Source organism: Pogona vitticeps, chromosome 2 (genome assembly GCF_051106095.1).
Source record: "Pogona vitticeps strain Pit_001003342236 chromosome 2, PviZW2.1, whole genome shotgun sequence".
NCBI classification, from domain to species: Eukaryota; Metazoa; Chordata; class Lepidosauria; order Squamata; family Agamidae; genus Pogona; species Pogona vitticeps.
In genome coordinates this window covers 159,398,024-159,506,420 of record NC_135784.1, presented here as the reverse complement: position 1 = coordinate 159,506,420, position 108,397 = coordinate 159,398,024, and the positions used below count along the sequence as shown (strand labels likewise).

Here is a 108,397-nt window from a genome sequence, read left to right as displayed (position 1 = left end):
AAGATGCTGTCTAGGTTTGTCATCGCTTTCCTCCCAAGAAGCAGGCGTCTTTTAATTTCGTGGCTGCTGTAACCATCTGCAATGATCATGGAGCCCAAGAAAGTAAAATCTGTCACTGCCTCCATATCTTCCCCTTGTCATCGCTTTCCTCCCAAGAAGCAGTATTGTTGGAAAAGAGTGTTTGTGATGACCAGCTTGTTCTCAACAAAACTCTATTAGCCTTTGCCTTGCTTTGTTTTGAATTCCAAGACCAAACGTACCTGTTGTTCCTTTTATCTCTGAAATATAATAGCACTTTCCAAATACTTTAAAGTCTGTCATATAGAAGAGTGGGAAGATCTGTTCTCGCTCATCCTACACTGCAGGACCCACAACAATGAGCTCAAGTTACAGAAGCCAGATTTAGGCTGAATATCAGGAAAAACCTCTTAACTGTTGGAGCAGTATTTATTTATTTATTTATTTATTTATTTATTTATTTATTTATTTATTTATTGGACTTATATACCGCCCCATAGCGCTACAAGCACTCTCCGGGTGGTTTACAATTTTAATTATACAGGCTACACATTGCCCCCCCAGCAAGCTGGGTACTCATTTTACCGACCTCGGAAGGATGGAAGGCTGAGTCAACCTTGAGCCGGCTACCTGGGATTTGAACCCCAGGTCGTGAGCACAGTTTTAGCTGCAGTACAGCGTTTTAACCACTGCGCCACGAGGCTCAGTACTGCAATGGAACCAATTGCCTTGAGAGGTGGTGAGTGCTCAAACACTGGAGGCATTCAAGAGAAACCTAGACAACCACCTGGCAGATATCTTTTGATTTGTTTTCCTGCATTGAGCAAGGGTTTTAACTCAATGGCCTTATAGGACCCTTCCAGAGTCATTATTTTATGAATCTATGATTCTAATGTCTTTGCCTAAGGATGGAAGAAGAGAGCAGTGCATTCCAAAGCCTGGGAATAGGCACTAAGAAGGCCCTCTCCTGTTCCTACCAAAGGAGCCTGGGAAGGTGGTGGAGCTGAGAAAAGGGCCTTTCCAAATGATCTTAGAAGTTGAGGTTTTTATGGGTTGATACCACCCTTCAAATAACCTGGACCCAAGCTGAATAGGGCTTTATAGGGAATAACCAGCACTTTGAATTGACCATGGAAAGAGCCTGGCAGTCAGTGAAGCTGTTGTAGTTAAGGAAGTTATACATATGACTTCTAAATAAACATGCTGGATTGTGGCAGAGGTTTTCATTAACTAGAGCCCACGTTATCATATTAAGTGTTATAATATGCAGGGAGGGGTTACCCTGAAAAGCAGACTACCTGTATGTTAATTTCATGTTAAATAATCCAACCTGCTTAGCATGTCAAGATTTTTTTAAAAATGTGAGAAGGGGAAGCAGTTTGGATATAGCCTGCATTTTGCCAAAAATACAGGCTATATCCAAACTGCTTTGTTAGATTTGAAAGGACGATTTTTATGGGGAATGAGCTGCTTACTTCCCACACATCTTGTTTCAAGCAAAATCACAGGGCATCTAGTATTCAGTGGTGGGGTGAGGTGCAGACCGGAGTGGGTTCCACAAGGGATAATTTGACTCTTGACTCTGACAAAGTAGTCTACACCTAATTTAAAACATGCTTATACTACCCGTCATTGAATCAGGTACCATGGCAGTGTATGATAAAAATCTGAATGTATTGCCAAAAGCAACATAACTTCTAATCCACATTCCAGTACTTGTTCTTGCCAAGAAACAATTTTCTGTAAGAATGCACCATATGCTGTCTTCTGAGCTAGCCAAATGAACCATAGTCATCAGTTGCTCACTCCTGACTAAATGGAATGCAGTAAGCCACAAACTGACAATAAATGGTTTTCTGAGGGAAAATAGTCTGAAATACCACCTTTAAAGACATTAAGCTCAACCCAGTCACTAGTTTAATTCAAGAGTTGGCAGATTCTAAGCTTAAATTCTTTTCATCCTACTTTTGAAGATAACAGCCAGTTTTGGTAAATGTGTATTACTCTCAAACTGAACAAAATTCACACCAATCTATTGTAATTCCCAGAATGGGAAGGACCATGTGACCACTGACTGCTGTGTAGCTCTTAAAAGGGAATCTCTTTCTTTTCTTTCTGGCGAAGGTGAGTACAGATAAGGATAGAGACGGATAAAATTGTCCTTAAGATATTAATTCTAACCTTCATTCTCTATCAAATTTATTTTGGTGGTGAAGGTTTTAATAAAAGTATGATGTAGAAAGGGTTCAAGTTCTAAGGCCCTGTCCAGATGGGCATATAGATCAGTATATGGATTGTTGTTGGTAAGGGTTGGTTAGAATTCAACAACAGTGTCCATACTTGTTTCTACTGAGATCAGTCCATCCTGCCTCTTTAAAAGCTGTTGTGCATCTTTCTGGCGCAGTGGTAAGGCATATATTCTTTTTTGTATGATTCAGCAGAATCCTAATTAGCTCATCATGTAGCCTGTGCAGATGTTTAGCTCGCATCCAAATAGATCTGTGAGTGGTGTTGTCTGAGGTGATAACCCTGTGATATAATAGGTGGGTTGTGGCATTAAAAGGGAGGACAGAGAAACCCCCTCCACACCATGCTAGATTGATACATTGCTCTTTCAATGCCATTTACAGTACTTTAGTTAACAACAACAAAAGAAAAGAAAAAAGGAAAGCCACTGTAGCCAGCTGAATAATGGTTGCAAGAAAAAGCAGAGAAGGGGCTAGTCGACTCCATGGGCTGCACCCCCACAAGGCAGCACAGCCCCAGGAGAACCTTGGCTGAGAAGAAAGGTGGGGAAAAAGGGGTCTGCTAAAGTCCCCTGTCTGGACAAGCCCCCAAATATCCTTTCAGTTCAAGATATCTCACCGTTTTTCATGTCTGTTCTATAAGGGTGTCATTTTGTGGCACACTTATCTTTCTGTTCTAATTTTTATGTTCTCCCTCTCCAAATTGACATTCTCAGTCTTGATAAAGCTGTAAAACAGTGATGGTGAACCTTTTTGAGCCCAAGTGCCCAAACTGCAACACAAAATCAACTTATTTCAAAGTGCCAACATTGCAATTAAATCCAAATATTGAGGTTTTAGTTTAGAAAAAACAACTCCTGCTCTGCAAAGGTTAAATACTTGTGTTTTTTCCCCCATGGACAGTAATAACAAAGAAATACTTACCAGTCCTCCAATCCCCCCTATTGGGCTAAACTGGTAATGGTCGCCATTGCACCCCTCTGCTGGACCACAGCACCAGCAGATTGGAGTGCCAAAATCTGGAATCAGAGGACGGGTAAGTATTTCTCGATGGCGACTTATGGCTCATGTGCCTACAGAGAGGGCTCTGTGTTCCAGCTGTGGCATGCGTGCCATAGGTTCGCCATCGCTGCCCTAGAAGAATAAGCTCAAATCTCCTTTTGTGTTGTAGTCTTCCTCTTCAGTTTTCACTTCTGTAAAATAAAGATGACTTTCAGATACAGGATGTCCTTCCAGGAAGCTGTTTTTCCCTACTGATTTCAAAACATTGCCATTTAGAATTAAAAATTAATGACCTTTTGAGGATCTTTTCCACAGAGCTTCGGTGGACTCTACTGTGCTGGATACTTAGTACAGTGATTCAACCCAGTCCTCTATCTGTAACATCTTCTCTGAGAGGTGCATTTGTGTTTTGAAAGCCTTGGTTGGTGTTATTTTCAATAGAAACACTGAGTGGAACTACTTTTATGCGCCACTGGAGACACAGAAAATGGATGCATACTAGAGATGGGGCTATTTGTATTGTTATACGAATAGCCCCATCTCTAATGCACATGTGTAGCATGCATACAGTGCACTTCTCTGTATAATTCCTATATCCTGGGAGCATCAAGAACAGTCAAGAAAGCTGTCCACATGTATGATGTAGGTGTTACTTTTGCCTCAGCAGGCTGATTAATCTGCCATTGTTGCAAAACAATCATAACCGTGCAAAAGAAAAAATGTATATTTTCACGATACTAAATTAAAAATAAATAAATAACATCAGGTATTTCACAAGCACATCTGCCAGAGCACTTGTCAGAACAAAGACAGATTTTCACCAAATACAACATGCTACTGGAAATAAGATACTAAAATTGCCTCACAAAGACATATCTCATTCCAGAAACTGAACGCAAACATGAAGCCAGCACAAGGCAGGTGGGACTGTTTCCTCATTTCATTCCTAGAATACCTAATTTTAAGCACTGAAAAAACAATAAAACATAAGACAATCTTTACTTGCTGACTCATCAACTGATAGATGGAAAACGGAATGGGAAGAAAAAGAAAGGTAAATAAGTTCAATTCCTCATTACTGAAATTACAAATGGAGCTTCTGGGTGAAGCATTTGCTGGACAAGTGCATTCTTAGAAAGGGGTCTTCTATGTGCAATGGCCATTCACAGAAAGCCATTACTCTGCTTCTTATGTCTTTTCGCTTTTCTTTTCTTTTTTGTGCACATTTATGTCCATGATGTCTGTACAGAGGTTTCCAAACAAAAAAGTCTAACAAAAGAAAAAGCGAAGTAGTTGTACATTCTCTTTCGGCTAGCAATGTAAGTATTCCCCTGCATTCATTTGGTCTCACCATCAATTGGGGAATGGAGACCAGTTTAAAATTTGCTGTGTTTTAATACCTAAAGTAGGTATCAGCCTATTCCAGGTTCCAACCTTAAACTACTACAGTATATTGCAGGTCTCTTAACCACTACAGCTCACAGTCGTTTCCCAACCGGCTTTGCCTTGTCTTGACTACAAACCTCCAGTTTCTTCCAAGTCGTGATGAGCAGTGGGCTAGGAATGCTCCTGATATGCCCACCAAACTCTCTCCCTCTTGATTGCCTCAATTGTGTTCCTTTACAAACCTTGCCTTCTTAGTGCTCTAGATACCATACAGTATTTCTTCTTGAGCGGGTTTGCAGAAAGGCCAGAGTGACAACCCAAGAGAAAATGAGGTTGCGGGGCAGCCGAGAAACCCTGTAATCTCACCCCAGTACCCTTTAATGAAGTTGCATTATACAGTACTTTGTCTCTCTTGTCCTCTCTCTAATTAACCCCCAGCTTCCTTCATGAAGAAGAGCCCCAGTGTCTGGGTTTGGCCCATCCCCTTCTTTAACATTCCCTTCAACTAAGGAATCAAATAATGGGGCCCCACTGTGTTTCACCACAACGCTAACTTGTGACTAGGTCACACATCCCATGGCTCGTCCGTCCGTTACTAGAAAGCGGGAGGAGGTGAGGAAAGAAAGTGGTGCCTTAAATCCAAGGAAAGGGTGGGATTATGGAAATGAGCTCCCTTTCTTATTGCCGGGTGGCTCTTTACTGCTCTCCTTTGCCATCAGAAGCTCAGGCGGCTACACAGAACCCAGGGTGAAGATGCCACGGGGTTGGTACCTGCTGGTTATGATTTGGGCCCTTCTGGCTGTAGCTACAGCTCAGCGCAGTAAGTACAGTCCAGGATTTTCCTTCCTTCCTTACAGAAAGAACGATACATCTTGATTCTGTCACTGGCATCCGTAGAAATAAACCCCGTCACCCATGAGTCCCACATTATGAACTTGCAGCTCAGTCAGATTAAACTGTGACCTTTACTATGCTGTAGAGTAAGGGGCACAGCAAAATTAAGATTGCCCTAGCTATAGCACTAGTATCCACAGTCATCTTTGTCAGTGCAAAGATGGTGTGAATATTCTCTGTTTTGGGTTTGGTTGAAAGTCTCCACAATTCCAACAGTAGCAGTTACTCCTTCAAAGGACAACACAGATTATATGTTTTCTTTCTGACTAGATAGGCTATTTTCCTTTTTATATGTTTACACTTTAGATTTCCGGTGCCTTTTTTTAAAAATAAGCTGTCATAGCCAATGGGCTTATTCATAGGTGAGGCTTAGATAAATTTTCTTTTAAATTAGGTAAAACAATATTAAAAACTGTATTGGCAATGTATATCTAATTTTTCTTCCATATGCCTTCCCCCATTAATAGCATTCAAATGTGAGAATGGTTCAAACTTGTAAAAATTGCCTTGGTGATAATGCATTTTGGCCTCTCCTCTTTAATGTCTTGCTTCCATGCAAAGTACTCAGAAGAAAACACAAGCTAATTCTCAAATACTTTTGCACATTTTTAATTAAGATGTTCAGATCTAGGTGCCTTCGAGAAAAGCCATGGGCTTATTGTTATTAAAGGAAGATTTCTGCTTGATCTATTTCTCATTTATGGAAATATTGTAGGTTCAAAGTCCACAACACATTTATTCCAGAGCCGACTGCTCAGTTGAAGATCTGCATCCCTCACTAGCTGAAATCCAAGATGTATTTGTTTAATAACTAATTTATCCTCAAGTTTCAAGACAGGGTCCCAGAACTGTGCCCCACATTAGATATGGTACTGTTCACAGAATGAACAATTGTGTGAAGGGTTTTAACTTTTATTATAGAGTGCGCAGCAGGTGCAGGGGTGTGATCTGGACTAGGAGTTTTGGCAGGCAACTTTAACTTAGAAAACAGGCTTAATTCTGAGGATAATCATGGTGGAAAAGAATGTCGGCATGAAAAGAAAAGCCGATTGTATAAGGTTATAGTTCTAAATTTTGGCAGAGTTCTAGAATAATCAGAAAGTACTGTATGTGAGAGTAAAATCTCAAGTCCCCACCCCACCCCAAATTCCAACAGGTTAAAAAAATAATACTCCAGTCAACCACCGAGATGGCTATTTCAGCTTCAGTGTAAATGGGTTTCAGCAAAGTCAAGGACATATTCTCTGTCACTGACTTCCTCCTCCTTCACCCATGCACACCTGTAAAGCTAAACCTCATGGAGAACTGAGCAGACAAAAACACTTTAATCCTCTTGTGGTGATTATTGCTGTCTGGAATGTGGACTATGTGTATGTATGTGCCTGTTGTAAAAGGATGATGGTTGTGATTTTGCACCATCCTTAGATCACCACTGTAACTATGTAAACAAAGCACACAGACAACATCTTACACTACAGACTGCATTCATCTGTGTGCATGATATACATGTCAAACACAGGATTTCAGCTGTGTACATGAGAAACTGCCAATGCAACACTCTTTCATGTTCCTCTCCTCTGTTTTTTCTTCTCCACAAAACTATGGCAAAGTGGAAAGAAGCTGCAGATGCAGCCTTGTGAATTATTTCTCCCTCTCTTGATCCGTTCTTACTCCATTCCTCTTACTCCATTCTGATCTGCCCCAGACCTTTTCTTTAATATAACACGACCACTTTCTACAATTAATGCTATGAACGGAGATCAAATGTAGCAGCTAGTTAACTAATTTATATGTCTATTGGGAATGTCCTGCGGTCCACTGGACATACTGGGTAGGAAATTCTGGGTAGGAAATGCTAAAATAAATAAAAATAAATAATAATAATAATAATAATAATAAATAGGTGGGAAAAGGTAGTGTTTCCAGGCTCTGGATTACCTTATTGTAAGGTGTGGTCACCAGACAGAATATAAGGAGAAGATGGACAAACAACACAGGGCTAAGTAGAACTGAATCCCTTTTCATGCGGATATGATAGATAAAGCATTCAGTGTGAAGAATGATTTGACACCTTTTCTCCTTCATCCATCTGCTTAGTGCTGCTGACATCTCAATAGCAGATTTCTAGCCACTAAATGTCACTTCTGGAAACTACCTTTCCTCCTGTCAGGCTTCCAGAGGTGGTTTTCAAGAGGTGGATGCTATTGCAGACTTTGCTTTAACTGTAGTTCAAAGGCACTATAAGATTCTACTGGACAAAATTTTAGTTTGCAGTGGGGAATAGGTTTACCAGTTTCATCCTACCTCTTTCCCTTGGGAAGTGTCCAGACACTTATCTTTCCTTGATCTCGGCACTACAACCAATGACTTCACCCGTAACCAATTTAAGCTCTAGTGCCCAATCAAATGTGACTCTGAGGAGGAGGAAGTAAGGCCCCAGGTTTAATCTCCAGCATTTCCACATAGGGCTGGGAAAACTGCTGAAAACCTGGGAAGCTTGTAGCAAGCACATGGCGGTGAAATAGATGGCCCAATGCTCTGACTTTATCAGACAGTAGCTTCTTATGTGGGGATGATTTTTTTTGTGATGGGTTCTTCTCTCCATTATCTTCACACTTCCCTTCACTCTATATCTGGAAAATTAAAATCACAAAAAAGTTGAGAACGTGAAAGGAACGTTTCCTCCTGACCATATACTCCATTCCCACTTTTCCTCATTCCCCCCCTGTAGTCCTTCAGGCAGTGAATTCCCTCTTTGGCCCATTCCCCTTTGTAGTCTCCCCGCCCCCCCCCCCGCCCCCATTTGTATGGCAAGGAGCCCAGGAACTTTCTCCTCTACCAGGGTTGCAGCCAGCATGTGATGGCTCAGCCCAGCACAGGGCCGTGGGGCTCCCGTCACATGGGGCTTGGCAGCCTCTGCCCAAGCTCTTTCATGTGACTCTCAGCTGAAGGCAGGGCTGTTTCAGCTGAACTGGGGGGTGAACAAGGCACTGACCATGCAGTGTATACTTGTCATCTCCTGCCCCCCTCACCCCCACTTTCCACCAAAGGCTGGAAGATAGCAGCAGGGACAAGAAGCGCGCAGGCCATACAGATGGGTTGTAGTTTGCTCCTGAAACTGGTAGCAAGTAGAGATGATGGCGGTCGGTGTGCTGAAATTTGTTAGGGATCAGCCAGCCAGAGTGCCTGGGTGCATGTAGGAAAGGCTCCTATTTTATCACATTGCTGCAGTTTTGATAAATGCAAGAGTTGCTACCTTTCTGACTTCTACGAAACTGTTAAAGCTACTGAATTTCTGTATGTATGTATATTCCCATGGATACAGAAATCTGGCAACCGGTATTTGGTTAGCAGAAAGTAAAAACTGTCCTCACAACTTCTAACATTTTAGTTCCCAAACCATTTGTGTGTTTGTGTGTAGGAATTTGAGGGTGGGAGAGACTGAGAGATATTCATAACAGGTTTGTCTTTTTTTATCAATGTTTTTTTTAAAAATCCTACCACAACATTCATTAAGAATCTTTTTACTAGTTTTGTGTGCTTCTTTTCTGCTTTAAATTATGAATTGAATTTTTTGTTTTGTTTTGTAGAAGTGGATCAGATGTTAGTAAAAGGTATGAACATTTCACAAAAAAACAAAAGCTGTGATGCTGGAATTTTGAGAATTAGTGTACTAATATGAAGTGTAATAACAGCTCAACACATGGACTGGAAAAGAAAGGAAAAGCGTATCATTTTTTACCAGTCTGTGTTTATTTCATTCAAAGTACTTGCCATACACTGTCCATAATATAGGATTGATATTAAATTTCATATAATTGAAGTCAATAGGTGAAGATAAATATGTCATGAGAAAATGACAGTTGATGAGAAAAAAACAGTTTGGGAATGAGTGGAAAATGTAACTGAAGTGTGTGAAGAGGTTGGTAGTGGAACTTTTCCAGCTGTTGGTTTTGCTTGCAAAAGAAGCAAACGGCCATTACTCAATGCATGTGAAGTTTGCAAACTCCCCTACACCTCTACATCCCAGCATTGCTACATTCTTGTTGGAAAGGCACATTTTTCTAGTACTTCCATATTTTCTTACCAAGGAAGTGTGATTCTTGGTTGTTTCTTTGGTTTCACTGATATCTGGTGTTTCCTTCAAGAACCTCAAGGTGAGGTGCACGATCCTTCCCCTTCTCTCCATTTACATTTTTCCCAAAAACCCCAACAGTTAAATTAGGTAGTAAGTCAATCAGTTGCCAAAGGTCAGCCAGCAAGCTTTGTGGACAAGTGGTGGTTTGATGATGCTATGCCACAGGCCAAGACCTTTTGAAGGTCATTAATTCATAAGTCAGAAGTGACTTGTGGACACATAGCAACAGCAGCAATAGCAACACCAGCAAGAACAACCTACACAAGTCTTTTTACAAGGATATACCGTATATTGGTTAGTTTGATTTCCCTGTCTAGGAGTTCCCAGGAGAAACACTTTCCCTCGTAAGGCAAGTTTTCCTTTGTCTTTGCTTAGGGAGCAAAGAGGCAAAGGCCTGCCTGAGCTGCTCTAGTCTAGTCTGGTCTGCCAAAGGTGAGGGAGACATTAGGGAGTCTGATGTGCCTCCTTTCCCTGCAAGCTGCTTTGGTGAGTTCCCTTAAAGGATCCTAATAAGTTTTAGTTAACTGATCTTAATTATCATTTTATTTGAAGGGCACTGACTATTTCTCTCTTGTTAGTGCTGTAATAAAAATGCTAGATTGGAAGCAGCATTTAGTTAATTGTCTCATCCAAGAATCGTCTCACTCACAGACTCGACTGCTTGCCAAATACTGTATACTAATCTGTTAAGGAATTTAAGGAGAGCTCTTTACTCACATGCAGAAATTATACGCCTCTCTTCCCACATTTCCAGACTAAGGGGTGCAACTACACAGTGAGGAAAATATAATTTAAATCACTGTGAAGTCAAACCAGAACATTTAATTCTCTTTGATATGTGTGGCTACACAGGCGGGGTGGGGGGCACCTTCTGATTGCAGTTCTATTGATGCATCTGTAGGTGGTGGTGTGGTTCAAAGGAACTTAAGAAGGTTTTCCTTCCACAGTCAGTTATTTCCTCATCTTATCTTGCCAGCTGGAAGAGCTCATTAATAAATAAGCAGGAGCTCTGTCCCAGAAGAAGCTGTTAAAACAAGAAGTGTATTGGGAGAGAAGCTTTTCAGAGAGAGGTGAGTGCTGGCACTGTGTGCATGCATGCCTGTGCTATCTCTGTCATCCCTTGTGAGGCAAGGGGGAAGGTGCTTTGTCAAAGCACTGCTTTGTGTGTGTATGTGTGCACTTTGATGGTCTTTCCGCATCCGTTCAAACGATCACATGCTTTGAACTCAAATGAAAGGATTCAACTTTTTCAAAGTAGAAGGATTTCTGGTGAAGAAGAAGAACAATGGATTGGGGCTGTGGGACTCTGGGTTGATTCACATTTCCTATTACATCATGGGATCAACAGGGGGAAAATGTGAATCAGCCAGCCCCAAACCAGTACTATTTCACACTTTTTTCCCCTTCCATAATCAGACTCTAAGAATTATTTCAAATATGACCCAGGAAAACCTCAGACCAGGATGGGTGAATTCTTTGAATCTGGGGGCCAATTGTCCCACCTAGGACCCACCACAGGTCACACACATCATGGATGAGCCATCAATTCAGATTTCGTAGAAACCATTTGGGGATGGAAACAAAGAACAGAGGGCCCTTATGCCTTGTTTTAAGGTGGGGTCAGCAATTTTGGCAGACCTAGGTACCCTCTGGGGACTGCATAGTCCTCCATATGTCACAAAGCCTCACCCAAAAAAAGAAGAAGAAGAAGAAGAAGAAGAAGAAGAAGAAGAAGAAGAAGAAGAAGAAGAAGACCAGAAGCAGCTAGCTGTCCTTGTCTTGCTTTCAAAATGGGCATTTGGGGATGTTATTCAATAGTGCAGGTGACCTGCGTGACCTATTTAAAAGGTGAATCATGGCTCCTGGAGGCCTTCAAGTACGACAAGTAACTCTTTTTTTGCGATAAAAACAGGGCCAGGAGAGAGCTAAGGACATGCTTTGCGCCACTCCCTTTTCAATCAACAATCACACTATGACCCTTGAAGCTTAAGGAATGCACTTCTCCTTTTCTTATGAGGGAAAATTGGTTTCAGAAGGCCTCTGGGGGCTTCAGTGGCGATCCCAACATCAGGCGGCTGCTGCACGTTTCCCATCCCTGCTTTAAATTTGGACCTTTTTTGTTGAGCTTGGGTTCCTCAGAAACAGCAGGAATACAGTAAAGGGCGTACAGGCTTGAGTCTCTCAAAGGCCAGCACAAGACAGAAGAGCCTAAATGTGGTGAGTTTTGGTGGTGAATACAATGAAAATAGAATTCTATTCCAGTGAAAGTGTTCCAGATATGTTCATAGTCCTCACATTCTTCAGGGATGCTCCTTCCATGTCTCCCTACACAAAACTGGAAACACACCCAGTTAAATTGTTAATGCCTGTGTCTCCATTGTGTGAGCACCAAGCATGTGTAATATGTTGACGTTCATTTCAGCTAGTGAAGGGCCTACTTCTGGTAGGCTATAACAGATCACCATATATAACCATGTAACTATAACAGATCATCCTACAGTATGTGTGAAAGTGGATTTCACAGAAATCTATTAATTTTTTTAAAAGGTGCCACAAAGTTTTTGCTGTTTCCTCCTCCCCTGCTTTCTCTTTCGCTAACAGACAAATAAAAAGTGAACTGCTCCTCCAGAACCCAGATTCTGAAATTACAGGTTAGTAAGAGCCACAATATGCCACAGTAAGCTTTTTACTGTGGAATAGTCGCAAACTGGAGCAAAACCATTCTGATCACATGTCCTGTTGTATCTGTTCAGGTGGCACCCCCGCCCCAAGAAACACTGCTGGCTAGCCAGTTGCCAAAGTAGCTGGCTGATGTTGCCCTCTTGCTGATGTTGCCCTCTTGTCCAGGGCCGTCAGCTTCAGCAACTCTGTTTTGGCTACATGGGGAGCAGGTGAGGGCTCTGCTGCCCTTCTCTCTGTACAGGGCTTGCTTACCTGCTGTCAGCCAGGGAGCATGTTGGTAGCTTCTGTTGCCGCTGTAGGAACCAGACACCTACCGGATGTCCTAGTCCTGTGGAGAAGAAAGGACACGCTTTGCCCAGTCAAGGTCCAGCTATACTTTAAAACAGTGTGCAATAGGCATTATTTTACTGCATTTTAAACTATAGTATGGCTTGTGTCATGTGAAATGGCAAAAGTCCCTTCACATTCAACCCGATTTCTGCCAGTCCTGACTTAGGGATTTTCAAAACTATAACCCAACAAAGTAAATTTCCCAAGCTCTAAAATATCTTTTCCTAGTAAAGCATTCTTCCTCTTTTGTTCCTTAAAGAGAGGCTTGGGGTGTGTTTTTAAAATATTATTAGCACCAGTTTCTGTTTCAATTATTCACGTTTCAGAACTGAGGTCTCTAAAAACTTCTGTGAGTGACATAGGCAGATGTATCTGCCTGTTTGCTAGTTTGTTGTTATTCTTTTTCAAACTATAGAGAGTAATATTAACATTAAATATAAAAAAGAGATTTAAAAATTATTATTATCCAGGTTAAAGAATTCTTCATGTCTTGAATACATTTTTCTAGTATTAGTCTATGAAATTACCAAAATTTTTGATACAGTCTCTGTAATCCATGCTTCAGACCTGAGAAAGTCATGAAATATATAAAAGGAGCAATGTCTCACTGAAGTCACCTCTACACAAAGACCCTGTTTTACTTCCTTAGTTAATTTCTCTAGAGCTGCAGTTTCCCATAATCTTTGTGTATCCATGTATATGCTGAAATCTTCTTTTAGCATTTTCCAGTCTTGTGCGATTTCCATTCTAGCCGCTAGTGTTAATAAGATTAAGTGTTTGCATAACATAACAGACTTTCATTTATACCAATTAAAAAGGAGAATAATATGAGGTTAGTGTCATATCCAGGGGTTTTCTTAAACCTGTCATATGTTGTATCAAATTAAATACATATTTTTAAGCTCCGGGCATTCTGGCCACATAAGATGAAGGGATCCCCTAAACATGCAGCTTCTCCACTACAGTAGAGTCATATTTTGACATCTTCACTGGGCTTCGATCAAACCAATGTGCTATTTTGAGAGTTATTTCAATTAATTTAATTCTTTTAAATGGAGGAGATTGCCGTATATTTGTTCCACTGCACCTCAGAGTAAATTTTTCCAAGGTACAATTCCCAATGTCCTGGTTGTAATCCTATATTTTGCACCTGTCATTAAAGAATATCTTTTGGAGATTTCTTGTGTTTGTGTGATTGTTGCACATTTCCTCAAATTGTGTTATTAGTTGAAGAGGTTTGTAGGTATTAGTTGTTTTCCAAATAAAATCTGTGGCTTGTTTTATTTAGAGCCAGTTAGCTTTCCTTCCTTCTAATATATTTTTGAAATCTTCAAGTGTTATCAATTGCCCATGATTGGTGAGGTCTTTTAGCCTTTGTTGCTCCGTCCTCTCCATTGTTCAGTTTTATCTGAATGGAAAAGAGGATGTATGGGTGAGAGTGGAGAGGCTAGATCTTCTCATTGCTGCCCTAGGATAAATGTTTCTTTCAAAAATGGGTGTGATGTTCTTATTCATTTTTTAACATTAATATTCTGGAATGGCAGTGACCTCTGCTTAAGTGTTTATAAATCCCATCCCATTCATTTCCACATATTGTTCAGATTGGCCTTAATTTTCTGAGATGAGATTGTATCTTGACCTCAGCATCTATGAATGCATACACAAAATGTAACCACATGAATAGAGCTTTCCTTCTCTGCCCTCCGCTTCATGGGCTACCTGTTCAGATAGACTACATTGCTGCACAAGCTTTGAGTTATAGCTGCTGTGCCACAGTCACAGCCACGGACAGAGACAATTTGAACAGTGTATTTGAGCACTCTAAAAGTAATAATAAATACATGACCTCCTTCAGAGACTGATGTGCAGTAGACTATTACAGAGTAAAACCAAAGAGTGTGCAGTAGGCAAAGAACCTTCAGTAATATAGAGTAACAGTGTGTGTAATCAGGAAGTGGTCTTCAGGGCGATGGTGATGTTACCACACCAGCATGTCCCGCTTTCTCTATGACAGGGTTTCCCAACCTTGGGTCACCCAGGTGTTCTTGGACTACAACTCCCAGAAACCCCAGCCAGCACAGCTGGTGCTGATACATCCTTGGGTATCCCAGAACACCTGGGATACCCAAAAGTGAGAAAACATTGCTCTATGAAACAGTGAAGCAGAACTGAAAGAACAGTATTCTGTAACATGGTCTAATATTGTAACAAATGTTATGACATCACATTTTCAAAATTATTAAAAATACAGTAATTTGCAGATTCAAAATGAGAGAACTAACTTCCTTCCTTCCCTCAGGGACCAGTGGCAGAAAGAACCGATGGGGACAAAGCTGGAGCCAGAAACATTCGGCCTACAAGACGTGGAATTCACGACTGTATCCCAGGTGGAAAGAGGGAGACTCCGGACAGCAAAACTGCTGGCAAGGTGTGGATTTCAAATTCAGAGCTAAAAATCCAGAAGAAGGGAGAGTGAGAAGGGCTTGCCACAGGCACATGGGTTAGGTAAAGGCAAAGATTCCCCTCAACATTTAGTCCAGTCATGTCCGACTCCAGGGGGCGGTGCTCATCCCCGTTTCCAAGCCGTAGAGCCAGCGTTTGTCCGTAGACGTTTTCTGTGGTCACATGGCTAGCGCGACTAGACACGGAGTGCCGTTACCTTCCCAATGAGGTGGTACCTATTTGTCTACTCGCATTTTTACATGCTTTTAAACTGCTAGGTTGACAGGAGTTGGGACATGCGATGGGAGCTCACTCTGTTGGGTGGATTTAATCTTACGACTGCTGGTCTTCTGACCTTGCAACGCAGAGGCTTCTGTGGTTTAACTTGCAGCGCCACCACGTCCCCACTGGCACATGGTTTACTTAGTCACAATCTTCAGCATTCGAATTAAATGTACTGTATTTCCATTTCAGCTCTAGAATTTTTTAAAAGTGTGCTGCTTATATTATATACTCTGTGGGCAGTTTACAATTTAATTACCATATGCAGGCTACACATGCTCTCGAAATGTAGCCATGTATATGCTATACATTAGCACATGCAAATCTTAAGCAACTGGGTGCTCTCTTTCATCCTTGGGTGCCCAAGGCACAAGTGGCCTCTCCAGAGGTGGTGAAGGAACCTAGAGTTCTGAGGTAATTTTCCCTCTTTAACTTTTCCTTCCCAGGTGGCGATGTAAAATTTGATATCAGCAATGATGCCCCAACTATAACTGGCGCCAAAGCCACGTTCAGCATTGCCCTCCGCTTCCCGGGCAACCAGACGGTGCTGCCAGATGGCCGCATAGTGTGGAGCCAGAACTGCACCATAAATGGTGAGCTTGAGTACATGCGGTGCCCCTACATGTGATGGAAGGAGACCCTGTACATGTGGTGCACCGTCAGAGCTCCTATTCCTTCCAGGCCCTGTTTCCAACCCTGCCAGTTTCTCATTCCTTGCAGGTACTCATGTGATGGAAGGAGACCCTGTCTTTCCGGATCAGGATCCTCAGAGGTCAGACTGCTTCTTTCCTGATGGACAGCCTTTCTCCCCAAGTGACCGTGGCAAACGTGGCAAGTTTGTCTATGTCTGGCAGACATGGGGTAAGCCTTGGCTCTTTGGCCAGTTAAGGTCAGTTTTCCATATCATCCTGGGCCCCAGGGCTGTTTCCTGGACCTTTTCTTGATTAGTAGTTCATTCCCTGTGACACTCTTCAACTCTTTAATTATTTTTCCTATTCACTTTGATTGAAGAAGCAGTAGAATTTATTTATTTATTTATTTATTTATTTATTTATTCATTCATTCATTCATTCATTCATTCATTCATTCATTCATTCATTCGATTACTACCCCGCCCCCCTAGACAGCGTCTACTCGGGGCGGCTTACAAATATCATAAGATATCATTAAATAACATCACAATCTTTGAGAATGAGAAAGGTGAGAGGAATGCTAATTTTTTCTGTGTTTAAATACAGTACATACATTCAGAGAGAGAGAGAGAGAGAATTTAGTGTGTGTGTGTGTGTGTGTGTGTGTGCGTATGTGTATTCTCTATATCAGCATAGAAGCTGATATAGAGAAAATAACAATTCTTGCATTGCAAACACATCAGCTCTGGCACAGAAACATAGGAACTTGTTTGATAGGAAGGCAAAAATAATTTACCAAATGCAGTAATATTTAACAGAGCAACCACAGGTCTCCCAGACTTTGGACACGCTTGTCTTGGCCCAGCCTGGTAGCAAATCCTAGGAAGTGAATCAATGACCTTTGGCTTTCAGAGCATGTGTTCTCTGGCTGAGTTACAGCCCTGCTACTGAACATAATTTCCCTGGAAGAGGGGAAAATTGTATATGTCAGTTCTTGAACTATAGTTGTAGAGCAGCCATTCTCAACTTTTTTTTGGCCACGGCCATAAGCACAAGACATACAGACTGAATCAGGATTGTATATGTCACATAACGGACCTTATAAGGTGTTGTGTGAAGAATTGTTTCCCATCTGTGGGCCCCTTCAAATGTGCCAGGGGCCCCCTCAGGGGAGCCCGTTGAGAATGACTGCTGTAGAATACAGAGCTACGGCTTAGCCTTTCTGATTATAAATTCTGAATGCTCTTTGCATAATGCATAATGCAAAGATCAAGGATATAAGGCTTCAAGACTTCATGGCTGACTTCATGGATGAGGGAGGCCAATTCTTTTCCTCTGGGTAGGCTCCTGTGTTTTTAGGACCTATGTGGAAAAGAAAAAAGTCAGCTGACAAACATTCCCCCATAAAGGACAATAAAAACATCTTTTCCTGCTGAATTGCTGCTTATTATGCAGTATTTGGGAGGGATTTTACCCCAGCCATAGGGGAATCTAAGTCTTTATCGCATTCCCGTGATGCATCAATCCAGTTTTCACTAGTGCTATTATACTAGCATTTCACTGCCCACTTCATATCTGGAACAAAATCCAAAGAAGAAAGATTCATTGACTTGCATCATCACTGTTGTCTCATTTACTTACTGGATCTACTTCAGTTAGAACTAACAAATGAATTTAGCTCTTGTTCTTTGAATTCTAAGCTGCCTTTGTGTCAAATAAAAGGACATCAAGGGTGTCGGCTTGTGTTATCCTGAATTCAGAATACTGTACTGTGGGGACTCAGCATTGTCAAGCCTAAAACATTGCCAGGAGGGGGAGGGCCATTTCCCCCCAGCCTTTTACTTCCTGGGGAAGGGGGGATCCTGGGTTCCCATCAAAAGGAATACCTTCCCCTCTCATCATTGTTCCTCCCTTCAGGGCGTTACTGGCAGGTGGTGGATGGCCCCTCATCCCGGCTGACCATTGAAACCAGTGATGTGGCTCTCGGTTCCTACACGATGGAAGTAGAAGTTTACCACTACCGGGGACGTGAGAAATTCATCCCTATAGGCGGCACCTCATCACAGTTCAGCATCACAGGTAATTTTAATTAATTAATTAATTAATTTATATCCCACCCATCTAGACCGAAGTATGTGTCACTGGGCTGAATTCTTTGCTATGGAGATTATTTGAATTAGCAGGGGCAGGGGTGGAGGAAGATCTGCAATGGATACCCTAGACCAGAGGTCCCCAACCCCCAGTCCATGGCCCGGTGCCGGTCCATGGGTTTCCTGGAACTGGGCCGTGGAGACAGATCTCTGCCCCCCCCCCGCACGCACACATGGTGGGTGTGTTGCGCTCGGAGAGGGGTGTGTTATGCATGTGCGTGAGTGTGGCACGCCCCTCTGTGAATGCAACACACCCACCTGCGAGTGCAACACGCCCCTCCGTGAGTGCAACACGCCCACCAGCAAGTGTGACACGCTCACCCGTGAGAGTGGGGGTGCCCCCCATGCATGGAGCCTGCACCCCCCCCCAACCGGTCCACGGTCCCAAAAATGTTGGGGACTGCTGCCCTAGACATATGCTAGGATTTTCTTTGTTCCCCCCCCCAAAAAAAACTGCACGGGGAAAAGGGGTGCAGCTCTCACTGCTGTCCTGCAATTTCAAGTTACTGAGACTTGACTGATCAGGAGAGACCTGTAAGAGATAAGGAAAATGAGTAACTAGAAAAGTCACTTTTTAAAAGTAATTTGTTCCATTACTGTGCTTGGAGAAGGAATTCCCTGTCATTACTTGCTAGAAGTGGCTTGTTCCATTGCTTATTGCACAAATCCCAGTTAATGTGCCTCAAAATGCCCTTTAAAAGTAACTTTAAGAAGTAATGAGAAAATAATACCTATTACAACAAGTTGATTTTAGAATATTAAACCCGGAAGAGCTTCCAAGGGTCATGGAAATCCATAGTTAAAGCTTTCCTGACAGATGGTCGGCCAACATCTGTTTAAAAAAAAATCTCCCATGAATGAGAACCCACCACTTTCTGAGACAGTAGATTCCACCTGTTTGGTGTCCTACTTGTAAAGTTAGTTTTGAAATGTAGTTTCCGTTAACAGAAATATAAATACATGTCAACTAATTATCAGGAGCGGCACTGCTTGTAACTTATTGCTTCTAAGTTCAGGAAGGCACATTGTTGTGGAGCCGTCAAGGATGCTTCCGAGAAGGTGGGGAGGGCACTGCTGTTCTGTTGCAGCTGTCCCCCTCAACCCAGTCGATCTCTCTGCCCCTTGCTGACATTCTGCTCTCTTTTACAGACCAGATCCCATTCAATGTGGACATTGCACAGGTGCTAGATGTGGATGGGACAGATGGCCAGTTTGTGCGAAACCGGGCCATCTCCTTTGGTGTGAGGCTCCACGACCCCAGTCAATACCTGAGTGATGCCGACATCTCCTACTCTTGGGATTTCGGTGACCAGAGTGGGACCTTGATTTCTCGGGCAGCTATGGTGACCCACACCTACCTTACCACTGGGACCTTCAGCCCTCGCGTTGTGCTGCAGGCAGCCATCCCTTTGGCCTCCTGTAGCAGCACATCAGAACAGCCCCTCATTGTCCCCACAACCGCACCAAGCAGCACCACAGTTCAGGGGGCGACAATCCCCACAACGGGGCCGAGGGGCAGCACATCTCAAGATACCAGTGCCTTGCCTACTGTCAGCAGCATAACCTGGACAAGCAGTGAAGGTGCCCAAACCTCTGGTAAGTACCTGGCCCCTCTCCGAATTACCTGTCTTAGTTCACATCACTGTAGGGGTTAAGTTACTTTATTATGAAGCAAAACATAAGCTTCTCTGTTTAGCATAATGTATGTGCTTCACGCTGATCTAGCCTTAGCTTTTTTTTAAAATTGAATTCATGATTTTCAGTTTAGTTATAGAATATAAAATAAGACTTTTGAGTTGCGTTCTGGGGAATCTCGGGAACTCCCGTGAAGATTTTCTGATTGTGAGGATCAGTAATAGCAGAGACATTTTCTTTAAAAAAAGTTTGTCCATCATTGTTAATCACCACAGCCACAAAGGCATGTCAGTTTGTGGTAACATTTTTTTTGCTTCTCCTGCCCTCCATAGCAGATGAAATCAAACAGATGACATCCAGATTCATCTCTCTCCGCATGCAAGCCCCACAGCAGGGAATCAATAGGTTCAGGTTTAGCTTTAGGATTAGTTGCCTTTCACTCTGGTTAATTGCAGGACTATAATGCAATTATAAAATACATGCTATCCATCAACAGAATTTGTTGTGGTTAAGGATGATCCATATGTTGCATCCAGTTAATGAATTCCCTGAAGTGCATCTGTTTTCTATAAACATATACACAAAATCAACCTAAGGCCCTTAACTACATGCAGACTGAACTGCTTCCAGTTAAAAGAGATTCAGGGATGTTACATGGACCAACATGGTAAAGGCAGACATTGCCCAGCAGGATGCTCTAAAATGGAGGACATAGTACACTTTCTCACAGAATGTCCTCTGTATGCCAGTCTGAGAGACCAATACCTTAAACCTAAACAACTGGGATCAAAACTACTTCCCCTTTAGGTACTGTCCTGTTCCTACTAGCTGCCACAGACTACTATATATCCTATAGGACCGCTAATTTTGTTAAATGAGCCATGGAAAGACAGAAGTTATTGTCTGCTTCACAAGCTCTTTAAGTTAATCTTACCTCTGGATTCAATTATTGAGAGTGCTTATTACATAATTTTATTACTATTATTTATTATTTTATGCTTGTTTATATGTACTTTACATGAGATGCTAAATACTATTTTTAAGATTGGTTTGATGCTATGCTCTTACGTAAAACCTGACTGACTACAAAGCAATAAAGTATTTTTTTTAATATTTTATTTTTTAACAAAGGGTAACTGGAAGGAAAAAGGAATTGAGGTCAAAGGAAAGAGGAGAAACAATGACATACTAATATCCATTCTATACATATTGCCATCTCAAAATTCCAAATTGCTCTTTTTACTATTTTCTGCCTTCCAGATTTAAGTTCTCATTTTAATGCATGTTCTTCAAGCGATGTCTGATGACTCAAGCCATTTCTAGAATAAGTCCCATCTTTCAGTTGTAGAGGACAGTCCTTCATCACTTCTGATAAAATGTCCATTTCTGCTGTTTCCCGTATCTTCTCTATAAGATCTTCTTGTTTCGGTACCGTCGGACTTTTAAAGTAATGAAGTATTCATATTCATACAAAGCAAACCCTTTACCAGAACTTGGTAAAATACCAGGTCCAACAGGGTGCTCAGCGTGCCCGGAGGAAAGCATGGCTCCACAACATACGGCATATCTTCTAACTCAAACCTCAAACTTTGGAGCGGGAGGGAGGGTGAGTGGGCGGAACAGGTCTCAAATAATTGTTTTGTCCCTCATGCTTCATGGATCTATTATCATCCCGATGGTCTTTATACGAGCCGAGCCACCTGTTATTTTAAAAACAGGCCTTGATCCCCATAAAAAAGCCGGCCTGGAATGTTTTCTGCCATGGCCTCCCATTTCTCTTTTGTTGTTCTTCTTCTGCACTGCCTTTTCAGTTCCAGCTTCTGCGGTTCCTGCACTCCCAACAGAGCAGCCCCCGGAATCGGGCACTTCAGACCCTGTCTCTGTGGCCACGGCAGCTGCCCCTGCCCAGACAGTCAGCGTGGCTGTACCTGAAGAGGGAGAATTAATGGTGACCTCAGATCCTGTAACTGTTGCCTCTGCCACCTTGGCTGAAGAGGCGGCGGGCACCGTGGACCCCGTCTCTGTGACCAGCGCTGAGCCTGCCTCTCTCCCCGGCACAGTGGCATTGCCCTCCACACCCACCGCCACCTCGGCACCATTGCCAGGCACTCTGGTGCCTGTGTCTACAGCTACACTGACTCCCGAGAGTGACCCAGGCACTCTGGCTCCTACCATGTTGTCATCAGAAGCAACCACAGCTGTGCTTCCTGAGATCGCAACGACACTCTCTGGGGTGGCCAGCACCCCTCCTTCTCCAGCGGCAGGTAAGTCAAGGAGGAAATTCTTCTCAGATTCAGTGGGGCAACTCATGCTTGTTCCTTGTGGGTCTTTTTTTTTTCTTTTTTCTTTTCTTTTCCCAATTTGGTGGGTGGGAGTGTAAAGCCGGGCATGGACTGACAACTTTGCCGAAGGCAGGAGGACCCCCAGCTGAACCTTAGGCAGGGGAGGCAGGAATGAAAGGGCATCTGATGGGCAGGGAGGGTAAGGGACAGAAGACCTTCTAGTGGATTGAAGTGGACTGAGAGGTCACTAGGGGTAAAAGAACTCTAGAAGTCTCCACCCTTTCATAGAAGTAGTGAATGAAATGGAGTGTCTGTGGGTCGTCCACAGTGGATGCAGTGCTTTGCTCAGGTGTAACCTCAACCTGTGTCATTTTCAGCCTTCCATCCATCCCTTACTCAGCAGAGAGCAGCTGTTCCCTCTCATGCAAGGCCCAACTAGAATATACCCAGAACACATTAGAAATGTAAATTCTTTAAATACTGAAAGGTCTTTTCTTGCCATAGCCCATAGCTTGCAAATTAGCATACACTGTTCTATGATTGGCTTTCAAGTAGTAAACATGGGTTTCATTTGCAAGTCAAATAGTTCAGCCACAAAACTTGGAAAACAAAATCACAGGAACACTTTCAGTTGCTAATAACATGCTGTATGTATCATATTGGCGAAGAAGTATCTTTGTCCTTGACTTAGCTTTAAAAGGTTACTTTTCTTAATGATAGCTCCCAGAACTGAAAGCTCTGTGATTTAGGTCTCTGGCTGCAGAGCCAGAGGTTGGGAGTTTGATTCCCCACTGTGCCTCCCTGACATGGGCTGGACTCGATGATCCATAGGGTCCTTTACAGCTCTGCAGTTCTTAGATGATGATGATTTGGAATTTTATTCCCAAATGTAACTTTTCAAGCTCTGGCCCATGAGACTGCATACCCAATGGCATGCACCCCTCTGAAGCAGTTCAAAGCCCCCTCAGTCTCTTCCCTTTCTAGCAGCTGCTATTTTAAAGAAGGTATGAGAAAAGAAAGCTGGTTGGATAGCTCAGTGGGTTGGGAGTTTGATTCCTACTGTGCTTTTTGTGAGTAGAGCCAGCCTGGGTAGCCTTTGGCAAACTGTAGAGTCTCAGGACACCCCCAGAAGAAATGAATGGTTAACCACTTATGTGTATTCTATACCTAGAAAACCCTGAAAAGGGTCACCATAGATCAGAACTGACTTGATGGCTCATGAGTATTATTTGTATGGGAAAAGATAGATGAGGAGACAAAACTGGACTTTGTTCCCTAGACCTCTAATTGTTTTCCAGCTGATGTTGTTGAAGACACAGTCACCGCCGACCAGTCTGTATCAGTGATACCTGAAACCGGGACATTTACAACTGAAATGGTCCAGATCGTGGTCAAACGCCAGGCACCCAATGGCTGCCTTCTCTACCGCTACGGAACCTTTGCCACCAGTCTGGACATTGTCCGTGAGTCCAGGGGATCGGTGGGTGGATGAAAGAGAGTGTCTCAGCCCCAAGGATACTGAACAGGCTTCATTGCTTTTGCTGATGGACATGGTTTAGGCAACGAGGATGTGGTTATTTGCATTCCAACCCTGTGCTGGAGCCTCTAGTATCTGAATTAAAAGCCCACCTCTCAACCTGTCCCAGAAAGGCCAGGACCGGCAGTCTCACATCTTTCCTCAATGCAGTCACTGAAAGAAGACAGAGAGAGAGATAAATGAGTGACAACCACCTTGTGGCTGGATGTGAGTCTGGAGGTGGGTTGCAAGGATGAAGATCTCCCTTCCACATGTTGAGACATTCCCTAACAAGCTAAAAATTGAGTTTTAAGCACCTCCTTTTCTCCCTCCCCCCCAAAAAAAATCTGGTGGAAAGTACCTCTCCTTGTATGAGTTCAAAGGTTTTTACATGTAAACATCAAAATATATGCTGTCCAGCATCTTCCATCTCTCTCTCTCTCTCTGCTCTTCCACTGAGGATTCTCTAGATGAGGGGATAAATGGGTAGCAAGAGAAACACATCTAGGGAGGAAAGGGGGCCCATCTTTATTCTCTTCTTCTACTGCAGAGGGCATTGAGAGTGTGGAAATCATACAAGTGGTGCCCCTGGTATCAGCTGTTGCAGAAAACGTGGTCGATCTCACTGTGACCTGCCAAGGAAGGTAGGTTTTGCACCTCAGAGTAATTTCTCTTCTGTTTCGTCACCACCCTGGAGAATTCCACTTCCTCTCATTTAAATGCAGTAGATGATGGCTGTGGGGAGTGTGTAGGAGTAGAGAGATGGGCCAGTGGGAAGGAATGGAAGGAAGCTAGGAACAAGACAAGGAGATACGTAGGGGCAGCTGGTCAAACTGTCTCTGGCCACGTGGATGAGAGGAGGATGTCATAGCAATTATGTAGAAACCTGAAGGTGGTAGTGAAGAAGGGCAGAAAATGCTCTGGTCGCCTGGGAAGTGGAGAGGAAGTGGGAGCAGGACTGTCCCACCGCTCAACCTTTGGACTAACGGACTTCTCCTGCTTGTAGCCTCCCTGAAGAAGTTTGCACAACCATATCGGACCCCGAGTGTACCATGGCCCAGGAGACGGCGTGCACCCCAGTCCAGCCCAGCCCTGATTGCCAACTAGTCTTACGCCAGGCCTTCAATGAGTCTGGACTTTACTGTGTCAACATCTCTCTGGCTAATGCCAATAGTCTGGCTGTAGCCAGCACCCAAGTCAGCATCCAAGGTAAGGCCCCAGCTTTGGGGAATCAGCTCTTCTTTTGTGGCTGGTCCCAAGGCTTGTTTAGTAAGCAAGCAGCTTTCCTTCAGTCTATCCTCCATGGTCTCATGCGGCTTTTCTCCACTGCAGTGGTCCCCACCTTAGGTCCCCACATGTTTTTGGAAAAAAACTCCCAGAAACCTTCACTACAAGCAGTTCTGGCCAGGATTGCTGGGAGTTATAGTCAAATAACTTATGGGGATTCAAGGCTTGGAAACATTCTCTATTCTCACAATCTTGGCATTCCTTGTTTTTTGAACAGCACTTGAACTTTAAGAAGTTATTTTTTTTGTCAGAAAATCCAGCCAGTGCAGTTACCAAAAAGTCATTTTTCCCTAGCTGTGTCATTTGATGACACGTATGGGGAAGCAGGTGCACACAGTTGTTTTGAGGCACCTCTCTTTCCCTCTCTTGAACTCCTCTTCAATCCCTTTGAAGATCTGACAGCCAATATTAATTTCTCCCACTTCTCCAGCAGGAAGAACATCCTCCTCAGCTCAAATAACAGTGTTAGTTGGAGTGGTGCTGGTTGCTGCTGCTTTGGGTGCTGTGGCCTATACCTACCGGTGAGTTTTTGCCTAGCCATGCTGTTCCCAGTCAGTTTAATGCATGAGGCACATCAGTCCAAAAGTCAGAGGTGGGTACTAGAAGATCAGGCAACCTGAAGCCTTTCAGCCAAGAGCAGGCCATTTTGCAAAGTCTTGCCCTTGGAATCACACTTTGCTCTAGTTGGAAAAAGATGCAAGAAATCCTGAGCTTTCAACTGCTCACCAAAAACGATCTTATTCTTGTTGCATTCTGATTCAATCTAATCAGAGTTCAGAAAAGTTTGGATGGTAAGATTGTGAATCTGAATGAGTGGGGGGGGGGGTTCTGGAAGTTGTAGTCTAAACATTTCATGTGTCCCAAGTTCTGGATCTGATGCCAGGAAGTGGCTGATTTCTTGGGCACTTGAAGCTGACCGAACACTGTCTGTGGCTTTTCAAGATCACAAAGAGAGATCTTCCCTGAGAACATCAATCCTTCAAATAAGGGGAAGAACCTTCCCTGGAACAGAGAATTATCTTGCCTCCCCACCAGCCCTGCAGGGCCACACTATTGTCCATGTTCTTGACATCAGCCATATTCAGTAGCAACTGCAGTCGCTTTCGATGGTGCAAAGGGTGGTAGGGTCCGTACGGTACTAATGCAAATCTGAAGTGCATATCCATTTCGCTTCTTGAAGTGACTGAAGTGAAATGATTTGAGGAAGCTGCTATTGTTTTGATGATGCAAGGATTGGCTGATGCCCAATAATGCCAGTCCTGGGGAGGGGGGCTGTTGCCCAGCCCTACTTCAACTGGAAAAAAAATGTGGCAGGTCGAACCTGGGATCTTATACACACCTAATGCACACTCTCTTTGGGTATGTGGACTCTCTTTAATCTGATACTCCTTTTCATGTCTTGTGCCAACTCACGTTTGGAACAACTACAGCGCAGAGATCAGGCGACCTGACTTAAGGTCAGCTACAGTAACATTTCCATGCTGTCTCAATATACCGTTCTGCTCAAACAGGGAGGGATTAAGTCAGTGGAAGCACAGCACTTGGGAAATTGAATGGGCACCTGGGCAGTCAGTCACCTTCCGAAACCTCCAGGAAATCCTTTTCTCCACCACCTCATTTCCTGCACTTACAGGTCACCTCTGCCTAATCACAGATCTCTTGTTGTAACCCCGTTTCCTATCTGCTCCATCTTTTCACTTCTCTATGCTAGATCTGAACCTCAAAACACCTCCCCTCACTCTAGATGTCCGCCTTGCTGGTGTGGACTCCTCTGTAGCAGAAAGTTTTCAGATCCTACCATACTTAAGCCCTTTTCTTTGTTTTAATGCACCTCAAGCAAGGAAAAAAATTGGCTTGTAACCAAGGAGAGAGCGCTCTGCCCCCCCCAATCGGTGGGTGAGATCCTTTGCTCTGTCCACAAGCCACTTCACACTTGGAATCCACCTCCTTCACCTTCGATTCATCCAAGACGATTTTGCTAACGGCCTCTTTATGTGTTACAGGCATGTCAAGTACACTCCCTTGCGAGCGGTGATGTCTGCCGGCACCTCTCCCAGAAGTTGGCTGCCTGACCGTACTGCTGTGCGCCTCTTCCTACGCCAGGCTTTTGGGCAGGGGGCCAGTGGGGAAAGCAGCCCGCTGCTGAGTGGCCATGTGGTCTAAAGATGGAAATGAGCGCCAAGGGACTCACCAAGCCTGGCCAGCCACCGACCAGATGTCTCAAAGAGTCTATGGTGGAAAAAGAGGCAACTCCTCTCCTCCCCAAATGACCTCCCACCCCCAACACTGTTATTCTTGTTCCCCAATGCCGAGATAAATAAATTTCCTCACTCCTTCATGCTGTTTCAGTGCTCACCTGGATGGGGGAGACACCTGTACAGGCTCTCTTTGCAGAGGTGTTAAGTCAGCAGCTCCACATTCTGGTTCGCTCTCTCTCTCTCACACACACACACACACTATATTGGCCCCTGTCCCCAGGTGCGAGTTACCCCCAAGCAGAACTGGGAAAGTTTATTTTTTGTACCAACTCTCAGAATAGCAGCTACGCTGGCTAGTATATTCTGAGAGTTACTGACCAAAAGGCAGTTTGCTAGCCCTGCTTCCGAACGCTATTGTTATGGCAGTCAAAGAACGTCTCGACATGTTTAGTTGGAATAAAAGAGTAGGATCTGGATTGCATCACGCTAGAAAACACTAAAGGTGGTGAGAATGCCCTCTTTTAATGGCTCGTACATCTAAAAAAAGTTTTGAGAATAGGGTGGTGTGGACTAAACACGGTATGAAGAGATGCAACAATCTGTCCTTTCCTGCAGCACCACAGATTCCTTTGAAACGGCATGGCAGGATAACACAAAGATGGGAAACAATGCAACAAAGAATCCTGCGTCCCGAAGTGTGTACTAGGGGAAAGATTCTGCAGGCACCTTTTGTAATGCCAAAAGGAAGGGTTTGCTATTAGGGTCCCACATATCTGAGCAACCAGCCCTACAACAGAAGTTGTCTGTGCCTTTTAATAGGTTCAGAGAGGCTATTCCCTTGCAATAAAACACAGGGATCTCCCTCACTTTTATTATATTTCTAGGGTTATCGTGTGGCTGAGGTAAAATCAGGCTTGCTGAGATGTGGTCCTCTGTGTAGCTGGGAGCAAAGCAGACTACAGTAGTTGCACTGCAAAGCTAGTTTCTAAGTTAGCAATAACTGTTCTCTTAGGAGGCGACAACATAGGCAAATGGTACAGGAATAGCTGCTGGATTGGGACAGACAGATTAATCTTATTTTCCATTGACTACATGACATACGTCAGTGCAAATCAGTCCTCACTGTCACCCTCCTAATCTGCACATTTTCCCTCCACTGCTGGGGCTTCTACCTTTTGCAAATGAGTGCGTTGACATGGGTTGAGGTGATGTGACTGCTTGTTCTGATGTAGTAAAGCAATGGGGGCATGAGTAGGCATGCTGGTGGTTGTAAGGTGAGTAAGCAGAAGCAAAGAGGCACTCAGGGATATCAGTTCCATTCAACTGAGCACCCCTTGTCTCCAAACCATTTCTTCTGTTATTTTTTAAAAGAAGGCTTCATGCCAGCGCTGGAACAAACTTGGGCTACAGCACTTAAGAGACCAATTTAAAAAGAGAGGGAGAGGAGGAAAGTGTCAATCAGCACTTGTTTGCAGCTTATTAAGGCAGCTTGTGCTATAGCCATGACTTTGCCACTGCTGAATCTTGCAGGTCTTGATGGCAATAGCATAAGCTGCCCTGACAAGCTGCCAACACATCTGCGTTCACTCCGATTTCCATGGGCACAAATTGCAGATCAACATGTATTGTGCAGTTATCACATCTTAAATTGTTTACTCCACTATGTGAATCTAATCTGAAGATTTACTGGGATCAAGAGTATTACTTGACCACTTGGGGAAGTTTCCAGTAGTGCAGATTTGCAATTAAACAGCACTGAATTCTTTAGTAAATGTGTTCATTCTCTCTCAGAACCAACTTTGACCCAATGGAGCTCCCCACCAACCTTTACAGATATAGTATCATAACTGAAATAGTGGATCCAAGCATTTGGGACCAAGTCTTACTTAAGAATATATACTTGTCCCTTGCATGGATCTGAGCAGCAGAGTTTTGACTGTATACTTCTCCTGCCATAAATAAAGGCATTCTCAATAAATACTGCACTGCTATTTGTCTCCAGGACATGGCCTGAGAAAGGTGGGCCTCGGACTTAACAAGGCCCTTGCTGTAGGCGGTGCCTTGTAAGTTTAAGGCCCACCTTGGACTTACCAAGGCCAAGCCAGCCCCCTCTCCGGTCATAGCAGTTCGACATGGCAGCTGGTAGAGTGCTGGGGCACACTGGGAGGCGGACGCAGGTTGGGGGAGGTGTGTGAATCAACTGTTTATGCTTTGCAGTTATGTTTTGGAGGGCATAAGAACTATAAATGGATTTTGAACTACAGTACACGGAGTCTGGTGCCTCTAACCCCCAGTGTTGTTGAAGAAAGAAGTGTAAAAACAACCATCCTTCATTACCTTAACCGCCAAAGTAACAGCAGATTATGAATCCAATGAAGTTTTTCATCAGGAACAGCTGCAGCAGCAAAGCTCCTAGAAGTCAACACAATTTGGACCCCTTGCACAACTGGAGTGAACGGCCGATGGGTTCGCATGCTTTAATGCACAGCTTGTTCCACAGTTCATTAGGCATGGCTATGTTTCGTTTAGTCGTTGTGTCCGACTCTTTGTGACCCCATAGACCAGAGCACGCCAGGCCCTCCTGTCTTCCACTGCCTCCCGGAGTTGTGTCAAATTCATGTTGGTAGCTTCAGTGACTCTGTCCAACCATCTCGTCCTCTGTCGTCCCCTTCTCCTCTTGCCCTCACTCTTTCCCAACATCACGGTCTTTTCCAAGGAGTCTTCTCTTCTCATGAGATGGCCGAAGTACTGCAGCCTCACCTTCAGGGTCTGTCCTTCCAGTGAGCACTCAGGGTTGATTTCCTAAGCTGGAAGGCATGGCTACAGTGCCCATTAAACACCTGAGGGTGACGTGCCAGCATAGGCAGGGTCTCAGTCGGTGCCAGATCATGGGTCTCTTTCTAGGTCCATGCTATGACACTCTTTGTGTCCCACAGAGGTGAGCGAAAGGCTGCTTAGCGCGTGTGTAAAATACCCGTGCGGGCATATAACCTACATTCACAGGCTTTCCCACAAGAAAACATCATATCTTGTCTCGTTTTCCAGGAGAGTTGGTCAATGTTGAGAAAGCTCTTAAGTCCAGTAACTCAGTGGCCGCCCCGCCCCTGCCCCGAAAACACCAACAAAAGGAAGAGGGAATCCAAGCCCAACTCTTTATTACTACACGGAGGCACTTCTGATAATCTAAAGTGGAGGAGCTTGGAATTACATTGCAATAAATAAAAGGGGAGGAAGGGGGAAGAAGTGGGAAAGCGGTGCTGGTGCCACCCCAGTCTTTCAGTAGTTACGGCAAGTGCAAGGGGTAAGAACTACACGGGCAGAACGTGACGCGGAGGACCCAGCAGTTGACAGGGCCCTCCTGGGGTGGGGAAAGCAAGGAAGGGAGGGAGGGAGGGAGGGTTTGGCATCCACCCATCCAGCCGTTCCTAGCTCAGGGAGTCAGGCAGCCAGAGGGGGTGGCTTCAGACGGCAGGACCCTGCAAGAGCAGAGGGCCCAAGTTCTCCTGCCCCAGACCAGAGAACCAGCAAGGCTGATCTGTGTGGTAGAAGCCGAGGCTCTGGTGCAATAGCCTCTCTGCATGTTAAATGCAAAGCAGCAAGAAGACTGCCTCTTTCCAATCTGTTGTGATTGTGGTGGTTGTGGTTGCGGTGGTGGTGCCAGGAGGGGGGGGCAGGAACACCCCCCCCCAGTAGGATCAGACACCCAGGCATTCCAACAGAGGCTCTGGAGATACATGATGAACACATCTCTTCCCAGGCAGGCACAGAAATCCCTTCTAAGCCTCCTGAGGTGCCTTCTTCAGGCCAAAAAAGCTGGAGGATCGGGGAGGTGGTGCGATGAGCATGGGGGCTTGGTTCTTGTGAATTATCTTGATCTGAAAATATACAGAAGAGAGTGTTCCAACATGTGTAAGCAGGACTCCGGTCTTTTCTCTAGCACAGTACACATTTCTAAGGCATAGCAACCACTACTCAGTTTCTTTGTCTCTTTCTTTCTTTTTTTATCAAACTAAAAGGAATTTCCAGGTAAACTGAAAGAGGCAGTGAAAAACATCCTAAAAATACACTGGCCAGAATTCTATGGCTTAGTTATGCTGGTATAAGTGCAACACCATAAACTGCAGTAATGAGTGGCCATTCGTTATTGAGTTGCCCCTTGGATCCCTCGTTGCATGACTGGCCTGTGACCAAGGATGTACTGTAAGTGGTGACTTGTTAACTAGCAGTAGTTTACCATTGCAAGTTGCACCTGTGGACTTACGCTGGCACAACTAACCAGCAGGATTGAAGCCACTGGTCCCAAACCGTCTCCGCATCCCAGGAACAGTTCCATCATGGCATTAGAAGCTGCCAGAGGCAGTCGCCTGGATCCACATCCACAAACTGAAGAGAAGCAACAGTGGCAAGGTAGCTTCAGGCTGGAGACTCGGGGCTCCTTCTAAAGGGGGTCTCCACACCACTGCACCAGCCTGGAAGAGATACTAGAGCCGGTGCAACTGGCTGCTTACCGTGCATGGAGCCTGCATCCATGGCTCTCCATCGATCTGCATGGGGAGATGCTTGAGCGTTCTGCAAAAGGGGGAGAAAGAGAACAGAGAGAAGCTGCATAAGGCCATGGAGCAGACACAGATTTGGAGGGGAGATTCATTCCTTCGGCAGTACAATTAATTCTGCAGATTGAGGGGGTCTTGATGTTAGCAAATCATTATTTTTGGACTGCTCGCCTGTCTTGGCAAGTCTACAACACTGCTATCAACTACACAACATACTAGCACTTGCAAAGGAAAGCTGTTCATGTAAGGACAGAATAACTCCTACAACCGCCTGAAGGAGAGGCTGGGATTTTAATTCACATATTGGAGACCTGGGACTGAAGCTGCAATTATATGATGAAGTATTGCGGGATTTGCTGTGGGTGTAAAATGGATGCATTGGCATTTTTAAAAAATTGATCAGATGATGCAAAGACCAATTCGAATCAGTCCAGCCCTTTTTGCTACCAATGTGGAGGGTTTTTTCCCTCTTACTCTGAGAGCTTCTATTTTTTCGTACCAGAATGATTTGAATGGAGTTTTCCTCATCTGATCAGTTCTTTCATTCTCCAGAAGGACTGGAGAGGCATAACTATGGGTGGTATTCTGGTGATGTATTTTGCTGGGTGTGATGTTTTGGACAGCAGGAACACCCAAATTCACAATCTTTCTTCCTAGCCACCCCAAATATTTTTAAATTTTTATCTTAAATAAACTACCGAGTTTAGCACTAGATCACCTTATCATTACATTGATATATAAGTTCAGCACTTGACCACTTCTGCATGGACAAAACAGAAGATAAATACTGATATGAAATAGAAGCAACTTAGATGAAGTAACAGACTTCTATGTTTCCAAAGTATGTGTGTATGTGTTAGTACATTATGGAGAAGTCCAGAAAACTCTCCCTTTCCCCTCGCACCATGTCACACTTTAAACAGCCCACTGGCGTTACAGTGAACCACGAAGGGAGAGCCGAGGATCAACAAAGGGTGGGATCTAAGGAAGTGGTACTGTGGTGCTGATCAAACGGCATCTGATTGAGGGGCCAGTGTGTGTATTGGTAATGAAACATTTTGCAGTCTCTGTGTGATCATCTAACCCAAAGAGAAGCATAAAATCAGCTGGGAATCCAGCTGCAGCAAAGCCGAATTTGGATTGCCAGTAAAGTTGCAGCGAGAAGCAGCAACTGATCTAACACCACTTGTTAGTCTAGAGTAGACCCAGGTTGTGTCATCTGATGCAGACCAGTGTTGCTACTGATAGAAAGGAAGGCTGTCTAGGCACAGAAGCACTGGCCTTTAAACTTCACATGTCCCATACTCAAGTCATAAGACTGTGGGAGGCTCTCCCGCTGGATCTTATCCCAAAGTGAGCCACAAAGGTTGCTGTCTTCCTCTCAGCCCATGCATCTGGTATATTTTGAGAGGAGTCCAGAGAAGGTCCAGCAACTTCTCATCCTTATTCTTTCCCTCAAACTCTGGAAAAATGCTAAACGGCCATCGCAAGTGGATGGTGGGTAGGTGGGCGGGGGAGAAACCTCAAGGGGTCAGCCACGGACTCACAGGAGTTGGCCGGGGACTCACCGCAGTGTGATCTCAGAGCACTTGGCCAGCCGCTTGCCTGCACTCTTCAGCCCTGTGTAGATCTGTCCCATCTCGATCACGCCCTCCAGGCCCACCACCTCCATCCGCCGATCGCCCAGGTCTGGAGAGGGAATTGCAGGGAGAAAAGCTAAGACTATTACAAGCATCCCAAGCACCACGCCTTTAGCCTTGCAAATCCTCCCTAGGATGTGTCCAGAGTATCGATGAAAGAATAAGCCTGGCCCTTCTCAAGGAGGCCCTGGTCTTCAGGAGGTTGGTGACCAAAAGCAGGAACGGTTCCCATCTCTTGAGCCGGGCCCTTCCAAAGCAGCCGGCCACCTATTGCTTATTGTCCCCTTCCAGCTGCAACTGTTCTTCCTTTCCACAACCCCTGAGGCCGCAGGAGCTCAGAGTCCTGTCCCCCCCCCTTCCCTCCCTCCCCTGGACCCCTTTCTTTCAGCTCACCTTGAACACAGTTCTTCAGGGTTTCAGAATCAGTGATGACTTGGGGCTGCGCTGCTCCCCCTGCTGTGCTTCGTGCGGCCGCCTCCCCCAAAGGCCTTTTGGTCTCGCCCCAGAGGTTGGAGCCCCCGTGCATGCTGGGAATGTTCAGGATGGCCACTCCGGAAAGTGCTCCGCTGAGGTCCAGGGGATGCCCGCAGCACTGGGTAAGGGACATGAGGGGAAAAAGAAACGGGAGTGATCACATAACTGGCTTTCCAAATACATGTCAGGACTGCGGCCATGACAGAACCACTCAACCTTAGTGCATGCAGGATCGGCCCCAATCCCTCTGGGGAGGTACTGTTCCTCCTGGCTTCGACTCCTGGACTGTCTGACCACGATTCGCATCATCCTTCTACTTGGCTGCTGTCTAGACTCAAAACCCCAGCTGGTTGGTCTCTGCTTGGGTTGTGGGGTTGTTTCTAACTTGTTCTTGTGGTCTTGCTCTGGACTGGGTCCTGGTGCCTTTTCTACTGAACCTTGACAATACAAATCCGAGAGGTCCCGAGAAGAAGCTCAAGCTTTACAGATCCAGCTTTGCTCAGTGGGGAGCAGGAAGGTCAGAGGATAAGGTGTGACCCTCCAGACCTCACAGGGCTCCAATCGCTACCATTCTAAGCCAGCAGGGCGACAATCAGGCATGACAGCAGTTGTGGGCCAACAACAGTCTAGAGCGTCAAAGGTTCCACCCCACTGTGCTGGGAATACAGACAGTGACGCTGTCTGTCCTGCAACATGGAGAGGGGGGGCGGGCAAACTAAAACAATTTTTCAAAAGAAAAGTCTTTGGCCCCAATCACATTTCTGACACGGAACCTCTAACCCCATCTATGACACGGTTCCAAGCGGTTTCTGACTGTTCTGCAGTGATGCATACAGGCACCCTGCACCTGCTCAAATGCCACAGCCTTTATAGGTGCCGAAACTGGACAACCGTCTTCCAAAGGGGTTCTCCCGCCAAAGAGCTGACTCAAGCAGTTTTATAGCAGAGGTCCTTGCAGAAGGCAGGGGAAGCCAGCTCCTGCCCATCCTCAGAGACAACACTGCTGATCCACTCAGGAGGCACAGCAGCAAAAGCTCACCTCTACAGACAGACACTCCTTGAGTTTTTTGCAGGTGGCGAAGATGGTCTCAGAGGTGGCAAACTCAAAATACCACAGTTTGTTCTTCATCCTGTTCAGATGAAGGGAAAAAAACCAACAACCTGTCTCTGGGTCCTGCTTCTGTTAAGAAGGCACGCCCATGGGGAGGACCCACCCGTGGGAACAGCCACAGTCCCCCCCCTTCCACGCTTAGGCTGCAGCAGTGACCGACCACCACAGGGCGTCTCTGCAAGGCCTGTTTTCACTTTCCTCAGGCATTTCATGGACCACATCAGTTCTTTCTAACATATCTGGAAAAGGCCTTCCCCACCCAACGGGGGGGGGGGGTCTTCTAAAAGAGAATTATGCTCCCTGATGCTTCCTATTTCAGGGGCCTATTTGCTGAAGGTGGGGCACTGCATGCTGGGACGCAGAACTAACCTGCTGTTAAATTTCTCTGGGTATTTCTCCCTCATGACGTGGAATCGATGAGCAATGGAGGCATCCTGGAGAAAGCAGCAGTATGGAAGAGAGAGAGAGAGAGAGAGAGACCTGAGACAGGCCTTCATGGAGGTGGGAAAACAATTGTGCCCAGGGCTAACCAAGAGATGGAAAGGGTCACCCAATCACAAGGGAGCAACCTGAAACTCAGGACTTGCCTCTATGGGTTCATTTGGAGCAGGCTGGTGTGGGCTAAATAGGGTGACTTAAGGTCACACAGAGGGCTGCTATGCCATTTGGTGCAATCCTTGCAGCCACATAGCATACATTATCTCAGAGGGCCCTCAGTATTTGGTGGCGGATTCAATTGTGGGTAGGTTCTCCACCTGATCTTTAAGAAATGTCACAAAGAAAAGGGGTGGGTGGGAACCACCTTCCTGATTCCTCCCACTTCTGGAAGGAAGTTTTCAAAAACAATGGTTTTGTATAACCGATGCAGCACATCAATGCTGCCCTCATACAGTGTAAAAGAAACAACACTTTTCACTTTCTTTGGCCCTCCACTGAGCAGAAGGAAGTATTTAATTTTTTAATATTGTGAAGTTTAAGTGACTTCTAATTCACTTTAAATTATAAGAAAACTGAAAAAGGAGGGCAAATTGACAGCCACAAGCTCCGCTTTGGTTCATTTCCAAAGACTGCATATACTGGAAACAAACCCAAATGGTGTGATCCTACCCACAGCAAAAAAGTAGAAGCCCCTGACAGGGACCCAAGAAGGTGCAGGTAGTATGGGTTGGTTTGCTCCAGCAACTGGAAAAAGGGAGTTGGACCAGCCCGTCCTCACAGTGGACCAAACAGTGGGATAAATGCCTGTCTGATCACACCCTCAATCCCCTTCCATTTCTCAGTTTCCCAAATCCTCCCAACTGGCTAGGATCCTGTGACTCCTTCTTGCTTTAAAATTCCTATGTTCTGTACACTCCATCTTCACCAAACTTTCCCTATCTCACACCCTTTAGATTTGCTAGACTACAAAACAGATCATCCTACTTGGCAGCACAAATGGAAACTGTGGTCTAACACACTGGTTTTTAACCTTGGGTTACTCAGGAGTTTTGCACTGCAACTCCCAGAAGCCTTCACCACCAACTGTGCTGGCTGGGGTTTCTGGGAGTTGCAGTTCAAAAGCATCCGAGTAACAAAGGTTAAGAACCACTGGTCTAACATATCTGGAAAACCCCTCATTTATATTCTACACCTATACCTTCTCTATACCTTCCCTATTGTCACCTGTGATGGTGATTTCCCTTCCTGCCATACAATGAAAGCAGTACAGCCAAAGGTTGTATCTAGTGACAAAACAGCTCCCCCCCCCCACCATGAATGGAAACTCATCCCCTCCCTGGTATTTTCATTCTTCCCAATCGACCCTCCATACTTACTACACCAATGGAAAAATAGTTGTTGATGATCTCGTAGGGGACCGGGTCACCTTTCTCTTCAGGGTTATCAGGTATCACCTGCACTGACCAGCGATCCATCTGCAGGATGCTGCTCATTTCAATGTCCTTCAGAATCTTCACCAAATTTTCACCATCATAACCTGTGCAGGAAGGAGACTGTTAGACATAGGAAGGAAAGGACAATGCAAGAGAGAGGGTACAGAACTCTGATTCAATGGGGGTGGGGGTGGCAGCAGGGATGGGAACCCAGTAGGCTGTCCACAGAGCTTGGGAAATCTTCTTTTTTTCTTGGGGGGGGGACTTCAATTCCCAGAATCCTCCAGCAACACAGCCAGGTTGGCTCTTGAATTCTGAGAGTTTAGTCCAAGAAGCAACTTTTCCAAGCTCTGGATCTTTGGAATTGGGGGGGGGGGCTTCACCTCTCCACCTTGACCCCTCCTAGTCTTAGGCTGGGAATGAATCAAGGCAAAGACAGGGAACTCTGCAAGAGAGAGCCCAAGCTTCCTCTCCCACCTTTTCCCTTCTCTTATTCTGGGGAACAACTGCATTGTTTTTACAGAACCGCAATGTCTCAGAAAAATCCTTAAAAATACAATGAGCTCTACTTTACACATGTATTTCTTCTCTTTGTGTCTGGCCTTTTTTCTCTTTTATCCCAAGATAAGGGACAAGAGGTCCTCCTCACAAGAATCATGTGATGCAGCTATTAACTAATCAATGTGCCTTCAAGTAAATCCTGACGTAAGGTATTCCTTCCAAGATTTTCTAAATATAAAGTACTCAGAGGTGGCTTATTACAGTAGTTCCTGCTTCTGGTGCCACTCTGGGACGGTGCACCTTGCCAGGCCCACAACCCCATCAGCCACAAATGATCCCTGTAATCTTGGTTGGCTCCTCTCCCAGGAGGCACAGTGGGGAGTCGAAACCCCAGCCCTCAGGTCTGTACTGAACTGAACTAGCCGTGCATGTGAGGTAGCCAAAGAATGCAATTCACCTTACGGCTGAGTTGAAGCAAAGTGAAGCCAAGTTGTCCTGATCCATGTCCCTCACTGTATCTACTAGGTCACTCCATATTTGATAAGCTGTCACTATGAGAAGTGCATGCTAATGTTTTGACCTCAAAATTGCAGAGTCCAGTTTCTGGGGTTTTTTTCCCCCCCTGAAAGTGAGCCCTAGAGAGAGTCCTGGGTATAGGTCAGCAAAAAGTCCAAAGCCAGGGGCTAAACCCCAGGGAGAAACCAAGAGAATCTCTGTGTGCAGAAATGAGTACAAGTTAGCCTAAAATCATATCTTCACAATTCATGCTGTCATTAAAAGGGTTCCCTGGACACAGTCAAAGAAGAGCTGTCTTTGCTCAGACAAGGGCAAAGCTCAGCAGAGAGAACCCACAGAAGCGCAGAAAAGAGACAGAAGACACACGATACCACTGTTCAGGGAGGCAGCCATATTAGGCTGTTTCAGCAACAAAACAGAAACATAGGTGTTGTGGTACCTAGCAGATTTATTTCAGTGTGAGCTCTTGCGGATTGCAGTTCACTTCTTGAGAGATGTTAAGTGCCTGCAGAAGTGAATTTAAGCGCCTTCAGACATGGATTGGAATCCACAGCAGCTCACAATGAAATAAAGACATCAGCTTTCCAGGTGCTCCAACACTTTAGTTTTCGCCTTGGTTGTAGGCGAGGTCAGGATCTGGGTGGTTAGCTCACCTCCTCCCCAACGAAGGCAACGGGCCAAGTCATTGCCAGTTCCCAGCGGCAGCACGGCCACCGGAGGCCGAGTGGGTAAGTTGGCTTTATCTGGAAAGGGAAAGGAAACAAAGATAGTGATGTACAAGTTGTGAGTTGACTGACTGTACAATAGGGGCAAGCAGACATTTTCAGGCAGGTGGCGGAGGTGGTTTCAGGCAAGCACGGGAGAGGCGGGTGTGAATACTCCAAACTGGAGTGGATCATCAGCTTGCGGGGGGGGGGGGGTTTGACCTTTTCCAGCAGCCCCTTTGCTCTGAAACGGCTCTTCGCCCACTGCATTGAGCCTCTTGGAAAGCCCCTACGGATGCTTATGGGGGTGTATATGTGTGCATATGAGAAAGCCTTGTAATGGGGAGGGTGATTCCCCCCCCAGAGACAGTTATAAGGAAAGAGCTCTGCCCTCTCCAACAGTAAAGCCCACACCAAAAGGATCCTCACATCACAATGGGGCTTGGAAAAGCTGCTGCAGTCACCAATAAAAAAAGCTTCACTGCTACAGGAGAGCAAAAACCCCATGCCTCTGATCAGTGAGGAGAGATCAACGTCCCAGAGAAGCTGGTGGCCCAAGCAGACCTCCCAAGGGGTCGGCTATGGCCTGCGGGCAGGAGTATCCCCACCTTCCCTTACAGTAAGAGTAACAACACCGGTGATGTTAGCTGACAGCAGGTTGCTAGGATGGCAGGTATGTTAACAAAATGACTTCCACTTGTTTGGCTCAAGAACTGAGTTTGAGAATTAGTTCTCAGTCCACAGTCCAGGGAAATCTAAGCCCTTCAAATCTCTCAAAACCTCACCAATGGCATCCAAGATCCAGCCCACAGTGCCGTCACCACCGCAAACCAGGATACGAAAATCGGGCACATCCCGGAAAAAATTCAGCCTGGAACAAAACACACACACACATATATATAAATATAAATATATAAAACACACGTACATACATACGTAAATATAAAAAAAACTTAAGCTCCAGATGGTTCAGATGCTACTCAGTCCTAATACACAGTCTCACCTTGTTATAGAGACCAACTTTTTTAAAACTCTGAACACACACACGCGCGCACTCAAACACACCATTCTAATCTGCAGCCTCTTTTATCCTTCACCAAACAAGAGGTGCAAACCACACGAAGCACCCGGGAGTAAGCAAAATTCATACCAACTCACCCAGGTCCAGGGCCCCCCTTCAGCAAGTTGTAGACCTGTCGTGGATTGAGGAGATACTGAAATTTCCGCAGCACTCTGCCAGCCAGAGATGACAATAGCCCATCAGACACCACCTTAGCAAAGACTTCACCAAAACACCAACTCTGGGACAGGATTACACAAGACTGAATCCCATCGATCTGTGACCCAGAGACAGGGTGGAATTGATTTAAATCGCAATTTAAATTTTGAAAAATCAGATTTGGGGGGGGTGGTAATTAAAATTTTTAAAAATCTAATTTTTGGTTTTTTTAAACACTGATTTTTATCCACCCTGCTCACAAATCAGATCTTGAGCTCCGAGTCCTTGTATCAGCCCCTTGGCAGTCCTACCACATGTATTCCTTAACACAGCAGAAGGATTATTCACACTTTTGGTTGCAATTTTTTTTTAAAAAAAAGATTTTTATGTCATCAACAGACAGAGCTAAACTGTGATTGGATTTCTTCTTTAATGCCTGGCACAGAGCTTGAAAAACTTACTTTTCAGAGGCCAGTATCTGACTGTGCTTCCATGGAGAGGCATGTCCTGCCAATGTAGTAATACTAGATCACACTGTTTGCAGGGGCACTGCCACTGGTAAGCAGAGGGCAAGTTTTCTTCATGGCAATTACTACCTGAGCCACAAAACGTGCACAAGTGGCACAATCCCACGCTAATGCACTATCCCAAAGCAAGCACGGAGTGTAGCGTAAGACGCACATCGAGGAAAAATTGATATTCCCGGCTTCCCCTCTTCATTCTGACATTCAAGACCCATTCCTCTCTCACCTCTCTCCCTGCTTCCCGCCACTCTTAGGGTTCACAAAGACAAGCAAGGGGTGAGTGTCAGGCACAGGGATGATCTGCGGAAAGAGAGGGAGAAAAAAAGGAAGGGCTAAGAAAACCAGCTTGGCTAATGACCACATTCAATTGCCCATGGCTGAGACAAGCAAATAGGGCAGGAAGGTTCAGAAGCACAGGCAAGAATGGAGTGGAGAATCTGGGTTTGGCAGGGACCCACGGTTTGCCAAAAATTGGGCCACTTGTCGCTGGTGTGTCTCACTTTCCCTTGTTTTCGGAGACATCAAGACAAAAGCTTTAAACCACTGTTGCTTCCCACCCCCCTGCCCCACATCCTCTATTGTCCAAGGAGCTGGTTGGATAATTCAGACACAACTGGGTCACCTGTTGGGAGTTTGATTCCCCACCGTGCCTGCTAGAAAAAGGGGCAGCCTGTGGAACCTTGGACAAGCTGTACAGTTCCAGAGTATCACCAGAAAAAGGGAACCACAAATGCTTAAGTGGTGATAGAAAGAGTAGCCGTGTTAGTCTGTACAAATACTGAAGGTGGAAGAAGAAGAAAAAATTGTAGGTCTGATAAAGTAGACTTGTCCACAAAAACCCCCATTTGCAGGGGTCCTTGGAGAACCCTCTGAGCCAACAAGTCTTGTGCTGCAGGAAGCGGCCGCTATGGGGAGGATTCGGCTGCACTTCAGAAACCCCTCAGAGCCCCCCCCCTTTTCAAAGAAAGAGGCGGACAAAGACTGAATCAAGAGCAGAGTTCCAAACCAGAGATGAGAAGCAATGGAAACTGGGAGATTCCACCTCAGTGAGCTGGGACACACACACACCCTCAGACTGTCGAGACACCCAGTACTCATGGGGATGGAGAGATAGAGGCAGGAGCCTGGAGACCCCTTTCCCCTTCTCTCCTCAACTCACCCGCAAGGCCTGGCCCTCTGGGGTGGTAAAAGGCTGCGCTGGCTCTTCTGAAGGAGTTCCACACAGTCCGTTCTTCTGGCTGTTCTGCCGCTCCTGGAACCCCAAAGGGACACAGGAATCAAGAGGGGCAAGTGGCACCACACGAACCCCACAGAGGGCAGGCTGCTTGTGGGGGGGGGGATGGAGGACCTCGAGGCAAGTCCCCTCACAGAACACCCACCCTCTGGATCCGCTGCCTTCCCAGGAATGGCTTCTCTTTCCACAGTGGCACCCACAAGAGGCACAATGGATGAGTAATTCACAACCTCTGGCCCACCAGAACCCTTGACTGCTGGCCACACAGGTTGGGATGTTCTGGCACAAAAAGGCCAACATTTCCAGAGACCCACAGGTTGAGAACCACTGGTCTAAAGGTTTGCCCAGCATTTTATTCAAGGGGGGGGGAGAAGGGGACCGTTCCCTGGTTATTTTAAATGTCTTAACATCAGATTTAAAGGGAGAGGTGGCTTTGGAAAGCTCAGGGGGTGAGCATTCTTTGGGGCCAGGGTGACCTCGCGATTGACAGAAGAGGCAACCAGTGTTCAGCACTGCTGCTCAAACAGGAAAAGCAGGTTTCTTCAGACCCTAAGAAAGTGGCTTCATGCTTGTGCCATAAATACAATGAATGTCCTTCGACGGTGAACTTGCTACTGAAAGGATGTGTCTCCTCCTGCCCTGTTGCAGAAGGAGCACCCATCTCTGGCCTTCTTTATTTCACTCCAAAAGGAACCTTTTCAAGTGCTAATTGGAGGTAACAAAAATATGTGCTTCTTGGGGGGTCAGTGACTTCCGCTACCTACTACTCCCCCCCACAGGTTCAGAAAAGGTTCCTGTCGGTGCAGTGATTGTTGGAGCAGATACTCTCATTCCCATTTGTGGGCGCTCACAGCATGGGTGCGCATATGGCCCCGCACACATAGCTTCCACAGGGACCATGTGTCTCATCAGGAAGCCCCTCACACTCTCACCAGCACAACTGGGTAGATGGCAGAAGGCGGCAGGATATGGTCTCTGAGGATCCCACAGTCGCAGGCGGAAGGCATGAGAGAGAGGCACTCGTCATGGATCTAGGGAGAAAGCAGGGCATCCAGCTGAATCCTACCGTACCTTTGCCAGGACCACGGCTAACTCCCCTCCCTGGCAAACATGGACCGGCTGCAGAGGCAACACCAAAGCGTACAGTACAATTTCGTTTCCTTTTGCCTCCTCCAGCACGTGCATTTGGAGTCACCACTTGTGATTTTGCCCTCAGTATTGTGAAACGAGAGCAAAAAAGGACCATCAGTTTTAACTGATAAAATGAGTTTTTTGGCATGTATACAGAAGACTAAAATTTAACTTAGCAGATGAAACGAATGACAGTTGTTGTGCAGGCTGGATAGCTCAGGGGGTTTAGGCATCTGGCTGTGGGACCAGAGGTTGGGTGTTCGATTCCCCACTGGGCCTCCTGGGAGGAGAACCAGCCTCTGTGGCCTTGGGCATGCTGCCCAGTCCCGGGGTACTCCCCAAATATCCTTCCTTTATTCTCTACTTAGAAAACACTGGAAAGGGTTGTCACATGTTGAAATCAACTTGCTGGTGTGCAATTATGATTAGTTATATTGTGCAACACTGTGTGCCACTAGGCGAAAGGCCAATTTTGCATTATTGGGTAATGCTATGCTTGAAAACTAAGCATGATTATGCATATACTGCTTTGCTGCTGTGCTCGCGCCTCCCAGCTTTTGCACTTAACAGCCAGATATTATTACAGTTCAGTATTCCATTGCAATCTTCAGATATGCTGGACTACAACTCCCATTAGCCGTTAGGCCAGCAGGGCCTTTAAGCAGGTGTGAAAGGAGAAGCAAGGAGACACATCTGGAGAACCACTGCTGCCTTTGCTCACGTCTTTCTGTGTACCCCTAACATCCCAAAATGGTCTCAACCTACTTTCTGATGGCACCAGGCACAGTGCATGCCTGTCAAGCTCTGAAAGCTCTTGATCTTCTTTTGACACCGGTCGCACTTGCTGCCATCACAGCCGCCTCTTACCCAGACATGCGCCTGTGCCTGCAGGGGATGAGAGAAAAAGAGGGGCCGTCAGAGGGGCAACTGGACGACTTCAACAGGCCAGGAACCTCCAACACTCGAAATCTCTCCCGGAACACTGAAATCATGCAGTTCAGAGGGAGTGAAACTCACCATGCTATATTGCATAGGCACCATGCTGCTTAAGATCCCTCTCTCTTTAGCACTATAGAAAGCGTCATGTGTGGCTCTTATCTAGAATGGAGCAACTGTGTGCAAATGGCCAACCCTTAAATTTGTCTCCTATCTGATTTTCATTTCACTGTTCCCTGCTAGCACACCTCAGGATGCGGACAGGGAACAAAAACTTCAGAGCCCGTGGAGGTTGTTGGCTTGTTTAAATTCTGCAGGGTTACCCAGGTTCATATGCACTTACTGCAGTGTAAAAAAAAAAATCAAGGTCTTATGCCGCATGCTAAGTATTTAAGCAAAGCTAATGTAGTTCAGCCCTACAAAGACCACAGGTGAGAGAATAGGAGGAAGTTTATCTAGGACTTCCACAGTATTTCAAACTATTTCCAAACATACAAAAGAAAACAGGAAAAAAAACTGGACCCAGCTGTCCAGGAGCAACGGCTGAGGCATCATAATTATCCAAGCACATACTTTTTAAAATGAATTTCAGAGAACAGAGGGTTCTTGTGACAACTACAGCAAGTTCCGAGGGGCTGTGGAGGGAACAGATGAGCAGAGACCGAAAGGGACGCAATAAAAGCTAGAGAAGGACAGGGTGACAAAATCAACCTCACATTCTGAGGAGGGGAAAGCAGCGGTGGCACCACTCGCACCTCTTAGAACAATGGAGGAGCAGAGGGATGAATCCAGAAAGGAAGAGAATCTATGGGGTGCACGGTAGGGGCAGGAAAGCCTAATCTCGGTTCGGACCAGAGGGCAACTGGCAGTGGAATGAAAGAAGAAGAAGAGAGACAGAAGAGCCTACAGGAAATCCTGCCTGGCAAGAGGACAGGAGGCTAGCTTGTAGAGCTGATCCCCTCACCCCTTGCCCAAGTCACTCACGCTGGTGTCACGGCGACTCTTGGCATAGGTGTTGATGCAGCTGGGTGGGGCCTTGCGGGCACAGCGCTCATGCACCGTGTACTTGCAGACTGTAGGCACAGGAAACAGAAGAACGGAGTCCCCCACAGGCCAGGCAGGAGGGACCAAAGAAACACACAAACACCCCCCAAGTCCCCCATAAATCTTTTCCAACCTCCGTTTATCTCTCCCCTCATTTTTTAATCACCTTTTGCCAAGTGCAGGGAAGCCTCTTATAAAGGTGACAATGTGAAGTCAAGACATTTTACTTTCAATTTTCAAAAAAATAATGTAAGATGAAAATCTGTCCCTTTGGAGAGGCAGGACACAGAACTTCTGGTTGAAGGGAAGTCCCTTTTCCTGAAGACTCAAACTGTAATTATTTTAAATTCACAGTTTGCCGTTTATTATTGTTGTCAAATTTGAACACTTCCACATTTTGTTGACATGTAGCTTGGCTCTTAACAGAGGTACTGCGCAATTGTGGATATATTTTTCTTTCTTGATGAGCATGCTTTTGTTTTACCAAATTCTTTCTGCTCTTAAGAATACTCAAACCGTTCATCAATTGCCACAATGACTGCAGTATGTAATATTACAGTTATTATTAACTATTGTTTGTGAAGTAAGTAATGCTGTGCAAAACTAATATAAAGTATTTTCTCCCTCACCCCATGCACCTGCCATTTTGTAAACTATGTTTTAGGGAACACCCTCCCTAGAGAGATCCGCCTGGCTCCGACACTCTTGGCCTTTCGGCGCCAGGCAAAGACCTTTCTGTTCACCCAGCATTTTAATTAATTACTTTTAATGTTTTAATTGTTTTAAGAAATATTTTAATATATGGTATTTTATACTGTTTCTTAAAATGTTTTTAATGTTTTTAGGTTTTAATGTTGTACGCCGCCCAGAAGCCACTGGCAATGGTGCGGCTAAAAAATATTGTAAATAAATAAATAAATAAATTGTAAATAAAAAGTGACAAGCTATCAAAGGACTTCTGAAAATCCCAGATTTCACTTTATTTTTTTAAACAGAGCAGGTGTCCTCATGGTCATGGGGCAGGTGGTTTTTCTTTTTAACAAGGGAGAAATTACTAGAACAAGAGTGAAATTCTGAACCAATAGAATTGTAGGGACTTCTTTAGCAAAGGTGTGCATGGGGTGGCTTTCAGGAGATACATGTTTGATTTCCAGAAGTCACAAGCCATTCCTGGTCAATTCCTACTGCAAAAAATACATATCCATCACCTCCCCATTTTACAGAAACACGGCTGCAATTCTGCTGGAAGCTCCTTTTTTGTTTCTACTTGAACGTTATGTAAAACATTAGGGAGAAATGCAAAACTAGTGTAAGAGAAGACCATGCTAGGATCTACACCATCAAATTTTATACAGAGTGCCGTGAAACTCCCTCTAAGATTCTGAAAGGCTATCATCTGTACATAGCCAAGTGAACCTGTCTTTCTTAGCAGAAAACAATTCAACAGTGCTCAATACATAATATCCATCCCAATAAAACAAACCTGGATAATTTAATTTTATGCACAGTTGGGTAATGAAATGCGATGTTCCAAGTTACAAAATTCTGGATTTGGACCAGCAGTAAACTATAAAAATACTGCACATCTGTTTGACTTTGAAAGAACATTAGCCCTTCTGAAATCATGCATGGTTCTCTCTCTACAAAGATAAGAAAATCTGAAAGGAAGTCCCCGTGATGTTTTCTTTGCACTGTTCTGGAGGCACTGCAGTGTACTGCTGTTCTACAACATTCCGGTAAAGTCAGAAGTCTGAGGCCATGTGAGAGGCTTCCACAAGGAGGGCCCTTTTCAAGCGAGAACTGCCCTACAACTCAAGAGGAGGGGGCGATGCTGGCTTAAGAGAGAACTCCACTGATTTCCTTTTCAGCTGTTCCCTCCCGTGGCAAGGCAAGGATCTGTTCACCACCAGTGCCTGGGAAGTTACTTTTCAAATCCAAACAGTTACTATTGTAGTTCTAAGGGCACCAAGAGTAATTAGTTGTTGCTACAGATTCTGGGAGCAGTAGTTCAAAAAGTAACTTTTCCCAGCTGTGTCGAAATGCCAAGTAAGCGTCTGGCCTGTGGTACAAAATACAATGGCCTTCAATCCCCTGAGTCACGACACCCACAAGACAAGGCACAGCACGAGCCAGCACCTGAACCGGGGGGATAGCCTTCCTGCACACCTCAGCCCCCAAATTACAAATTTAACGAGAACATTGCATTGTGGAAGGACTGACGCTATCCATCACTAAATTACAGGAATCATCTATTGTCGTTACACCTCAGCTATAGGGAAAAGAAATGAATTCCAAGTCCCTAACAATTTGCAGCTAGTTACTTCTGGCTCTGAACAGAGCCTACGCTGCTCAAATTCTGTTGGGGGGGGGAAAAAAACCCTTAGACCTTTGCCTTGATGTTCTAAAAAAGCAACACGGTTAAAGAGACTCAGGCGTGCCTCTTGATGACCTCACTGACAACAAGTTAACATTAAGAGCAGGGCTAGCTGTTGGAGAAGTCACGGAGTGCCGTGCCTCTTTCTTTCCTCTTCCTTGTATAACACAGTGTGTGACGTGGGATCATCTCTGTGTATTTGGCCTTCCAGACTGCAACTCTCACGATCCCTTTTGGGTGGGAGAGCCATGCTGGCTGGGGTTTATGGCCACTGATGGCCATCTCTGGAGGGCCAAATAAGAGCTGACTGTTCCCCATCCCCATACTTGACGTAACTGGAGGAGAGGAGAAAGCGGTAATCCAAAGCAACAAGAGCCACCTGTTTCTTGCAGCATCTCTTTGTCCCCCCCACAAAAAAATCTCTCAAAGAGCCTTTCAAACGGTGCTGCAGATGTTGAAAACCCTCTCCTCCTCCTCCTCCTCCTCCTCCTCCTTGTATTCTCCCACCTCCCACAAAGGTGACCTCCTCCTCCAGGCCCCTTTCAGCACAGGGCTGGGCAGAAGGAGACCTTGCTGGCCAGGAAGAAAGACAGGACAAGGGCCTTCGGAGTTTCCCCCCCCCCCGCCCGCAGCTCAGGGACCCGGCAACTCACTCACAAGTGCAGCGCAGCCCCTGCTTCCGCAGCCCCAAGAGCAGCGTCTCACACACGTTGCAGTAAACGGGGCGGTTGAAGTGCTTCAGGCGCCACAGGTGCTGCCCGTCGTCTTTCATCGTCTGAAAGTGAAGGAGAGACCCAACAGTTGAGACCAGAGAGTGGAGGAGGGCTGGGGGGAGGGCGGGTGGGGGGGGGAAGAGGAGGCATTAGCATTCACATGGGGAGTTCTTGGGAATTCAGAATTTTGGACAAAAGTTCCCTCATTTCCTGGAAATGCCAACGATCCCTTGGTATCATTTACTTTTAAAATCTCCGTGTAACCTTTAATATCAATAATAACTGCACAGGCCTGCTCTACTCTACAGTCGGAATTTGAACTCCCAGCCTCCGGCTCCTCAGCCCAATACCTAACTCACTGAGCTATGCAGGCCATGAGCTGGTTTTTATTTTGGGATAGGAGGTGAGTGCAGGTGGCTTTGGCAAGTGCCTGGAGGAGCCTGAAGATCTAGATCCATGTCAATCCGGCTTCAGACCTGCTTAAGGAATGGAGACGGCTTTGGTTGCCTTGGTGGATGACCCAACACCAGGAACTGGACAGAGGAAGTGTGTCCCTGCTGGTTCCGCTGGAGCTCTTCGCGGCTTTTTATCCTATCACCCAAGGTATCTTTCTGGGCAACCCCCCTTGGGGCGGGAGTTGGTTTTGACTCCTAAAGTCCTAAGAGCCTTGGGTCCAAGCTCCTTGTAAGATGAGAGATCCCTGGACAAGCCTGCCTGGGTTTCCAGGCGGTCAGGAGAGAGGCCTTTCTCTTGCTCCCACCAGAGGGCCTTTCTCTGTGGCTGCTCAAAAGCCGCGGGATTCTCTCCCACTGGAGGTCAGGCTGGTTTCCTCTTTGCTGTCCTTCTGCAGGCAGCCAAAGACGTCTCTCCTCAGGCAGACTTTTTCTCAGTGACTGCCTGCCGAAGAGCTGGGCTAGTGTTGTCGCTGTTGTCCTGCTTGTTTTGTTTTGTCTTGTGTTTTAGTTTGCTTGGTTCCTCTTCCTTTCCAGTTTTTGTGTTGTCTGTTTTCAATATGGTAAGTCACCTTGGGTCCTCTTGAGGAGAAAGGCAAAGTATGTAGGCATGTATGTACAACAACAAGGAAGAGGAAGAAAAGGAGGAGGAGGTACCATTGAAAAGGGGATTGAAAATAAAACTGCCAACATCATAATGCCCTTATACAAAACACAGGTAAGGCTGCACCTGGAGTATTGCGTACAGTTCTGGTCGCCACACCTCAAAAAAAGACATAGTGGAACTGGAAAAGGTGCAGAAGAGAGCCATTAAAATGATGACTGGGCTGGGTTACCTCCCTTATGAGGAAAGGCTACAGTGTTTGGGGCTCTTTAGTCTAGAACAGAGGTCCCCAACCCCAGGTCTGCAACCCGGTGCCAGTCCGTGGCCTGAGCCAGACCGGGCTGTGGAGACAGACCTCCCCCCCACGCACTGCCCCCCACAGCCCGTTTCCGTATGCCCACGAGCATGAGTGTGCTCGCATGAGCACTGCACGCCCTTTATGCATGTGCACAAGTGTGCATGCACCCATACGAGCACCCCGCTCCTTTGTGCATGCGCACACCTGTGCGAGAGAGTGCATGCACACGAGTGCAGGGGGGTGCCCCGCCTTCCCCAGCGGGTCCACAGGGCTAAAAATGTTGGGGACCACTGGTCTAGAGAAAAGGCACCTGAGAGGGGAACTGACTGAGACATATAAAAGTATGCAGGGGATGGATAAAGTGGATAGAGGGAAGCTCTTTTCCCTCTCATGCAATACCAGAAACAGAGAGGAGACATCCACTCAAATTGAGTGTTGGGAGAGTGGTAACAGACAAAAGAAAATATTTCTTTACCCAGCATGTTGTTAGTCTGTGGAACTCCTTCCCACAGCATGTTGTGATGGCATCTGGGCTAGATGCCTTTAAAAGGGGATTGGGCAGATTCCTGGAGGAAAAGTCAATTTCAGGTTACAAGTCATGATGGGGACATATAATCCACAGGCTTCAAAGGAAGGTACTTCCAAATGCCAGATGCAGGGGAGGGGGTCTCAGGAGATGGGTCTCTAGTTGTCTTGTGTGCTGCCAGAGGCATCTGGTGGGGCCACTGTGAGATACAGGAAGATGGATTAGATGGGCCTTTGGCCTCATCCAGCAGGGCTCTTCTTATGCTCTTATGAGGAGGAGGAGGAGGAGGAGGAGGAGGTGGAGGAGGAGGAGGAAGAAGAATAAGAATGATTGCTCAATGACAAGGTCTGCCTAAATCTCATCTCTGGAACACTAATGGATTTTGGCTTCTAATGATGGGCTACCTGCAACGTACAGTTTAGTTCTGTGATCAAGCAGAACTCCTCCCCTGCTGCCAAGACATCCACCAGAGTCATCCACAGGGACCAGGAGTGGCGGCCATATAGGCCTGTTCTCTTATTTCAGCCCATTTCTCCACAGCCCAACCCTCTCCCTCGCCCCCACTGCACTTACAGCCTCCAGCCCAAGTAGCACCAGGAGGGGGACCGTGGTGGCACCGCCGCGGAGCCACTCAGAGAGGGAGACGGTGCCGCTGCCATCGTAGTCAATCTCTCGCATCATCTCTTGCAGGATCTGGGGTGCAAAGGAGGTGTAGAGAAGAGGATATTAGAAGGGAGCCGTATCTGTGCTTGCTGTATTCCACTGGAGCCAAGCTAGGGGTCCTCACCATGCCCTCTTCCAGGACCATTTCAGAAGGACAAGGTGGGCTCTCCACAATCTGTGTCAAAGGACCCATAATTCATTGCAGCCTGTGATAGGACCCATACGTCCTCCACATCCTCTGCCATTCTCCAGCAGACAAAAAATCTGAAATTGCTGAACTCTGATGACAGCAAACATTTTATGAAAGGGATGTTGGCAGTGGGAGGGGCATGAGAAAAGTAATGAGGGCTGCCGGAGGGCAATCCTACCAACCAAACATTTCCTTTATATGTAGAAACACTGTCGTCTACTACCAATGCCGTCCTTTCTGACTAATGTCACATCATTCTACATAAACACACACAATTCTGGTTCCTTTTTCCCCGTCTCAACTATCAACAACAATAACACAGACTCCCCCTCTTGTTACTCTAATTGAGACTCCACTCTTCAAACTCCTCCACAACGTTCTGTAGGTTGTGATAGGCTGAGACAAGGAGAAGGTTGGTACCAATGCTGTCTGTCACGCACCCATATTCCAGAGCCAGCAGATCCAACCCAGGCATTATACTTGTTTTTCTGAAGGAGACAGTGGTGGTCAAATGTGGCTGGTCAAAAACTGACCTCCATATTCTGCACTTACTGGCTTAAGTTCAGTGACATCCCATTCCAGATATTCAGCCACACGCATCATCTGTGTGATTATGCGATCCACCTCCTATCAAAAGAACACAGTTTGCAGACAATGTTATAAGTGAATGCGGTGCTTACAGGAAAGACCCAGGCATCTAAGAGACAAATTCAAGAACCAGAACCTCAAGGTGACAACATGTGCCCTCTCATCACACAGTAGGGAGAGATGAAAGACAGCAAGCTTGCTTTGTATGGGATGATTGTTCTGATAGGAAACATACATGCTCCACCTTCTTGTGAAGTACAGGAGCCCTGCCAGGGGGAAAGAGTGAGCACCCTACATAGCAAACTAGAGCAGTATATACAGGATGGATCTGACAGGCCTCCTGTGCTCAATCCAACCGTTGGATTGGGACAGAAGAATATCCCACAATGTGATTTGGAAAGTAAATGTACAAGAATTTGCTCTACCTTCTGGATCAGATCTCCCCTTTCAAATACAGCACCACTGTATACAGCCGTGCAAGGGCAGGCAGCAATATATCCATGCCTGGGTCACATGAAAAGGACTTGCTGGGTTTATGGGGAGCAAAATTCACAGGAGTATAAAAACAGTAAAGCCAGTCAACCTGGGGTGCCATCAGTGGCAACAGTAAAGCAGAAAGAAAGATTGAACAGTGGCAGAGATTGTGTAGCCCTCCGAAAGCTGTTGGGACTGTAACTCCTATCTTCCTTGGCTAGCACAGCCAATGGTGAGGGATGAGGGAAGCTGCAGCTCAGCCCATCTACGAGAGGGCCCAAGGTCTGGGCTGGAGCGTCTGTCAAGATGTGCTCCTAGGCAAGCCCCACTCAGGCGTGCACAGAACTAACTTCTCTATGAAAGTTTGTTGTCACTGTCATGGGAAAGTAGGTGGGTCCATCTGTTGTGGAGTTGTGACAAAAATGGGCCAGTTCTTCTACTCAAAATGGGGGGAGGGAGGATCCAATTCCAATTTTACATTTCTGGCTACTTACTGAACTGTCGAGAAGGCCGTTCCCGTCTTTGTCATAGAGCTTGAAGGTGACTGTGGAAGCAGAAAAGATGAGACGTGGCAGCTGCTGGATAAGAGATTGCTAATAGCAAGGGACTCTGCCCTCACCCTCCTGGTCCACAAAGGCCACCTTAGTTGCTCTCCCCTCGTGACTGCAGAGGAGAAGTCTGGTACCTCAGTGTTTCCACACATCTTGAAGGTAGATAGACATTTATTTCCCCCTGCCCTGCACCAGTCCCCAAAGAATTAAGATAGTTGCATTCAGAAGAGTCACAGAGACAGCACAGAAGGCCATTGACAAATCTGAAATGTCATTGATGAAATGAGGGCTATGATAAAAGAACTAAGTATGTGCTGAGAGACCACAGATATCTATGGTGTCACAGGAGTGGAAAAAGAATGCAGCTCATGCGGGCAGGTGAGAGAGGCTTGAACATCTTGCCTAGAAAAGTAGAAGCAAAATTAATCAGAGTAATAAATACAACATCTGGGGGGGGGTGGCTCTTGGGATGCTAAAACTCTGTGTGTGTGTGTGTGCGCGCGCGCGCGTGTGCGTGCGTGCGTGTGTGCACAAGCATGAGAAAAAAACAGAGAAGACGGGTTGGTTTGCCAAGCCAGAGATGTCCTGTTACCTAATGACAATACAAGGAGTCTGAAACCATATCTGTCTGGGAGATGCAGAACTGTCCCAAGGACAGTTTTTCCTTCTCAAGACCAAATCTAGCCTCCCACCTTGCCCCACACCAATCAGGTTCGGAACTGGTGTCCTTGGTGGCCTCTTTCACACATGATCCTTGGCAGTACTCACATTCCAGCTTGTCTTCTGGTCTTCCGCCTTCCAGCAGAGAAAAGTAACAAGAGACATCATTGACGCAAACGAAACCACTGGCTGAAAAGCAAAAAGAGAAAGTTTGGAGAGGATCTGTCCATCCTTCTTCTTCCTAGGGCTACTAAATGTTTCAGATGCCAAGGCTAAACTTCAGATAAAAAGATGCTCAGTGCCTGACCATTCTTCCAGAGCTTCTAACTATTTAGTCCACAAACAGACACAGACACACAGACACTCCCACATCCCTACTAATCTGTGACAGGATAAAAGGAAAGACACGATCAAGTTTTCAATTGAAGTCTCCATGCTGTATGAAGACTGCGTACCTGGCTCTGTTGTGGCCTGTCCTGCTGTCGTCTGGAAGGACATGAAGAGGTGGCGGCAAAGTTCATCCGATATCTCCTCTGCTTCCAAGTAAGTTTTCAAGAAGATCTTGAAGCCCTCAAAGTCTATTGACTGGCAACAACATGAGCAGAGGAACAAAAATGAGTGAGCCAAAGAGAAGGAGGATGTGAGTATCCTCTTGGTCATGACACAAAGCTGAGCTGGATGGCCATTTCATCACCCCAGTGCAAGATGTATGGGGTGTGGAGAAGAACAAGGAGAAAGCGACATTCTGTCTCCTTCTGCCTCCAGCTGAATGGGGTCAACAAATCACCTTCCCAACACTTGGTGGCTACTGAGGTATCCTGTAGGATTCATAGATACAGGAAAGGGATGAGTGATCACACATGGGACAATCAGGTAACAACAGTCAAGTAGGGAGGAACACTTCGTGGGTGTGGATGCGCGTGACTGTGGGTGGGTGAGCAGATTCAGGAAAAGCCACAAAGGAGCTTTGGGTTGCCAGGATATAGTAGAAGAGGCAGAAATGATGACTGTACAAATTAACGGATAGTGCATATGATTTCTCATAATTTTAGCAGAGTGTTTGAAGAAGTCTGCCACTGTTTTTTATTATAAGTCTAAATTTGTACTAGATTATAATATGGTTAGCTAGATTCATAGCTGCTTGGAAAGTCATACTCAAAGAGGGCTCACATTTGTGAAGGGAAAATAGATATTAGTACAACATTTTTATTAGCTTGGTGGTGACTACACTTGGCACAGATACATTTGAATCAAAACCTAGTGACTATATATAACATAAAGTTCAATGTCGCAACCCCTGTGGTGGGACTTTCTCTTCAATCAGGGAGTCATGTTTTTCTGCTCAGCTAGCAGGGGTGGCTTAAATATTTTCCAGATGGTCTGATATTGCTTCTGTCTGCTTTCCATGCAATGAGACCACCTCCTCTGATGCAAAGGGGTATCCATTCCCTTTAACTGAGTGCCTCTAGTCTTTAATTCAGCACTGGAACACAGTAACACTAGGGCACTAAAGAAAACTAAATTTGAAAAAAAATAGAAGTGGGAATTGCCAATAAGCACCTTGTTGCACCTCAAGGCAGCTTCTGCTGTTGGAGCTCTGTGCAAACCAAGCTCTCTGCTTCTGTCCCTGAAGACTCCTGCAAATGGTCATCTGGATGGCTACAACGATTTCACCTGGGGAAACCCCATTTGATAAGCTGCAAACCACAGTGGATCGAACTGTATTTCCCTACTGTGCAGTCACATCCTTACTTAGTAAAAAGATTGGAGGGAATCTTTAACAGGTTTGTTAACAATACAGAATTTGGGGTAATAAGCAGCTCCTCAGAAAACAAATGAAAATTCAAGTGACTTTTATAGAACAGAAAACTGAGTAGAAATGAGCACAATAAAATTCAAGAGAAGACCAACTCAAAATCATGGATGAAGGGGTGCTGAAAGCAGAAACATCAGATGGAAGACATCCAACTTGGCAGCAATACAAATAAAAATCTCAAGATTATAGTCAATTACAAGCTGAACATGAGCCAGCAGTGTGATACAGCTGCAAAAAAGGCTAATGCAATTTAAGTTACATTCATATACAACCCCAATTTCCAAGCCATTAAAAAATGAATTGTTCTGTTTTGCCCTGCACTATTCAAATCACGTCTACACTACTGCATCCAGTTTTGGGAGAATATGCTACTTTTAACAAGGATACAGATAAATGTATTCAGATATGGACAATGAAGATGCTCAGAGATGTGGAAAACAAGCTGTATAAGAAGAAAGGCTGAAGGAACCCCCATCAGCTTGAAAAATAGATGCCAGAGGGGATGCGCGTGTTTGAATAGCAGCCACACCAAGGCTTGTTCTACATAATTCCAGAGAGGAGGACTACTCAACCTAAGTTACTGAAGGGTAAATTTCAGCTGAACATTAGATGAAGATTCTTAACAGTAAAGAGCCATTTTGTAATAGAAGAGTTTATTGAGGTCAGGGTGGCAGGGAGACTCTCCTTCCTGAAGGTCTTCTAGAAGGGGCTGGAGAGCCATCTGCTGGGGGAAGCTCTAACTCAGGATTTCTTATACTCGGCAGAAGGCTGGATTCGAAACAATTCTATACAGGAAAAAGAAGGAAGGGAAGGGGTGCACTCAGAAGGGGGAGGAAGGCACATCATTTTGCAAGGTCACTTGGCCTACATACATTTTTGGAAACATTCGCTTCCTAAAATGAGCCAGTCCCAAAGATGTACAGGAAAAGCAAGGCAAAAGATATAAGAGGGGGAGGAAAACAAATGTACTTACATCCCCTTGCAGGTACTGGCACAACGTGCCCTCTCCATAAAATTCCTGGAGCACATCTTGTACCTTCTTGCAGCTGTCTGAATAGCAAAGGGAAAGGAGGAAAAAAACACTGGATGAGAAAATCACACCGTTTGGGAATCCCTGTGCATGTTATTTCCCAGAGCTAAAACACTTAGGGGCAACCAGGAATCAGGACTCCTAAACTCTCTCCTAAGTCTGCCTGAGATGTAGCCACCCGTGAACTGCACCAAAGCACCAGATTTAACAGTTGGATATGGACAATCCAACAAAATCAACATAAACAAACAAACTAACTAACTAACCAACCAAGGGACGTTTATGATAATTGGTGCCCAACTTTTGTATTTGCTCATATACTGTTCGGCATGAGTAAGCCAAGAGTTCAGCCTTAAGGGAGACAGAGATCTAAAACTTATTGCTGTTTTCAAGCCCAGTTGATTCTGAAAGGGGAAGACCAAGCAGGATATAAACTGACTTCCTAAAGGATGCCTTGAGTTTACAAGAGCTGAGCAAGGCTGAGGACAGGACATTTTGGAGATTTCTCATTCATAGGGTCACCATAAATCAGAAAACAATCAGTCAATCAGGGATGACTTGACACCAGGTAACAACAACAGCAGATTCCAAGAGAAGCACAAACACGCCCCTGAACGAAGGACAGAGAGAGATATCCCTCTCCTATCAGACTTCCTCATATTTTCCAATGGACACCCAGTAAAGACTTTATATTCCCAGGTGTTTGACCATACTGTCAGGAATGGGAGGGGGACCGATGGGCACACGTTTAAAGAAACAGGATCTCTTGGCTTCCCTATGAGCTTCACCTGGATTTTTGGCACAGGGACTTTGCTTCTTTTTCTCCTGCTTAGTTCAAGGACTAAGTCAACCGAATTCAAATTCTGGTGTGTCGGTATTCCCCAGTGACCTCAGACTTGGAGCAAGAAATCCCTTTCACAACCCAAGCCTCTCCCACCTTAACGCTCCCTCATTCGCACAAGGATCCCCCCCTTGTCCCTCCCTCACCCACCCATCCCGCTAAGGCAGAGAGAGATGCACAAGGAAAAAGAGACTTACAATCGATATACGTCTGCAGCTGGGTGAACTCCTCTGGGCTGAGCGTGGCCCACTCCTTGTTGTCGGACATGGTGCTGTCCTTGCTCCCCTCTATGCCTGCAAACAGAGGAGTCAAGGAGATCTCACTAGGCAGCCGGGAAGAAGCAAGGATGAAGATGAAACAGATGGAGAGGGTGCTCCAGGCAAATCTCTCTCTCTCTCTCTCTTTCTCTCTCTCTCTCTCATACACACATACACACACACACACACACACACATACTCCTGTCTCCTCATACTCTCCTGATCGCTTCGCTGAGGCGGCACATTCTCCACTGGCACAATTGGTTTCCAGAGCAGCAACTGGGAATATCGCCACAGCACATGCAGCCACCGACCAGGCGAGACTCCAGCTGCACAGACTCAGAGAGGGGGAAGTGCCACCGGCAGATTTTTAACTCCTGGAGGAGCGGAGCCGTCCAAACACCTTTGACTCCTGAATGAGGCAGAAATCCTGACTGAAGCAAAGGCTAGAGTCAGGGGACAGCAGGCATCGGCCAAGTGGGAGAAGACCTGGGGCGGCCCCTTGCCGCTTTTTCGTTCTGATCTGCTCACCTCTTTCGCCTCCTTCTTTAGTTACCTGCACAAGAAGACGAGGAACTCTCAGACCAGCTGTTGCACCTCTTACCCCAGAGTGAGCCCATGACCGCAGACTCACTGAGGGCTAGAAACACTACTGCTAGAGCTCCCCAGTGCCAAAGTGATGGGCTGGCGGCAAGACCATCCGAGGCAAATGTTGGAGGAGTTTAAAAAAAAAAGATTGGGGAAGCAGCAGCAGTACTTTGGCAATTTACACCGTTCTGCTGCTAATCATGCCAGCTCCTCTAATATTTAATGGAGAAGAATCACCGTACTAAAGATTTTCAGTTTTATTGCCGGAAATGACGCACAGTCTTCAAAGACGCGATCGTGGCAGCTCCAGAGTGCAAAGGTGGGAATTTGCAAGTTGCTGGCAGGGCCAGACTCTTGTTCGCTGCTCATATCCCCTAGGAACATTATAGAAGCGGAGAAATAAGCTGGAAAAGTATCTCTTAAGAGCATGGCCTTCTGTGGCCAGGATGAAAAATCCAAGGAGCCTTGCAGGCTGCTGCATCACCAGCATCAGCCAATATGAACTGCTTTGGACAGAATATGTTCAGCAAAACATCTACTGTGTTCCAGACTCTCATCATCAATCACAACTTTCAAAAACTTTAGGTTTAGAAAGAATCTGAGCAGGAAACTGCCCTTCCTGACTACATTACTAGACTGCATTTATCATCCATTAAAAAGGTTTAATCTTAATTTTTTAAAAGCCCATTTATATTCTTGGCATTCCCCAAATCCCATGATAGAAAATACCACAGATCAATACACTGTGTGCAAAAGAAAACATTTTTTTAAAGTTTAGTTTCAGTGCAGAAACCTGAGATCAATTAGAAAGATTTAAAAACAGCAATAATTTTATCTAAGTTAGGTATGATTTTGTGCATTCCCATTTTAGGGCAGAGACAAGGTGGTAACTTCACATCTTATTTAATTCTGCCCATAGTAACGCCTTTCATCGGTCTCTCTTACGAGCCTGATAAACCTTTCCTAAATTCTTACCAGTTCTGCTGTACTTTTTACAAAAGAGGCTGACTAGAATTAGATATGCATTTGCCTAAAACAATCTAGATGGGTGTTTGCTTACGCGGTTTCACATTTTCCGCATTACTTTCAAATAGATATGCAGTTTGAGAATACAGAATTGCTCCTAAACAGTGAGAAGGCAGAGGGATTCAGCAGGGCATTGTATCATGAGAAGTATTCCAAAATTATACAAACCATATTAAACATGCCAGTTATGCATCTGCCTTCAATCAGTAACAATAACAATAACAATAACCAAAACAACAATGATGAGGTTAGGATGGCATCATCTCTGCAAATAGCGAATTTTATACAACAGGATAACAAATCTCTCTCCCAGGTGGCAAAAAAACCTTGGGAAGTGAAACAAGAAATCACCCAGTCCACATCTTGCTTTTGCCATTAAATCTCCGTGCGTCATTCTCTTTCAAGCACTGTTCTACAATATGGGGATAGGAATATATACTGCTGTGATTGCGTCCATGAAGTGATTTGAACACTTTTAACTTGTTAGGGAAAAGGAGGATGATATTGATGATGATGCCCAAGAAAGAGAATCATATCACTGACTTTCATATCTTAAGTGCAGTGCTTCAGGAAAAGTTCTGCCACATGGCACTTACACCACAGCACGACCTAATGTTTTGCTCGCGCTCTCAAGCAGAACAAGTGATAAAGCTGTGGGAGAGGGATATGCTTACTTTCCACCCTCCATGGATTCCTCCAGTCTACACCACAAGAAAATGGATAAGGAATTAGGACACTTTCTCATGAGACATCCACGTACTTCAGGCTTTCACTTTGCAAAACATATTCTATTAAATGCCTACTTTAACAGAACTGCACGTGTGCAAAGAAAAATGCATCTTGAAAATGCACACCAGCTCTATTTAGTCAATGGATGGAGATGAGCAAATAATGGATCCAGTTTGGAAAAATGCACACATCTTTGTACGTGCTTTTAAAAATTGTGTACAAACATACAAAACCTTTTTTTAAAGGATTGATTTTTGTCTTTTTTATGTCCAAAAAATCAGACACAGAGCTGGGGCACAGAGGAAGTCTGTTGAAATGGACGGACACACAACACCCGTCTGCACTCAAAGAAATGAGAAGGAGGAGACGGCAGTCCAGTGAGAGGGATCAAAATGAATGTGGCCGATGTAGATCCAGGACCATTGTCCATTTACCTCAGCACTGTTTATCCCACTGACTGGCAAACTCTCCACTGCCAGAGATTATTCCTGAGCTCCATGCGCAAAACATGAGCTATCATCTCGCCCCAGTATTCATCAAGAATATGCAACCGATCATTGCTGCCACTGGAGAGAGAAAGAAAAAGATCTGGTTCTCAGTGAGCAAGGCACCTTACGGACCAAATTTATAGTTTGCTAATAGTTTGCAGGTCACTCCAGAGGTTAAAAGTAGAGCAAACACATTCTCACGTCAGATCTTTCTCTTTCACTGCTGCACTTCATCTGTCTGCTCTTTACCGCCCCATCGGCAGGAACCTCCCATAGATATCATTAATTAATGCTCAGAAGGATCCCTGCCTTAATTTGCTGAGCCAAGACACTGCACCAAGAGCTCCATTCTCTCTGCTGCTGAAAACGGAGAGGAAGAGCCTGTATTCAGACCCATTAGTGCTAATAGAACTAATTGCAATTAGCACATCAGAACAGGAAGGGTTCTCTCCCCTTCTCAACAGGCATCTTAAGGCCCACACAAATCCTTACTTTCCATCTTGTAGGCTCCCCACCCTCACCCCCTCTCCTCTTTCTCTGCATTTCCTGTTTACAGCCTTTTTATTGCCTTCTCAGAGTATCTTTTGCTAGCTCCTTTCTAGTCTTTTCAGGCCAGGCCCTGCTTCCTGCTCCCCAACTAATCATCAAGTTCACCAGTCTATGTGGGAGAGAACAGGGCAGGGCTCTGGGAAAGCGAAGGTTGGCCCATGAAGCTTCTTCCTGTACATAGCCACCAATAGAACAAGCATCACATCCTAAGCAGAACATGTCAGTCCTAGGATGGATTCCCAGCTCCTGGGTGCCCTTCCTCCTGCCATGGCTGAATAGGAGCAGGCCATGTTTTCCTTGTCGGAAACGGCACTAAAGATACCCAGTACGTATTTGTGTAAAAATCTGTTCAGACCCACTGAAAGGAGGCTCTAAGGCAGAGGTGGGCAACTTCAGCAGGCCTGGAGGGGCATTTGGTGCTCCAGGAATGCTCCAAGGGCCACTCCTGGTTGCCCCAAAAAAACGAAGGCAAAAAGGAACCTGGAACCAGCAAGACAGCCCTTTTCCATTTTGAAAAACAGGCCTATTTCGATATTAAACTGGAGGTACTTAATGGGGGTGGGGAGGAAACATGTGACCTGCTTAACATGCGAGATGCCACTCCTTCAGGTCCTAAAAATATTTTTGCTAAAGAAATGGGGAGCTGGGAAAGAGCCTGGGTTGCAAACATAACACTGAGAGACCGCTTTGCTCATCCCTGCACTAAAGGTCAACCACCTAGAAGCAACCTGGACTGATTGTGTTGCCACAGGTAGCCTGACTCCCAGCACTGAGAAGGTCAGGCTACCTGTGGCCTCATCAGGTAGTCTACTGACCTCAGGTGAAGCACTAAAATAAGCCACAATACTGCCTTTGATTTAGGAATAGGACCATTTAAGGCTTACATAATCTGGACAAACAAGGATTTCAGCAAAGGAACAAAACCAACTTCAGCCATAAGTGGAATTAGCCAGAGAGGTGACAGCCCAACGGGCCTCTCAGACTGTAAACTCTTCCTTGAGGGAGGGCTACAGTCCCTCCAGCTTGAAGGCGACGGTGATCTAGCCCATTCTGAAAAAAGTGAATTTATCATGATGACGAAAACAACTATTGTCCGGTCACCATCATACCATTCAGGGGAAACTGATTGAGAAGGTGGTGGCCAACCAGTCATAGGCATTCTTGGAGGATACTGGATACTGGATAATTTGAATCTGTTTCAATTGGGATTCAGGTCATGCCATGAGACTGAGTCATTTTTGGTTGCTCTGCTCAATTATCTTCTTTGGGAGACTGATGAGGGAGTTGCCATAACTTGTTGCCATAACACAACGCCCGGAGCCCTTAATCTAGTAGAGGCCCATTAATGAGAAGAACAGCAAAGGGTCTGTCAGAATTCATTTGGAGACTTACTTAAGAGTTAGAGATGCTACAGAGTACAACCAAAACAACACGTTAGGCAGAGACTGCATCAGATGGAAATAAGCACTTTATATTTGCACATGCAACCTATAGCTATGAAGACTGCAGTTGCTGAGAAACAGAGGATAAACAGAAAGCACTACACAGAAGCACACAGTTGGCTGAAAACTTATCACGGGGAAGAACTGGGCCACAGGAGAATGAATCTGGACAATAAAGCTAAATCCACAATGAAGGCATACTTAAGAAGGTGGGCGCAGCAGAGTGGAGTGGAAGGACAAATGAGGACCTAGTCAAAAAGAGCATTCGCTGTGTCACCAAAGCACTGAAATAGGAAACACCCATCAGATCGCCACGGCATTCTGGGAAAAGAAATCTAAACTGCCTGAAAAGTAGTGGAACATACCAACCTAGGAAATCATGCTACGGCTTGCCAGTTTAAAAACAGCATAAAAGTTATTTCATCACAGGCCCTTTTTAGGGGCAAAAGTGGAACAATGCATACATTGTTTTGTTACTAACCAATAAATCAAAAAGTACTTCAGAGTAATATGTCAAGCCAGTGACAAAAGCCCTGTTTTGTTTCCCCCTAGGTAAGTTCTACTTGTTAAAAAAGTTTTGCATTTTACACACCACACACACACCTACAGCACTGTGTGAAAGGACCGTAGAAGTTTATTCGCAACCTTGATGATCAGTCATGGGGGGAAACTCCCTCTAAAAACTGTTCTGTCATTTGTGTGTATGGGAAAGGTGTATTGTGTTATTTGTGACAGGCAGTATCCAGCAGGCCCCTGTGACAGTTACACTGGGTATGTGCCAAGTTCTCTTGCTGCAGGCCTGGGTCACACGTCTGAAGGCTGCTTTAAACTCTAGACTCTGGGAGGAAAAAGAGTGGGAGCAAGATGAGAGAGATACAAATGATTTATTCCTCTGCTCGCTCAGGCACTACACCCAGGTCTAAGCACTCCTGTGTGTCCCACACTGTCCTGCCAAGTCTTTCCAAGCTCTGACAGAGAAGGAAATAAAACAAAACATAAAAATTTATATTTAAAAACCATCCGATTATTCAATTGTATGAAGTTGTTCGCAAGATGTGCAAAATAACTAAAACACATGTGTATACATGATTTTGATGTCCTACTGCTACAATGTTTGGGAATCCGGAGTAAGGGGTGTTGTTGTTTTTTAGAAAGAACTGCAGGATTTCTGCAGTGCATAAAGCTGTCTAAGGTCCAGGATTTGTGGGAGACACAAGGATTTGGGCTGGCCGAGCACATATGTTCCTGTTTCAAACTTTTCAGCAACAGTTCCTCCTCCTACTTAGGCTACAGGCCTGTTCTACCACAACCTCAACCCACTTGTCAGGACCAAAAACTAAATATAACAATAAATTTCACATGGGCCAGAACAAAGGAAGCGTTTCCTTGGCAACCACAACAACATCTGCCAAGGTTATTGTAGCCACTAAATAACAACAGTTTTGCCGCTGGAAAAATGAACATGGTTCCTACTCAATCCTGCCACACACAAGGCAATCCCCATTGCATCCTGGGAGCGCTATTAATTGGCAGAAGCCTCAGCCAGAGATTCTTTTTTTAGGCAGTGGTCCCCAACTTCTTTGATGTCAGGGACCAGTTTAGTTGAAGATCATTCTCCCAAGGACTGGGGGGGGGTGTAATGTGTTATGCAGTAGGTTGTTGGAGGATAGCTTTGAATCGAGCTCATAAAGGAAATGGCAAGCAGGAGTAGAAGGGGAGCTGCAATTGAAGCTCCGCCTCCTGTCAGATCAGCAGCAGCTTAGAACCTATCAGGAGTGCAGGATCCTATGAGATTCTAATGCCACAGACACTGCTGATCTAGCAGCAGCGGGAGGGGGGCGGGGAGTGAAGCTCTGCCTCCTGTCAGACCACCAGCAGCATTGACAGGAGAACGTTGACAGGAGGCGGGGCTTCGGTCCCTGCTCACCTCCTGCTCACCACTTATCTGTCCCGGTAGCCCAGTTCTTCCAAGGCCATGGACCAGTACTGGTCCGTGGCCTGGGGGTTGGGGACCCCTGTTTTAAGGTGAGGAAGATCCACAGAGGTAACTGATTTGAAAATGTTTCCCTGAGGCTACAGAATCCCTTATGGCCTGTGTGAGTGCTAAGCCAGTAAAAAGGGTTGAGTACCTTGAATGTTTCACTCCCTGTGCATCATAGCTAAAGCTTCCTTCCATAAAGTGATCAGAGCAGCCAGCCTAAGGCTGGTATTACACACACACACCCAAATGCAGAAAGACCTGAAAGTGTATGGGGTACATACAGGTGGAAAACATTTAACAACCCAATGCATGAAATTTGTTAAATAACAGAAAGCACAGACATGAAATAAATAAATAAACTGACCTCACAATGAAGGGATATATACAGGGGTATTCATAAGACGACAACATATCCTTTTATCTTATGTATGTTACCCTGAAAACACCCTTATCTCACCCGATTTTGGAAGCTATGCAGGGTCAGATTTGCTTAATACTTGGATGGTACAGATCCGGAGATTAAAAAAAAAAGGCTACTACTCAAACACAGTGAATTATTTCTGTTGTTTCTTCAATTTATTAGTTCAGTCCAGAAGTTCATGCTACCACTACCTCCAGCTCAAGACACGGGCATCTGTCTTACATAAACTGAAGGCAAGAAAGACAGAAAGAAACCACTCAGCTTCTCTGCCTTTTCCCTTTGCGTTGTTACTTTTTACTTTTACCCACCAAGAGCCCAAACACTTCCCTTGTTAGCTTCCCACTTCTGGTGTATTTCTATTTTTTCAATGATTTATTGTTATTAACCATATGCTTTTTTTTTTATCCCCATCAGCTGCAATCCTGTTTGTGTCTGTATAAGGTTTATGTAATTTATTGTAGCTAACTACAGTAATTGATATACTGTACCAGGGCACATCTTAGCTGTCCAATCAAGCACATAACCAGGCACATGACTGAGATGCACCCTTGCTCCTCATTACTTAGCCCCAATTTGCCTCAGCAAATTATGTAAATCTTAGACAAAAACCAACAAGATTCTGGTCATTGTCTCATTGCACTTATTTTGTATCAATCTATGTCACTGGCCATGGAGCAGAACATTTGCAAAACCGCATGTTGCAGTTCCCTTCCATGAGCTGTTGACAACTGATGACAAGTTTCCAGGTAGCATTCAATGGCGTAACATTTTCAATTATTTTGCTTATTTTCTTCTACAACCACCACAGGTGATCACCATTTTGATCTCCCGTTTGGTCCCAAAAGGCCCTCAACTATCCCTAATGTAAGATTTCTCAGTGTGGTGTAGTGCATAAACTGCCGGAGTAGGAATCTAAAGATCAGGGTTAGAATCCCCACTTGGTCATGGAAACTCACTCGAGGAGTGGAACTTATAAGGCCACTCCTTAAATATCTCACTTACTTTGAAAGCCCTATTAGGGTTGCTTTAAGTCAGCTTAGACTTGACGGCACAGAGCATCCCTAATGTAGAGAGAGAAGAAAGAGATGGATTTTGCTGAAGCCATTAAACATGAGGTACTGATCTTACTGCAAAACGTTAAGCCAGTTCAACCATTCAGTATAATTCTCTGAAAACAGGGACTATGAAATTATACTTAGCTAGCAGTGAAGGGTTCCTTCTATTCCTGGCAGATATTTTACTACAGCAAGTTCAAATTATAGATTTGAATTTTCTGATTTTTTCACATCAACAGGCATCCCTTTCACCCTGTACTTACTTACTTACTTATTTTACTTACTTACTTTACTTACTTTACTTACTTTTCTTTCTTTCTTTCTTTCTTTCTTTCTTTCTAAGCTTTGGTTTAGAAAACAAAACCTCAGCAATCACAGGCTTTTAATTTTAAATAAGTAATTCATCTGACAAGAATATAAATCAAAACTTGGTACTTGGAATGATGACAAGCACTTATGTTTTTGTTTTTGTGCTGGTTGTATTTCAACTGTGGAAGCAGTTTCAATTCCAGCTTCACACTCCTGTAAATTAAAAAACATAATGACTCTCATTGAAGTTCCATACGTCTTCAGCTTTATTTTCCATTAAGAAATTAAAGAATGATTCTCCAGCATTAAACTAAACCCAGTTGATCACAATTCAGAGAGAGAGCTGATGCTAATATAACTCCATAATTGATGCTTATGGAGTTATATTATTTTAATTGTATATGTTCTGTTGTCAGCCGCTCAGAGTGGTATAAATATACCAGATGGGCGGGATATCAATCAATCAATCAATCAATCAATCAATCAATCAATCAATCAATCAATCAATCAATCAATCAATCAATCAATCAAACAAACAAACAAACAAACAAACAAACAAACAAACAAACAAATAAATAGAGTTGGTGTCTTTTCATTACCCATGGGAAGGGGCTCTTCTTGCAGAGTCTTCTTGCCTATGGAGTGCTATTTTTAAAACAAGAATAATTACAGGCTGTCAAGTCAGTTCTGACTTATGGCAACTTTTTCCAGGGTTTTCTAAACACAGAATACTCAAAAACTGTTTACCATCCCCTTCTTCTGGGGCCAACTTGGGACTGTACAACTTGAGCAAGGCTACCCAGGCTGGCTCTTTTCCTGAGATGCATGGTGGAGAACTGAACTCTCATCCTTTGGATCTGCAGCCAGATCTCTAATTCACTGAGCTATTAAGCCAGCTATGCTGTTTTGAACCACCTCCGAATTCCAGAATCTCTTGCTTCCTCAGCACAACTGGCAAGTGTGATCATTTGTCATCTGAAGCAAGATTATTTAAAAGTACAGGGCCAAGTATTTGGCCCATACTTAATTAGTTAGCATTAACATACATGTTTGGTACCGTATATTTAGTATATATAGACTCATATTAGAGGATGGAGAAAATACTGAGTAACTTTGCTTGATCCTTGTGGCTTCAAAAGCTCATAACGTATATGCAACTTGTGCTTACTTTATAAAACATAAACCAGACACTACTATGGTTCCTGAATTCACATCAAGAAGCTTTCCAAACAGATTACCTGTAGTTTATTAGATGCTTAGCATCTTCCCCAATACTGCTATCTGATCTATGAAATCAATTTAGTAACAATCATATAAATGGGTTCATCTTTTGGATGATTAAATGTCTGAACGGGCAAACTCCACCTTCAGCTTCAAGCTACAGAAAGTGCATAACGATGAGCACTTCAAAATTATTCAGATTAAGAATTCTGGATTTTTGCAAACTATGGTAAAATCCATTGCTTGTGAAAGTTATTAAATTGTTTGGACTGCAACTGCCAAAATCTTCCAAAAATCTCTCAGCCATTTTATCACAGATTTCCCAAGCTCTGGCAAAACCAGATTGCTGACTACATAAACTGTAGATCTCACTCCCTCATTATGAGCCACACTAAGGACCTAAATAGCACCATGGATTAAAGGAAATGTGGAATAGAGAGGACCTTGTAAATTTCAACTGGAGATAAAACAAGTAAGAGACTATCAAAGTAAAGTGCATTTTCATCCATGCAGAGAAAGTGGAATGTCTTTCAAATAAATTGATGTGATTCTATAATGCCATAAGCATTTTGAGCCGACAGGAACAACATCCAAATACCATACTCAAATATTTGAAATTCTTTTATCGTTTCAGAAAGGGAAGGAGTGAATAATGGAAATAAGAATGGGGATAGATATGGCAGTGATAGGAGAAGAAAGATAAAGGCAAGATGTTGTGTGGTGGGAGATCAATGGTAGTACAGAAGATGCATAAAAGTGGTAGTAAGAGTTTGGTCATCAGTTTAAGGTCCAGAGCCTCTGACAAGAATGAGGGAGGAAGGATCTAACTAAGGTAAAACAAACAGGGCTTTGCCCCAGGTTGTCAAATTTAGAGGTCCTGCAGACTTCCAAGACTGGGCTGGTGGCTCAGTGTACCAACACAGGAAAATATTAACCTTTTTTTTTGTTTATTTTTGTAGCTCTGACAGTATTGCTGATCTTCTGATGAGGAAAGGCAATGTGGTAGAGTGTTCCGTAATTACTTCTGCTATTTTCACATCATGGATTACAAAGTTGATTTGGGGGTAACATTTTGTGCTGCTTGCTCCAGAAGCCAACATTGCAAGTTACGCCCCTGTGCAGGAGGCAAAATCCAGAAGACAGGCTTGCACAGAAGCTATAGCATTTACGTTTCGTCATTCAAGCAAAACAGATGTACATTCAGTTCTACACAAGTTGCACAGTGACTAGTTCCTCTTCTGCCTGTTCCAAGTAATATCGTAATTGCTTATAGTATTTTATGTCATGGTGCTATGGATGATTTGGTGGTATTCTTGCTCTTTGATCCCTTTCTACGTTGTACCCATTTCACAGGTATTATTCATGTACAAACAATGATAAAATGACAGAGCAAACTCGGGAGTACAGGCAGAGGCCCCTTCTGGTTCCGCATGACCCTAAATATTCAAAGGGCTACTCCCAGCCCTGAACATGAAATCAAGCTGCTTAAAGCAAGCAAAAAAGGAAAGTGAAGGGCAGAAGGGTCTTCTCTGGCACTGCCACAACTACCCCCCCCAAAAAAAGGGGGGGAGCACAAGCTGGGCCAATGGAAGTGATCAGAGAGAGATCTCTGACACATGGGACTTGAACTATATCCAACATGCACAGAGGTTTGAGCAGGAAGGTTGGGTAGGAGAACTGACTCATCTCTGGAGCTGGCCAAACCCAGCTAACTAGACCAACATCTTGAGCTAATTTTAGCTTTGCAGCCGATGCTCTTGGCTCCTGGGACCCGGAGTGCACAATGCAAACCAGATGTGAGAGGGAAAGAAGCCAGAGATCAGGGTCCCAGCCTCTCCGCCCACAAGGATCTCAGATCGCAAGGGGAGAAAGCTCCAGAGTACACTGTGGTTTAAGCTTTGGGAGATTTCATAAGCAGCAAGTCAAAGCAGCATCTGCCCAAATTTCAGCGGGTACTACCTGGAGGTGGCTGGGGAAGGGAACTAGACACACCCTGTCTGCGGATGTATCACCAAATGGAATTAATCATACCACACACAGCTCTGCAAATGGACACCAGGCTGTGTGCCACCAACACAGCCTATCCACGTAACAGAAACAAATAAGAAGTAGCATGCAGCAGCCCACCTATAAACTAGGTGCGTTAGAGAGGTGAGTGTTTTAAACTAACAGGATGGGGGGGGGAGGCAACAGCAAATCAAGATAATACCCTTCAGTGCCTAGGAAAAAGAAAAGGCAGAATCAAGAACAGTACAAGAAGTATGCATGACCTAGTTAGACCAAGAATTTTACAACACAGTGGCGTCTAGGCTAGCGAGAAAATCATTTCTACATCTAGTTCATACACAGAAGTTTCATCTGTCAAGGCCACTAAGGGTGTGAACTTGACAGCCAAACTGGAGCAGGCTGGATCGGGCTAAATAGGGTCATTTACGGTTGCACAGACGTTTGGTATGCCATTTGGTGGGATCCTGGCATTCAGTGCAAAGACTAGGTGGTTTCAAGTAAGGAAACCACACGGCACTGCAAAAGTGACCCTGTTTGTCCCTGTCTCCCTTTAAAGAAGAAGGGCTGCCTTAAGTACTTGTACTCATTAGTTGTTATGCGGATAACTCTTTCCATCAGACCCAACACAACAAGCTTGAGCTAGGATTTCAGGACATTTTAAAGGGCAATGAGGACAACTTCTTTGCTCACAATTTTAGGTTTTGTTTTTTTTTTAGCTCCACCACCATTCTGCTCCTTCAAAAACTATACTCCCTCTCCCCTTTTTCCACATTCCTTGGAGGAGCTCCTAGAACATCTGAAGGAATCCACCTGTTTCTCTTCTTACAATCCCTTCTCAAGGAAGGATGTTTTCCATGAAGGCTTGGGCACGAAATTGTAGTTTCCCACACCCTATTCTCAGAATTTCTGGCCCTACTTCTGTTGCTTGCCTCTGGCTCCCATAATCTCTGATTACTCTCCATGTTGGCAATGTATTTCAATAACGTTTGGAGAGTAACATATTTCTCATGTCTGCCCAACTATAAATAAACCTAAGCATGTGAATATTGTTTTTTGTTTTATCCCACCAAAATTTCCTCTTTTGTTTCCCTGTGTCAGAATTTAAATTATAAGTTTCTTTGAGACGGGGACCTGTAAAGCACCACACTTACTAACGAAGCACTGTAAAGCACTATGTGAAGTAATGTTCTTCCACCAGCAGAGCAGATACTATTCCTTCCTCTGCACATACCATTATGTTGTTCCAAATCTCTACAAGAGGAACCAGATGTGCTGGGGGAGGACAGAGGTACAGAAGAATGGAGAAGAAAGGAAGCTCCTATTGCACAAAGAGATACAACTTATTTCATACTGGATTTAGCCAATGGCTGAAATCTTGTTGCTTTGTTACACAGAGCAAAAGGCATAGCATTCAGTGACTTCTAGCCAGCAATTAAGGAGCCTTCAATGCAGTTCTCTGGACAGATGTGCCCACTGGCTTGGCACACACTTGAGAATCTCACTAGGGACTTAACTGCCAGCTAGAAGCAAGCAAATACTACAGCTTTTGCCTTCTGCCTGTGGTACAGAACTACAGGATTTTAGCCAATGTTTCCTTCCTTTTCCTGATGATGGACAGTGCCTTTTCCAAAAAAAAACATAAAGAAGCAACTTGATGGATACTTGATGCAATGGATATAGTGACAGACTAGGGCCCAGGAAACCTGGGTTCAAATGTCCACTTGACATGGAAATTCACTGGTGGAGTGGAACTGGTAAAACCCCTCATTAAATATCTTGAAAGTCCTATTAATAATCATCATCATGTGTTATCCTCTGATTTATGGAGACCTTTGCTAGGGTTTTCCAGAAAGAGAAATCTCAGAAGTGGTTTGCCATTCCCTTCTTCTTGGGGTGCCCTTGGACTGTGCCGCTTGTACAAGGCTACACAGAAGTATAAATGAATTCAAATGTAGTATAACTTGTTTACTCAATAAGTAACCTAATCATTTGAACATCTGCAGATGAACATACCATCCCCTCTATATCCCCATATCTGCAATAACCAGAGATGTAGCTAAATATGTTGACAGTACCAAAACACATTTTAAAAGCAGTTTATGAATGTGCCCTGTGTTCTGACATTGAAAACATACAGAAATGACAACACAGTACACAGATGGAAGAATGGAAGGGAAACTACAGTTCCTTATTTCTGCTTATAAGGACAGGATACTCTAGCTACAACCATCACCAGAAATCTTATTTGGCCACAATGCTTGCTCCTTGGCTGAATAAGCTAAGAGCCACTGCTTCTCATTACAGTATCTCCATTTCATAAACATGGATCAACAGAAAAGAGGAAGGGTGTTTCTTTGCCAGAGTAGAGGTTTCTCTTCACAACAAACTGATATGACCACTTTTTGCCTAGGCTTCCCTGTAGGTCTCTGGAGGATTGCTGTCTGTAACTGTTTCCCCTTATTTAGTAACTATTAATAGGAGCCATTTATTTATAGTGAAAAGAAAGAACTTTAACCTTCTCTTGCTTTGTGCCACACATCACAATCAGGAGGAAATGTACTCCAGCCTAGCCTGACATCCCCTGAAGGATATTAGAATGCCATTCTTCCCTTCCTGGAGCTGCTTGGCAGCAACATCACCCATCATTCATGGCCCTGGGGTTGTTGAACTGCCAAAAGGACTCCCACAGATTGTCCCAGACATCCTGTATCTCTTCTCTCACAATGAACCAGAGCATGGAATGTTCAATAAGACGACACACGGAGCCATCCATGACCAAGCAGTGGCAGGATGAACAGTGGGGTTAATGTTTCAGTAACTTTACAAGCTCTGCAACAAACCCTACACCTTATATTCTCAAAAAGTTTTTCTCATCCCTATCCAGCCAGCATTGGATCACTTACATACATACATGAAGTCGACAATAGGAAGATTCCCATGACCTACAAGAAGACTTGGGTATCCAGAAAGACCCTTCAGTGTGGCCCTAAAAATAACCATCAGCTTTCAGAGCCCAACTTCTTAACCCGAAACTGGTAGGTCTAAATGCAACTAACACTGCAACAACACTAGCACCCCACCATCTAGAATTGCTTGGCGCAATTCCTCTGTTATAGCTACACAAGCATGCCCCCAAATAGCAAATACAGGATTAGATGAAGAAACTCTAAGCTATACCAAGTTTAAGAGGCCCCTGGTGTTACCAAAACCTGAAATGCAATCTTTTTTTTAAAGGGGTTTTTACTCCCACTTTTTCTTTTGGTACATAAAAGGCCATCACCCCTCATAATCTGACACTCCCAAGTTACTTCACATGTTTATACATCTGGCACAAAGTCCCATTTGCCCTTCAACAGGTGGGAAAAGGAACTATAAGTTACACAGAGGTCTTCCAATGGAGGGAATCATTCAGAAGGAAGCCATCCTCATTTCCCCACCCCCTTTGATTTGTGGTTGTGATTCGATTTTGCAGCCTCTATTAAGGCTGAATTCTCAGTCGGTGATCACAAGGGCTTCGCATTGATTCAGGAGTTCAGGGTTCACACCTGATGTGAGGCAATTCAGCTTGCAGCTCCATCTTCTTTTCTTCCTTCCTCTGGTTCCTTCTCTGCGGATCCTTTTATGGTTTGCTGTAAAGCAGCTTGGTTTTGAAAGGGTTGTATAATGTTCTGGAAAAGGTGGCAGCATTCCAAAGCTCTTCTTAACATGTACAGAGATACCACACATACGTTTATTTTGTCTGAGTTGTTTCTATTTCGTTTGTAATTTTTTCTCCCATTCAGAGGTGATCTAGCACTAAACTAGTATATCAATACTAGCGATATGGTGATCTAACACTAATCTCATATATGTAATTTTTTTTTTTAAATCAGAGTATGATTGGGAAGAAAGAACAGGGGAGTGGATGTTCCTGAGGTCCTGAACATCATGCCTCAACTGCCTACACTACCAAAGCACCACCCACAGACACGTCTCCATCTTTACAAGAATGAATCAACTGATGACACAGGGGAAAGTCTGTTTGAATCATTCCAGCTTGAAAAAAGAAGCCCCCAGTGGCAAAGGAGGAAAAAAAAAGCCACGGGAGCAAAAAGGACTGAACCAAATCAAAGCAGCCTTTGCACTGTGTGATCAGAAAACAAAATACTTCAAATTGGCCTGTATGATAACCGCAGCAAATCCTGTGGTACTTGATTGTGTAGTCACAGCTTTAGTTGTCAATTTCCTCATCCACTTGTTCCTCCCAATCACATCACCAGTCTTGTTCCAATACTACTCAACATCCTTTTTTAGATCTATTCATTTTGTCCATGTAGTGATGTATGGAAGGGAGAGCTGGACCATAAAGAAAGCTGACCGCCGAAGAATTGATGCCTTTGAATTGTGGTGCTGGAGGAGGCTCTTGAGACTCCCCTGGACTGCAAGGAGAACAAACCTATCCATTGTGAAGGAAATCAACCCTGAGTGCTCACTGGAAGGACAGATCCTGAAGCTGAGGTTCCAATACTTTGGCCATCTCATGAGAAGAGAGGACTCCCTGGAAAAGACCTTAATGTTGGGAAAGTGTGAAGGCAAGAGGAGAAGGGGACGACAGAGGACGAGATGGCTGGACAGTGTCACCGAAGCAACCAACATGAAATTGACACAACTCCGGGAGGCAGTGGAAGATAGGAGGTCCTGGCGTGCTCTGGTCCATGGGGTCACGAAGAGTCGGACACGACTAAATGACTAAACGACGACGACGATTTTGTCCATACAAGGAGGCTGTTATTGCCTGCTTTCAATAATTTCAGGACCCTTGAATTATTCTATACACAATTTATTAAAAGATTTCATCACTGAACTATTATATTAAAATATTAAAATACATGAGATGTTTTCATGTGTACTTTACATAGCTGTCATATTTCTTTGTGATGGATTTAAAGAAACCGGAGGTATAACAAGCCACCCACTAGGAAACAAAACTCACTTGCGTGGAGTTTGATTTAATGGAAACAGTTCTATTTCACAATATTTATCCTATATTTGCATCTTATTGTTTGTTCCTTCAATGCCTTCTTTTCACTTTCCTCTGTTTTTACAAGTTGAATTACGTGGGCTGTCCCTAAGGATATATTACTGGCATTTATTTCTCTGCCATACTCACAGGCAGACTCTCTTTTGAGACAGATAACAGTTGTGGTAATGCGCATGCAATTTTAGAAAAGCATAACCGCACAAAAACAAATGAACAACTAAAACGGGAGAGAGTGGGAAGAATGTGAAATTATTAATCTCAATGCTACAACATCTCTATGAACTGTAAGCAGTTTGTTTTTTTGGCTCAATTCAAAATGACAGCAAGCCCTAAACTACTTCAACCTTTCGTTTTTATGAGCATACATTTACCACGATACAAATTTTCACACTTACACCTCATTTAAAGGATGCCCATGGCCTTAATAAGCATCTAACTGACCATGAGATGATGCTTGATCACAGAGGCCTCTGTTCTAATCCAGCAGGACTTCATGCATGTGATTAGACTGGTGACTTCAGCAAGAAATACCATGGTATCATTCAGAACTTTCTCTCTCAAGATATTTTCAAGTTTCAACTGGTCTTTACGTTGCAAAGACCAACAGATACCATTCTCCCCCCAGAGGGGATTTAGAATGGTGATTTCATTTTAAACATGCTCCTTTTAATATTAAATTGAAATAATTTTAATTAATTTTACTGGAACCTTACTTTTAAAAGAAATTCTGGTCTGTTTCCAAAGAAATGTGGGAAAGAAATGCAGAATAAAAAAAATACCTGATTAGCTCAGATTCCAAATAGCAGTTACTATATGCAATGTGGGGACGTGGTGGCGCTACAGGTTAAACCGCAGAAGCCTTTGTGTGCTGCAAGGTCAGAAGACCTGCAGTCGTAAGATCAAATCCACGCAATGGAGTGAGCTCCAATCGCTTGTCCCAGCTCCCGTCAACCTAGCAGTTTGAAAGCATGGAAATGCAAGTAGATAAATAGGGACCACCTCGGTGGGAAGGTAACGCCGTTCCGTGTCTCGTCGCGCTGGCCACGTGAACACGGAAGATTGTCTTCGGACAAATGCTAGCTCTGTGGGTTGGAAATGGAGATGAACACCGCCCCCTAGAGTCGGACACGACTGGACAAAAATTGTCAAGGGAAACCTTTACCTTACTATATGCAATGTGCCCACATTTCTTCTGCCCACATAATTTTTTAAAGAGCACCATAATGCGTCACATCAAAACAATGTGATATGTGGCTACATTATGCCAATATATACCTATGTGATTCCTAGATGTTTCAGAGAAGAAGAACAAAACATAGATATTAAGGAGCTAAAAACTGTCACTGAGGAACAATAAAATAACTAACACAATTAGAAGCATTGTTAAGAGCACTTTCAGTTTTGTTCCAGGATTTGTGCATCCATGATTCCTTTTGAGTACTGATGCTCAATCCCCCTCCATGGTTTAAACTATTTTGTAAACCCATTTGCACTACAGAAGAGCAAAATCATAACACAGCTGTCCGCATAGACGCAAGCAATGGACGTGTTACAGGGATACCTCCTGTTATGACATCATTCCGAGTCCGAGGCACAATCTTTATCGCCACCTTTTTCTTTTTTTTGCTCACAGTCTACTTGTGGAATGAAAACTATAAATATCCCATAGTCACCTATTAAGGCAAGGGTGGAGAACTTTTGGCACTCCAGAATTCCCCTGCCTGTATTGGCAAGGATAAAGGATAATGGGAGTTGTAGTTCAAAACAGCAGGAGTGCCAAAGGTTTGCCACCAATGCACTATGGCAGAGGCTCACCAAGAAAAACGTGAGTACTGTACATTCCTTTGAAATTTCCTCCAGGGGCTTCTCATTGCTTTTCAAGATTGTTCTGAGATGCCTGTAAGTGCTTTGTAGTGTTAGAAACTAGTGTTCTAGATTCTACATAATTTAGAACTAATCACTTTCCCTCTGTCTATCAGAGTTATCCCAGAGAGGACAGTACCTAGGGTGGTACCATCTGAATGGCCATTCTGTATAACAGGATGCTGTAGTCTACTGTTCTCAGTCAGTCCTTTCATTTGGCAATCAAAGATGAGCAGAAGATTCCTACAGTAGCAAATTCAATGGAAGGGGTTTTCTGTTAAGATGATGTACTTGTTCTCTCACCTAGTTAGGAATCCTGACCTTTTGGGGCAAAATAAAATCCCCAATAGCATATATAACAGTTCCATCCCTACTTTAGGTAGGCAACATACTATTTTTTAGCATTAGTTGGTCCAATACTAGCTTCAATGTGTTCCACGTCCTTCCCTCTGTCCTATCAAGAGCAGGTAGCAAGACATGAGGCAGGACTATGATAAATGAATCAGCTGAGACAGATAAAGGTGTCCTAGATTTTATTTCTGGCTCTGAAATAGCAGCCATCTTATAGTCAAAGCACAGTGAAGTCAAGAGGACAGGATTGACTCCTTCCATTGATTTCGTCTTCCCATTGTCAGTTGCTTGTTTTGCACTGAGTCGTGATCTCTCTTTTAACTAGCTCTTTTAGGATGGCAAGCATCATTCCTGCCCTCACTTTTGTAATCCAGAATGGGGTCAGAAAACTTGTCATCCGCTCAAGCCTTTTATACTGCATGGGAACCTACCGTTTGCCTTCAGTCTTGCCCTGGCACATGACAGGCCTTGTGATCATTAATCCAAGCACGTAAAAAGATGAGAAAATGAGCCAAGGTTGCTTTTAAATGCCTTCCCCCCCCCCCCCGCCAGACCACCACTGAGCATTCCCTTAGAATGCTCAAGTCCTGAATTAACAGCACAAGTCGTCCATCGGAGGAACACTGTTTTTTCCACCTCACAAGCCTGGCCTCGAGATGATGGTGATGGTAGAGGGTTGCAGAAGGTCACCAAGTACAGTATTTGGTGGTTACAATTGTCTTCATAATGCCTGAAACACGGCAGCTTACTCTGTCCTGCTCTGCATGAGAAACAGCAACAGGTTAAAAGTAGGCATCAGCCTTTTATACATGTCTTTGTCATTTGTTGGTGCTGCATGTGATATTTTCAAATAAAATTAAAAACAAGCGGTGGGCCAAAATCACACTGATGTTTTCCCCTGTATTTTGCAGCAGAGAAACTCCTACTCTCTTTTGTTATTTAGCCTTCATCTGACCACCACCACCCCCGTGTTGCTCCATCTACAGAGCTGTACAAATAACGGCTGGAAACGGGCCGTCTTTTAAAGAATAGCCTGAGAGATGCACCAGACTCTTACAGAAAACAAGCACATTTCTTTTGTCTGATCCTTGAAGCAATGGAATAGCTTCTTACTAGAGCTTACAGCAGGGATGAGTATGTCGAACATCCCTCTTTCAAATTTGCTTCTGTGACATTCAGGGAGGAGGGGAGAGAAATCCCTTGCCAAATCCCAAATTTTGCAATAGCTCCGTCCACCTTCGCTAACTATCTCCCTTCCTTTTCCACTATTCTCTGTTGTGGCCTGGTTTGTTTTTTTTTTAATTTTAATTTTTATTTATTTATTTAGGCCATCCTTTGGTTTCTCTGTGATGTATACAAGTTAGCTCTGTGCCGCTGTTTGTAGCTAGCAAGGTACAATATCTAATAACCTTAGAACTGCAGAGGTGGAAGGGACCCTATGGAGCCCCGTCCCTGTCAAGGAGGCACAGGAGAAGATCAAACTCCCAACCAGATATGGAAACCACTGAGCTATCCAGCAGTATCAGTACAGGCTTCTGCAGTAGGAGAGAGGAGAGAATCAGGAAAAAAAAAAAGGAGGGTCTCTTTTTTTCTTTCCCACACCCCCAAAAGGTCTTCCCTACAGTGTTACAAAGGGGAAATGGATAGGCGGCTTTGGGTTCCACTGCATGGGGGGGGGGGAAATGCCCAGTTGGTGTTGCAGTTTTCTTCTTTACATCCTCCCACAGGACTCCTCAGAACTTCTGCATCACCCATGTGCACATATCATGTTCCCCACACTGTGGGACATAGATATTAAATATACACAGGTTAGTGAAGTTCTTGGGCTGTTCGCTTACTAGCAACAGTCATGCAATAATGCCTTCTGTGAGAAACTTCACCTTGACTACAGGGTCTGTCAGCCAGGGAGCAACCATGCCTCAAGGATCAACTATAATCCTAAAATACCTTCCTTTACAAACTCCCTGCATGGATTCTGCACAATTTAAAGGGAAGAACATAAGGTTAAGCACAGGTGGGGAAAACAATTTCTATTGACAACACTGCTGTAACCATTTCTGCCTTGGTGATATAAAAGCAAACCCTCATGCTTGCGACAAATGATGACATCCTGGATGTGGTTAGGGTTAGCTCTATGCCCCAAAGCTGCAACTAAGACTTTCATCTTCTGCCGTTAGATATTTCATGGCAGCTCCCAGGCATTGGATGACACAGAATGGTAATGTGTCCCATCGCACTTTTGTCAATTTGCTAGAACAGACTGTGACTACAGGACTGAATGGCATAGCATTCTTTTGGCTAAGTATAATGTTTAGGAATGGAGGAGGAGCTAGAATGGGATGGGAAACATTTGCCTCCCCCTAGATCCTAAGGACGCCAACTTCCGGAAGCCCTAGCTGCTGTCCACAGCCTATGTAAGAGGCAGAGGGATTGACAATCCAAAATATCTGGTGAACAAGACTCTTCCATACCTGGGGTGGGAAAAGTCAAGGATGCACTTTCAAACATCCCTCTACAATCCACTTCATAAATGACACATATCTGTATGTCACACTAAAATATTCTGGATTCTAGTACAGAGGAACCAGGCAAAAAACAAATCAACATTCCATGGCTTTCTGCTCCTTCCTTCCTTCTTTCTTGCTTTTTTAAAATTGTTGTTGTTGTTGTTGTTGTTGTTGTTGTTGTTGTTGTTGTTGTTGTTGTTGTTGTTGTTGTTGTTGTTGTACCACTGATGCTATTTTTCATAATTTGTTCCTATTCCCACTCCCTCTGGTGCCTGCCTGATCTACTGCTGTGGGGCTTCTTCCCCCACCCCACCCTGGAAGCAACTTATATAGCAGATTTCCATACGGATGTGGCAAGAAGGAGGACATACTATGTATTTACAGGCCTTGCCGTACCTTCTATTTGCTTTGGCATAAGCGTCTCTGATGAATTAGTACCCAATTTGTTTTTCCGAGTTAATTTCTGGACAGGAAGTTCTTTTTATTTTCCTACATTAAAAATAACTCTATAGGAAGGTTATAAAGTCCTGTGACATTTGCCCAGGAACAGGGCCCTGATCTCCTGAGTAAATGTGTACTTTGGCATGTGCTGATTTGTGTGCACTGTAGCTAGGCCATCAAAACAAAAGAAAACGCACATATGGTGCCCATGCTGTTGAGCCAAGCTAGCATCCAAATTGCCCCCTTGAAACTATGTATTTATCTTTACTTTTGCATGGCAAACAACTTGTGGATGGCATTTTCAAAATCATAAAAATGGCTGTAGACCACTTTAAGACACTCCCTGCTCCAGAAATGCTTCTCTGCCCTGCACAAGCCTCCCAGGGAGTTGCCTAGTTTGGGAAAGGAGGTGTATTGTGCAAGAAAGCACACCACATTAGAGTAATGGCTTGTGCTTAATTTCCTAGAAGAGATAGTTGTCTAATCAAAATGGAATATTAATTGCTTTGCTACAAGCAAATAAGGGAGAGTTATCTGAATCACAAAGATAAGCAGAGCATAAGAAACCAGGAGGAAACAGAGTACACTCTAAGGAGAGGAATACCAGCTGGTGTAGAGAAGAGTAATGCAGGATCTGTACCATCCAATGTCTTTTTCATATATAGAGAGAGAGAGAATCGGGCAAGAATTCTGTGAATGCTGCATTACTCTTCTCTATATATGAAATGAGAAATCATTAGAAAGTCTGAAAGTGTTCTTCCTAATGATGATAAGCAGTATTATGGATAAAATAAATAAATTATTAGTAATTTTTTACCCTTTGCATTATATATATATATACATATATATACATATATATACATACACACACACACACACACACATACATATATATATGTATATATATATATACATGCACACATACATACATACATACATACATACATACATACATACATACATACATACATACATACATACATACATACATACATACATACATACATACATACATACATACATATACTGTATACATATACATATGTATGTATGTGTGTGTGTATATATATACACACACACATACATACATACATACGTATGTATGCATGCATGCATGCATGCATGCATTGTGGCAAGTGCATCCATTCAACAATTATGATCCTATCCTACACCCCTGACAAGGATAGGATCATAATTGTTGAATGGATGCACACATTTTGTAGACATTTTAGAGACATTTTAGAGACAGTTCACAGGCAGACATCTTCTTCACCGGTGACATGCATCATAACTAAAGACTGTAGTCTGTCTTCATTTATCAGAGATCTCTCCCTGGTTTTCATGCAACTGCTGCTTGGCTGGCTTCCAAGCAGGGTTCCCTGGGGATTTCCCCACAATGCATGTATGCATGTATGTATATATGCATGTATGTATGTATGCATGTATGTATGCATGTATGTATGTATGTATGTAGGAAAAGAACTGAAAATGTTCAAATCTAAGGGTAACCTCTTAAGAATATTGTAACGTATGTATACAAGCATCACCACTCGCAATTTATCACAGTAATAACTGATCTTTCAATCACTATTCAATTGGTTTATTCAAAACAGGTTCCACTTTCCTCCCATGAGCAATATTCAGGCTCCATCTTCAATTTGATGTGGATTTGGAGGACCACTTCTTTTCTTTTCTTTTCTTTTTCCCCCCACCATAAATGAATATGGAGATAATCTGAGATAAGATGAGCTGCAAAAACAGGACAATGACTTAGCAGTGGCTCCCAACAGATTGGCTGAAAATCAACAGTTGAGCATGCACAGTACAACGGAGACACTGACAAAATCATACTTTCAGAGGTCCTCGCTCTGAGGCTCTTCCAAGATTTGTCCTGTGGGAATGACCATGCATCGATTGGCCTTAGGTGGAAATGGCTGCAAATTGCTCCATTTATATGCAATTACAATATGCATATTAGCTGTAGCCATCCATCTCATAAATCCTGCTATCTGGTATAGTGCTATATCAGATAACAGGATTTTTAAAAAAAAGCAGCAAGGGCCTACACACATGTGGCATTGATTCCACTTAACTGATTACACATGCACCTCAATATAAATGAACCTCTGCCAGAGGAGTGGAAAAACTCGCTCCCCTAGAACAGTAGTCTGTGCATGGACATGCCCCGTGTGTATGCTAAAAATCTAAATCAGATTGTTTTCAGCCCAACCTGATTCAAAAGAGGGTTTTTTTTGTTTTTTTGTCCCGAGCTCTAAACAACAGGACTTGAACACATTTCTGCACATGCACTAGAGCTTGTGCTATGCAGTAATGCCCTTCCCTGTGGCTAACATTCTCCAATAATGTTTACTCATAAGTAAGTCTAATTCAATCATGGTTTATTCCAAGTCTTCCCCTTCCTCACGAAAATAGGTAGAAGACTACTATCGAACACTACACAAATTGCACCTTTCGTTTCCAGGCTTCAGTTATTAATTTCTCCTTCATTTGTTCTTTTTTTTTTTAAATAGAGAAATGCATGCAAATAATACTTTTTTAGAAGAAAACTAAAGAAATAATGAAAAGAAATTAGTGATTAAAGCATACCGATATAAGAACAGGATGTTACACTGCAGGAATGATCACTAACCCACATACATCACAAAGTAATTAAAATAGGAAACACCGAGATCATGAGATGAGACACGTCTCTGTGTACCATCAAGGGGAGAAGTGCACAATGTATTGCCAAAAAAACAAGCTTTCTCTGTGGTGGCACCACAACTACAAAATGCTCCTCTGAGATAATAAGATTGGTATTGACTGTTTTCTTCCCAGCAACAGAAATGCTGAGGGAATTTTGAAATGTTAAAATGTAATCTAAATTGATTTTAGATGTGTTTTTTAGAAGTATTATGCCTCTGATGGATTTTATAATTGTGTCACAGGTTTTAGACTAAAGCTCTGTTTTTTTCCAGTAGTGGCGTATGGAAGTGAGAGCTGGACCATAAAGAAGGCTGATGGCGGAAGAATTGATGCCTTTGAATTGTGGTGCTGGAGGAGGCTCTTGAGAGTCCCCTGGACTGCAAAGAGAACAAACCTATCCATTCGGAAGGAAATCAACCCTGAGTGCTCACTGGAAGGACAGATCCTGAAGATGAGGCTCCAATACTTTGGCCATCTCATGAGAAGAGAAGACTCCCTGGAAAAGACCATGATGTTGGGAAAGAGTAAAGGCAAGAGGAGAAGGGGATGACAGAGAACGAGATGGTTGGACAGTGTCATTGAAGCTGCCAACATGAATTTGACCCAACTCTGGGAGGCAGTGGAAGACAGGAGAGCCAGGCATGCTCTGGTTCATGGGGTCACGAAAAGTCAGACACGACTTAACGGCTAAACAACAACAATGTGCATCAACTTGCAAGTTTTGATAATGTTTGCACAATATAATTTTTTTAAAGGAAACATAAATCAAACATAATTAAAGGAAAATAAGAAGGAGGTACAGTAATTATTTTTAAAAAGTCACCTACCAATGAGACCTTAAGAAAGAAAGAGCATAGAAAACTGCTGGGAATGATGACGTTTTTCATAAAGAATACGTGAACAAAGGACGACCATTCAAAAAAACAAAACAAAACCCAAACAGTTCCATTTATAGTGGGCTGAGGGACCTCTGGCAGGCTAGATTCCCACCACTGCGTAACTGAGGTGTCTTAGGCTACAAGCTTCACTATCCTTACCATCAGCTCCTGCAAGTCCAAAACATCTGAAGGATCAAGTGTTTTCCTCCCACAAACAAATATATTCATATCTCCTTCTGTAGATTTTGTTTCTCTGTACAAACTGTCCTATGGGTTCAAGTAAAAGCTCAGCCCTTTCCACGTATGGAAAGAAGACCATTTCTACAAACCTGGGAAATGTTTTGAAGAATTCAAAATGTGTTGAGGTGAATGTGCCTGAAAAGGGGCCAGCGTTTAGCTGTGATCCTATGCATATTTACCTGGAAGCAAGTGCCACTGAATTCAGTAAGACTGACTTCTTTGCAGGCATCCAAAAGATTGCCTTATTTGTCACCAGCTGTTTGCTCAATAAAGTATATTGTCTTACTTGCTCTGAGTGCTTCATATTCTTGGAGCAACAGAGCAGTAACACTCTATACAAAACTAGATATTATTCTTGGCAGAACAGTGATGTGTTAATAGCTGAAAAATCAAATACTTGGCTAGTACAAGAGAAGAATTTTTTAATAGCACAAACAGTGAAACAAGAGGATAAATGTCACTTTGAGTCATCACGACCGTCTCCTTTCTACTCTAGCAACCTCAACAATTCATGTACAGTATCTCTCTTACAAAATGTATGTATGTATTGGAATATGTTTGAGAAAACTTAAATTGCTGTTAAAAGGCATCCTGGGTCTTAAAGGACAGTTTCATGAGAACTTTTATGAGAGAACAAGAAAACTCTTATCTCATGAAAGCCGTGTCTTTATGAAGATCACATGGCTTGATATTAAACATTCACAAAAACAAATTATACTGCTTTCAATGAGATCTGCTCAACTGCATGTTCAAGAAAGCCCATCTCTTCAAAATCAGAAGAAGCTGCAAAACTCTCACACAAGCAACAATATCCGGGGCTACCCTGTATCATAGTTGTTAATGGCTCTCTGTAACAATATTTTCAAGACTTCTGGAATTTTTCTCTAAGATCACAACTCCCAATGTCGAACTGCTCGTTTTTATTTTACAGCTGTTGGGACAGATTCCATACAGATTTCGATACCAAGGATTTTTGCTTGGCTTTTCTTCCCAAAAGTCTCAGGAGATTTTAATACAGCTTATTTGGTAGGCCTCAGGACACCATTCACAGAGTCTCCGCAGACTTCCTTACGAAAAACCACTAAATTGGTTTATACAGATATATCTGTGTGTTTTAAAGGTAGTAGGCACCAAGTCCCATTTTCATTCCTCATTTGGAGACACTTTTCAAAGTCCAAAGTGCTCTACAACTTTACTCTTACTCTGCCTAATCCAAGGTCACTAAAAGTATGCTGCTTATATATTGCCCAATTGCACTTAAAGCACTCTATGGGCAGTTTACAATGTAATTATGCAGGATACACATTGCTTCCCTGCCCCCAGAAAGCTGGGTACACAATTTACCAACCTCTGAAGCAGGGAAGGCTTTGTCATCCTTGAGCTGGCTACCTGAATCAGCCTGAATCAGACTCAAGTTGTGAGCAGTCCTGACTGCACTACTGCAGTTCAACCACTACATCATGAGACTCGTTTTGCAACTAATGAGTGAGCAAGAATTTCAACCTTGCTCTTTCTCCTTCTTCCCATCATAAAACCTCAAATAAACTTGATGGCTACTCTCCAACAAAGGCAGAAAATGCAGAGGTCTAGTCATCAACCTACCAGTCAGTCCTCCACACGGTGCTAAAAGCAATCTGTCTGGAAACACCCTATCAATCTAAGAGAATTGTGCATCTATTCTACCTTTCTCTCTTCAACAATTTTAACTGTGATTTTTTTCTCTCTAAGAGATGAAAGCATGCACAGAGACACAAGAGAGATATAGATGGGAAATGATGTCATCAGGACACCCTATCAAAGAATCAGGATGCAGATATAATGAAAACGTCAGCTAGTTTTCACTACTACCAATATATCCCGTTCCCAAATCCAGTTACACTAATTAATCTTCATTTTCCACAGCACAAGAGTCTATAGACAGAGACCCAAAGAGGTAACAAACACAAAAACGAAACTTGGCCATTAGTGTACATAACAGTTGTCCATTCACTGGGCAATAGCCTCCTACAGGCTGCTTTAGGGTTATATACAACAGGTTCTTTCATATTTATATACAGTGCTTTTTTCAACAGAGATTTCAAAGTCAAAGGGGATTATGAGGATTAACAAGGCTTCACCCATCATGCAAATATGTAGGCAACACTCCAGCTGAGGGGGAATGTAGCTCTGGTGAGGGGGTGGAGAAAACAAAGCACAAAAGGGGGGGGCTGCCTCCAACATCTTAATTTAAGCGATGTCAGGAAGCAACCTAAGGAGGACCTATACACTTCAGACCTTGGAGCTCTGCTGCAGAAATAAATCATTTTGCCCAAGAAAGAAATGAGAGAGAGAGAGAGACTCTCATGTCCTTCCTGCTTATTTACGTCTGGGGGAAAAAAGACTTCACCATAAGACAAGCTGAGGCTTCAGACATTCATCCAGTTCCTGCTCACAGAGTAACAGGCCATCTCTTTTCCCAAGGGAAGCTGCCAAAGCATGGAAACCCCCATTAAATTGGGGGGGGGGGGGCAACCGCCTCCCTGCATTGCAGAGAAAAAGCTTCACGAAGAGCAGAAGCTTACAATCTGGGATCGTTTTACATGCTCCTCATGCCACTGAACTGAGGCATGCAATACCCTATTATCCATGGCAAATCAAAAGAATCAACGCCCTTTTATTCACAGGAAACGAGGCCGGGCAAGCCCTCCCCGGGGTCAGATAAAGCCAGAGGCAGCCTTCAATGAAAGAGGTAACCGATAGCTGGCCCAGCGTTCAAGTTTAAAGAGGCACTAAACCCAAACAGGCAGGACTGAAAACGGTTTTGCTTCCTCTTCAGACTACGTGAGGCGTGAGCGTGAGGGGGGGGGGCAGCGGCGGTGACAGACTGAAACATAAAAGAAAGTTTGCGGCTTCCATTGCCTCTCCGCGCAACAACGCGCCACATTTCTGCAAGGGGGGGGAAGGGAGGAGACAGAGAGCGAGAGAGGTGAATCACCCACTGACTGACACTGTGAAGTTTCACCAGCCCTTCTCCCCTTCTCTCCCCCATCCCTGAAAGCACACCAAGTTCTCCTTCCCTCTCTCTCTCTCTTTTCCCCCACCACTCGTTGTTGTTGCAGCTAAAATAAGCCGCCCGCCTGCTCCCCAGGACGCGCCTCGAAGTCATACATATTTTAAAGAAACCTATTTTTGCCCCTTCGCAGATTGCAGCTCTCTCGCTCCCTCCCTCCCTCCCTCGGCCTCTCTAACACATACACATCCTAACAAAGGGATTTTGGAGTGGGGGGGGGGGAGAGAAGGGATGAAGTCGGGATCGCCTAAAATTCCTAACCCCCTCCCAGCCTCACCGCGAGCCTTAATCAGAGTCAGCCAAACAAGCCCCGGGTCTGTGGCTTTGAAACCGTACTCCAGCCCACCCACTGCCGAAGAAGCTAAACAGTGACCGCCCCTCCCATCACGGGGGCTCTCAAAGAGATTATATATCGCTGCTCCCCAACTTGTGCTCCCCGGCCGCTGCCGCTGCCCCCCCCCCGCCCCGCCATTCCTCAAATCCTCTTGTATTCCTCCAAACACACACAAGCACACGCGCCGTAGCTTTCTCCGCCGGCAAAAGCGGAGAGAGAGAGAGAGAGGAAAAACAGGGGAGGGTTTTTCTGTACCTTGCAGCCCGTCTCAGCGCCCTGGAAGTTGGAAATCGAAGATAGAGAGCTGTCTAAAGCTCAGCCAAACTCAAATCACACCCTCTTCTCCGCCAGCCCTGCTCCTGACATCAGCACAAGGCAGTTCTCTTTCGACTTCTTCTTTTCTTTCATTGTGTACAATCAACCCACACCCCTACCTCATGGAGTGTGAGAGAGAGGAGGAGGAGGAAGCAGGCAGGCACGGCTGGCGGGAAAAAATATAAATACATATATATAGCCACTTCCTTAGAAGAGAATTACTGCCATCCGACGAGGGAGGTCAAATTAGCAAATATGGATAAAACAGCACACCCATCTCAGCAGCCTCGCCCACCACGCGCCCTTCAAAATGTTTTTTATGGAATGAGGATCTGTGTCGTTGTCGTCGTTCCCCCCCCCCATGACCGAGGTACTTTTCCTTTGATCCCCTCTTTTCAGAGGCAAACCGACATAATTGTAACTTTTCATTTATACTTTGTTTTCACAGTAAATGCAAAAACGAAAGAGGCGCTTGGCAAAATAAAGTTCCGTATACAATTCCTAGAGATTTTTTTTTCAAAAATGAAAGCATCCATCATAGTTCCCTTCAAGGAGGAGTTTTTATACTTCAGTTTTCAGGGTATGTTTTCCATAAAAACGTGTTGCATTACGGAGAATCCTTGTATGCAATCCCAGAATAGATCTCACAGCCATTGCCCGTGAATGTAAAAGGCTTCTTGGAACCAGAGGTTAAGAAAATGTTGGTTTTGGACTACAGCTCCCAGAATTCCCCAGTCAACACTAGGCTTGTTGGCTGGGAGATTCTGGGAACTCTAAGTCCACAGTTGGCTTCTCCAAGTTGTTTTACAAGATACTGTGTGCCACATTTCCCTCAAACTCAATTGCACAGGAAAAATCGTTCTTGGTGAGGAGTATGTGTTGCAAGGAACCCATTTCTGAGCTGGTCATTGAAGGATGCCTGCAGGAAGCAACCAGGGAGCCCCAGGAAAATTTAAAATTTAAATATATATAGCTGGATCCAGATTTAGTCAATTTTAGAAAAGACTCACCGACATCGGTGAGACAGACACAAGTTAATTCAAGTGGGTCTGCTGTGACTAAATACACATCCAAGCCATTGATCCATGAGACCTATCAACCTCTGGCAACAATTAGTACAGTATTCCAAATAGAAGATTTTATAATTAGCTGCTCTAAGGCAATTTTACCCTTTCATGGATTGCTGCCTTGTCGTGGCGAAGGAGCTTAAGTAACTCAGAAGCTATGGGCTATGCCGTGCAAGTACACCCAAGACGGACAGGACATAGTGGAGAGTTCCGACTAAACGCAATCCACCTGGAGTAGGAAATGGCAATGCCACTCCAGTATCTTTGCCAAGAATGCCCCATGATCAGAAACAAAAGGCTAAAAGATATGACGCTGGAAGATGGGCCCCTCAGGTCGGAAGGCGTCCAACATGCTACTGAGGAAGAGTGGAGGACAAGGACAAGTAGCTCCAGAGCTAATGAAGTGGTTGGGCCAAAGCCGAAAGGACGCTCAGCTGTGGACGTGCCTGGAAGTGAAAGGAAAGTCCAATGCTGTAAAGAAAAATACTGCATAGGAACCTGGAATGTAAGACGAGATGGCTGGACAGTGTCTGCGAAGCAACCAACATGAATTTGACCCAACTCCGGGAGGCAGTGGAAGATAGGAGGGCCTGGCGTGCTCTGGTCCATGGGGTCACGAAGAGTCGGACACAACTAAACGACTAAACACACACACAAGGCAATTTTATCATGCTATTATGAGTCGTTATCATATAAACTAACAGGAAACTCTGGTACTCAGTTATGGTAGCTATGTACCCAAATGGGTGACTAAGACACGAAAAGGAGCTTCTAATAATGTTTAGGTCAATCCTATAATTTGCAGAAATGGGGGGGGAGGAATCTTTACAGGAGTGGAAGCTCAGGAAGCCACCCTCCTTCACCCGTGTGCAAAACAAATGCCCAGTGGCCACAGACTATTGAATGTCACTTGTGGGCAGGAGAAATGGAAAACCGCACTGTGAAAGGAGGTCTGTCTGGCCACCTGGAACGCTGAACAAGAACACTCCATGCTGCACTTTTTTTACTGCAGGACTCACGTGCCTATTATTAATGCACAACATGGTACAATGGCTCAATGTTTTTGCAGTTTAGAGAATATCTTTATATATATATATATATATAGGAAACAGCTTTGCTTGGCATTCTTTTCTTCTTCAGACTCCTTTTAAGCATCTGTCAGTGCCTTTAAAAAGACTGGTTCAGCAAACACAATTAAAAGCTTGTTTCAAGCAGGATTATTTTGCTGCTTTTGTTTTAAATCAGGCCCGCTGTCAGTTAATGGATAGTGAAGAGCTTTAGGAGCCAATTTGCCACCAGGCCGAATTTACAGCATGTGGAGCAGGGCTTGAAAAATCTTGGCAAATCGTGTCACCCCTACAACCTCTGGGCAGCCCAACTCCCTTGAGATTTTAGGCCGCAGCCTGGGAGGCGTTTTTGTCTTAAAGAATGTGCCGGAGGCAAGACAGTTATGCAAGTGGTTCGTCTCAGTGACTGTGATTTTTACATCCTAAGGTTTCTTCTCTACATATTTCCAGCCTGGTTGAAAGAGGACAACCCAGAGAAATTTAGATGTTTACAGTTCAAGGGGAGGGGGGGGTTAGCGATCTAATAAAGGTATTGCCTGCTCTGGCATTCAATTGTTATGTATGCTAATTTCTGTCCTGTTTCCTGCAGAATTGCACACTTCATCAGTATGACACTGACTCCATGTGCCATGCATATTTTGCTTGGAGGTCAACTGGTCTAAGAGCTTAGTAACTTCTTCCAACAGGAGTTTTCAGTACAGTACTGTATATGTATTAAGGAGGCCAGGCAGGAGGAGTTGATGGGGACTTGGTGACAGCCTGGCCTTTTAATATAGCACTGAAACTGGAGATGGGTTCCTGTGAATCTGGCCCACAAAGGGCAAAACAAATGCATTCCACATGCCCTGCTCACTCCTTGGCTTAGACAAGAGTTACACCCATCACTGGGATTTATTTCCTCAACAGTGTTTTCTTTCTTGACAGAAATCTAAGCCCAGGGCCAAGGCAGGGCTCCTTGATTACCCGCATCTATCTACATGTGAACAACAGGTTGGGCCTTAAATCGTCAGCCTGTCTGCATCCAACTGTACAGTTGTAACTCTTTTGGCATCCCCAACTGACTAGCAGTTAAATGACAAAGTGGGAAGAAAAACAAAAAAATACACACTGGCTGAGAGGGGCTCTCTGTGGATAGCTACTTGCATGCATTTATATTTCCAGTTTATTTAAACAAAAATTAGCACATTCAAATGACAAGTGAAGAGAGATGGGAGCCTGAGTCTCTTTCTCTCTGTGTGTAAAAGCTAAACATCATCATATTTCTCATTTGGGATATGTGTGTGTGTGTGTGCGTGTGCATGCATGTGTGTGTGTGTGTGTGTACATACTGTGTAGTATAGATAGTCATTTAGGATTCTACATATATTTGTGTTTTGTTTGGCTTTGGTATCACGTGTGTGAAACTTGCCTCTGCATTTAATTTATTCCACTTCATGCCAGGCGCCAGTGTCAGCGTCTGCAATGGCTCTGCTGTGTAGAAATGGGTGGGTGCCAACGTATGCATCGGTACTTCTGACTCAGTGGTCCTGTGAGTCTTTATATAAATGTTGTGCACATGAATCAAACCATCCATGTGCGTGGGTGTGGTCTATCTATATGTCAAGCAATTACTGAGAATATATATATTCACTTTGCTAAATGTTTGGTTCATACAACTCATTCCAAGAAAGGTTAGAAAAGGTTATGACAATAAACCATGTACTGAAATCTTCAGAGAAGGGCTTTCTCCACACACCATTGTTGAGAGATATGCATGAGGGAAATAAAGGACTTTCACTCTGGTAGCACCTGAATTTTATAATACTTTCCCAGGAAATATTACTGTAAATTGATTTCTCCCTGTGTGTCCAACAATTTTCTGAAGAAATGCAAAATTTGAATATTTTAAATAGAATTTAATCCAACTGGTTTTATATTGACAGCTTTTGTTTGTTTGTTTTTTATATTTTCATGTTCTCCTTTGGTCCAGAGAAAGCCTTTGGGGACAGCAGAATGGAGGAGCCTTAAATTACTGAAAACTCCTGCCAAAGGTCCCACCATGGTTACTGGGCCCAGCAGTAGCGATTTTCACACATTTAATACTTCCTGCCCCCAACTTGCTATCCCCAAAGGCTTCCTTAGTACCAAAGGATAAGATAATCTAGATAACCTAAAATAACCTAGGATTGAGGAGGGGATAGGAAATACTTAAGTACCAAATTACAGCTGCAGCTGATTATGTTATCAGACTTATGCAGTATACCTTTACATTACTGGACTTAAGTACATTGACCAAAAATGTGGGATATGCTACAGAATCAGGACGGTTTGATTCACTTTTTTTCCCATTGACCACATTATGTAAAAGCAAATGTGAATCAGCCTGAAGTTCTCTCCCTCTAATCCTTAGTTTCCCCTTCCACCCCGGGGCTTCTGCTTTTCCCCCCACAATGCATCTATTTGCACTGATTCAGATAGTATGATTACTTGAATCGATGCAATAAAGTGTGTTCTGTGGTTGACATGACAATGGTGCGTCTGAATGGGGTAACTAATGCTTTTTTTAACAGCTTGTTGTCAGCACATCTGAGCTAGGGCACCTAGACACCAAAGGGGGGGAATAAGAGGAGGAGATTGCCGCTCAGCCCTTGCTTACAGATTATTAGGTAGTTCCCCTGTAGCAGTGCACCTGCAAGTCTACCAGAAACCCATTAATAAGCTGCAAACAAGACTATTTAGCCAATGTCCTCCTTTCTGTATGGCCAGCTAACCCAAACAGACATGGCGAAACTGAATCTTCCAGTGAAACTTGAAAGTGAGTGAATCTGCATTTCTCTTGCTATGTAGCCACACCTTCAGGCACTGTTTTATTATATGATGCACACAACCTTGAGATCTTCTTTAGTGAGGGAGGAATGGTGCACAAATCTTAAGCATGAATAACTTCTTTTTAAAAAAGCAATCCAGGTACAGAAAGGAATGGAAATACAAGTGCAAAATACATCAAAAGTCAATGTACTATATTTAAAATACATTTTTCTAATATTTCCAAGATGTTTCAAAACTTTGCACCGGTCAGATAGAGTGGCAGATTCTAGAATCTTTTCCATTATTTTTCCCTCCCATTTTTAACTTGTCCTTCTCACCATAAAATGGCAACTCAAGGCAGAAAAAAAAAATCAACACACATGTGCACAAACTACTCAATTGTGCTAATCTACCATAGCAGTACTATTATAAATAAGTCTCAAACCTAACAGAAACGCTTTATGCAACAAGAAGAATTAAGGTGTAATCTAGGGATCAGAGAATACTCGCTTTCCAGATGTTTTGGTCTTCAGAAGCCCAGGATAGCCAATGATAGAGGATTATGGAAGTACGTAGTACTCTGAGCCACCTGGTAAGGCACAGGTTCCCTCACTCTGCTCTCATGGAACTTATTGATGACAATGTTCTTGCTACACAGCCCAGAGGATGTAGCTTCCCCATACACGTCCTCCCCAACAGCTTTTTATTGACTGATGGGCCTTGGGGAGAAGCAGTCCCCCCCCCGGGTATAATGGTTCCAGATCTGAGTTGCCAATAAAATAATTTCTTTCTGTGCCTGCGCTGTTCATGGACCAGCAAATGGTGTGGGCTTACTAAATTTACCATGAAATACCATCCATACCTTCAAATGTAAATTCTCTTGAGGGGAATGGGCCTTACTCTGAGATGTATGCATAGGATTGCAGAGTGAGTTTCACCGCAAGGCTGTGTTGATCAGCAGTGGGATGTGGTGCCTTCTGTGCTTAGCTCTGAGTCCCTTAAGATTAGAAAACAAATGTAACAAAAATACTTATTTCCCAGAGGCCCAACTGGATATGTGCCCTTGGCTGGCTGGCTGCAGTGAGCCTACATAGATCACGTCACAATGGTTTGGCTGGGTTAGACCGAGATTAATCAAATTCACTGTTTGAACAAGGCCAACAGATTGCATCCGAGAGGTTCAAACTTGTGTGTGAAAGTGACATGCTTTCCCTGTTGTTTATCTCCAGCATCTCATACACTAGGGTTGGACAACAATGTCAGTTCATCACCAAATGACACAGCAAGCCTCATCCCTAGTCTCATCCCCTGAAGCATCAAGGATGCATATGAATAAGTATAGATGCAGAGGTCCCCAACTCCCGGTCCGCAGCCCGGTGCTGGTCCGTGGCCTGAGCTGGACCGGGCCGCCGAGACCTCCTGCCCACCCCCTGCACTCACCCCTGCACAGCCCGTTTGCGCCTGGGTGTGCGTGCTCCAGCACGCCTGTGTGAGCGCCACACCACTGTTTGCACATGCACGGGAGCGCACCCAGCATGTGGCCGAGTGTGTACACTCTCGCATGGGCATGCGCACACTTGTGCGAGAGAGAGAGCATGTGCTTGTTCGTGCATGTGCACGAGTGGGGGAGGAGCCCCGCCTTCCCCAGCTGGTCCATGGACCAAAAAAGTTTGGGGATCAATGATCTATAGTCCCCAGCTGCATACTCCCGATAAAGCTCATTAATCACCATTCCTTGTTTCCCTTCCCCTGCAAGAGATCAACATGGCTACCCTCCTGGAAATTCCTATTTCCGTCATCAGATTCCTTCCGTTTTTTTCCCCAGCAAAGCATGTCTTACAGACCAGAACAGGGATACTTTTGGGCATCCAAACATTTTGACCCACTATTCACGCCAGTGCCAAGCAGCCTAAACAGTTGGAGTTACTGTATAGTAGATCTGGTGGAATCAACCCCTTGCATAAACCAATCAGTATGCCAACAGTCACGCCCTGTGCCTTCCCACCTTCATTTTGCAACCTCCAGGGTCGGTTTCCATGTTCAAGGTTATGTGTGCCTCAGTCCAGAGTATGATTAATAAGATCTGTGCAGTTGCCAGGGCAAGCCCTATTTTATGACTGGGGTGGGGGGAATGGGTTAGGGAATTCAGCCACAGACAGTTGTTCCCAGTCCCCTAAATATGGATACTGTACTATGAGACTCTAGCATGATGTTTACGTGGAGCCTCCTCAGAATCAACAGATAAACTTGGTGCTTCTGTTGCAGACATGTGAAATATGTCCACTATTCAGCCTGCAAATATTCCCTTATCTTTGCTTAGTCTACCAAACTGACTGATTGCAAAGATTTCCCCCCCCCCTCCGCCCCGAGCCCTGCTTATGTAATGCTACCAGCTCTGGGAGACTGCAGATTGCTTCCATGAGGCTGGTGACAACTCAATTTGTCAGGGAAAGTGTTAAGGCCTGAATACATTGCAGTATATGGTGGCTTCGGCACATATCATTTCCCTCAAATCCTCAGAGAGGATTTCTCCAAAGCAGCTGATTTGGGGTGAGTGGATGCATAGGATCTGCAGCTGTTCCCTCCAGACCTGGGGATGCCTGAAAGAGAGAGAGCCCACCCACCCCCGTTCATTTTTAATCTTTTAGTGTGCCACAAATGTTGCATCTGGAATTTCCCCTTTTGAGGCTGCAGATGTTTTTCTCTGCCTGTTCAACATGCGTGGGCGGGAGGTGTTTGGTGCTGCGGTTTATACACAGTCTCAAACGGGCACACGCTCCCAGCCTACTCGACAGTTACATTTCTGGATTGAATTACTATCATTAGCTAATTAGTCTTTCCAGACCCACATCTCGCAAGCAAGGAAATGTCACCCTTTTAGCTTCCTCTCTCAAAGAACCTTCTCCTGCTAGCAGTAGGGTAAACAACATCAAGAAAAAAGAGGGTTGAATTGTCACTTCAGCAACAAAAACACCAGGTGCAGTGAAACAGGATGGTGTTTGGATGGTGCAGGGAGTGGGGGGGGGGAAGAGGAGACACAAAAATACCTGTTAAGCCCTCCAGATTTTCTAGCAGGTCTTGGTCTATAGCCACTCAGCTTAATAGACTTCACAAGGTTGTAGCTTGGGTTTGTGCAACTCCAGCCTTGAATCTATTTCCAACAGCTCTAAATCTATCCTGCTCTTATGTATAATGTAGATACATTAGGTTTTATATGCAGATTTACAATCTGTATTTTTAGCAGCCAATCATCAATTCTGCTTAGAGCCCAGAAGCCTCCCCCCCCTCCGGAAAAAGGAATGAAGCACCCTTCAAACGCAGAGATGAGAGGTTTTGCAATCCATGGCAGACAGAAGATTGAGCCAGAGTTGTTTCCTGCTCTGCTCCTCTATATCCGTGACATGCAGAGGTCAAAAAGATGATTCGAATAATTACTTGCTGTGTTTCCTATCCTCTGTAGAGTTTCACTGAACATGTTTGAATTTACAGTCAATTTTGCAGGAAGACCAAGGGCTGCAGACAAAACAGCCTCTCCTTCCAATTTGGAAGTAACACAGAGATTCTGGAGTATCTTTGTGGACTGTTGTCAAGAATAATTAATTAATTATGTGCTATAAAGTCAATTCTGACAGATGGCAACCCTTTCCAGGGCTTCCTAGGTACAGAATGTTTGAGGCATTCAAACAACTCAAAATCAAGTCTCACCAAATACTTTCCAGTAGAAAAGGGATAGCCCAGAATATATTAATGCTGGAACAGTCCATTTCCCCCAACTATTGGGATGAAGGATTGTAGCTGACAGCATGGGGTGGTAGAGAATGCAGGTTTTCCTTCTAATCAAAAAGATATGTTGCCTCGTCCTTGTAAATTCTGGTTGCACTACAACATTGATAGTGGTACTTCACGTTTTTGAATAAAACAACCCTTTGGCCACAATTGTTTTTAAAATGATATATTACCACACTGTGCAGTCTGGAATTGAATGTTTCCTTACCAAATTCTCAAGCAACGGTGAAAGACTACATATAGCTTTTCTTATTATGTACAGCCAAGTATGGCATCGCAATGGAAAAAAGGACAAACCAGTTATGTTGTCTTGTCAAGATCTTACTGACCAAGGATCTGTAGCATATAGTTGTTAACCACACAATCAGCTTGCGTTGTGTGACCCTATAAAAGAGACCCGTGTGGAACCTTTAAGCTTAGCAAAATTTTAATTTTGTGATCTTTACTCATAGGCTGTAATCTGTGGAGCAAGTACACCTGCAGGTTGTGAAAGGTTTTGTCACCATACATTTGCTAGTCTTCAGATGCCTCAGGGGTCTGTCACTGTTGCAGTGGTTTAGAGATCTGATTTGTGATGCTGATGCTTACAGTGAAGTGCTGGCTAGGAGAGCTTTTCCAGTATTCTGCTTGGTAAAGAACAGACTGCAACATTTCCCAAGGATGCCTTCCAAAATTCAAAGGATTAATAAAAGTAACTAGTTTTATTATGTATATATGTATGTATGTGTGGTGTATTTTTTAAAACTCACTGAACTCCATCCCAAGTCCTTGGGATAGGACAGGCAAATAAATGCACATTTCTGAATAAATAGAACATAAAGCATTCACTGTGAGGCTGTCCTTGAAACCTGTTCGGCAGCTACAGCTGGTGCTTAAAGCAGCTGCAGCAACTCATCTGACGTGATTGGGGCTCCCTGACAGCCACCTATCTTTCCTGCCTGTTTCCCCACAGCCTTCAGAGGACAATTTGAAATGCTTTTCAACCATACATTTCCACACTACAAAGCCATTTAGGCACTATTTAGGCCTCTGTGCCCCATTGCCACTCTGATATCAGTTAATAGATAGTTTTAACCTCCCATACCTACATAGGTACAGGTAAGCTCCACTGAACATTAAATCCTCCTGGAATGGAAATCCTGGTCCAGTACACTCCGTGCAAGTGGCATAGGAAATCATAAAATTGGGTGTGTGTGTGTGTGTGTTTTGAAGCCTCTGTGTGAGTCAGCTGCATAGAAGACGGGCTGGTGAGATCAAGTATTGTACGGCAAAATCAATCTGCCACCGTTTCTTTAATCTCCAGTTACAGAAGTGATTCAATTATTTGATATTATTTTATTACATGCTATGAGACACCTTGCACTGGTGACTTTGCAGAAAGTCAGGGTGCAGAATGAAACAAATGAACTGAGTGGAACATACATCCCAGGTTTCTGCCCCAGTGAGGACAACACAGCAGCTCCCAGGTTAGAGCATCCCTCTCTATCTTTAACAGCTGCTTTATAAAGGAAAAGTCAACCAGGTACAATGTTCAGAACCAGCAATGCCTGCAGACATTTCCTCCCTCACCCAACTTTGTTTAAAGGTACAGGAACCCTGTTCTCTTTTTCATCCGGTCATGCTACCAGGGACTTGTCCTGTACAGACCCTTGATCTTGGAAAGACTGCTGGCGCCCTGCCCTGCCCAGCTCTCAGAATCACTGCAGGCCGAAGGTACCCAGCTCAGCTTGGAGCTCCCAGACAAAGTGCAGGACTGGGGGAAGGGCTTTTTGGAAGAAGGGTCTTCCTCTGGGGAGATTAAGCAGGCCCAGCCCTGCAGCTGTACCTTGTGCCTTCCTCTGCCGGCTTAAACACCTGCAGCTGAAGACAAGGTGGGGCCCCCCCACCAGCCTGCAGTGAAAGCCTGCAGGAAATCATGGCTCTTTGATCTCCTGAGTTTGCTCCTGCTATAGCTGAACCCCCGTTGAAGATTTTGGAGTTGCACTCTTCCCCTGACTGACTGACTAAGCTGTTGGATGCTCTGTGTTGGTTATGATGTAGGTAGTTACCTGAGTTGATTGCATGGAATGTGGTATTGGATCTATCTGGCTTGCCTGTGTCTCTGGTGAGGCTTTGGATACCTAAGGGAGTACCTTGTGACTCCCCTAATGTAGTGTTGCATCTGGCCTAGATTGCACCTTTGGATCCAGTCCTAGGGAGGGGACTTTTGTATTTTCTGAACTACAACATCCAGAAGGCTGCTGGAACTGACCGAGGCTGCTGGGGGCTTTATCCCCCCTCCTCCCAGAAAAGCTTTCTGGGGTGTTTGATACAGCTGCAAGATAAATTGGGGGGGGGGAATCTCTTCCCTTCTGAATTTGGAAGAAGGAGGAACTGTCTGGGTGAAGGTAAATTTGGTGGTAATGCACAGCATTAGGGATATTATAGTTTCCCTGCCCGTGATGCTCCCTGTATAGGGGTACTTTTCAGGAAACTACAATACTGTACCTTAATGCTTTGCAATGCAACAGAATTTAGCTTTGGCCATCCAGTTAATCCTTGTTTTGAACTCTGAACTGGAGGGATTTTTTTCTCTCACTTGTGCACCAGCTGAAAGTTATCTCAAACATCTGCGAGGGCTTTTTGGGGAAGGAAAAGCTAAAGTCCCTAGAATGCTGGTGAGGCAATTCCAGTAGCTTTTTGGGTGCTATAGTTTAAAAACAAAGTTCTGCTTCTCTAATAAGTCCATAGGTGAACAAAACAAGCTGGTTCCTAGGAATATAAAACATTATTCTGTTTACTGGAGTTGCACGGTAAGAGCCTGTGCTGAATGAAGCCTATAAATAGACTGCTGGAAGCATCTATATGTAACATTGTTTTGGCATAAAAGCTACAGCGACTTAGGGCAGCAAGAACTTAAGACAGGGGTAAGGGAACTTTTTTACCTTTTACCCCCCCCCCATTTTTTTTATTTACGCTGACATTAACCCCTTCTTGGCTCTTGCCGTCCACGGCCGACCCCCGCCTCTCCTGCACTCACCCGGCCACCGTCTAGGCAGCCAGTCTGGAGCTGCCACACCGCTGGGAAAGTGCATCCTTGGAGAGGGGAGGCGGGTGCCACAGGGCCGGCAGGTCCACTGGCCATGAGCTCAGCATCGTCGGAAATAAAATGCCTGGGGGTAAAATGCCTGCAGCGACCATCCCCGTTACCCCCAGGATTTTGATTTTTACCCCATTTGGGGTAATTTACCCCTGTTCCCTGACCACTGACTTAAGAAGAAGCAGGTAACTTATTTGAAGAGGAGGACTGCGTTTTCAGATATGGCAATGACAAAACAAGAGATCACTCAGCATAAAGGACATACAGTATTGGGAAAAGTTACTTGTGGCTGATTATGACGTCACCATTCAGTTAAATGCTAAACGCACATGGCACTGCCAGTGGAATTTATGAATCTTGATGCCCTTATTATTTATTTTATCCTTGTTATCAATTATTTTTGCATTAATAGTAAAACCATACAAGTAGTTTAAAAACACAGCTATCAATTTGTTGAGGCTGTTCCATAAACATTTTGATCCTCTCAGACACTTAGTTTAAATATATGTGAGGAAGGTCCAACTGCTAGTGCACCGTCTCCTCCAGATAAATCGAATATACAAAAGGCAGAGGAATGGGAGAGTGAGTCTATGGAGGAGAGAACAGCTGAAGGGGTTAAAACTGAGGTCTGTTTGTCAGAGGATGAGATGAAGGAAGGGGAGGAGCAATGGGTGGAGGTCTGGGAGGAGAACATAAAAGAAGGAACTTTTAGGCGGGAATTTAGAGCAGTGACAGGCAAGAAAGGAAGAAAGAGAGAGGAGGCTACCGTGCGTGGGGTGAAGTCTTTGATCGATGACTTCCCAAACCTAAAGATTGGAGGATTGCTACTGGATCCACATCCAGATCCTGAGGGAGTAGTAGTCCAAGAGACTCTAGAATGGACGGTAGTAGTCTTTCCCCCACGGACGCGGTCATTGGAGGAAGGCGGTTTGTCCGGACCAGACCTTCAATCAGCCGCCGTTCGAGGGGGATTGGGCCCGCCACCCGTGCTGCAGGACCATTTGCGCGGTAAGGAGCGCCCCACTACGGAAGCCCAACACAGGGAGCGCTTTGGGCCGGTTCCCCCCTTCTGAAACAACGTTATCATGTTGATCCTTATGGACACGTTGAAAGGACGTTTCCTCAGCTGGATGCGTTTATGCCAACTGAAGTGGTTGTTGATACTCCTGTGTTAAATGTTAATAAATCTTTACAGTTGCAAGAACCTATGGAGACTCCGTTTCCTCTTTACATGGGCCAACCGCCTAATGAAACCTATGGACATTATGACAATATAATGAACGACTGTATTCTTTTGTTTAGGAAAAAAAATCAGTTTAACATTTACAAATCAGTTCACAATATTAAAAAAATATGTTAGGATCAATCAACAAAAAGCAAATAAACCGGCAGAAGCAATAAAAACCACAAAGCAATAAAGCAACCAAATTATTGTACCTTATAAACTATGGGCAAAACAGCTTAAACTTGGCATTTGCCATTAATCAAAGAAGATAATGATAGTGATAAATTTTGAAGTGGAGGTACACATGATATTCTCCATAACCAGTCTCCCATTAAGAAAGTCCAAGAACACAGGCAGCTGAAGCCAGGTCCATTGTAGTGTTTGTGGCTCTTAATTGCACTCTCAAGGCTATGCAATTGACTATGCAAAAGCCTTTGACTGTGTGGACCACAACAAACTATGGCAAGTTCTTAAAGAAATGGGAGTGCCTGACCACCTTGTCTATCTCCTGAGAAATCTATATGTGGGACAGGAAGTACAGAACTTGATATGGAACAAGTGATTGGTTCAAAATTGGGAAAGAAGTACGACAAGGCTGTATATTGTCTCCCTGCTTATTTAATTTATATGCAGAATACATCATGCGAAAGGCAGGACTGGATGAATCCCAAATCGGAATTAAGATTGCAGGAAGAAATATCAACAGCCTCAGATATGCAGATGATACCACTCTGGTGGCAGAAAGTGAGGAGGAATTAAAGAACTTCTTAATGAGGGTGAAAGAGGAGAGCACAAAAAGTGGTCGGAAGCTCAACATAAAAAAAAACCCACACAAGATCATGGCCACTGGTCCCATCACCACCTGGCAAACAGAAGGGGAAGATATGGAGGCAGTGAGAGATTTTACTTTCTTGGGCTCCATGATCACTGTAGATGGTGACAGCAGCCATGAAATTAAGACACCTGCTTCATGGGGGGAAAGCAATGACAAACCTAGACAGCCTCCACCCTACCAACAAAGGTCTATATAGTCAAAGCTATGGTTTTTCCAGTAGTAATGTATGGAAGTGAGAGCTGGATCATAAAGAAGGCTGACTGCAGAAGAATTGATGCTTTTGAATTGTGGTGCTGGTGGAGGCTTTTGAGAGTCCCCTGGACTGCAAGGAGATCAAACCTATCCATTCTAAAGGAAATCAACCCTGATTGCTCACTGGAAGGACAGATCCTGAAGCTGAGGCTTCAATATTTTGGCCGTCTCATGAGAAGAGAAATCTCCCTGGAAAAGACCCTGATGTTGGGAAAGAGTGAAGGCAAGAGGAGAAGGGGAGAGACAGATGATTGGACATTGTCACCGAAGCGACTAACATGACTTTGATGAAACTCCGGGAGGCAGTGGAACACAGGAGGGCCTGACGTACTCTGGTTCATGGGGTCACGAAGAGTCCGTTATGGTAGAGTCCCCTTGTCAGGAGAAAAGCAACCTACAAACGTCACTAAATAACTACTTAATGAAACAGTGAGTATCTTGTCCTGATTATTAGTCCACAAGATGAAGGAGATGGAATGGGGGTGGGAGGAAGAGCATCCTGCCCAGAATTTGGAGCTGGGTAAGTGGGTGGATCCTGAAACAGGGCCATCTGGAAGAACTAAAAGTACAGCACTGAGGCAAGCAGGTGGGATAGGATTAAACTGAAACTTGCTCTGATAAAGATTAGAGCCTGAACAAGCCCCTTTCAGCTGCCTTCCTCTATTTCAGACTCCCCAAACCCAGCCCAGAGGCACTGAAGAGGGAAAAGTCATACCGGGAGCTTTGCCATTCAGCCACCGAAGCTCCTGTTGTCCTCATCAAGTTCAGGCAATGGCACCAGACATTTGGGAGGATTTCAGGAATGACAGTAGCAGTACAGGAGAGTCCGGATGGGCTGGTCTCCATGGTTCCCATAGCTTATCCCACCACTCCCTGGGGCTCTCCGGACTTTCAGACCCTTCCTCTCCCAAATCCATAACATGGTCACTGTTGACAGCCTGGCCCATGATAGCTGCGAAAGGTTTTCAAAGGGAGATTGTAATCTGTTTGCAAGTTTGTACGGGAACAAGGAGCCCTTTAGACCCTCAGCTCCCAAGTTCTGCCAAGTTTTTCAGCAGCCTTTGTCACCCTGTTGTTCTCAGCGTACATTTTAGACTACGTCTCCCATCATCTCCATAGCATCTTGTTAATTGTATTCAGAGGAGAGGATGTTGTAGTCCAACATGACTTAAACCCAGCATTTTGGTTTCTACCCAGAAATAAACAGAAGCCAAATAAAGCAGCACCTCAGTTATTAAAAAGGCATGCTCGGACCAATCTGTTCCAGTCAGCACCCTTGCTTTCAAATTTTGGAGCCCCAGAAGTTTCCAAAGATACTTCAAAACTGCACTAGTGTTAGCACAGCCATGGATAGTCATGGCCAAGGCAGCTGTGACACAGGGGAGGGGGGAAATGCTTTCTAGAAATGGTGGGATGAGGTGCCCGCCACAAACCAACCATGGCCAGGCTATTCTTACAACTCTTGTGTAAAGATTCAAAGAGGCACAACTTTAACTGCAATATAAATGGCAGGATAATACTATATGTTGCACTTAAATTAGAATTAGACAAGACCTCTGCCTTCAAAACAAAACTTCTGCAGGTTATTGGTGGTAGAAATTCAAAAACTCCAAAACCACCAAGTCCCCACATGATATCAGTTTTTTTTAAAGCACTACACTCTTAATAGCTCTTGAGTTTGGCTAGAAAATGACAACATGTAATCCTATTTTAATTGGTTTATGAACTATTTGAGGCATTCTGCTCCATTATTTTCATGGGAAGCAGAATTATACACGTATCAAAAACTTGCCATGTGGTGAGCTAGTGGCCTTCCAAACACATTCTGAGGAAAATCACAGACCAGAAAGAGACATTAGAAACGGTCAGTTATTACAACTCAAAGTATGTTAATGCTGCAGAAAGGTGATTAAGGCAGTATTTTCAGATGTATAGAATCAGGCCAGAATCAGATGCTACAGCTAGCCCTGAGAGGGAGATTCTTAATTGCTACTGCCAAAATTAAAGGTGAAAAAAGAGAAGAGTAGGGAAAATATTGAGATACGTACTTTGAAGTCTGGTCAATTTATTCCAATGTGAGCTTTCATGGGTAAAACTTTATTACTTTAGCCACCTGAAGAACTAATTAACTAATTAATTATTGTGAGCCTCTGAGAATTTCTCTCCTCCAGAATTATTTTAATTACGAGGTGGGCTGATAAGTATTGAGCCCTTCCCAGAAAAAATTGTCTGTATTCAATGGAGCAAAAATCAGCTACCTATGATTTTAACTTATCTTTCATGTTCAGGCCCAAAGTGAACATGGCAGCACCTCCAGAAAAGTTCAATGTGGAAGAGCATAGGACCATAATCAAGTTCCTGTTTCTCCAAGGGAAAGGTGCAAAGCAGATCCATGATGAAATGTCACAAACTATGGGTTACAGTGGCCCTTCATATGCAACAGTTAAATGTTGGGTTGCCAATTTTAAAACTGGCCATTTCGGTGTTGAAAGTGAGAAACCCAGTGGAAGGCCTGTTTCTGTCTCTGTGCCTGCAAATGTGAAAGGCATCCATGGCATGATCATGGAGGACACCTGAATATCAGCCAAAAGTACTGTTATATATCTGAGAATATCACGTGAGAGAGTTGGTGCCATTATCCACAATGACTTGGAAATGAGAAAGCTGGTAGCAAAGTGGATCCCCAAACTTCTGACAACCAAACAAAAGAGGAAATGTGTGGCGTCATTGGTGGCTGTTTTGGAACATTTTGCAAGAAATGAGTCAGTGATGAGACATGGATCTACTGTTATGATCCTGAGACAAAGGAACAGTCTAAGGAATGGAGGCACAGTGGTTCCGCCAGGCCAAAGAAGTTCCGAGTGCAAATGTCGGTGCAGAAGCAAATGGCAACTGTTTTTGGGGATAAGAAGGGAGTTCTGCTGGTGGACTACCTCCAACAGGGTTCAACCATCAATGCAAAATATTACTGTGCTTTATTGATGAAGTTGAGGCAAAACATCAAGGAAAATCATCGAGGAAATCTCTCCAAAGGTGTCATCCTGTTGCATGACAATGCCTCATCACACAGGTGAAACAATGGCAAAACTGACCTCCTTAGGCTTTCAAGTGATGCCCCATCCACCCTATTCTCCTGACCTGGCTCCTTCTGACTATTATCTGTTCCCCAAACTCAAAAAAACCACCTAAAGGGACAACGATTTGGGAGTGTTCTGGAGGCAACTAATGCTGCAAATGAGTGGCTACACCAGCAGTCAGAATAATTTTATTTGCGGGGACTTAAGAAGCTGCAGGACAGATGTTGCAAGTGCATTGACTTCTTGGGGGAATATGTAGAATAGTGTGGCAGTTACAGCTCCCTAGCTCTTTTTTTTTCTGGGTAAGGCGCAATACTTATCAGCACCCCCTCATAGTTTGCTTGTTGGTCTTCAAGCATTAAGCCCAAAATTTATTTAAAGTCTGATCTCACAAACCCAGAAAGATTGTTACTTTTCTGCAACATTAAAGGACTTTCAATGTTAACTATAAGGTATCTCTAATGTTTACTTCAAAGGAATCCTTTGCTTAAATCCTAATGACCAATTATCAAACAAAGCCAGTTAATTTACATAATCCTGGAAGAAATAGAAGCTTCTGCTGTGACACTCCCACAGGTTAAGAATCCCTCTCTGTCAGGGCCAGCCAGCTACCCTAACCTCTCTTTCAGTCCTCATCAAATGTTGAAATAAGGACAGAGCGGAAGTGTCTCTGCCTCCTGAGAGTTTCACAACCTGTCTTCTCACAGTAATGGCCTGACAGGAAAACATTTAACACCTGGTTTGCCTACACTAAGGGACGTGGTGGCGCAAGGGACGTGGTGGCGCTGTGGGCTAAACCGCAGAAGCCTGTGCTGCAGGGTCAGAAGACCAAGTAGTCGTAAGATTGAATCCACGCGACGGAGTGAGTTCCCGTCACTTGTCCCAGCTCCCGCCAACCTAGCGGTTCGAAAGCATGCAAATGCGAGTAGATTAATAGGGACCACCTCGGTGGGAAGGTAACAGCGTTCCATGTCTAAGTTGCACTGGCCATGTGACCACGGAAGATTGTCTTCGGACAAAACGCTGGCTCTATGGCTTGGAAACGGGGATGAGCACCACCCCCTAGAGTCGAACATGACTGGACAAAAATTGTCAAGGGGAACCTTTACCTTGCCTACACATGTTTTGTATCCTGGCAAAAGTCAGAGCTCTCCTCACACATCAGCCCCCTAAACACTCTGGCAAAAGTAAAGCAACAGGAACTCAGGCCAGCTGCCAGAAATAGCACATGCACAGAAGAGATGAAACCAGCTGCTGTTATCTCCTCTAGGGATCTGGGGCCATGAGTAGAAGAAGCCTCTCAAGGTTCAATCACAGCGTTCTGCACAAGTACTGTACCAGTGTTCTCCCAGGCATCCCTTTTGCTAAACAGCAGGATCTCCTTTAAAGGCTTCTCTCTTTTCTGTACAGTGTGTTAGTTGAAAATCCATGCTAAGAGGGTAAATGCTCAGCTTGCTCAAAGGTGACTATGGAACATAGGTGGTCTGTTTATGAGAGAGCTAAAGGAACTCAAACGAGCTACTTCAGTGTAGCTCAGAAAAGGTATACTGTATTTGTAGACTGCAATACTCATAAGCACCCCAATCTACCCTGGAAAAGTACGGGGGCAGTAGTCCCAAAAATAAACTTTTCCAAGCTCTGAAAAATTGGCCAAGAATGAGAAAAGATTCTTGCCGCGGTCTAACAAAAATGGCCTGTCAAAAGCTCTTAAGAAGACAGTCCTGCTGGATCAGACTGAAGAACCATCTCCTCTCAATAGTAGTCAGCCAGATCCATTTGGGAAGCAGAGGTTTCTGGGCTCACAGGGTTGACACCCTGGGACTTTCTGAATAGCAGGATCCACAACATCATTGGCTGGTCCCCCTAGGCTCTGATGCAGTCCTCACCGTAGCTGTGGGAGAATTAAATTCTTCCAGGGTACAAGCTGTATCTGTTATAGTGCAAGGTATTTGAGGGTGGTTTAGTTTTGAACAGGCCATTAAAGACTTTTAGCTTCACGAAAACTGCTCCCATTTGTTAACAATGGACCACTGCCGCAATTTTTGAACCCATGGGGCCTGGCATTCTGGCCATCTGCATTTCCAAATTGATCGCTGCTGGAAAGCCCACACGGAGAGCTTAAAAAGCAACAGCTCTCTCCCACCTTGTTCTCCAGCAACTGGTATTAAGAGATCCAGTCCTTTTAGCTATGATAGTTAATATACATTAGCTTCAAGATCATGATGATCCATGGGCAGAAGGAAGAAACTTGTTTCTCCCCAAAGGGCCTGTTTCTTATACATATATACTAAAACATACACACTATTCAGCCCTGAAAAGTCAAGAAAGAAATTATTTAACAAGGGCTACAACAAATATTAGGTGACCCACACAACCCACATAACACTTTGCAACCCCTTGGGAGGTCATGCCCCCCCTTCAAGCTGGAGAAACACTATCTAAAAGGATACAAAACCCCATGCAAGCTTTTGCTCACTCACATTTTTCCTGTGCTTTTAGTTGGCTTAGCAGAAGTGTTATACAGTACTATGTTGTGGGTGTTGGAAACTGGCAAAGGGCTTGTGCAGCTGTTTTAGAATTCACAGAGGTAAGGTGGTGGGGTACTTCTGTGTACACACTGGCTCCTGTAACACAGTGAATGGGTGCACACACTGAAGATAAAATGGTAAGCTCCAGAATGGATAGCCTGTTCTTAGAAGCTGAAATCCTTGTAGTATTCCAGGGAGGTGATTGCAAGTGACCTTCATGCTTGAGCAATCATCCTTAACAGATGAAGCCACTCTGTCCCTCCCAGTGATCTGCTTCAAAACAAGGGAAGCCAATTTGCATAATAGAGGAGGTATGAATAGCTCATATAGTGACAATCCGACTTCTTTCAGCACTTGAGGATCTTATTTTTGTAATCCTTTCAGCCTGGGAAGTATGTGATGAAATGAGCTTGTTGTGCCTGCTATCTCCAGAGAACGGAAAAGGCCACATTAATCACTCACAGAGACACCAGAAATGTTATGCCCATTGCTGACTGCCCAGAGGGCAGTACAGAAGTGGAAATAAATAAGTAAGTAAGCCAGCCAGCCAACTGGCCTATCTTGCAGTATTTATTTATTTATTTATTTATTTATTTATTTATTTATTTATTTATTTATTTATTTATTTGATTTTTACCCCGCCCCTCTAGACCATGTCTACTCGGGGCGGCTTACAAAATAAAACAGAACAGTATAAAAATATATAACTCTACAAAAACACAACCTGCAGCTTAGGGAAAGATTGCCAGTATTTTTTGTCCGCTCATCCAGTGGTGTTGGTTCTGATTGGGCTGTTCATGCCATGGAATAGCTCTTCCTGGCTCCTTTTTATTTTTCTTTCTCTCTCTCTGAGTCAGGAGTGCACAAGCTGCAGACATGGGCCCAGGTGCAACCCTCGGCTGTTTCCTCTAGTGAGCAGGACCAGACCCCAAACTCTTTTTTCTGCAGCCCAGCCAATCCACTTGGCTGCTGAAGCAGAAATGCTATTTTCCAGCTTTAGTGGTAGGAAAACAGTGATATCAGTGGAGACTGTTTCGGCTGGGAGTACACAGAGTTAGCAGCGAGAGAAAAGCTATGCTGTGCAGAATCTCATGTAAGGGCAGAAGAATAGGCACGTACATCTATAGACCCATGTGGGGGTGCGGGTGGCAAACAACCTTGTCGTCACAAAGCCAAAAAGCAAAGTAGGCTGAATAGATTGTGCATGTCTGCTATAGAGCAGTGGTCCCCATCCTTTTTAGCTCCACAGGCCAGCTGGGAAAGGCAGTGCATTGCCCTGCGCTCGTGCACATGCACAAAGGAGTGCACGCTCTCCTGCGTGGGCGCTCTCTCGCTCATGTGCATGCGCAAAGGAACAGGGGTGCTTGCGCAGGTGGGTGCATGTACATGCGTAAAGGGCAGCACGGCGCTCATGCGCGTGCACAAAGGTAGCATGGAGCTCAGGGGGCACTTGTGCGCTTGTGCAAAGGGGCCGGGGAGTGCTCATGTGCACACAGGCGCAAGCAGGCTGTGGGGGGGGAGTATGTGCAGGGGTGGGTGGGAGGTCCGTCTCTGTGGCCAGGTCTGGCTCAGGCCACGGACCAGCACCAGGCCATGGACCGGGGGTTGGGGACCTCTGCTTTACAGGATTCATTGACAGAACAAGAACAGTTCTTTTTTAGGTTAGTGTCCCTATTTCGGTATTCACTGAGAACCTGCTTTCCTTCTGCACATGTCACTGTAGTGACTGAGACAGGCAGTAGGCCATCATGGTCTGAAGTGCTCTGTAACAGATTGAAGGCTTTCAGATGCCATGGTAACCTGGTGCGTGGGCAGATCAGAAAATTACTGATATTATTTCTCATGGGGGAAGAAAAGAGAGTTCTAATGTGTAAACAGTTCAGATGAATCAACGCAACCCTGTTGATCAGCTTTTTATGGTCTGTCATCGCAAAAGCTAATTCATTCTGAGGCGGCTGGCAGTTGTCAGACTGTTGCGGAGGAGCTGCTTTGACAGGAGGAAGGATCAGATCCCCGGGCTGTGAGGGGAGTGTTCAGGACCTGCATGAAACAAGTACGCAAGGACTCTTCTGATGGGCCCAAAAAGGAATGGAAGGAGGGAGGCAGCGGGAATAGTTCACAGTTTGTTGTGATAGGTAACAGCAAAGCTGTTACTCCTTTATCTTCAGGTAGCCATTTTGGGGGAAATATTTTCACTCCAGTTTCTTCAAAGAAAATCCCACAAATAGGAATAATTTTTTTAAATTTTTTTTTCAGAAACATAGGCTGTGACAACACGGTCAAATACTGTGGGATTTGCTGTAGGTGTAAAACAGACGGATTTGCTTTTTTAAAACTGACCAAATGATGCAGAGGGCGGTTTGCATCAGTCTGGCCCTTTTTTGCTCCTGATAAGAAGTCCCCCCTCCCCGCCACTAGGAGCTTCTAAGAACAATTTGAACAGGTTTTCCCCTGCTCTCCAAAACAACAGGTTTGTGACTGTGGGTGGTATTTTAGTGACGTACTAAGCTGGGCAAGATTTCTTGGAAATGGAAACACCCACCCCTGTGATGTTTCTTT

The 108,397-nt window shown here is 44.4% G+C and overlaps 2 protein-coding genes across 6 annotated transcripts; one reads left to right on the top strand and one right to left on the bottom strand.

The window, feature by feature from the left end:
* Positions 1–5,348: 5,348 nt before the first annotated feature.
* On the top strand, positions 5,349–27,258 carry PMEL (premelanosome protein). 2 transcript variants are annotated; one of them, XM_020782883.3, is made up of 12 exons: positions 5,349–5,472; positions 14,996–15,124; positions 15,867–16,013; positions 16,141–16,281; positions 17,970–18,131; positions 19,352–19,798; positions 21,649–22,101; positions 23,418–23,582; positions 24,186–24,279; positions 24,642–24,844; positions 25,356–25,443; positions 26,926–27,258. In XM_020782883.3, exons 1-12 carry the CDS (start codon positions 5,406–5,408, stop codon positions 27,083–27,085), a joined length of 2,256 nt encoding a protein of 751 aa, XP_020638542.3. In that variant the 5' UTR covers positions 5,349–5,405; the 3' UTR covers positions 27,086–27,258. The 2 variants fall into 2 exon arrangements, with proteins under 2 accessions (XP_020638542.3, XP_020638533.3); XM_020782874.3 differs by having other exon boundaries at positions 25,353–25,443.
* A 3,000-nt stretch (positions 27,259–30,258) lies between these two features.
* DGKA (diacylglycerol kinase alpha) lies at positions 30,259–91,669 on the bottom strand. Of its 4 annotated transcripts, XM_020782897.3 has the most exons (25): positions 86,076–86,442; positions 59,393–59,524; positions 56,556–56,651; positions 55,461–55,537; positions 53,127–53,256; positions 52,780–52,860; positions 51,955–52,004; positions 50,951–51,025; positions 50,119–50,238; positions 47,610–47,727; positions 44,519–44,607; positions 43,364–43,483; positions 42,400–42,498; positions 41,393–41,485; positions 40,460–40,533; positions 39,649–39,723; positions 39,276–39,361; positions 38,440–38,529; positions 36,713–36,873; positions 35,268–35,332; positions 34,827–34,917; positions 33,707–33,905; positions 33,242–33,362; positions 31,629–31,689; positions 30,259–30,995 (listed from the first exon to the last, which is right to left on the bottom strand). In XM_020782897.3, the coding sequence occupies exons 3-25, from the start codon at positions 56,623–56,625 to the stop codon at positions 30,897–30,899; spliced, it is 2,244 nt and encodes a 747-aa protein (XP_020638556.2). In that variant the 5' UTR covers positions 56,626–56,651; positions 59,393–59,524; positions 86,076–86,442; the 3' UTR covers positions 30,259–30,896. The 4 variants fall into 4 exon arrangements, with proteins under 4 accessions (XP_020638556.2, XP_020638550.2, XP_078240692.1 ...); XM_020782891.3 differs by lacking the exon at positions 59,393–59,524 and having other exon boundaries at positions 86,076–91,669; XM_078384566.1 differs by lacking the exons at positions 59,393–59,524; positions 86,076–86,442 and adding an exon at positions 56,815–56,947.
* Positions 91,670–108,397: the final 16,728 nt, after the last annotated feature.

What these genes read in the sequence shown, in the direction of transcription:
- PMEL (XM_020782874.3), top strand. Translation starts at nt 5,406, where the DNA reads ATGCCACGGGGTTGGTACCTGCTGGTTATGATTTGGGCCCTTCTGGCT. An exon ending in TGTAGCTACAGCTCAGCGCA is followed by an intron (nt 5,473 to 14,995) that starts GTAAGTACAGTC and finishes TCCTTCCCTCAG; the next exon opens with GGACCAGTGGCAGAAAGAAC. An exon ending in ACTGTGACCTGCCAAGGAAG is followed by an intron (nt 24,280 to 24,641) that starts GTAGGTTTTGCA and finishes TCCTGCTTGTAG; the next exon opens with CCTCCCTGAAGAAGTTTGCA.
- DGKA (XM_020782891.3), bottom strand. Translation starts at nt 56,625, where the DNA reads ATGTCCGACAACAAGGAGTGGGCCACGCTCAGCCCAGAGGAGTTCACC. An exon ending in GCCAGTACCTGCAAGGGGAT is followed by an intron (nt 53,257 to 55,460) that starts GTAAGTACATTT and finishes TGTTGTTGCCAG; the next exon opens with TCAATAGACTTTGAGGGCTT. An exon ending in ACCAGAAGACAAGCTGGAAT is followed by an intron (nt 52,005 to 52,779) that starts GTGAGTACTGCC and finishes CTGCTTCCACAG; the next exon opens with TCACCTTCAAGCTCTATGAC.